The sequence below is a fragment of the Struthio camelus genome, chromosome 13 (genome assembly GCF_040807025.1).
Source record: "Struthio camelus isolate bStrCam1 chromosome 13, bStrCam1.hap1, whole genome shotgun sequence".
NCBI lineage: Eukaryota > Metazoa > Chordata > Aves > Struthioniformes > Struthionidae > Struthio > Struthio camelus.
This window is the reverse complement of record NC_090954.1, coordinates 9,047,930-9,192,108: the sequence shown is the minus strand read 5'-3', so window position 1 is coordinate 9,192,108 and position 144,179 is coordinate 9,047,930.

The window sequence follows — 144,179 nt, the reverse complement described above, 5'->3', positions numbered from 1 at the left end:
TCTTGTAGGCCTGAGTATTTGCAGTTCTCTGATAAACAGCTTTAGCCTTTCCTTAGCAGTTAAAAAAATGGGAATAAAATTCTCCTTGTGCAATTGGTTGACAGGGCCCAGAGCTCTTGCATTTACCAATCCAAGTTACGGACAAAGCTTAGGGGAAAAAATGGAGGTGGTTTGTTAAGAAGGATTCGGTATTGCTACCACAGCAGGCAGGACAGCACTAGGCTGCTCCTCCTGGGCCCAGAAGAAAAGCTGGAAGTTCCTCAGCAGCTGTAAGTGATAGAGGTTGTGACAAGGCCAATCCAGGCCCTTGAGATCTCCCTCGGTTTGTCCTCACCTATTCGAAAATGTTAACATTTTTCTTAATACTGATAATGTTATCCATAGGTTCAAAACAAACTTCAGAGGTTTCGGTCCGTAACCTGTAACAAGGATGAGCTCAGACCACAGATCTAGTCTTCAGAAGAGAGGTCTAGCTGAAGCCCTTCATGCCACTAGCTTTGCATTGTATCTGAATTCAACCATCTTGGCAGTTTCTTTGACCTCAAGAGATCAGTTTCAGGAGCTGTTGTACAAACTGCCTTATGTTTTTCTATATCACTTTAATTGTACTATTGTACTGTTCAGCCGTCTTATACTACCAACTGAAATCACTGCCACAGCCAAAGCAGCACCAAGAGACTCCCTCTGGAAACACTGCTCAGCTAATTTCCCTACCAGCAGATCAGTTTTTCCTGAACACTTGGGCTTGTGTTAGAAAGTAAAAATGCTGAGGTGAATTTTTGTTTCTGCTGTCAATGGGACTGCCCAGCTTCTACCAGAAAAGGCAAGATACTGCTTCATGATATTTTAATCTAATGGGTATGCTATGGAGCAGTCAATGGCTATTATTTTTTGTTTGTTCATATGCCCTTTCCTGTATGTGCTTCTGTAAACATATTCAGAGCTCATAAAATGTTAATTAGGAATAAAATAAAATAAATAAGGCAATAATCTGAACCTTCCGGTCCCTTTTGGCCCAGAGTACATGCTTGCTGTTAACTATTTCCAGGCCATTCACAAGCAAGTGAAAATTTACCAGAACAAGCGTCTTTATTCAAGCCTTTTTTTTACGATGCAATGAAAAGAGAAACACAGCTCCGTAAATCATATAATTAACACAAGCTTGGTGCTTGGCGTGTGAAATTAACCTGACGAATAAACAAGCGACTCGGTTAATCCGAGCGAAACTCCCGTTGTGCTCTGAGGGAGGGTTCAATGCGCAGGCTCTGGGAGGTTGCCTCTCTGGTACGGTAGCAGGGTGGCACTCGCTGTCCCCTGCACAAAGGCACTGCCGTGGCAGAAGCCACTGAGCCTCTGGTTCTGGAGGGCTTTTTAGAGGCCTGTGGGCATCCGCTGTGTCTCTCTCCTTGTCTGTGTCAGGACATGGGGAGAAAAGATAGAGTATGTCAGGGACTGAGATGAATTGAAGGGTCATAATGAGCGAATGCTGTGCAAAAACCAGTATGAGATGGCTTCTGTGCTGGAGAGTTTATGGTATGAGTAGACCTGATAGAAAAAACTGAAGGAGGGGAAAAGAAGGTGGGAGAGATGACGTGATTTATCAAAGGTCACTGATGAAACCAAGACGAGGATCCGGGCTCATGAATCCCAGCTTGGTGACCTAAACTAAGCAGATTACTCCATACTGCTCCTTTGGAGATCACAAAACCTGCACAAAAAACCAAAGATGAGCACGCACCCACCCACCCACACGCACACGGAGTAAGCTTCCCACCATGCAAGCAGCCACTGCTTCTGAGCAAAGCATTAAAAGGGCTTAGCACTTTACTGTCAGTCATCTATGGCCGAAAATAAATATATCACAATTAACATTAGTTTTTAAAAGGTATTTCATCATGATGCATTCTTAATTTTGGTGAAGTTCAGTGTAACAAAAATCTCAACAAAGGTGAGAAGAAATTTCCAGAACAGCTGGAGGAGTTAATATAAGTCTAGGTGACCCTGCTTGAGTTGAGGGTTTGGACTGGGCGATCTCTAAAGGTCCCTGCCCACCTCAACGATTCTGTGATTTTTGTGAAGTCAATGTTTTACAGCCAGCCAAAGCTTGAATATTTGTGAATCAGTATTAAAGTCTGTGCCTGAATGTGACTGAGACTCTACTGTATTTGCAGTTTTCATTTTAACCCATTTGTACTGTCATGGAAGGCCCACTTGCTAATGATAATTCCTTGGTCCACGACTGCACTATTTTATTAAACCAAATCATAGAACAGAATGGTCTTCTTGGGGCTGCTTGCCAAATTTTTTGTTTCTTGAGCTTAACCTAATGAAATCCATAAATGGTGAACCTGTTCATGCTTTCTTAGAAAGGTACCCCACCCAGATAAAAACTTTGAGTGCCTATTTAAACTATTTCAGATATCCCAAAGAGGTGCACTCACCATGGCACAAAACTTCAAATCATCTGAAGTAGAGCAACATTTGGTGCCATACTGAGCAGATGTTTGCTAGAGGAAAATGCTTTGAATGATCTCTGTGCAATTCTAAAGAGCAGGAACATCACTGCATGCTACAAATCTGTCACGTTGACTCTGAAGTAGTGATGTAAACCACCTACCTGACAAAGATTTATCAAACGTTTGGACAGGCAGAGATGGTGATGACTTGACTGAAGATTAGCAGTTTGGTTTTAAAACAGACCGTATTAGTCAGTCAAAAGTGGTAAACAGATGGTCTATAATTTACCTGGCATTAAATGGACTCTGAAGAAAGGTTTCTGGTGAAAAGAAAAGGTTCCCAACTGATACCCATCACTAATCTCATAAGAAGGCAAAACCAAGGAGACTGAAATGTCTCCTTCTTTCCTACACAGGACTCACCATCTCCTGCTAGGTTACAGTGCACACCGCAGCCTAGGGATGGCTCTAGTCAAACCACTACAGCAGAAAAAGAAACAGCAGAAGGGAAAGTCTATTTTTCTCATTACTCACACTGGTCTTTCCTTGTGGATGAACTGCAACACAAGCAAGTAGTCACTAAAGGACTTTTAAAGGATGACCAAATGTTTGTGATGAAACATTTACTACAAAGTGGTTGTTAGAAATAAGGAAGAAAGAGAAGAGATGAAACCACACAAACAGGTAAAATCCATTTCCAGAGTGAGGCAAGGAATTCTAGAAGCTGTGGTTTTCACCTTGACACAGTTATTTGTTTGTTCTCTGGTTCAGCTCCTTATACAAAGGGTTACACTTTGAAAAAGGAAAAGGGCATTTGTAAAGTCCGGAGTGGGCTGTGGGGAAAACCTGGGATCCTGGAATGCCTGCTTGCTATCAGATACGATCAGGTTATTAAAAGGACTTGTAACCAGGTTCCCTCCTGACCTGCCATTTTGGGTGCAAAATTGCAGGCAGACCTTCTGAGTTGCAAAGTGAACCTGCAATGGAGCCAGGCCTTCTGTAAACCACTCTCTGTGTTTCCGCTTAGCTCAGTGTCCTCCTCAGCATCTCTACCCTCTTCCTTTGCATCTTTTTTTTTTTTTAAAGTAGCCTGTTAACAGCTTATCTTCAATAGCCTTCTAAAAACAGACCAAAGGGGATGTCACAAACTTGAGGCAGCAGTCATCACTTCATGTTTGACTGCATGTTCAACCTAGATCATCTCAAGGAAAGTACAGCCGGTGGCCAGGAGCCTGGGTGTGTTCTAGGAAGCATATCAGGTGGCATAGGAAAAAGAAAAGAGATTTTTGGAGAATAGGAAGGTGTCTGCAAAATGAGAAGTGCTCCCTACTCAGAGGCTACACAGCTTCTCCACAGCACTCACTTGGAGCTGTGGGTAGCAGGTAAATGTTGGTAGTCATGAGGTGATTTTTCTTTCCTTCCTAGAACTGCATCAGAGAAGACAGCTAGGAAGGACTGACTGTAATCAGAAACAATATAATGGATATTGATCAAAGCAGCTTTCATTATATTTGGTTCTGTCAGAGTGTCTCATTCTGGACTGCAAATCCATTTCACTGTCATACTCCATAGGCAGTTTTTTCTGACGCATCTAAACCCTGCTGTACAGATCCTTTGAAGTTCCAGCTTGGTGTTCCCACACAGCCTTGCCAGCCAAGGGAGCTGCTTGTCTATAGACCCTGTCCTTCCAGGCATGGGAAGGCCGGAGTAGAGACTACAGCTTGAGTCAAACTGTGTACAATAGTTTTGTTCCTTTAAGAACAAACAAGACTAAAAAATGAAATGTGATGTAAGCCGAGATAGATGTGATCACGGTTTTCCAATTCTTTTGACAGCTGTGCGTTCATAAAACTTCAGTTCCCGGAGTCCTGCGAGTATTTGAGAATCACAGCTACCATTCAAAAATAACAAAAAAATACTCCTCAGATATATGAAGAAAAGCTGTAAAACTTGAATAATAAATATTCAAAGTTTAGACGGGAAAAAAAAGACTCTATGTACAGTTTTGGAAATCCTTTAATTTATATGATTTTGGGGACTTTAGCCATTATCTTTTGTCACTTTGGATTGGTGTCCTGTGATTATGTAGATGGTGCTTGTATAACTCCCTTTCTCCTACTTAACTTCTCATGCAAAGCTATTATTCCTGACAACACTGAAAGCATATATGCTTGATTGAGAGGAATGGTTCCTAGCTTGTCTCTAAAAAGGGGGCAAGGTATGTTATTGTACCTTTCAGATGTACAGCCTGCACTTATTTATAAATTAGAACTAATTATAGGTAACCTGTCTTTGGCATAAGTAAAAAGAAAAATCCAATTTTCAAATCTTGGCAGATATTTCAGTATCTTCCCATTATGATCTCAGTTGGCTTTATCAAGTGATACCACATTATAATTAGCTGAGGTAAATGTTACAATTCAAAGGAGCATGCCCAAGAGCAGAAGCTGAATCTGAAGAAGCCCCAAGCAAAGAAGCTAATAAACGATACTGTTTCAATTAGGCAATTACTTGTGAAAGAGCTGAGAGAGCTCTACTGAAGAAAGCATTTCTTAATGGATTGTTCAATGCTCAGGACTCTTGAGCAAGATGTGTGGCATCCTAGAAAAATTGCATGCCTTTTGCTCTCCTTGAGAGAGAATTTTTACTCTATTTAAAATGTGTCTTCAGATTCCCCCTCCTCATAAACAAAACTAAGTGTATCTGGATCATTCATGAGAAATGCTTGCTTCATTTATTCTTAAATTCTTCCAAAGAAACTTCCTTTTTTGGAGACAGACAAAGTCTACGTATAAGAATAAATATCCATATTACCTATTTTAATTGCTTCCTGGCTCAAGAATAGTCAGTCTCCCTAACAAAATAGAGACATTTCTGAGGCTACTATAAAATTCTAAAATATTAGTTCTTTACACGTTCAACAGTGTGCTTCTGGGCTTTATAGGAACAACTTCTAAGCTTCAGAATTTTGATTGTTTCACACAAGATTAATATTATCATAAAACAAAAACAAGCAGGCAAAAACACACCTTTTGAAGAACATTGAATGGGCTAGAAAAGACTTGTTTCTCCCATGAAATACTCATACAAGTCCCATGTCCACATTAGCAGCTTTTGGCAACTGCAGCATACAAACGCTGTGAATGCAGAAAATGCTGGGGAAGTATCAATACTTAGAGGAGTGCCCACTCATCCCTTGCTTTTCACCATATGTTGATTGATATATTGCAATGATAATGAAGGCATATTGCTGAACTGCCTCTGAAAAAATAATATATTTGACTTCCTAGGCTGACTTCATGGCATCCTGTTGACACCCCCACGGAAAGGATCCCAGTTCATGACTGTGGTTCCTCAGTAGTATTGCTAGTGTTATGCTACTTGTTAATGTAATAATAATTATCATAGACTAGAAATAGTAATCATAAGTAATGACATGTACAGGGTAAGGTCTTCAGAGGAGAGAGAATCTCAGTAGCTAGTCTTTTAAAGGAAGTTTTACACATGTTGGTTTTCATATTGCCATTCTCCTCATTTGAAACAGTCATTCATGCCAAATTATCTGTTTGCTCCTTTGCACCCAAAGAGAAACAAAACTGGGACTTCAGAGCAAGGTCAGCAGTGTCTATCTGCTATTATGTGGCACAGTCACTAGGTGTCCCTGAACCTGGTGAAAGATCTCCAGGAAGAGCAAGAATTGCTGAAGGCTGCTGAGGATGGAAGAAGGCTGTCCTGCATGTGCTGCAGGGTTGTTTGCCCAAGACGTATGTGCAGTTGAGAAATGCTGTGCTCCCCCATGCTGTGCCACCTGCGTTGCTGCTGCCAGATGCCAAAATCAGACCTGCCGTGATTCCTGACACATGCGCCTCAGCTGAGCATTAAAAAAACTGGGGGGATTTTACAGGGGCCAATTAGCACCTTAAATCAGCTCTGAATTACTTACAAGAAAGTGTGAAAGCAACGTCTCTGCACAGGTGAGCTTTGGGCTCTGCAAGCTCTGCGGAAGGAGGAGGGGTACCTGGGTATTGGTTCAGGGCCCAGTTCAGGTACTCTGAACTGCTGTCTGGAAACACCTACCCCGCTCTCCTGACGCTACAGGGAGCCAGTCTGAGTTAAGGACCTAAAGACAGATGGTGTGAACACTCCCCCTGCATCTCTAAAGAGAGAGTGTTGCAACGCCCTTAAGCCAAAATGTTCCCTGGGATTTAACCTAAACTGAGATAAAGTATTACTGCTCGATGCTATAAAACAAACCTGGCAGCTCTTTGACAAGAATAGCAATAGGTCAGACCTATTTGCAGAGAGTGAACGTGAACGTTAGCTTGTTTCTGTAATATATTTCTTTATAAACAGGCTACTTTTCCAAGCTGATTGCATTTGAAATGCCGCAAGTTCACTTGACCTCCGTTCTCTTTGGGGTTAAGTACATCCTTGGGCTAGAGTTTAACACAGCACTTTGGGAATGTAAAGACTTAGGGTGCCTTTGGCCTTTCTACCAGCTTCATAATCTGCTTACAAGTTCATCCTGAACTTTGACCCTTTGGAAAAACGTTTGCTCCACTTAAGTGGGGACATTCTGGGTCTGTTCTGAGAGCTGGAGCAATGAGGAAACTTGACAACCTATGAAGCTGAGGACTCAGAGGAAAGCAGAAAGATTTTTCCTCATAGCAAAAGCTTTGATTTCTCCAGTTATAGAGTAATTAATATCTATGAGCCACTAAACTGAAGAACTATAGAAGAGTAGTTCGGTGGTTAGAGTCTGGCACAGCACAGAGGAGGGCCCAGTTCTGTTCCCTGCTATGACAGGAACCAAAGATTTGTCTCCAGACATTGTGTGTTCACATCACTGCTCAAGATGAACCTCTGTTCCTTAGCAGACATTACAGTACATATGTTTCACCCCTTCACTTTTATACTAGCATTTATCTTGTTACTGTGGCTACCTTTCTCTGGTATTGTGCAGAACACATGTCACAGGTTTCCTAGCACTGCAAAGAGAGGCATTTATGTGGGAAATGGAAAACTTACACTTCCTTAGACCTGACTTCAGAAGTGGTTTTGGTCATCTATCCTCTCTCTAACACCTGTCCATTCTGATCAGTCACCTGTGTCATGGGTTTATGACGTGAGCAGCTCCATTCTGCAGAGGAATGGCTTAGGTTGCTCTGGAAGGTCTTTCATAGGTGCTGTCTTAGGACCTTGTGGATGAAGAGGCAGTCATGAGAGATGGGAGAGTCACCCTTTATTTTTCCACATGCTGTTTGTTGTTAGGGCTTCATGTTTTCTCAACCACCTGTCACAGCTGTGTTTCAACTCGTTAGCAGTGTAGACATCCTGAATCTCTTAAGTTGCCCAGATTGTATTCCTAATTCACACATACTTTTGTATCTAAATACTAGCAGAAGAGTAAACCCCAGAGAACATTCCTCAGATACTTTTCCTAGTCTGACTAGGAGCTATGCTCCAAAGCATGTGTGATCTGCTTACTTATTTGTGCAGTGAGAAAATTATGTTTGTTGCCTGCTACGTCGTCAGTCTGATTTGCTTCCTGTGTAGAGCGCATCATCTCTATGGCTAGTGATGCTATAGGAGACAGAAAGGCATAACATTATTTTATAGTCATAATTATTTATGTACATTCCTGTGTGGCCTGGAAGCCCCTTTCATGGACACATGTTCCACGGGACACATGTGTCCAGATACAGAGCAGACGGCCTTTGCCCAGAAGACTTTACAAGCTGGATTGACCCATTCTGTTATTCAAATCCCTTTTGACCTCTGGGCTGAAGAATTTGATAGAGATTCTTTTGGGAGATTAAAATTTGGAAACCCACAGCCCTGTTGTTACAGCTGGAGCTAGCTACAGCTATACTTTAGACCTCTTTTATTTTCCATGGCATTTGATTACTTTCCTCTCCTTTATATCATTGCCAGGGCAAAGCTCAAAGTGGGTAAAAACAGAGTAAAACGCGTAAAGCAACAAGCAAACTACTTAGAGCATCTCCATAGAAAGTTCAGGGCAATATGTTAATTAGTTACAGCTGTCCATTAGGGCAGTTTCTCTCATTTATTCTTAAATTAATGGAGACTAGTTTTTACATATCCTTTAAGAAACTCCAGATTATAACTCCCTCCTAACCTGATTGGTCTCTTGTGCACAGAAACAGGCTGTCGAGCAAGTGTGTTGTGGTTCAGGATTGTGTTCCTGGAAGATATGCAGCCTGCGCTGCCCAAACACTGTCACCTTCAAGAACGAGGCACTCTGGCCTGTAACTCTCAATCACAATTATCATGATAGGTGGATCATTTGCACAAACAGTAGTTTGAAAGCTAAATATATTTGAGATGTTCTACATCCAAACCCAAACCTTCCATCTACTAGATTTCCTAAGTCTGTGAACATTCATCTTAGATACTCATCTTAGATACTACAAACATAGGCAACATTCATGGCAGCTTCTTGTCTCTCTAAAGGCCCCCATTGACACCTTAGAGCCAGTTACCATCATTTTCCAGGGTTATAAGGAAGTCTCCGTTCTGAATTCTATGGTGTGAGTATAAACCTGCCCAGAAGATACAAAGCTAGTATTTAAAACCAAGACAAAATCACTTCCAGATGGTCAAAAATCCATATTCCATCTGTAAATTAGCTGTCGGTTCCATCAGAAGTTTTGCATCCATCTCTACTAAGCGTATGTGACATTGCAATATATAAAATAGACTTCATGTATTCCATAAGATGCCTGTACCTCCCTATTTTACAGGAAATCGCCTCTAGGCATTTGGTGGGTCAAGGAAAAAAAGAGGAGAGAAATAATTTATTACTCTGTATCAAAAGGGGGTGAGGCAACCAGATTTTCCCAGGATGGCAAATATATATATAGTGTATAATAATTATTATTTAGTCTTCCTACATGGCAGAATAATGCCCTCTCATTAGTGTCACAAAAGACATCAGTAGATGCATTGCAAGCCTCAGCCTCTCATTTATCTTACTTGGTGGCTGGTGAAGACAATTTCTAGGCAAAGTCATTGAGTCTCTGGCCAAACTCAGCTGAGGCAACCTTCCACCAAGACCCAAAGGCTAAATATTCCCACTAATTTCCAGAAGAGAGAAACAGCTCTTTCTGAGGCCCAGTCCATTCATCTGTAAAAGCAATGGTGGAAATATTTTTAGTTGCTAATAATCTTTGCCAAAAGCCTGTGGTGCACAGGTCCCAGTACGATCTATGGTTTGACTGGGCTTGATCTGGCTAGCACCACTTCATTTTCATTTATCTTTATTTGGTTTTGGCTAGAGTGCAAATTCTTGATCTTTTCCAAAGCTCTTGGTCTATACAAAATACCCAGACATTTTCCTCAAATAGACTCTTCTACAAGTAGAAATGTCAGTATGGTTTTAGAAAGTACTCACTAATGTCTTTTCAAGGAAAAGCCTCACGTTCTCTTCGGTTACACTCACAATCCATCATATTTGTTTCTTGCAAACATTTGTATGAGTTAGTGGTGAGTGAAACACTTCTGGGAAGCATACCTTAAGAACCTTCTTATAGAGACTTGAGTGAAATGTATTGTCCCCTGAATTCTTTTTGCTTTTTTGTTTTAATTCATTAATTTAATTAATTAATTGTTAATTTTGAGGTTTATTTCTATATTCTATGCTTATCAGTGCTTAATCAGAAATAACTTTGTGTTTGACCATGAGCAATCAAGTATCAGAGTTTCAAAGCTTACTAAAAACAAACCATTTTAAAAGCTCTTCATGCCTGTTAGATTAAAGCAATTTGGGATACTGAACACATTTGTAAATATCAGGATGGATAAAATATGATCACTGTATGAGACAGCACTAGCAGGGAAATGATGTGATAGGAACTGTTAAGCAAGGAGTAGTTCCCATACTTCCATGGTTCTTTAAAAACAGTTAAGAAGACTTTCTCCAAAGCTCAGTAAATCTTTGTTGCTCAGTGACTATTCTGAATTTTAAGGACTGGGGATATCATTTTGTCCAATCGGGTGTGCTGTTATAATGCCAAATGCTACCATAAATGCTTTGCAGTAGATCAATTAGGTTTCCCTCCAATTTCCAGCTGTTGTGATGAAATGTACTCCGGACAGCTGTAGGGCAATAGCAACATAAGGCATGTTTACCATCATTTTTTCATATTAAAACCCAGATCACCACATAAGGTGTGCACCACATCTAGCTGAAACATGTAAAATCAAGGATTGCATTCCCAAAGCTGACTAGGGGGCTGAGATATCTACTTCATGTTAGGTACCTAAATTGCTTAGACAGCTTGGAAGATCTCAAATGTATATACTCAGTTAATCTTCTGAGATTGTCCAACTGCCCCATGGCATAACATGTTTGGCACCAAATTTGTTGAAGTGACAGGGCCCACGGTATGGGCTTTGTTTCCAAGAGTTAGGAAGTAGAATACGTTAGCAACAACAAAAGATGAAGTATCAAAGGTTCTTTAGCGTTAGCAGCTTTAAAGCTTTCTCATAAAGCCATCCTGTGACCCTCCAGACAAAATGGTGATGTTTCAATCATGTCATTACCTGAGGCAGATTACAATTTTTTTAATTATTCTTCCCTTCTGCTTTCAAAAGGCTTGTTCTTAAGTGGGAGGAGAGGAGGCTGAACAGTGGAAAGGGCGTGTGCAGCTGTACCATGAAAAGTACATTTCAATACAGATAAATACACCCAAAAGCTTTATATATGTTGCAACATCCCAGACTTCAGTGCTCCTGAGGAGAGCATAAAAAAAAGCAACAACCCTAAATCAGATAAATACTGCAGTAAATCAGGTTTAGAAGGGAGAAGAGAGGAACACAGCCTCGCAGTTCAGTCAAGGGCTGGGAGTCACAAGCCAGTGGGGTGGGAACTTGTTTTCCTGTTCTGTGCTGGCATGAAGCTGCTTAAAAAAGTCCTGCTCCCTCAAGAGCCAGAGGCCTGGTGGCATTCACTTCGAGCATGGAGTGGAGACAGTCCAAATCCTTCTGCGTGAGCCTTGATTTCTCCCTCTTGAAGTAAACACTTCACCACAATAGGAGGAATTATTTCCTTTCCACAAAAATTTTCATTTCAAGAAACTGGCATTTTCTCACAAAAAGCACCCCCGAAAATCCCCAAGCCAATATATTTCCAGCATCAGCCAGGAAAAATGTCTTTTCTTGTACCTCTGGCATTGTGGTCTCCAGCAAGTTAGTTTAATTGTCCCTGGGTTTCCCCAGTGATAAAAACAAGTAATAACAACAATAACATTTAGCTTTCACTTTGAGGTTCTGAAAAAAGTTTACTTTGTAAATTAAAACAATTTTCCTAATATTTCATGCAATTAGGGTTGTTTTTCCTTTGGAGAAAGGTGAACTAGGGCCAAAAAACATAAGCTCTGGCCCAAAATGTTGCCCCAAACTCAGCAGAACATTGTCCAGCCAACATCATTGTTTACTCTTGAATGAAACCTCTCACACCTCCTCTGGGCTCTGACAGGTGTCCAGCACGAAGCTGCCAGCAGAACAACTGTCACATGGCTCTCTTTAGAGTTTTTTTCTATTGTTATTTTTTTTCAAAATTATGTGTTTATAAGTAGGAGGGCACTGGGGGCTTTGTTATTTTAGGTACTTATTTTTTTAAAAAGGAGGGAGCCCTTTTTGTTAACATGGTAACACTATTTAAACTGTCATCAACACGAATGATGCTGCTGTTATGCATCACTCCACTACTAAAAATGCCATCTGTGGCCAGGTTATGCTCACCAAAATGACAAGAGGAGGTATGATCTACCTAGAATACACAGCTACAAGATTTAATAGCTCACAGCTGTTCTTTAAGGTGCAGAAATTACTTTATTCCCAGTTTATTGAAATATAACAGAGGCCTAAATCCTCCAAGGTATTAGCAGCTAAGTCATGTTGAACTCAGCTAGAGTCAAGAACTTATATACTGGATGAGCCAAACATCACATAAGCAGTCCGTGGAGGAGCAGAAACCCGACTTTTGGCTAGTACTTCAAAAACTACTGCACTGTTTGCCTCTCTCGAGCATGTCTTCTGCTTAGTTAGTATTTGGCCATGTATTTATGGCTAGCTAACTCCTGAGCCAGCATTCAAGAAGAAAACGCATTTACGTTTCTGCCCAGGGTGTGGAGGAACTCAAAGCAAATACCACATTTCAACAGATGTTTTGGGACATCTCCTGAAACTGCACTCTGTTTGGGCAGAAAAACTGGAAGAAGAATTGGCAAGAAAAAAAGCAATGGTAAAGAGCTGAAGAGGTGATCTGTGAGCAATGTGTGCAGTAAGCGTAATTCAGGAGAGTGAGGAGTGACAATGAACATCAGATTTAAGTGGTTGAGGGCTGTGCAGTCACGTGGCTACGGGTACGTCCTGCGGCACAAAGCTGGACCCACATCGGGCAAAGATAGTGAAGGAGGGGATGGGGACAGCTCCGCCAGCCCTTCTTTCTCCCCATATATCAGCACTAGATTGGTGTCGAGGAAAGAAAATATCTGAGAGGGATATGAAGAAATCTGTTTGGCTGTTGGCGCATTAAATCATCGTGTGATCCACCAGAGGAGCCCTGCATGTTTGTGCCTCTGAAAATGTCCTTAACGCTCAGAGAACCTAATGAGCTGGATGAGAGAAACTAGCTGTGAAAAAGGTTTGTCCATCTTGATCTCCTAATAGCCTGCATAGCGCCCTTCTCTAGCCAGAAAGGAGAGGAGTAACCCGGACCACAGAAAACTTCTCAGGATGGTTATGTTTGAAGTTCAGTGGGATTTTTTCCTTTTTTTTTCTTTTCCCTGTTGGCCGTGTGACTTTTTCATGTTGAACTAAGGGGGTCTAATGAATGGAAAACTGAAATCGGAGGATTTTCATTCTTTAAGGAAATTAACCTCGTTTAAAGGAAATGAGCGTTCAGAGGCAGAAGGGAAAGCCATAATTTAAATGATATCAGAAGCTGGCTTTCCTTATGTAACATATTATTAAACAGTGGGGAAAAGCTTTCACTAGGCAGCCTCAGGGAGCACTCAGCAACTATAAAGAGGGTTCACATGCATGGCTCTAATATGTTAATAAATTATGCTAATTACAAGCAAGGGATTAGAGAAGGGGAAATCAAATAATGGTGCAGAACTGGGCCTCTTTCAACTTAATTTGCAACATTGCCCTGTCTAGGCTCCTTGTTGAAGTACCAAGTTTGTTTTCTTCTTTCAAAGACTCTGAACTCCTCTTTTATCTGTGGGAAGATGGTAGTGTCACTGTCAGGAGATAGTCGATGAAAAAAAATGAAGTGCAATGGGAGCGAAAGCAAGAATGAACCCTTTTCCTGATGAGTTTCTGATGACTGAAGGCTCAAAAGAGGCAGCAGAAGTCCTGCTGCTTTTGCACTGTGCTAGCACGGAAACCTGGTTGAAAAAATGTTGTCAAATAGTATATAATGGATCATGTTCCATGCATTTTCCTTTCAGAGCCTCCATAAGCAGGAACTTAGCAGAACTGCTGGAGAAGACTGGGTTTCCCTCAGCTGCTAGCTCTTACTGTTCTGATAACCTTTTATCCCTTTGTCTCATAGAAAGTGACTCCCACATTGCAGTTATTTTCACGGGAATGGTACTTTTTCCCAAATCTCTTTTTTTTATTTGGAGACAGCCATTCCTTGCCTGGAGGCTCCTTTATCTCATTGGGAGATATGTTTTGATAGACTTCTCAGTAGCTTTTGGATCACTGATCTCAATGTTCGATAGATTTCTTCTCCTGCTTTTAGAGGTTTTTCCTTCTTTTATCCTTCGTATGAACATCTCAAGTGGTTTGTTGACTCTGTTTGCCTTTTCCTTTGTGATTTGCTGGAATTTATGACAGAAAGAATTGGATTGAATTAGAACAATTAAAGGAAAGCAAAAATGTGTTTCATTTTTGCTTTTTTAATTAATCTAGGTTACAGAATCCAATTGTCCCTTGCATTCTGGCTATAGCCATGTGTCCTTCAGGGAAGGGCAGAGGTCAGAAGGGGAAAAAGCTGTCTGATAAGGCAGGATGAAATTGATACAGAGATGGAGAAAGTTAGCTATCCTTTAGGAAGTCCCTCCAGTGTGAAAAGTGCTAACTGAGAGTTTAGCTATCTTTCAGGAAAGGACTGATGGAAATAGACATAAATGAACAGTCACAAGCTCCAATTTTCTCATTAAAAAAAAAAAAGGAGAGTTAAAAAAATAACCAAGCCTGCATATGTTTAGTATCTCTAATAAGACGCTGCCTTTTACCCTCAGGAAAGGGGCAAGTATTCATTTTGGTAAATTCCTTTTTTAGTGTTTTTTTCGTTCTTTTTCCCTCTCTCTCTTTTCTTTCTCTTTTTCTCTCATTCTCTCTTTTTTTCCCCTCCATCAGCAAGGGGGGTGGTGAAAGAAAACAGAGACAAGCCAGATGCCTTTCAGTGCTTTGATCAGTTTCTCTGCAGACAGCCAGGCTGCCTCCTAGCACCTCTTTAACTACAGCTTGCCAGTAAGAAAATGAGCTGTTTTAACTCTGCAATTACAGTGCCTGCTGAATGCCTGTCATCACAGCAATAGGAACCTGATCTGAACTGTATATCCACTGGAGAGAGAATTACAGCAAGCAGGGCAGAAAGTTAAATACCCCCTGTGGCGGTGAGACTCCTATAAACGAAAAAGCCCACATCCCAGGCCTCCTCTGTTGGTGTAAATATATAAAACACTGACAATATGACACACAGCTTCTCGAGAGAGTTTGGGAAGGGGGGAAGCTGTACGGTGATGCCATCCTGTTGTTTCAGATATTCTTGGGAATGATAACTATGGATGCCTAAGAAAAGAGATAGCAGTGGGGGAAGGGAAGGAAAGGCATGGATGGGGTAAGAAATTTATGCTATAAGCAAAGACATATGTGCACTGGGTGCACTGTTCTATCCATGGCACAAAAGTAAATGGATATATGGAACCAAGTTAGAAGGTAATTTGCTGTTCAACACTGTCTCGCTCATGTTGCTCTGAAGCCAACATACACATGGGAATGTGCTGGTGGCGTGGGGTAAATAGGATCTGTCCCTGTTTGGAAGGCAGAGGTGTGAAAAGTTTGGTGACTTCACAAATATATGGCCATTCAAGGAATACAGCTGTGATTTCTTCCTCTCTGGAGTTTATGCTTTAATCGTTAGATTGGCCTTCCCTTAGGCAGACAGCAACTTGTTTGAACCCCTGAGAATACTGTATAATCCTATTGTGTGCATTCATTTTTAAGCCACCCTCTGTTAAATGTTGCAAATAAAACAAAAAACACTGCATTTGCATTCATGGGCATTTTATGTACTGGCATTTGTTTGGGAAATATGCAAACCAATTGCAATTTGAGCCTGATCCAATGCATACTCAATCATACAGCCCCAAACCAGACCCTTGCTTTAGAAGGGCAGCTTATAATGGTATCCTTGATTTGCAGTTTGTTTCATTTACCTTGAAAATAAGTGGGTAGCAGGCAGTTCTTCAAGGCCTCTTCCATCACAACAAATGAGCTGCCTGTCAAGTGGATCTAAGGTTAGAATTATATAGCCTTAACCAATTTGAATGTGTGGGAAAAGATGGATTAGAAGTAGTTAACTTTAGCCAGAACGTTATTAATTAGTTAACAGCTGTTTTATAGATGTATTTTCCCATGAATCATGGACTGTTAGAGGAATAAAATCAGATAACTTCTCTAGTGCATAGGATAAAGGTCTAAGAATCCAACCTTATGGGTTTTCCTTTCGATTCTTCCCACATATGTTCTTATTTAAGCCATTTTAATAACTATATGCTCCAATTTCTCTTCTGAAATGTGTGCTCCCATTCTCAGTTATCTTAGGGATGAGAAACAAGTGCCAATTGCATCCTATTATGTTTATAAACATTACAATGCTCAGGCCAATGTTTTCACACTGCAATGGCAGCCCCAAAGTACCTTGTTCAGTTACCAAACACTACAAGGGACAATTTCCAACCATCTTCCAGTGGGCCCTGAGGTCCAAATGACCTACAGGATTTTGATGAGACTTGCTAGGGGAACTTGGTGTTTTATTCTCTGTGGGTGAAGGAGAAATCCATTTGCTAAGCGCTATAGGCCAAGCCAGCTGGAGGGGGTGAGTCAGTGCAGAGCAGCCAGCAGTTCAGCCGAGTGAGTATCTGTGAAGCACCTGCTGTGGCAGCTCTTCTGCTTGCTTCCCCAGGATGGTGTAAATGCTTCACAGGTGCTTAGTAGGACAACCCTACTGCACAGATAATGCACTGATAATGCACAGATGCATTGCCAGAAGAGCTCCCTAAAAACCCTGCTTTTTAGATAGCTTCACACCCTGTGCCACCTTTCTCAGCCTGGCTGGGGATCCTCAGCCCTGAGCCTTGTGCTGGTCTCTGAGGGGTGGCGGAGAGGTGAGCAGTCAGGCCAGGAGCAGGAGCAGCGTGTGCTCCAGGCAGGCAAAGGCAGAGCTGGAGAGCTGGTGCTTCCCTGCTGCCCTAATCCCACCTTGCAGCCAATACAATTCGGAGCAGTCCTTCGGCTACTCAGGCTCAGCTGCTTTCACTCTGCGCTGGCTCTACCAAGTCTCAGTCCGCTCAAAGACAACTTTCAACATGGTTTCACCACCCACCCCATCTCAGTCTGTTCTTTGACTTAAACCCAACACAGACTCCTTGTTCCCAAGTGCCACGATTTCTCTCCTCATTTATCTGCAAATATCTGTGGCAATGAGGTGTGTTAACGATGACAGGCTGGAGCAAACATGTCAAAGTGAAGCCAGTTGGCTGTTTATTGTAGACTCAAGCTCCCTCTGCTGAGTAAAATGAGTAAAACAGCAGTTAATTGTTGTGATAGTTGAGTTGTTGGAGGTTTGACTTGCTTCGGTGTCAGATTAAGTGACAAAATAAAGCTCTTTATGATCTGCATGGCACATGAGGAAGAAGAGATATCCCCTCTTAAAAATATACAGTAATTAAATATATCCACCCCATTGCAATCTCGCTGTTGTGGGATATGGGGTTTTGAACCATTAATGTGGAATACCACAAGTCCTTTTTGTCATAACCGTAAGGACAAGGGACTGCTCATCATCTTCCAAATCATCTATTCAAAAGGACAAGTGGCGAGTCACATATGAATTGCTGTCATATGGTATAATGTATACTCCAAATATTTACAAGACAAGCCTGCATTCTGCTCTCTCTTATGAAACCACATGTATTTATAGATGTAAGTGAAGGCAAAATTTAGCCAATAACATCTCATCCTTATATTAGTCCATTAAAATACTGCAGCTGAAGCTGTTTCCTTGCAAGTTATTGCAGTCTGTTGCTCTTATCCCCTATGTTTCAGCTGCTGAGAGGCGTAGAAATATGATGCAGATCATGGGGATTACTACTCTTTTGATAGCTGCAGGTTACTGTGGACACTCAGGCAGAATTAATTTACTGTAGCACAAACACTTAAAAGTGAGACCCTAAAGTCTGAGTTAGTTATTCTATGTTCCCTTCACAGAGGGACACTTCCAAATGATAAACTGTATTTAATATCACAGTCCTCTTCCTCTGCGCAACTGCCTTTTATTTGTCACTAGCAGAGGATACAGAAGCAGAGATAACTGACTGGACAGCTTAACTAGTAGCCTGTTTGGGAATTACAAGTGGGTCAGAGCAGCTATTTATCTTATATAATGTCCTTCTTACCTGAAAGCTAGTGTTGTCCCATGAAAAGAAAATCAAAGATGCGTAAAAAGGCATTGGAGATACTCCTGACTCCACTGTAATTTTCAACACGCTTTGTCTAATTATTTATGATGTTTGACTTCTAATTTTAAGTTCTTCAGAGGAATTAGATCTCCAAAAAGATCTAACTTGAAAACAGATGTTTATACTTCTATTTTCATTACATGCTGGTCTTTGATGAATAGTGGATTATAGAATAGGAAATGTCATTTCTTTTATCGCACTTCAAGTACAGTCAGACTGATTCAGACAGTACAAACAATTTTCTAAAATCTGACGGTGCTTTCTGTGATTGTAACTCAGTTACAGTCATTTGTTTTTTTGATTGTTTGTTGTTTTTGCTATCTAGATTGCATTTTCTTCCTCAAAGTGTTTAAGATTATCATGTACAAAAATCAAAACATTATTTCCCCTGCCCACGTGCCACATGAAGCTAAAGGAGTGTCTACATTGTCAGGGGAACTCAGCTGCACGATGTTTTGAGCCTGAGTGGAGAAAAGACTATGGATCAGAACTAGCGCAGTATAGAAGGAAGTATTCAGTGCACTGACTTTGAATTCACTGTCTTTGTACCCCTCTTTCATTCAGTGCCAAGAAACCTCTGCAATATTGCGACTGCAACCTACAGATTTGGTTCTGGAAAATAAGTAAGTACTCAAAATTAATTTCTGGTGTAAGATGCAGCAAGAGATTTGCATTGACTTGCAAAGGGCTGGCATTTTATCTCAATTAATTTACCCAAAACTAAATTCTACTGTTACATTGCTGATAGCTTGCTCTAATTCCAGTATCTATGTATGACAGACAATTTTTTCTAGCATGGATACCTGTGGGGAAACCTAATTTATATGCTCTAGAAAGAGAAGGCTTGAAAGCTCCTACCTTTTCTCAATGCTGTTAGCCTAGTTCTTAATTCCACAAGTCTCTCCCACTCCCTTCTTAAGAGTATCAAAAGCCTGTGGATGTAATTAAACTCCACTCCTCTTCATGTCAGTTATGTTCATCCAATATCAGATCAGAAACAATACCAAGAGATTAAACAATCATATAGCAATAACAAATACACCTTTACTGAGTGAGCAGTTTACTAGCCAGGGTAGTTTTGCTTGCAGCGTTCTATGAATGATTTTGATTGACTAGAAAAATCACAGGCATTTTGCACAGGGGCAACAAAAAAGGTGAATTAGATTAAATAGTTTTGATGGACAGTTTTTTCTCTTGAATCTAACAGGTCAATGCTATTTTTCTATGGCATAATCATAGACAGTTCAATGGCATCCTCCCGAGAATATCCAGAAATTGTGACCACTTAGCAGGCCAGAGGAGACATTCATTTTGGATCTAGGGTAGTGCTTAACCGTATTCAAGAGCACCAAAATTTTGAGCATCCAAATGAGCAAAGGTTACTTACTTGAACAGAGATAAGGTTAAAGAGTAATTTGATAATAAGAAACTTTAAAGAAAGAAAGAGGAAAATGTTCTGTGGTCTGTCTGACCAAGCCCTTATGTGATGATTAAAAGCCGAAGCCCAACAAATTCAGTTGAGAAACAGTACAAAATCTTCTGTGTTACTCTTATCTAGAGATGTGAAGGCCTTAAGCCAAGAATGAACATATTTCTGAAAGGCATGCTCTTTCTAGTCCAAATAGATATTCTGGGCCAGAGAGAGGTTCCTCAGGGTGCAGCTCTCCGGCTTGTATTATGCCAGACCAAGAAATCAGAAGAGATAATCAGGAAGGTCCCTTCTGGCCTTAAAATCCATGAATTTATGATTCATTTCATTTAACTGCTTTAATTGTGGGTGCAAGGTTGTACAAATGTCTCATGAAGTCAGTGATAACTCTGTTTCAGTGCTGTGCTGTATCTGGGAATTTCACATGCTGGGTTGCACCACTGAAAGAAATGGCACGCAGTGCTAGCTCTAGCTGAAAAGCCAAATATGCTTAGCAATGTGTCTTAGATTTCTGTTTTCTAACTAGAAAAATGAAGAAGACTTGAGCCTAGTGTCAAGGCCGTAGATGCGCCTCTCAATTCTGAACTGTTTTCGCGCTCAGCATCGGATGCGAAAGTCTAATTCAGTCTTTGCATCATGTCAGATACCTACTCTGTGTTCAAATGATTCCTTGGTAGAAGTGAGCTGCCTGGGAGAAAGGCCGATGTCCTGTGTGATTAAAGCCTCATTAGAGGCCTTGACGGGGAGCCTGATGAGATGGCAGTCATGGGCTGTGATTGACACTTAAAAAGTGAGTTGCAAAAAAACCCAAACCCCCCAAAAAAGCAAACCTTGGCCTCCGTGAGCAGCATGGTTTGAAACCAAATACCTTTTTGGCCACCACAGTCATGTGGCATTTAATATCATAATATTTCATTTTGTTCAATGACTAGCTTTCATCTTAACCTTCCCCAAAATGGAACACATACAGAATAAATAAAAGACGGTGTATAGTGTTGAAATACTTGCTTTGTTCTTATTTAGAAAAGGTAACTTTTTACTCTGGAAAGTACCACCCCTAGATCTGTAAAAGGATCTCAAATCTGACATGCCCTTATTCTATTTATGTGACCCAGTGGTCCTCTCTCCTTCTCCTTCCCCCAACTTCAACCACCCTGCTTGTGCATTCAGTTTTCCTTTGCTGTGGCCTTCTGAGCCACTCCGTTTTGTACCACAGCTGGCTCTACTGATACACCTTGATGCTGTCTTACAAAACACGCTGCCTTTTTGGCTGCCAGCAGGCTAACAACTGCATTAATTCATCAGTCTGCAGAATGCCCAGCATGGGAAATCTGTGTAAGCATCTTGTCAAACCACCTGCAAAACACTTGTCAAAGGTTTTAGCCAGAGCTGAGGACATTGCCTGAAAAAAAGGATCTCTCTAGACCTAGAAACAGGTTCTTTCAAATCTTGGTCAAGCTGCTTGGATAAATCAAGCCATTTCTTTTAATTACACAGTGTGAGGTATTTTTATGTTTATAGATCTTTCAGTTCTCAGCAACTTTGCAATGCATTATTGTCCTCGTAAGTATGGGGCTTTTTTGACGCATGTATAGTCCTCGTACTGGTTTCTTCCACAGGAACACATTTCACCCAGTGATTAGAAGCCTACAACAGACAAGGCATTCCCATGGCTTTTGCCACTCTCTCCAAGGGAGGTGCAAGGATTAGGGAACTGCTTTCAGATCCTGGAGGCTCAGGAAACTGCATGGACAGAAGTGCTTTATTTTCATTACATCTGACAAATAGGTGCTTCTTATTTTCTATGTGGTCTGGGTGCATGCAGAAGTAGTCAAAGGGGAAGACAAGGATCACATATAGTGAAAGGGAGGCCATAAGTGGTGTGCATGCTTCAGCTATTATGTATTTTCCTCATGTGTCTTGTTTTCATCATAGACCAGATTCTTACAATGCACTTTCCTATGTTTGGCTCAGAAAAATGTTGCCCAATGTTTTAGCCAAAATGGTGGTGTTAAAAAAGTGTTTGACAAACTGCTCTGAGTCCCTTCAGCTCTGGTTAATGACCTGTTTTATTTTTCATGGCACTGGGCCTATGTATAAAGTTTGTAGGTGGTTACCTGATCACCTCAAGCCTCTGCATGAGCTGTCAGTCCCACAGCCCCCCTCTTAGAGCTACAAGCTTGATAGACCTGTCCAGATAGGCACTGGCCTCTGAGCTGGGCTAATGCCTGTTTGCATAGGGACTCAACGGTTTGCTCCTTGTGACTCAGTGCTACTATTGCGTGAAGCGCTGCTGGCTCCTGAGTCCTAGGGCATGCTTCCAGCCATGCAGTTGGTCTTGTTCCAGCCTTGCCTGCTCCTTGTTCAGCACTCCAATATTTGCAGGGTTCCTGAGCATCTTTTGGCCTTCTTTTCCTCTCCCTTTTTGATTGACAAAGCCTTTTGCTTCCATTCTTGACCTTTGCTTGCCCCCATCGCTCTTTCTGGCTTTCCTTTCCACACTGACTCCAGGCTTAGCTCTGGCTTAGCTCTACCACCAGGCAAGACTGCCCCCCCCCATGCATGGCACTGTGCTCTTATGTCCTGTAATCTGCTCCTGCAATATGTCCTATAATAAGGGAGGATAGGAAACTGCAGTAAGCTCTCTTCTCTTAAGAGTAAACAAGTCATTTGACAGTATTCTTCTCAAAGGATATGTGAATGTGACTTCTACTGAAGATAGGAACTTGTCACAGGATTTGGTACCAAATCCACATCATTCCACAACTTTAAGGTATCTGTGAGCTTTTTCAGGCCATTATAAAAATAAAAGGCAAGCACAAATGTGTGCCTGGGTACCTAAAAATATCTCTGTAGATAAGGATAGGTGTGGATTTATAGGACTGGGAGCTAAGAAGTTGCACTTTCCATAAGCCCCATCATCCCCACTGCAGCTGCATTCGGGTCTGGATGTGAACGCAACCTTCCCAGAGCTGAGTGATACCAGATACTTCATCTGGGCCGTCTTTCTTCTTCCTGCTGAGCTTCTTTACCCAGCCTCACACTATTTCCTCATGACCCATTAAAAGCCGCATGCTACGAACTAGCACTACCACTTAGGGCTTGTTACAGTCACTGGGGCACTAATTACCCCTTCTCCTCCCAGTGTTTGATGTCGTGAAACTCACAGAGCGCATCATTACCTTGAGGATTAGCTCATTCAAACAAGCTCCCCTCCCTCTGGGGATGTACCTGGTGAGGGTGGACCCTAAACCAACAACCTTTGCCTGAAAAGAAGAAGCACAAATGCCTCATGGCCCGCCAGCCATTCATCTCTTGTTTGAGGGAAAACAGCAGGGGACAACAGAAGTTGTGTTTAGGAAGAAGTTCAGACTCAGCTGAAATGTTTTGATTTTAAATTCAGCATTTTTTCCAAATGAATATCTGTGTCCTTCTCTTTCTCTCTTTTTGGACTGTTTTTTTCCCAATATGTTTTTTCATTCTTTCTTTTGTTTGGACCCTGCTGTCCTATGAACTGGCCCGCTTGCTCTCTATCCCTGGTCCCCCTCAGCAGTGTTCCACTTCATTTACTCACAGTAGAGTAGGAACTATTTGGAATAACCAATTAGGCAAAGGCAGATACTGTCCATCAAATCCAAGTGAAGCATTTCTTTGTCTGGAAAATCAAAGGGATAGTGGCTGTGCAGATGCAATGCTGGGGAAAAAATCAAGAGGTGGCCCTAAATTCACTTTCTAAGGTGATTACAGCCAACAAAAAGTTAGTTAAGGCAATGGCTTTGAGAGAAAACAAATCCAAAAAATAAATAATGAGGTTAATTCATGTTGGACTAAGCTGTGGAAACACCAGTGGTTCTGTGTATAATAGGTGCACACAGGGAAAGTATGAAAGACTAGAGAGCGTGGCTGTCATGTGGAGGCACTGCTCCTGTACTGGGCAGGAGGCAATTGGGCATAGAGCCATGAGGGTGTGCAGAAGGGGAGGAAGGAAGGACCTACTTTGTTCTTTGCACCTGTCACTCCTGGAAAGAGTCCTTGGTCATGATAGCCCACCTTTGTTTTGAAGGCTTGCATACACCTCGTGGTTACAGGCTCAGAACCCTTACTGTAAAAGCTTTATGGCCTCCGTGACTTGGAGGCAATTTTAGATGAGATCCATAGGAAGTGATTCACTTATGTAACCCTGAGGTACAATGGGGAGGTTAGGAGACTGTAGCAGCTTCTACGTTTTTCTCCCAGATGCAGATAATTAGAGAGTTGCAGCTGGCTTGTCCCTGCGCTGGCCCATAGTCCACCAGCATTATCCACGAAGATGGCATGAGGTCCTCACTGCGGCTTCCTGCTCCTTCTCTTTCTCCCTCAGGACAGTGAATTTTCTAACCTTGGATCCTCAGATGTCCTTTTTCCAAAGGACATCTGCTCATGTGGCCTTTGTGAGAACGGGAGTTCCTAAAGACGTCCCTTAGTCTCACCTTCAGCTGTGCTTCATAAACAGTATACAAATGATCCTGGGACGTATATAACAATGAAAGAGAGAGAGAAGAGTAAGGAATGCTCTAGGGGAAGAGACAGCTTTAGCCTGGCCTGACAATTCCTCAGGCAAGTATAGCAGTCCTAACTTCAGAGGTGTTATCTCAGATGTAGGCTCTAAAATGTTCTAACACAGCTTCTGCTAGAGGTCATCACTGGGTGACACTGATTACATTATCTTATTGGACTTAACTTTTTTTTTTTTTCCCAGTCACTAGACCCATGCTGAAAAAAGAAAGCGAATATAAGAGCTCTTGAAGGTATGAGTATGCTGTGGCCAGTAAGGTAGGCATGATCTGAGGTAAGCCTTGCATTGACCCTTGTCTTACAGATCTGTATAATCTATAGATGATTCCCATACTTGCATCACTCTGGAACAATGACTAGAAAAGAGACTGATGTTTGAGCACATAATGGCAGCACATTGATAAAACACAATTTGCTTTTTTCCACCTGTCTTGCAGACTACAGGGGATAATTAGAAAATAATCTCTCTTGATTCCAGATGCACAAAGCAATAGAACAGATGCCAGGATTGAACGATTACCAGAGCCAAGTTACACCATCTAATCTCTTTCAAAAGCTGTGATTTTGCTAGAATGTTGCAAAACTAGAGAGGTTGTTCTTCGTGTGCAATGCAGCAGAATGGAACAAAGAAGCCATGTTACCTTTCCTTCCATAAGTTTGGAAGGAAACGGGAGCCTGGATTTTAAATGACACCTTGGGAACAGATCAACTCTAGACATGGTAACTGTTAGCATAATTAGCACACTTACAACTAGCACATTTATAATTAGCATATTTCTGTAAGACTTTTACTGAAGGATCCTAAAGCATTTGCCCAAAGACGATTGTGTTTTTAGGCCCGTTTTACAGATGAACCAACAGAAGTTCAATGAGGGGGACATACCTGCCTGAAGTCAGTTAAAAGCATCTGGCGCTGAGCGTCTTCCTTCTCTTCTGGATCACTGCTTTTCTGGCATGTGAGGCACCACTGACTGTGGGTGTAACTTGTCTGTCTGGATAATTGTTTGATAAGAAATAACAGATCAAAGAGAGAGATTTCTCTGGATGCCCAGAGTCTCTGGGAGGGCTTTAGTGGCAGAAAGTAAAGGTTGGAGAGAGTATAACTAGTTGCAGTATTAAAAAATGAGAAACAAACCCTCTCTGTTGCCCTAGCAAAGTGAAGGACTGAGAAAACTGGATTTACACGGGTAATTCACATTCAAATGCAGCTCTATCTCATGCGGTAATGTGGAGGTGGTGAGATTGCCCATCTCTGCTAATAGGACTTGCATGACATCTTACACACATACAGTATACTCCTTAGGCAGCACAGCGTAATAAGTGTCTAATTATTATTATGATTACAGTTGGCATTTTTAATAACAGCAGTAATTGGGTGATGTTGATGGCCTCATTTTAGGATTCTGTATTTGGCCTGAAGCTTCAGTCATTATGTGCTGGCTGAGTAAAGAATAGCGTATCATGAAATGTGTTTCATGTCCCAGATATCTGCCAAACTGGAGGGTGAATGCTGACAATGCCCTTAATGCTGGGAGGGGTATATGTCTTTTTATAAGTACGTAAGACCTTAGTGATGCATGGTGGTTTCTCATGGTAGTATACTCAGGTCACTGGGAAAGCTAATTAAACAGAGTACATTTCACTTTGATCAGCTACTTACAACTATATTGCAGTGATAAGATCAAATGAAGCTGTTCTACTATCATAATGCATTCCAAAATGTAGAAGGGTGTGTGGGATTATTAAAAGTAATATGACCTCAAATCCTGGACTAAGCCTTGCATGGCATGTATATAAGTCACAGAAATTGGTATGGACTTCCAAACAAGAAATGTAGGCCTCAATTTGGCAAAACATTTTAGCAGATGCATATAAAATGCACATACGTGAAAAGCACATATGCAAGCAGTTGACTTGAGCCAGATGGGATGTAAACTGGTACTTAAGGGTAAGCATATGCTTACATGTTTATTAAATGAGAACAGGTTGCTGGACCAAAGCCTAAGAAAGTAGCTAGAGTGGTTGACAAATCCTGGAAGACTTTTAATGAAATAAGGCTAATGCAATTGCAATGCTCTTCAGTCTGCCCTTGTCTCTAGCTGTCAGTTCCTTCCCAACTCCCAGTAACTTTTGAAACAGCTGGTTAATTTCTACCAAATGTAACAGTGAGGCAAAAAACTCAAGAGATAATTACATTCCTATGAGGCAAGTGTAAATCGATGACTGGTTAAAAAGAAGAGCCCAGGTTGGAGAAAGACAGGCATAAGTCTGCAATTCTACGTTTGCTTTGGCCGCAGTTTGTCCTGCAACAAACTGATCCCGCGGCCCCAGTTCCTGTTGTCTCTTGCCCTGCAGAACCACAGAGAGGATGTGCTGGAGCTGGAAATGCCGAGGTGGGGCAGCAGGGACGCAGGAATCCATGGGAACCCAGTCTTCATCAACTCCTGCACTACCCAAACTGTGCTTTGAATATACTAGGGGGAAGGAGGATGAAGGAACAGATTCATGCAGCATCTCTCATGCATCTCCAAGCGCTTAGGAATGCAACAGTGTTAAATGCACAGTGAGGCACATGCTAGAATTGGATCAACATTAATTAAAGGCCTATATCTGAGCTACCTGGAAGACCTGATGCTTAGAGATGCATTTCTGAGCTCCATTCTATAACCACAGAGCTATAGTCAGGCCCAGCAGTCTCCAACCCTGAGTAACTTCTTACTACAGTGTTTAGCAAAACCCCAGCAGAGGCCACTGTTGTTAAATATATGTGGGGATTTTAAGGTGCGCAATGCACAGACCATTCACTGCCTGGATGGCAAATACAACTGGTATCTCCTGAGTTTTTAAGCCTGGCTTCCCCCCACTTTCTAATTTTTAAGAGCCTAGATAGATTATTTTTGAAATATGCAAACATTTCTCCCTTTTATTAACAAGCAGAAGGCAGACGCAGATAGCAGATATTAACGATCATGCTTTTAATGAGAGCGTAGCAGGTACTGGAAAACCATTGTTCTTTGGCACTGGACCTTACAGAAAATATCAAGATATGTGAATATAATTGACAACAAAATGAGAAAGAAAGGAATTGCCTGATACCTAATTCGTTCACTGATTTTAGCAATCTTTAGCTGAACAGACTGCCTGCAATGGGAAGGTGTCATACACAGCATGATCTTATTAAAACGGAGCTCTTTTATTCCCCATCTTTATGATTCTGTGGTATTGGCATAAAAGAATTCTCATAATAATTTGCTTTTGTAAAAATCCTGAAGCACTCAGGTTGCTGCATGGTATAGAAATATGATCAAAAATTTAAAAAGGTGTAATTCATAAAAACACCTGCATGAAAATTCATTATCTGCCTCTAGGGAGGATGGTCTTCCAGGCATGACTATAGGGGTGCAGTTTACCTATTAAGATTTACATCTTAATGTGAATGTCATTCACACAGATCTGGCAAACCTGTTTAAGTACAAGGGCTGGAAGAAACAATGTTTCAATGACGCATTTAATTTTTGACTGAAGAGAATATTTATTGCAAGAAAACTGTTAACCTCAGCAAATATACATATTTTTTAACATGCAACTGTGAAGCAACGCTGCAAAATTTTTTGAAAAGTTTCAATCCAAAACTGAAAAGCTTTGGATGTGGAGGTATTTTTTTCAGGAAAGTGTTGCTCTGCTTAGGTTTTTGTTTCCATGGAAAAGCTGTAGAGTGGAAATGACTGACTCTAGTCACTCCCCAATGACTCTACTTACTTCTCCAAATAAAACAGTTCCTGCAGTTCACTGGCTGGGGCTGATGGGGGGCTCGTTCCAAGCATGTGTTTGTGAGTCTAGAAACAGGCAAGAAGAAGGGAACTTCTCTCCCTAACATGAGACAGGGCTGCAGCAAGCAGTTACCTTCAAACTGAAGCTTATTGTTCTGAGAATCCTTATGGTCACAGGAAGCAATATCAGTGATCTCTCCTACAACTGACAGCCTAAAAGCAAGCAGTTTGTTTTGCCCACCTGTTTTAACTCTGTAGCCTAATGATTACAATTTAGACGCCAGGATTTGTTTAGAGACGCTTCTCCCCTGCTCACCACATATGTAACAGGAAAAGATTTGTTTTGCTATAGGGCGTTAAACAAACTACTATAAATGATATTATAGATGCAGAATTGTGGATTTGGGAGGAAAAGGTATTTAATTTAACAGAGGCTAATAAAGGACAGTAGTCTGTGTATTTCTGTAAGAGAACAAACTGCTGTTGACTGGTCTAACTCATTAAGGTTCTCCTCCAGGATGCTGTATTCTTAATGCTGCAAATAGCTGGCAGCTCCTGTACAGTCAGCTGAGAAATCTTAATAAACTGCCTCGGACAATCTGATAGAATAATCTGTGCTACACAGTTCAATTTCCCATCAGCTGATGATGAAATCATTCTTTCTCTCAAACCACTTTTCTGCTGTTTGACTCAGGATATTGCTTTTTGGATGGCCTGCAGCTTCCCTCAAGTCATCAATAAAGATTTTAATTAACAAAATAAAACCTGAAATGTGAACAGAATCTTCTCTGCGCTTTCAAATCCTCTCGGAGCAGAAGGTACAGTCCAGGAGTGTTGCTCAGCACTAGAGGGCAATCGAGCTACACGTGCAAGCCCAACATATCCCTTTCTCGGTACCAGTTTGGTGGGTATAGGTCTAAACTTGAGCAGCGATGTTTGTTTCAGCCTGATCTCTGCACAGCAAATCAGCAAGGCAACCCCCCTACTTGTTAGGCAGACATCAGCCGGAGCCTGGGAAGCAAATGTGTGCATGTGAAAATGAGCTTTCTGAGGAAGCAGCCTCTTTCCAAAGTTGAGAGGGCATTTTGCAGTTGGACACAGCAGGGGAAATCAGGATGGTGTCACTGCCGGTGCTGAATGCTCTATCTCTCTCCTGGCTGGGTGGAGAAGATGTGAGCAAAACAGAGGAAGCCATGGCCTTTCTCATGCAGAAAATGTGGCAAATGGTTTTTTGGATTATATGCTGTTTGGGGACAAGCTCCTAATCTGTTTCTAGATGCCAAGGGCAGGTTTCCCTCAATGGGAGGTGCTGAGGGGGGACATAGCTCTCTGTTAGCAGCCTCGTGCGGTGCATGCAGCTTGGCTGGTGGCTGGGCAGGTAGCAGCCACATGTGCATCCCTTGCCTCTCTCCATCCCATCATCCACCCTGCGGCTGTGCCTGGCCATATCCGAGGGGCTCCTCCACGGGGCTGGCCCCCAGTTATGGCTATAATAAACGTGAATTAGTAATAGTAATAGCAATCCCTATGTGATCTTCAGGGCCTAAAATCTATGAATCTCTGATGAGCCCTGCATTGTAGTAAATCCTTCTATAATATTCTCTGGGCCACTGTATTTAAATATTTGCTTAGTGCAGCAGATAACCCTCATAAAATGGAGTGATCTGTCAGGAGGAAATAAATGTAACTTCCTCCTCCTCCAACCACCCAGCTGCCTGCGTTCTAGCCCATGCTTTAAGCAGGGAAAGTGCTACGCAGCATTAAGAAATCCTGCTTATTGATTGGTTGGAGGAGTTTCGGGCCAGCACTGTATCTGTGTGGCCCGAATCTCTGCATCCTCGCCCAACACACATCCACACACCGATCTCCTGTGACCATCAGGGGTTTCTCACATGTAATTCTCAAGAATACTTTTCTGTTCAGTTCTCACTAGAATAAAAAGAGAGGCTCTTTCCATTTCCTGTAGTGTTGGTTTTGTGCAAGTGTTCTAGTCAAACCCATGACTGACAAGCATTTCTGAGGGGATAACACTTTTTAATTCAATATCTCTGAATATTAATGAAAGTTAGCACTGCAATCTAAGAAACAAGCAGTTAGCCATGGAAGAGAACAGGTCCTCTGGAAAGCCCAGAGCCAACATAGGAATTTCTGTGCTATTCCTTCCTCATAGGTTTTACTTGAGATTGGTTAGATCTTTCCATATGCCCTGGGATCTAATGCATGATGGTAGCTCTGGTTGAGTTATCCTGTACACAGGGACTAACTTTCAAACACCTAGTCCAGGTGCAGAGTTCCCAGAAATGACTTAAGTTGACCAGATTCATAGTTCTTTAATGATTCTACAACTTCATAGTATCATTAGCCAGGGCTGGTAAAGTGGTAAAGCTCTGCAGTTCTGCAGTGGAATATCAAGGCTCAACCCTCCCAATCAGGGAATAAAGCAACATTAATAGCATTGCACGGCCAGAAGAATCTTTCACCGCTGGCTGGACTCCAAGTGTCATTTAGGATACCTTTCCACAAGCATCATGAAAACTGCGTGCATTCATTGCATTTATTAATGGCAGTTAATATTCCCTGTGACAGCTGATCAGATCGCTATGCTTGCAGCTGTCCTTCCATGTCAGGTTATACCATTCTCTTAAAATGAGATTTAATATTTAAATTGTCTGTCCTACAAATGGGTCAAACTACACCTGATATATTTCTGAGCTTCAAGAAGTTCAAGTCAACAGACTATTAAGATTAGTTTCAGAGTCTTTGGAAAGGAGTTGGTGACCAGCACTCCGAAAATAGTTGAATTTCCCATTGCATTGGGCTAGGAACATGTTTCCAGTCAATTACCGTGTTCCAGCTGAGCAATGGAAAGCTGTAGTAATGAGCAGTACCTCTTAAAACACACTAACTCGTTCACCCATGATCATCTGACCATATCCTAAACCACCTAATTTAAAAGCTATTAGGCCCTCATGTGAAACGTAATGCACTTCACATGCAACAGCAAACAAAAGCTCCTGTAATTCCTTTGCAGCCTCTGACTTCATGCTTTTGCTCATTGAGCTATCTAAACTTCCTCACTCTCCTCATAAAACCAACACCCTAGTCTGTCCTGAGCAATGTTCTGGGATGGTGCTGAGGCACACTGCGTGCTGGGGCTGCTGCTGTTGCACAGAGACCATAAGCTCATCATCTCTGATGAGATCCCCCGTCACTTTCCACAGGAGAGCAAGTAATTAGTCCCAGTGTCTCAGCCAAATTCTAATCTAGGTCATTACAAGTGGTTTAATTTCCCCCAGTGGCTTCATTTGGACACGGTATTCATCACTCTTCTCCGAAACAGTTATGGGAGCGTCGCTGTGCATTGATGACAGGTTTTTTGCCACATTTGGCTGCTTGTCAGGGTTGCAAAATGCTCTTCCAGAACAGACAGACAGACGCACTTTGCGGAAGTCTTTGGTGTCCCTTGATACCCACACAGATCAGTCTAGTGTTTCTGTAAAGACAGCAGCTCCCTCAACAGTTCCCTGAGATAGTCCTATCTGCACCATGTGTTCAAGCTGCTTTAAAAAAAGTATCTTGGAAGTGCTGTGGGCACACAAGCAGGCGTGCATGCCGTGGGTCATGGATGTGACTCACTGGAATGGTCACATCCAGCCGCCGTGCTTGCTAGAGGTGCAGCTGGCTCCATGCCCAGGCAGAGAGGGGGCACAAAGCCTCCGTGCCGACTGCACTCCTTTCCAGGCTGACGCTGGCAGTGGCTTTGGTCCTGGGAGATGCAGAGTGAGCCATAAGGCTGTTTTTAATCACAGTATGTATTTTTGGAAATTGAGTGGAATCCTTTGCCCTGCTGAACCTTATGCCCTACTTTCTATAAACTGTTTCTCCATCATCAGCAGAAACCTTTTGGCTTTCACTGTTTAAACAACCTGCACTTTTTGATGCTTTCTAATGCTTTGGCCAAAGAATATGGAAAAGCAAAGGCAGCTACCATCCTCTCTGAACCATGAGCCCCCAAAGAGAACTGCTGCTCTACTGTGTTATGGGCAACTTCATAAATAATGCAGAGAATTACATACACCTAGCTGGACAAAGAGTAGTAATTTTTCAGAGAGGTTTTTGTTGCCACCATAAAGTACAAGAGACTATACTATCTCAGCTGGTGTGTGGTGTTATCTATAGAATATGTAATTACAGGTAAAATACAAATAGGTGAAAAGAGCCCTGTTGCTCTATGTTGTTTCCTGCTTCCCACCTCTCCGAGCTGTAATATCTCAATCGCTCCATGCACTTTTTCATAAGACCAGAAGTTTTCTATAGACTATGCAGAGTCCCAGCTAGAAATCATTAGACCTTGATAAGACAGAAACCTTAACGTTTAGTTTTCCTGATCTGAAATGAATTCAAATCCCTCTGTCTCACACCTACTATTTTGGCTCCTGAATAGCAGGGAATCTGAAGTCAAACGGGACCAGATTATTATACTCTGGGGTTTGCAGGCAGCATTTTATTCCTATGAGCTAATGAATGGTGTCTGTCAAGGGACGTGATCATTTCTCACCAACTTGCAGTTGTTCCTGTCCAGCTCTTCCCCTCCTGAGCTGTGAGGATTCAAGTCCGTCTTGCTGCAAACCCCCTCTGAAAATGCAAAAGGCAGATACAAACAACACAGCAAATATTCCAAGGCTGCTTCCTCTGAGATTGTATCCTGGACAAATGTCAGAAAAAGCACAAGACACACATGTTAAATATTCCTTTGAGAATCTGTCAGTGCCAATACCCAAGACTATGATCAATGAGAAAGCGCAAGCCTTCTGGCATGCATATGCTATGGCTCTGTGATGACAGCCAGTTGATATCAAGCTTTTAGGTCTTCTTCCTCAAAACAGCCAGCGCTGTTATATATAAAAGAGAAAAATGATGCCCACAGGGAACAGCAGATACAACTCCCTTCCCTTTAGGAGGGGCAATTTCTTTAAAGAACTTCTGTAGGGATTTGTCCTCACATGAGTGACAGTTATCTCTAAAATCTGAATGCAGAAGGCCTAGCTATATTATATATACATATAGGTACATAAATGCATGTATGGACTATTTATATGTTTATATAGATAATGCATTAAGCCACATGCGCAAAATGAACTTGATCCTGGATCATTTGCTGTTGGTCGTTGTTGATCCTTTTTGTCTCACCCCTCCTCCTGTCCCTGCTCTTATACTCTATTCTCTCAAAGCCCCCGTCTCCACCATATGGCTTCCCACCGCTATATGTCAGTGTGGTCTGCAAGCAGTGGCTCTCAGCTTGACCTGGAGTACAAGACACAACTATCAGAGAAGAATCTGTCAGGTTAGATCTGTTCCTACACATAAGGTAACAGATCAGATTATTTCACTGTGAGTTTTAAACAGCACTGAAAAAAGTTAAGAAATGTGACTGGCAAAAGATTTCAAGCCACTGTCCAGTTAGGTGAGGCAGAAGTCATATGGGTAGAAGAAAAGTACAAAAATAAAGAAGAGACTTTTCTCCAACATAAAGATGAAAGGCTCCATTGCATTACTGCTAGCTTTTCTTTCTTTTGTTATCTTTCTTTCTTTCTTTTTGTTTATTTGCTTGTTTGCTTGTTTGTTTGTTTGTTTAGCTGTGTGTTGCCAGAACAAGTCTTGCAATTTTTCTGTGATATGTGAACCTTATCTGATGAAAGTGTGGACAACGCTGAAAAACATCCAATTCTGCCTTCCCTGCCTCAGCCTGGGTGTTGTGCGGATTCCAGTGAACCTCTGCTCACATCTGACAGCTCCTGCAACAGGATCTGTTTTTCCCCTTTGCAGGCTTTGTCCTTGTTTTAGATTTCCTTGGGCTGTTCTACATATTAGGGGAAGGAGACTGCCTGGCTTTTAGAGTTGATGGAGTCCTGCAGGCAGTCCCACTGCCCCAGTTAGCCATGGTCCTGTCACATCTACCAGTTCAGGCTCTCCTACTGTGGGGAGCTGAGAGGAGAGGAAGAAGTAGGATTTTCAGATAATGGATGTGGATGTTATGTCTTGCAACACCTGCCAGAGAGATGCTGGAGGGGTTAAGGCTGTTCCTGTGCCAGTCAGTTCAGGGATAACGCAAAATCACCTGAGCTGCTGTCAACCAAAGCTTGGTTCCCTGGGAGTGTTGTGCTCTGGGCTCAGAGCACAGCACTCGCCTGGTTTGAAAGCAGGGATGGGCTAGTTAGCTCAGGAACAGCACTAAACTGACGTGTCTATAATGTTCCTGTGATCCAGACATGTCTTCTGTTCCTTGGGCTGCGCTGTGCCATACTGCACATCCCTCTGTGTTCAGGGCTGGCTCCTGCCCTGCGTAATCCCCTGCAATGGAGTCAGGGCTGAGCCTCCTGCACCTTCACTTGTGCGACCCTGACTGTACCTGGGTGCTGAAAGATGTTGCTTCTCCCTCCCTTGAATGGAAAGTGTAAATGAGTCCCAACCAGCAAGAGATTAGCCCCGTAGTTCAGCCTCTGAGCTGCTCCAGCCAGGCTATTAGGCATGCAGTATTGTTAGCATCTCACACAGCCTGGTGGTATTTTGCAGTACAGGGCTTTCCCTTTCCATAACAAAAAACAGTAGCCAGCATAGAAAGAACAAAGCACCTGACCGGAAAAAAGTTAGAGCTGCTATATCACACCTTAACGTATACATTCAACTTGGGAACAGGCTATTTTCTTCTCTGCATCCAGGATATGTCCAGGCACGTCTCATTTTTCTTTGTTAGCAAAAAATCTAACTTTGCCAAATCTTGCACTGCATTTTCAGAAGCAAGTACTTTCTGCAGATAAATAGATGTCAACAGCACATACTCACCTAGAAAATGCCCCTGGGGTTTTTGTCCCCAGAGACCCGAATTTCATTAAAAGTGAGGCCTAGATCATGAGAACAAGCAGTCAAATGAGCTCCCCTGGACCTGGCTGCTGCTTTGCTGGTGTGTCTCTCCCCCTGGTCCGAGCTGTTGGATCTCACAGGGTGAAGCCAGAGTTTCTCCACTGGCTTTGTCTTAAGCCATATCCCTTGAGAAATTGCAGATTGCTTCCTTTGTTTGATGAAATTCTGGCTTCTGCTGTAGTGTCTTCAAGAATTGCTGTTAGAAAGCAAGGAGAGTACCTGGGCAAATTAAATCTCTCTGCTGAGAGAAAACTTCCATGAAAACAGATGGCCACAAAAAATGAAAAACATTGCTGCATTTTATCTTTCTTTGAGACACGCAAACCAGAAACAGAGGCACTTTGCTGAAATACTTTCCTGAGATATGGGGCATGTTTTCCAGATCAACACGGAAATGTCCTATGAGGCTGAGGGATTGGCACAACTGTACAATTTACACTTGGAAACGCACATTTCATGTGAACACAGTTGTGTTGATAGACCTCCTTGCAGTTTGACAAGGTTTTTTGCTCATGAAGGATTTGATGTTGCTTCACAGCAAAGTGGGGAATCACTGTAAGTCAGATGTAATCTTGTTGATCAAGGCTGCACTGCATGAACATGTTCTGGTTGCGCATGATCCTGTCTCAGCATATAACAGTCTGCATCTACAGGGGATGTCCTAAGGGTGGGTTACTGAACGTTTCCATCTGCTGGCACAGGAGAGACTGGATGAGGGCAACTCGCTCGGTTTTATAATGTGGATTTATGCACTCATGCCATTATTCATGTACAGAATCACAAAGTGAAGAAATTTTTTTCCAGCTGGTTTCTGCGATGGAGTGGGGTTAACTTCAGAGTGGAGGTTACAATGGAAAGAGCTAGGCTTGAACCACAGCCAGCTCTTGCTTGAGGAAGGACAAGATCCATAGTAATTAGTTTCAAATCACGAATATAGGTTTGCTGCAGGGAGCTTCAGATTCACAGCCTTGGGGGCAATCTCAGTGGACTCAGGAACAAGCTTTCATGTTTTTTTTTTCTCCACCATCCTCTGATTTGTTCCTGATAAATCCCTCATCCTTTTTTTTTTCCCATTTTTCCCTTACTAAATATTGAGAAAGTACTGCTTGGCTAGATGAGAAATGACCCTTTCGCAGTGGAGGAAATTGGGACAGGCTAATGATGCAGGATGAAAGAGCAGCGTCAGTATCAAATAAAATGTTGGTCTTTCTTACCCAGCTCCTTCAGGAAGTCATTCCCCAGAGCAGGCACACAGAGACATCATGTTATTGCATGGCCTATTTCTGGTGCCAGAAACAAACAACCTAATAGTTGACATCACCTGCACTCTTGAAGGCGAGGTTTGTTGTTCAGAAGTACAGAACAAATAAGACATTATTGTTTCTGAGTCAGCCATAATAATGAAGTAAAAACAAGAATCATGGATATTTTTTATAAGCATTCATTTTTCAGAGCTTTCCCAGTGTAGCTCCTTCTCAAAACTGTCCTGGTGTACAGGGTCCCATCTCCCCAGGGTAAATGAGGCAGGGAGAACTGCTGTTCTCTGTATTACTGAATGGACTTCAGCATCCCCTATCTATATCATTAAATGAACACCTGCTGAGTTCTGTGGTGTGTTACTTCCGTTACGTCATACCTTTTAAAATTATTTTTCTGAAGAATGGGACTGTCTTCTCTCGCAGGATCTCAGTGTTGTGAAATAGAGTCAAGGTAGTAGAAAATTCAGACTTAAAAGATTTTACATTACCATCACAGATTTTGTTCATGCATTATTACACTTATTAATGTCTATCACCAGGACATATGGAACAGCAGTTACACCAGTCCTGTTAGATCATCACTCAGAGATTAGAAGGGAGTAAAAACTGCAAAGCATCCTCCATAAATATTCATTGGAATGCAGTTACTCTGAAGACAGCCAGGCATCATGGCTGGAGGTTCTCTACTGATTTTCTCCCACAGATACCAAGATTAAATCTGCTCAGCGCACCAGTCAAGACCTTTCTTTTCCAAAGGAAGCTTGTGTGGAGCCAGTCAGTGATGACTGTCATGAAGTGAGCCTTTCAAAAAATGAAGAATGACAAAACCAAAGCTGATCATGGAGATCTACCAGATTTTATAAAATTTTCCTTTGGAGCATTGCTCACATCCAGGCAGAAATTTCTTATGAGAACGAGGGGATACACTTGCTAAGAAATAGCTTGAACCATGGAGATTTGGTCATTAACTTAGAATTTGAGTTAGCTGGGTTCAAATCCCTCATATGAATGAGGTGAAATCGCATCTTTCTCTTCCCAGGTAAATGATTCAGTTACTGACTGGGGAAAGGAGGTGAACAGGAACCTATCTCTCTGTTTATTGTCTGGGAAATGTCTTTCATAAAATGAAATGCTCACTTTCTCCAGCTAGTTATGGCTCAGACTTGATTAGTATTTTTTAAGATAAGAGAAAGACCAACAAGTTACTCTAGTGATAGAAGCTGAACATTTACACCAATTTGGCCAGTGATCTTCCTTCCCATGCAATAGCTAACATATTCAAAAGGGTGCCTTCTAATATAAGAAGTAATAACAGTGCAAGAGGGAATAACTTGTGGACAAATGATAATGAAAGCAATGAGAAGAGCAAAGGGCAGCACAGTATTCTAAATGAGGTATAAGTATTCAGTGTATGCCTTTCAGCAATACCTAGAAATCATGCTGGAGAAAGAGATCCCACTGGGCAGGGCCCTGTAAATACAAACATGTAAGCTCATGAGTGTAAAACAAAGAAATGGATGGGTGGGAGGGGGGCACAAGGTAACAGGGACGCAAGATCGATGCAGTAAGCAGCAGCGGGCTCAGCATACCATCTGCCTGGTACTCTCTTCTACCTCCATTAGAGCTCACTTTCACATCACACAGATCAGCCGTCTGTTTTCACCCATCCCCCGAGCGACAGCCTAACTGTTTGACTCAATATATGTTTTTTCCCACCTCCTCCACAAGCCCTTTCCTTTGTCCTCCTTTCAGCAGTTCTGACTTCCGCCAACAGATTACGCTGACAACTTAGTGTGAAAAGGAAATTAGAAATGCACCAGTGTTCCTCACATGGGCACAGCCACAACTTGAATGAAAACATTAATTCGGATTAAAACTGATTCACTCAACAATTCTTCATTTTAGCGCACACACGTGTGTGTGTGCATCTGCTTGTGCGTATGACAGGGATGTTACTGTGTTAGGTCTCTATACAAGACCTACCTGATTAATGGAACAACACAACCTGCCAGTACAATTCCTATGATTACATCAGTGTGCCGTGCTGCACACACATCCCCAAGGAGAGCAAGCATGGTCTAGAAACTCTAAGAAAGAGGAGCTGGTTTCCAGGCCGTACCTTTCCACCGAGTAGCTGTGCAAGAGCATTGCTGGAGACAATTCAGCCTGACTCCCAAATGAGCTATTAACTGTCCCAAGCGAGCTCTGCTCCCTGGGCACCACGTAGCAGAGCCTGGTGTGGGGTATTGCTGCCTGGGGCTGCTCAGTGCCGTGCAGGGCACCAGCTTGGAGCAAAATAGCGAAGGGCAGACCTGTTTGGGCCACCCGCCTGCTCAAAGCAACTAGCTACTTTTGAAACTCTCCCGCTTAACCTCCGACTGCTGCTGTTTCACTTCCCTAAAGCGGAACTACTGTGAAATCTATGTATGGGAATTATAAGATTTAATGTCTAAATGCTGGTGAAGCTTTGTGTGATCCTGATGTAGAAAATACCCTGCGGGAAGAACACCTGCCAACTAGAATCTAGCCCTAAATGCAGAATATACAATATGTCCTGGTGTGGATGAGAATTAAGTGTCAGAGGTTCTCATTTGTAAAGGCCAGAAGGGACTAACACTTAAAAGAAACAGAAATATCTTTTCCTAAGGTCCTTTAGAGAGTGTTTAGCGTTGAAGAGAAAAATCCTCGCAGGTTCCCAAAGGTTCACAGTGCGAGTGACCTATGATCAAGTATAACGAGAAACAACTCCGCAGCATCTTGTCAAAGTCTATAATGCTGTTTGCGCTACTCAGCCATGGTGAACAGAAATGAAAAGAAATAGCAAAAGTGGCACAAGACAGGCCTTCAAACTGATTAGTCAGAATGATGAAACCACAAAACTAGCCTATGATTCACTTCACATTTTCTATTTAAGAACAGCTCCATCTCCTTGACTTTCGTCATGGACATCCCACTGAGTTGCACCACAATCGACAACAACAGCAAAAGAATTACAGTCATTGTGCCTGGTTCACTTTAAAAAGCAATAGAAATAAATTAAATATTATCAGTTGGTAGAGCGCTTTGTGTTGTCCATCGGTAATTAAGGGGAGAGATCACATGGAACTACAGGCAGCAGACGGTCAAATAGAAAAAGGACGATAAAAAGACAAGGGCACAATCAGAAAAGGCAGTACCCACAGGAAGCGACAGAAAATCCATCTGTTTGCTGCCTGTTGGATTCTGCCTGGAAGATTAATTCCCGTAAGGTGAGGGTTAGCTTCTTTCTTCTAAATAAATAAAATTTCTCTGTACGTAGGAACAGAAGATTAGCCACAGAGGATAGTTCTGAGGTCCCCATAGCCATGAGTCCTGTCTCTGATACTTGCTAGTACCAGATGTTCAGCAAAAAGGTTGAGAAACAGGTTAAATGATGATTGATCCTTCTCCTAGTATATTCTCTCACCTTTTACCATTCTGCACCTTACTGAGGCTGCACCCATCCATGGTTATATCAGCATCTTGTCATTGGCTGCCTGTGACAGACTTTTCCTGCATTAATTTATCTTCTAATTTTTAACGTGAATGAATACGGCATCCACAATATCCTGCAGCAATGTCCTGTATAGGAAAAAATTTCCTTTGATTTCTTTTAAAATCTTCCTCAGTCTTTTTGTTTGAGGCCTGCAGAATCTCATATGATGAGAAGGAATAAAGACTCATTCCTTGTTCAGCTGCTTCACGAAGAAGCTGTTTCACACTTTCAGTCATCCTCATTGTCTTTCTGTGTGACTTTTCTTGTTCTTCTATATCTCAGGGGAGCTAAAACTATACATAGATTTTAAGAGGTTTGAACAGTGGTTAATTACATTTCCTGGTATGTTCTCTATTCCTTCGCTAACAACTTCTAAAATTCTCTGCACTTTCTGACTCCCACTGAGCCTTGAGCTAATGTTTTCATAGTGCTGTTCACAGTGACTCCAAAATCTCTTTCCTGAATGCTAATAGCTAGTCTGCAGTTCATCACTGTGTAGGTTATAATTACTGTTGTTTTTTCCAATGGTCATTATTCTGCATTTATTAACATGTGAATGTCATCTTCTGTTTTATCACCCAGTTCCTCAGTACCATGAGATGCTTCTGCAGCTCCTTATATTCATTTTAGTTCTCACTATCCTGAACAGTCTTGTATCAACAGTAATTGGTATTACCTCGCTATTCAGCTCTTTGTATACCATTTGTGTGTACATTGAACAGCACAGCACCTTGCACGCGTCCCTGTAGAAGCCATGGGTAGGTAACCTCCTTCCAATGCAATACCTTTATTTCTAGCTTTTATCCACTTCTTAACTCATGAAAGGACCTTCCCTCTTATCCCATGACAGCTTAATTTCTTTAAGGACCTTTGGGGCTGGAACTTGTCAAAAACTCCTGAAAATCCTAGTACCTTATATTAACCAGATCACCCTTATCTACATACTCTCTGACTCCTCAAAAACACAAAAACATTTGTGCAGCAAGGGTTTTCTCTGCAAAGCCATGCTGGTTCTTTCCTATTTTTAGGAAAATCATCTTTATCATCTTTATCCTTCTGTCTTCTAATTCCATTCTTTAGTATAGTTTCTACCCTTTGCATCATAAATTTCTGCTGGCCTATAGTTTTCCAGACTCTCTTCCCCTGGAGTCTTTAAAAAAATCAGTACACCAGTTGCAACCTCTTTCTCCGTGCTGCTGCTGAGGTAAACCACAGATTTACATCCCTCCACTAACAGCTGAGCAATTTCGTGTCTGAGTTTCTTTAGAACTCATGAGCAAATCCCATCTGCTCCTGGCAATTTGGTATTATTCATTTTATTAATTTATCCCCAGACTTCTGCTACCGGCACTCCAGTTTGAAGCAGTTCTTCTGCCTTGTCCCCCATAAGAAAAAAGTCTCTGATGTGGTAACCTTCCTGAACCCCTGAGCAGTGAACATCAGCCCACATAATTCATCTTCTCCCTGTGATCCATGGCACCTATCTGCCCTCCAGACTCCCTGGCAGGCTTTCAGCTCCTGATGTGCTTGGGGAAGTTTGCATTAGTATTTTCTTGCCTTCAGCAAGTTGTTCCTCAAAATCTGTTTGAGGTTTGTCATACTATGCTTTTACTTTTCCCTTGCTTAAAAGTTGTCTTTTCTCTGCTTTCCTCACTGAGGCAGAGCTTCCAGTCTGCAAGCTCCACTTATGCAATGCTAATATGCAAAGCAGATTACATTCATTTCATACTGCAGAGAGCCACTGTGTTTTATCTGACCCCATAACATGTACTCAGGGCTCAACTCACACTGCTTTAACAAAGAGAGGCAACTGAAGAGGCTACTGCCATGATCAAGCTGGGTACCCATGCCTCCTGTGCACCCACGCCTCCTGGGTACCCATGCCTCCTGTGTGCCCATGCCTCCTGCCCTTTGCAGCAGAGGCTGGTAGTTTGGTGGCTGTGTGTGGTGTGAACAAAACAGCCAGCTCTGCAGCAGCACGAAGGTGGTAACAAATGCATGGGGGGTGGGATTTTCTTCTCTAGCTGAATAGCTAGGGTTTGTCTCCTTCACCTCTTCGCAGCCAAAATGGTCACTACACCAACAGTCCTGTGCAGAAGCGGATGTATCTCTGGCTTGGCTGTCTGTGCCACAGAGGCTCTACCTAGCGTCTAACTCTTCTCCTCTACAGACAAAGATGGGCAGAGCAAGGGGCTGAGGGAAGCTACAACCAAGTGATGTGAACAGATGAAAGACTGCCAAAAGCGACTTCCCACATATCCCCAGAGCAATTAAAAGAATTACTCCCTCTACTACCCCTGTTCAAGGCCAGCAGTAATTCCATAGTCTACCATTATGAAGAAAGCCTTTTATGCACTATTAAAATACAGCCAACTCTGTAGAGAGCAGGACTATTCTTTAACAGCATCCATCAATACTATACAGGAGCTGAAATGAATATCATTTCTAACAGAAATCATTACAATTCTAAACAAAGAAATCTTTTAAAGTACAAAAAGAGTAGGATAGATAAAGCAAAAAAGAGAAAAATCTAATTATATTCATAAAAACCCTCCTTTAAGGGAACTAGTACAGTTAGAGTTCATCTTCTGTCCTTGAATTAAAAAGGCAGGCATGGCTAATCCATGAAACTAAAGTCCTCTTTACCTTGCAGTTATACAAAATACTCCTTCATATTTCAAGGTGCCTTTTTTATTAAAAAAAAAAAAAAGTTTAAAAATAAATATGGTTCAATCCTTTTTCAAGTTCTAACCTTTCAGAATATGCCCAAAAATCAGCAGGGAGAAGGGCAGTCTGGAACAGGCATGGAAAGCAAGAAGAAAAGAGCAACATGTTACTTCAGCTCTTGGACTAGAACCTGTTCTTTCTAACCATTTTCTTAAATTAATGAAGGAGAGATGAGACCCTGTCGTTTATAACAATTAATGAGTATTTCATGAATAATGACATCCTCCCAAGCGGCAGTAAATTCTATCCTTACACATTTGATTTTTAAAGTCCATTCTGTCATCCTCCTTTTAAATGCCTTGCTCCGGTCTCAGGCTTCTTTTGGGATAAGTAGATCAATACTTATTTGATCAAGGGTCTGGCTTGCCTTCTGAGCTCCTATGGGCAAAGAGTTTCAAAGTGGCTCTGCTCCTCTCTGAAGTACATGCAGGCAGCATGCCCACGTCCCAGACTTGAACATCAGAACCACTGACTTGAGTGGGGATGTGCTGTGTATGCAGGACTGGGTCCCTCACGTGCTCCTGTGACAGCCAAGCCATGCGGAGAATTTCTGGAAATGGGCTTTATAAAGCTCCATATACAGTTAATGATGTCAGTTGATTTACTTGCGTCCCATAATTTACCTGCCTTAGAGCTACCAAAAAAACACCTTTTCTTTGAGTGTGTGTGTATTTATGTATGTATATGTATGTGATCAACATACACAAGCTGATCCAGATAAGAGATAATGTCTTGATGTACTTCTGTGGCCTGCTGTAGTTTTGTACATGAATGCTTCCCAGTGCTTAATATATTTTTAATGAATTTGAGTGTTGGGAAAGGGGCAGAAACTTTCAAAATCAGTTGGCCAGCACTTTTTCCATACACATCCCAGAGGAACTGTTCCTGAACATGGTACTTTGTGATATGAGGAACGAGATCAGAATTTGGACTACTGTCTCCTCTTTCTTCTGAATTTGGATGTTATTTACTGAGCATAAAACAGCGAAGTTATGTCATGGTAGAGGGACAGAAAAGGTACCTACTTAATTTTATTGACAGTTTTCTAAAGCTAATTTTATTCAAATAACTGTTGTGTTGTCGGTGCACGGCCACATGTTATATACATCACCAATGCCAGGATTTAAGTGGAGGTTACTATGTTCCAAGTGAAAAACCATCATCATCCACTCAAAAATGTGAGCAGATAATGAGCAGCTCTGAAGTGGATAATTTGACTTTATTCGGAGACCGCTCAGCACCAGATAATACCTGACCCAGATCTCTTTCTAATTCATCTCAAACCTACTATTGGCCTGATTTCATGCACGGTTTCTTGAGGTGAGCTCTGATGAGCCAGTGGCAAATGAAATGAAATGAAACACGGTGTTGATACTCATCAGTTTCAAAGACCTGACATAAACCTTCATTTTTCCCTTCATAAGGCTTGTTTGAGCATTTTCCTTAAGAAGAGGCTGATTTTAAAATTTTTTTGTGTGTGTAAGTAGGAAATAAAGGTGTTAACAAAACTGTGGTATATGGCATGTATTAAACAGGAAGAAAAGGAACTCCAGTGCCCATTGCACACAGATGAAATTTATAAACCAGCGATACTACGTTAATCGAAACAACAATACTGGAAAATGTTACCAAAGAACCACTAGTTGCCCTTCCATTTGTTTGTAGACACGTTTCTGGAATAACAATGGCAAATCATTACTGAGACACTGGTTGGTGGCTACAGAGCCATTGAAAGCCATGACTGAGTTTGCTGGTCTGCTTTCCTCTGTCAGTAAAAAATTTTCCCTCAGAAATTACCATCAGGATAAGTTCCCTAAGAATTGAAAACTGTGGGCTTTCTGGGTGGGATGTGCATACATATTCAGCATGGATTTAAATGTCCCCAGTAAAATCACCAGGAGAGTCACCGAACACATGAACAGAGCAAAATTACACCAACCCTGAGGGTTAGGCAGAAACCCTAATTTATTTGTTATTTAAGTGAAACTTCGGTAACATGGGAAACTCAGAGGATCCTTCCAACATCTCTGACCATACTGATCTTTCAGTGAGGCAGAAAGATTCTGCTGCCTATTTCATGACTGATTTAGTTTTGCAATTCAAACCAGTCCATGCCTTACTGATGGGATCAATGGCCCATGACTTTCCATGACTGCTCTGAGAAGGTGGCTACGGCTACTTCATCTTGCACAGCACAAGGCTGCAGGGCACACACTGGCTCGGGCGCTCTTCTCCAGAAGTATCCCCCAAGCTTCTCAATGGCAGGAAGGCAGGGCAGGACCCACAGCTTGGCTCTGGAAGTTTTGCATATCTCTGAAACTCAGCCTACAACTTGCAAAAAATTCTTTTGCCTGTGTGCTCAGGAGTCATCCAAAAGTCTTATTTGCTTTGTTTCTTGGGTGTCTTTTAGAAAGCGGCTTAACAGTGTCCTACCCTATCATATTAGCAGTCCTGAATGGCTCACCTTGCAGCTAGTTAAAGATTGAGCTAGGTAAACTTTGAGGTAGAGGTAACAGTATTTACTTATGACTAGCACATTATTAGGAATCAAAAGCATGTTCAGGTTTTCTGTGTAACTTCCTCAGAGAAAAATAAGCTGAAGAGAGAGAATGGCTTTGGGGTTTTTCTCAGATAGCAAAAATATCTCAGTAATAAATGTATTAATACTCTTTTGTTCACCAAGATTAAAGTTTTAATTGGTGTATAAGAATTAAAATCAATTCAGGGAAGTATTTAGGCACATGCTTATCTTTAAGCAACCAAGTAATTCATCAGCTTCAGCTGTTGTTCATTGACTTTAGTGAGATAAGTTGCACAAACTTCCCTCTAGCTGGTAACTTGCTGCCCTGCAACCACAGCAGTGAGAGCTTAAATAGCCTTGACCAGAGAAAGTGCTTTGCATCCATCTTAAAGGAGATTGCAAACACATCTGCCATCAGGTTGAGAGGGCTCTGTGATGGGCAATTGCTCCCCTGTAATGAAGGTTTGTCATTTAATGACTCATTTGTGAAGATGGGCATTGGGAGCTCTCTGCGTCCTAATGCAAGAGTGGATCGTTTCTCTGGAAACCCACGCATCGCTGTATGTGTCTGAAGACCACAGAGCAAAAGGGGAGAGCTGTATTGCTGACATATAATTGCAATGTGTCTGTTTAACATTTGCAACAAATCAGCAGCAGCATTTAGAAGGGCTGCCTGGAGGCCTGGAGCTGTCAAGCCAGATAACGGCCAGAAACACCAGTGGCTAATAATAACACCGAGCTTCACTGCACCGTGTTTGAGTGTAAACTGGAGAAGGAGCTTTTTGTTTTTTTCCTTCTCTCCAGCTGTCGATATTACATTTTGCAAGGGACCTCTTGTGCAGACCCAGCCTGTGCCCATTGGAAGAGGCATCTGAACGTCTTGTGCAGCCAGCAGCTCAGCCAGAGTCATGCACGGCTGCTGCTGGGACAGAAAAAACCCAGCACACATCCAAAAGCTGGCCCGGCTGACTCGACGAGTGGCCGCATGATCTCTGGAGGACTGTCATACCACAAAGGCAAAGCAAGGCTCTCGGCTGCGACGGGTCTAAGGGCAACCCTGAAGCATCAGGGTAGGGTGTTTTGTCCTCTGTGCGCTCTTGTGTGCTCTGTGTGGTGAGGTAGCAAGGAGACAGATGAGAAGATACTGGGTGAGTGCACCCAGTTTTCCCATACTTACAGCTTGGTTTCCCCAGCCAAGTACAGAAGTGACCTGAGGGTCCCAAGGAGTCAAGCAAGCTCTCAGACCCCTGAGGAGAGCGTTCGACGGTTTGCTCTTGGCATTACCCCGCTGCGTCTGCGGGGAGAACATTCGTTATTGTGTGGGACTTCTCGCAAAAACAGGGAGGGAAAAGTGTAAGGTTCAAACCTGTGAAGCAAACAGCCCAACCTCCATTGAACACAGTGAGGAAACAATCTCATGCTGCTGTGAACACCTGCCTTTTGGCATTAACCAAGCTGCAGCCTACTTCAGGGGTGAATTTGGCCTAAGTGTTTATATCTGGAGACAGCTTCAGAGCTGGTTAACAAAGGGTGTAAAAGCCATAAAGAGCTGTGCCCAATTAAAACCTCCCTCAAAGCCTCAGCAAAATATAAACATGCACAGCACTGCAAATTTAAAGAAAAAAAAACCTGCTTATTTTTTAAAACCACTATTTTTTAAAACCACTATTTTTAGCTCCACTCACCTTGATCCGAACACAGCCAGCGAGCGTGAGGATTTTATTCTATCTTAACCATGCCTGAAAGCATGGAAAATTACAATTCAGATACTAGTCACATCCTGTAGTTAAAAAATCAGGGAGATGTGAGTGAAGTAGTGAAGGGAACCCAACCGCACCAGGATAAAGGAAATAAATCAACTCAAGGACCTGTGTTCAAACTGCTGTGAAGTATAATGGGTTTCATCTCTATCTGAATGCTCAGGCTATAAAGGTACAGCGAGGAGGTAATAGCAGCGCTGAGTGTAAAACATCACATTTCCTGTAACTGCAAGATGGCAGCATTGTGGAAAACAACTGGCTTGGGGGAACTAAAGGTGAGCAACACGTCTCGTAATTCATCTGGTAAACTGCCTGGATTTATGTCAGTGCAGCGTGGGTCTAATTCATAGTAAATTAGGACGTTTCTAACAGAACGGGGTTCACTGCATCGCAATGTTGTTTCATTTGAGAACTGGAGGATTCAACGGAAATATAACGTGGTTCTTCTGGTGGGGTCGGGAGGAGGCATCAGAGGAGGATGAAGCGCACCGTCCCTTGTACCACAGCTGGCATCGCAGGAACGCCAGGAGCATCCCTGAACAGTCCTCTCCAACGCTTTTTTCCCCAAGTGTTCGTTGTACATCAAACGCTTCAGTCTCAGCCTAAGAGGAGGGGAGACTGAGCAAAACCTCACACGCTTCTGAAGCGCGCCTGAGATTGGGAGACATGTTACGAAAAAACAACTGGTCTTTTTTGTACCCATTTCCTGGAAGGCTGAGGTAGAAGATTACGGTGTAAGGCATTTTCTCATTACACTCAGGCTACCTAGTAGCAAAATAGCTGAAGGAAGTAATAGTGGCAGAAAAATTAAGAGTTAATAGTTGATGCATTGTGGCTCGTTTATCAGTTTTCTCGCACTATACAGATTTTACCATCACAACTGGGAAAACTACAGTCCTGGTACCACTTGCCCTGCCAAGCATACTTTTCCCATCAGTTTTCTACTTCTGTTTGTGTACTTTCTATAAAATCAAATTTTCAGTGAAAAATAACCCTCCACCCAAATCCCCAAATAAAGCACATTGATTTTAGTCAACTAAAATCAGCTAATCTATTCCAATGACAGATTTTATTTTGAAAATAGAATTAGATTGGAAAATGCCTCCACACATCTTAGCAAGCTTTCTGCAAACACATCCGTTATTCATCTACATTTTCCTATTGCACAGATCTTCTTGTTGGCCAGCAGTGACCAAAGACTGGCAAGCAAAATTAACACTGGTGTGCATATGTGCCAATTTGGTTAAAGCTAGCACAAATGATTAGCGGTGTTAGACTTGAACTTGTGAAATTCTGGACATTTTATTAATACCTTTTTGTAGTTTGAATAACTTTATTCCTTTATCTTCCCAAGCACAGGGTCTAGTTTATGCCAAAGACTTCACGTTTGATTTTGGTCAAGTCAGTTAACTTCTCAGGGGGGAAATTCATCTGACCTAACTTCAGCTATCTAAAATTAGGTGTCTAGTCCAAGCTTTCTGCCTAGGCTCCTGCTGCTGTCAGGGAGGGAGACAGAGTCCCCCAGAGGGTGCTTTATCTTATCCTGGCACAGAGGCCTAGGTCTCTGGTTCGGTGATCATTAATCTTCGATCTGTGCTCTGCTGCTTGCCCAGCAGGACACATCTGATCCAGATCAGGAGTGATTTATGCTGGCTTTACGCACAGATAAACTCCGAGCCAGCAGATCAGGGCATCTGTGAAATGAGGATAAGTCTTTCCCCTCTCTCATTCTTTTGCCTGTTCTGTCCATTTACATTTCAATCTGGCAAATATTTATCCATGTTTCATTTTATGCAGATTAATTAAAAAAAAAAGAAGGCACAGAGTTTCTGCAGGACTGAGGCCCAGGACTATGAAGTGTTTCGATAAAGGGCTATTTCTCATTGTGTTTTGTGCAGTAAGCATTATCAGAGTTCAGCTGGGGCTTCTAGGTCCTGAAGTATTAAATCATTGTCATCATCATCCATCCTAGTCGACAATCAAACATCTTCTTGCTGGAGATATGAAGAAATAGATAGTATTTATTAAGGTCCCCTTAGCCTCTCAGCCATTTGCTTCCACAGAGTAAAAGGAAACCAGTTCAGTCTCCCTACAGTGATCCAAAACTGAAATAAAAACACGTTTTTTATCAGGATAATGCTTGCTAAAATACACACCAGCAAGCCTCTCTGATCTATGCACAAGGATCAGCCATATGAAGGCATGTGACAAATATCAGCTTTTCAGAAACATTACATTGGACTTGGCAAAGCACTAGCAGGCAGTTAAAACCTTGCATGAATCCAAGTTTTGCCTCTTGTTTGCAGAGTTAAAACATTTCCTTAAAAACAAAACAAAAATAAATAGGCCTCAGCAGCTTCATGAGATTTTTATTATCCAGACTTTTATTTAATGGTATGGAAATGCAAGGATTGTCCTGTATAAATAGCATCCCATTTCTTTTTCCATTTTCTTAAGATTTTTACCTAATCAGCCTGAAAATGCACTTGCCGTTAATCTGATAACCACTGTTTTCCTTTTCCAGCAGTCAAAGCCTGGCTCTCAGATAACGTCATTTAAAGATAAGATCTGATTCATTTATTGTATCTTTTTAATTATGAAATGTAATTTAGATATAATTATCTCATTTACTGAGCTTAAGGTGAATTCACTATTCACACTGGTCAGCAATAAGGCCAGTTCTCCAACATGACTTCTTTCTAATTCAGATGGTAAGGTGATTGTTTCATTTTGGGCTTTTGTTGTATTGTTTCTTTCACAGTAGCCCAAAGAACCTTGAGCATTATAATGACTCTATATCTACACAGACTTCTGCTTATGGCAGATAAATGCCAGCTATGGGAACCCTATGTATGGTTCTTCTCACCTCCAGTGAAGACCTCCATTTCTATGCTACCTACTCAAGCTCCCTTTCTGCAGTGGGGAGAAATTAGTATTTCCAGACTGAGATTTATCTCTTTTCAATGTCTGCTGTAGGATGAGACAGCTAGTGCTCTAGGTGGCCTAGCTCTTTCTACAATCTACAAAAGGAGTGTAGACAAAGGGTTTAGGTGCAGGTTTCTAGGACAAACATCCGCATGAGGACAGATGCAACCTAGGTGTAAATGCAGAAAACAGCCTGAAAGGCCGAGGCTTTCCAGCGGAAGGTAGTTTCCCCTTAAAAATAACACAGTATTATGACTTCCAACATACCTGTGGACCAGCCACTGCACAAACTCAGTAATCACATGCAGAGAGCAAGAGAGCCACTGGAAGACAGCAGTGTACACACACTAGTGGATATTTTATAAAGGGAGAGTCCAAATCCAAAGGTTAGAAGCCATTTTGTTGGCAAAACACAGATTCAAGTATCTGTTTCCAATCCCCAAGCATGGCGTTATTTGAAAACACTGATAGTCTCACCAAATGTATGCATGATGATGTTTAGGGGCTTGTGTTGCATTTATAAACTGGAGTGAAGCTGTGAGTAGGTTGCAGAATTGAGCGCTGGTTTGCTGTTACCAGTTACACAGCTGCCTGCTCTCAGGGAATGGCACATCTCTTGCCCAGTGCATCCCAAGTTCTGGTCTGATTTCCAAGTCTAGACAGCTTTTTCCTGGGTCAATGGGAGCTGGAGACATGGGAGCCCTTCCCACCCTCAAAAGTGGGAAGAAAAAAAGCAGGGCAAGCTACACTCCACTTTACACGAAATAATTCCTGATTAACCATTCCCAAGAAGCATCTCAGTTAAAAGGAGTCTCAGATTTTCTACCCTACGAGACCTGGAAAAAGGGGATATAAGACCTTCTGGCAACAAGGTCTGTCCTCACCACGTCATCCTGACAGACATTAAAGATGACAGAACTTGCCTGGCATGTGCTCCTGTGAAAGGAGGTTTTTTTCCAGTGCAGTGATGCTTGACTCTCAAATTAATGCTTTCAGCACTCAAAAAAAAAAAATATTGAGCACACAAAAGTTGAATTGTAAAGGCCCATTACAACCCCTATTTACAGGCTTTGTATTCTGAAAGCTTACTCCGATTTGTTTCTCATGATGTCCCCCTCCTGGTGGGAGGGAAGGAGAGCACAAAATTAATTCCCAGCTCTAAAGCAATGTGGGAACTACAGAGAAACTGTTATCTCTGTAACTGCTAATGTCTCTGCTGCCATGGCACGCTGGTGAAATAACAGTTAAACACTGTACTTTAAAAATTCTAATCTGTACGTTAGTCTAGACATTTCATGGTATCTGCTGTGATATCATTAGCTCACTCTTGAAAAAAATAAGCTTTTGCCTTCAGCTAAAATGACCCTGGGAAATTCATCACCACAGCTGGGTTCTAGGGAGGCACCAAATCACATAATACATGGGGATAGTCAGCTTACTCTTACCTGCATTTAAAAGCAATTTTCTTGTCCTTAAATAATCTACACATGTTAATTAGAAGGTAGTAAAGTAGCTTAAATGGTGTGAAATTAGAATGAATTATTCATGTCATTTCTTGGCTGCAGCAGTTGCAGATAGTATTTTTGTTTTGGGGAAAAAAGACTTAAACAATGAGAAGATGACATCTCTTATTAATTTGTTTTCCTAGGAGTAGAAACCTTTTCTGTCGAACAGTGCATCAGTTAGAAGAGTACTTGAGATGAGAAGAAAACAGCCATTCATTTAGCCAGTATATACTGACCAATCTTTAATCATTGACTAGCCTCAGACTACTTTAAGAGACATCAGTGTTGCAGAAATAGCCATTTTCAGGCTACGTAGCCCATGTCCTCTGCCCATGACAAAATGTTTCCTACAGCAAGAAAAATAAACAGGTTTAGAGGTTTAGAGGTTGCTGATTGGGGATGAAATATTACAAGTTTTCCATTTTTAAGGAAACCTTTCTGCAAGGACTGGCACAGATAGGTCAATTTCTGCTTGGAGAAGAGGTCAACTTTGGTCATCTTTGAACACAAGCCAGCATGAATGGTCCAAGATTCACTAATTCTTTTCTAAGGAGAGCTAGAGAGTTAAACCTTTCTATCTCTTCCAACCTGGGGCTGGATAAGGAGTTGCGACAGAGATGAAAGGCAGAATTTAGAAATACTAATTTAGCAGGTTGTGACTTAGAGCAACTTTGCTAAAGCAAAATGAATAAGACTTAGAAAGATAATTAGCAGAAATACAATTAAGCTATCCCAACAGGAGCCAGTCTTCAGCCTCTCAGCCAGAACATGCTGTTCTGATCGCACCAGGTAGAACAGTTCTAGTGTCATTCAAAGCATTCAGCTAAAGAAAGCACATCCTCATTTGTTTGTTTGAAAACAAATTTAAAAACCGACAGGGAAAATGGCACAGGAGAGTGAAGTAACAGAGTGGAGTGGAAATCCAGGAATAAGAGCTGAGGAAAAGCAATAAAAAGACTGCATTTACTTCTGTCTATATGGGTCTAACAGTAGTGCGTTATGATACCTGAAAATGCTGTAAACCTCTTTACTTGATCACAAGAAAACATCCATCTCCTGAAAGCCACAGGTGGTATTCACCGTTCTTATGATTTATTATATAGCTGCATTCAGGGTTGCCAACAGAGCCTGAGTCCTTCCTAACTTACTTCCCTCCCCTCACCCCCAAAGTTTACACACAGTGAAAGGCTAGCCTGGCAAAAGTGTTGGCAGAACAAATACAAAAGACAGAGGGAAAAGAGATGCACAGCAAGCCAAAACACCTTGTCCAAAACACACCGAAATGCAGTAGGCATATAAACAAGTTAGCTCTAGGGATATGAAACTCCAGTGCAGCTACCAGCCCAAGGTTATAACTCAGCACACGGTCAGCTGTGGTTTGCAATGGACACCAAGTAGCAGTCCCTGCTTTTCATTAAAAGGTTGAATTACTCTACTTTTCTCTAGGATAGAAGTGTATTTCGGTGCCATTACTCAAGAGTAGATGGCATATGGGAAGTTCACAACTAAGTGTACCCCATAATAATGTGTTCATGTTCCTATTCCCAAAGTCAATGGCAGATACAGGAACAGACACGGTTGCAACTCCCAGTTCAGTGCCCTACTCACTAGACCACAAAATTGTTTTTTATACAGGCAGATATATAAAGATATGGATGGATGGCTCCAAGCCTGATTTTATTGCCATATGGACACCAAAAAATTAGCATTTTAAAATGCAAAGGATGTTAGCTGCTGCATATTAATGAATCCAAGTTTCCACAATGAGGCAATAATGAAATGACCTATAAAAACAGTTAACATCAGTAGAAGTGAGATCAAACATAGCTTCAGTGCTAAAAATTCTCCTATGGCTACAGAGGCAAGCACACATTCTCATCATAATTTGCCTGCTCTATACAGCACAGCTATATCAAATATTATGGAACTATCGCTGGATCAAATATCTAACAGAATGTTGTCCATTCACCTAAATCCTGAGCTGGTTTATATCATCTCATCTCGCAAACATCCTGCACCCCTAAGGGGAAACCTCACAGCACTGTCAGATAGTTTCAGAGCCGGCACTTCTATGTGTAGCTCAACATCCCTAATGAATGCATTTAAAATATCTTTACAGAAGATTTTCTTTTCACACTGCCAAGATTTGTGATTTCCCTCTGGGTTTTAGTGTTCTCACATACACCCCTACATTGCAACAAGGTGCACTTTCTAAGCTATTGTAGATAATCATTGCGACAGCAAGTAAAAGAGAGGAAAGATACAAAGCCACACCATGCCATCAAGCTCACAACAGGAGAAGTAAAACATATGGCTCCAACAACACAGAATATCTTCAGTCAAATTCTCAACAGTGGTACTTGAACAGATTTCCAGGCATCACACAAGCACCTATCTCTGTGCCTTGCCAGGCGCCTCAGATATGTGATCCATTCGGGGGAATGTAACGCTAGACCTGCCAGCTCCAACAATGAAGGCCCTATATCTGTCTCCTATCCTATTTATTTTAATTGCTGTGATGAGAGATAACATGATGGAGAATGTCCCTGATGCTATCACATTATAAGTCTTTATACAATGACATGAAGACAAGTCAGTAAACCTGTCGGGTACTAGGCAGAAATGACAGTGCAGGAAATGTGGTTGTCACTCTGATTTGCAGATGAAGGCCTTCCACATCTGGATCCAATAAGGATGGAGAAACCACAAACGGAATAAGTTACCATAAGCTACGGGAGCAACTGGAAACTGTAAATTTCTATTTCACTTGAAATTTTGATATGTCAGCATTTCTAGTGAAATTGAAGGTCCATTAAAATGTACTAAAAAAAAGATTGCAGGCTAATCTACAGAAACTGATAACTTTTTTTCTCTAATTAGTATACTTCTTTTCTTCTTCAAAGTGTTAGACTATTTCATTACAAACTCAAATAGGGGACACTTTGATCTGAAAAATAAGGTGTTTTAGATGTGTGCTAATTAGCAGCTGTCCGTGAAGATTTTTACAATAACTTTGGTGAAAAATTATATTATAATCTGCCATGCCATACTATGTACCTAGTATGAGAAGATTATATAACATTTATTTGATGCGATATGTCGCATCATCTATACATCATGTGTTGGACCGACAGAAAAAAAGTAAAGGGATATGAAAGTGAAAATTAAATAAATACCATTTAAAATTAAATGGTTAAGTAGTCCAGCAAAAAGATATTGGTATGATCAAGAATAGCTTTCAAAAAATCCATTTTAAAGATAATATGAACAGGAAATGTAATCAAATTCCATGTAATTTTGTTAAAAAGTGTTTTTAAAAACAAAATCACATTTTCCTGGCAGTGGCAAAGCATTTTTGGAAGGGTTGAGCTGCAGGGACCCAGCCTAGATGCACACGAGCCTACTGACAGACACAAAGAAGTTCTTCTGGTGGGGGCAGGCCCTTTAAGGGCTCTGCTGGCCCCTCCAGCTCCACCCTCCAGCTGGTATATAAGGCAGGAAGGTGGCTGCTAGAAGGGTTTGCTGGTGAAGCTCTGGGCTGCTGCAGGAGGTGCTCTGGGGTGGATAGGCTGCTGCATGAAGTGGACTGCTCAGCTGTGTGGAGATGATGGTCAAGACAAAGGTACTGCTGGGGGTGTCTGGGTGAGGTGGTTGAATCCCTTCAGCTGTTGGGGGCTCTGAAATTCAGGTGGGCTTGGTACCCTGCTGCCTTCTTGATGGAGGAGACTGAGAAGTGGGTGGCTGGACTGGTGGTGGCCTTTTTGCTCTCAGAGTTTGGCCTATGTCTGTTGAACTGGTTCTGCTCTGTGTGTCTGCGGTAGCTGGTCTTGAAATGTTCTGGAAGTACTGCCTAGCAGTCCTTGCCCTTGGGGTGCTGAGGGGCAGTGTGTGGCTGGCTCTGTTCTGCACAAGGGAAGCAGAAACATGATGAGGTTGTGGTTTGCTAGGTGCTTGTGCCTGCTAGTGACAGTCTACCCTGAAATGCAGGAGCCTGGTTTTTCTGGCCTAGAGTTCTGCCTAGGGAGTTGTGGTCCTTCCCTTTCATTTCAGTCTTAGTAAGAAATAACCTGACAGTGTACAACTTTGCATATCAAAAATGTGCTTTGAACGCCCTCCCCTAGTTGTCTCCAGTGCTTTTCATTTTAAGATACTTAAAGTATGAATAATGAAGACAGAAGGAGTAGGTCAAGGGATCAGACATTGCATATCCACAAAAAACAAGAAGTAGTAGTATTTGGAAAACAAAATTATTTCCTGGAATGAACTTTTGACATGGATGCGAATTAACTTTGCTAAACCCAGATGGTGCTGCAAGGAACAGTGACGTTCATTCTTCCCATTGCTGAAGTGCAACGTAACCTCTTTGTCCTTTATCTGTCCTTGTTATGTGGTGATGAGATCAAAGCTGACATCTGGCTGCAGTTTTGCTGAAACTGGGCGAGTGATACTCTCTACTGAGTTCATAGAGAAAACACATTTGGAAAGCAAGGGTAGTGGGGCTGCCCACTAAAAGTTTTAATGTTCTGGAGATGTCTTGGATACAGTAGTAACTGCTCCTTCTGATACTGCAGTATCCAAAAAGCTAATGCATTAAACATGATTAATATCCCAAAATATATTTGTCTCTGAAACCTTGCTAGTATATTAAACTACTGGGCAATTTTCATGATAGTCTGGTATTTGCATCTGTGAAAAGAGTTTATCAAATGCAACGGTACTCGGTGTGTTACGCGGTCCCTGTGGTTCGCTAGTTGCAGAGGATGGAGGTAGTTCTGATCCTTTAGTGCAAGCTGTCATGATGCTCCCATTTAATCTTTAAGGGCTCCGGTTCAGTGTCAGTATGTTGCTCATGATAGATGTGTTTGTACCTGGCTGAGCACGGCTATGTTAAACACTTTAAATGTGTAAAACAAAAGGAAGAGGATCAAGTCTGTAGTATACTAGAATAGCTCTTTAAATGGCTGTATCTACTTTTAATGTGCCTTGCTAGTTAAAAATGGTTCTTTCAGCTGTACCCTCCAGGTGAAGTTAAAGGGTCTTGCACTAACGCAGAGCCGGGTATTGTTGTAGCAGTGAGTACTGGCAAGAGCTAGCTTCTCCACGTACTATTGTATGGAATACAGCCCTGATTTACCCTCAGTTGCATTTAATCCTTGTAGCTGCATTTCTAAATTCTATACCTAAATGGGAGGTGCATCCTAGAAAAAGTATAATAAACATCATGTTGAGGAGCTTTTATCTAATATAATAATCCATAAGCTCTTATGGGATGTGGCATACTCTTAGTAATGAGAGCATTTATAGTTGTGAAATTCATGCGCTTTAAGCTTGTGAACAGTATCTTTATTTTTGTGGAGTTTCTGTGAGTGGACTGACTGTGGTACCTGAAGCCTCAACACTTAAATGCTGTTCTGTCTCCAGCTAAAATGTGAGTGCCTGGACTTGCAAAGGTACTTGAATACTTAGTCCTGCTGAAATCAATGCCTAGGCATCTCTTGAGTCTGGGCCTGGGCTGGCGAGCACGGTGGCTGGCTAGGCAGCACACCTTGGTCAGCAGACTTGCGCCTTCCTAGTCCTGCAGAGCTTACTAGCCCTTTTATCTCAATTTATTGAACCTACAATAAATGACTTCAATTTTTTCCCCCCTTGCCAGTAACTTTTTAAGGCTGATAATACCAATTTTTTTAAATCAGAGAATTACATGTGTTATGAATCAGGTGTGTAAAAGCAGAATGGTAAACTAGCTTCATCTCTGTAGATTTGGGGGTGAGGGGGATGGGGGCTAAAATGTGAATTTCAAGTTTTCTTTGGGTGTATGACATTCCTTAAGGATTTCTTAAGGTTGCCTGGAGCAATAAGAGTGGTCTTTCAACCTCCTCCTTTCGCTTTAAGAAAATACTGTATAGCTGCAAATGATAAACTTAACATTCTCACACCTTCGCTATCGACTTTCATTTAGATTAGGAAAGCTGTACTGCATAGCAAGCTTCAGATGTGCAGATATGTATCCTCAGTGTGCAAACAGTCTTAAAAGATCATTTAGGAACTGGCTAAATGGCTATTCCCCATTAGACTGAAGCCCTTCATAGGTCTGAAGGTGGTACTGAAGTACTAAAACAGGGACTCGTGGAGAGCAGTTAAAGTCCTCATCACATACGACTAAATTACTGGATCTCACTGAAGGCAGTTCCTGGAAAACAGACTGGACTGCTGTAAATGCTGCCCACTGCACTGCTCTTTACGATGTATAAAGGAAGTGTGCAATGATGGTGACTATTCAATGCAAACCTGCTGACTAGCCTTATCTTTACGATCAAACTGTTAAGTTAGGGAGTGTGTAGAGAGAGCACGTAAAGCAATGTCAACATTTGCTTAGACTGAGTGGGCTAAATTCCTTTCTGCTGTATCCCACTGAAGCATATTCTTGGCTGTGCTTGCCTGGCAACTGCAAATAGTATGAGAAGCAATGGTGCTTTACCTGTCCCAGGCACAGTTCATAGGGAGATTCAAATATCCCTTACTAGATCAACAGACAGTAATGCATCCTATTGTTTGACAGATGCTTGTTGCATTTGCAATTTACACCACCTCCAGTGATATCCCAGGTTTGGGGAACTGGAGAGAGCACGCTCACTTCCCTGCAGCATCTCCCTCCTTAGACCTGAATCCAGAGACACTGAGCTTTAACCTATACACAAACCGATTGCTGTTAGTTCTGAAGGATTTTAGCTATCTTGTAAAATAAGCTAAGTCCCTTAGAACAGCTCACTGAAGTTTCTTTGTCAGCCTGCTCAGAATATCTGCAGATGATACCAAACATTGCTAGACAGCCTCAAGCTGAATTAAACTTTTAATCTAGGTCTGCAATTCACAAAATTTCTCTTCTAAATGAGACTGGATCCCAAAACAGGCTCTAAATCTCTGAGGTTTGGAAAAACATGGTGCTGGAGCCGTGCTCTGGCCTAAAGCTCTCCCTCTAATACAGGCATAAAATTATCTTGGGAGGAAAACAGAGTGGTCTAAGGAATTTAGCAAGGTCTTTGTTCCTCAGCGCTCAGACACACTGAAAGCCTTTCTGGCTCTCTTCTGTCTGTCTTGGCTTTCATAAGATCTTGTGATCCATTGCAAAGAGAAAGCACTCCTTCAAACCTTAAAGCTATATGATGAAATGAAAGCAAACAGCTTAAGCTCTGTTTACTCAGTGTTCCAAGTTAGAAAAAAATCCATTGTGTTTGGTTCAGTTGTGATCAAGAGGAAGATGTCAAGGATTTGCTTCATGTGCAGGTTGAGACCTTTGCAGGGCAGGATGGAGATCACCTGTGGGTCGGGAGGCTGGCATCTTGGAAAAGCTGAGAATTGGCACAGTGAATGCTGTAAGTGTCAGGACCCCTACTCTGGTGTTAATAGGCTGCAGGTAGCAGCATGAGAGGTATTCAGGGCTGTATTCAGGGTGTTCTTCCATGCACAAACACCTTACTAAAAACATATGAAATGCTTGTTGGTGCAAAACTGCTTTGTGAGAACCCTTATGAAGGTCATAACTGTCTGTATGTGCTGCCACTGAGCTTTGGTCTGTGTCCTAAGCAGTCTCTACAAGTGTTTTGTTTGCTGGCACTTCATTGCCAATTAACTTGGAATGATGATGCTGCTTTGAGTGGGCATCCTAGCTCCTAAAAACACTTTTGGGCCTGATTTATGTCTTGCACTTACTTTCTGCACTGAGGTGACCCTACTTATTCAAGTGCTTCTGTTTTTCACTTGTGTATGTGAGATCAGAAACAAACCCTCAAAACCCAGATTGAGTATCACTTCAAAAACAGCTTGTTGCTATTTTACTTATATTCTGGTTGAGCCAAAACAACCCTGTGGCTTTCAGAGGCTTTAGGATGAACCTGTGAATCGAGATTTAAATTATGTGAGTATTTCAAATAGCTGCTTTGCACTATTCAGGGAAATATTGCAGAAGAAACTCACTGCATTTCTTACAGCTGTCCTATTGCAGAGCAGCAAAATTTTCCATCAAGTACATAGGATACACATTTCTTAAGAACAAAGGGTAAATAAAAATAATAACTAAAAATAAACTATGAGAACATGCTACCTTGTTATTTGTCCTTTAATGTCTTCAAAGCATTTGCACTTCAAAACACTAATCTGTCCACTTTGATTTACTTTTATTGAAATACAAATCAAACTCAAACCCCAAGGGAAGGGGAATTTTTTTAGCCTGTGGCAGAGAAACAATTTTAATTTATTTTAAATATATTCTGCACTCCTTTGTTCTTGCTCAGTCAAAACATATATGGATTGCAATGAGTTTTGCTTAGCCATTGAGTGACTGAGGATTGCAAAAAGCTCTTTGACTATGTAGCTCAGTAAATCCCCTCAAGTGTTAAGGCAAAGTCAAGAAACTGCTCTGCTTCCATGATTACATGGAAAACTACATGTCTGTAGAAAATGAGGAAGCCGAAGGGGAGAAGTTCTTTGATAACTACATGACAAGCAAAGGATACTAGTGCCTAACTAGGCCTATTGCCTCAGGGAAATGCTGAAGGAGTTCAAGTGGTTGACTCCAGGCTATTTTAGGTATCTGCACTGGGTAAAAAAGCAGCCATGTCCAGTGCCAGCTTTCCTTACAGGAGAGCTGAACTGCCCTGCAGAGACTGATGTTAGTTGTTTAAAATCAGACCATGAATTCCCCCACAATCCTACTGAGGGGAGCTGCCAGAAATACATAGGAGCAATTTAGGCATCTGCTTTCATTTGAACAAACCATCTTTTTCCAATGGGGGGAAAAAATACTTTATGAATTCTCGATAAGTTCAATTGATCCAGCTGGCTTTCAGACAAGTCCTTAGGTTGCCCAAAGTTTGACCACTAAACTGGAAATGCTTCTCCTGCCCCCCACCCCATGAAGGGAAGGCAGCAGGGGGCTGCTGTAGGAGACAGAAGTAGGACTGAGCATGCACTTTGCTTACAGTGGTCAGGAGTTCAGGAGGAAACCCTTTCATCATTACATTTCCTTGGGGTTTGCTGATGTGCAATGCCTTCTGGGAGGTTGTGTCTCTGGTAAAAAGATTAGTTTAGCATTAAAAGGCTCCTGAGATCCTTCATGAAAATATTGCTTAAGTGCTACCGGGTCCTAGCTGTGGATGAGGTTACATTGTGGGTAGAATGAAATGGAAAATGGCAGAAAATGTCCATGCATTTGAGGTAGGAAACTACTACCCCTTGGAAAAGGTATTTTTCCCTTTTGTGTGAGCTAGAAAGCTTACCTTAAGTCACATTTGACTTTGTAGGCAGATAGCATCATGGTGTTCATTGCCATAGCCTGTATTTCTTATTACGATGTGTTTCTTCCACCAATAGATTAGAATCAGAAGATTGAATATATCAAAAAAATTTTTCACCTCTGACAGGAGAGGTATTTTCCTGAATTGCTAACCCCCTCCCCTAACTTCTTCCTTCCCGTTGCCTGATTTGTTTGAACATATGAGCTGAGAGAACACTATCACCCCCCTGATGCCATATTCTCTGCACTGGAGAACACTGAGCACTTCTCAGATCAATTAGCCTTTTTAACAGAAAGGAGGATGATAGTTTTGTCCTGTTTAGCTATGCATGGAATGGGAATTAGTTAACTACTGAATTAGGGAATCAGAATTTAGGGAATTAGGACTTTATTTTGTCTGTTGGAAGTCTGACATTCCTTTTTACTGCCCTTAATTCATTTCTAACGCCTTGTCCCATGACAAAACACCTGTTACCTGAGAAGATTTCCTGAGCAGTAGAGTCCTGTCTTTCCTAGTCCATGTCTAATGTCGAGTGGGTGTTTTAATTGTTACATACGCAAATGGATGTTTAATATCTCTTCCCTTCAGATTGCTTCCAAAGGAAATGCAGGTACATGACAGGCTATGCACTGGTGTGGAAAAAATCTGTATGAGGGAGTATGTCTTGTACTTGTATTATGGTGTATGTAAGGAAGTATTTGTGCTTTGTTTTGTATATGTATATATGGAAGCATGTGCTGGGTGCCTGTGCTGTACACAAGGGAAAACATGCAGGGGAGGATTAGCAGCCAGAGCACATCTTTCTCTGAGAAAGAGGAATGGCAGAAAATCTAAGTGGAAATTTACAGCTACAGCTGGAGACACTTGAACTGTATCAGAGTAACCTCAATAACAGCATTCTGGAAGATGCTTGCAAAGGACTAACCTATTTCTTCTTTCTAATGAATAATGGAAAAGGCACTCCAACATTACTAATTAGGAAAGATTTTATTCTGAAAGACTTTAATAGGAGTATTAATAAGCATAAACTTGAACAACATTTTGGGAGTGTGTAGATGTGCAGAGAACCTTAAAGTGCAGTGCTCTGACAAAAGCTTCCAGCAAAGTGGAACAAGTGTCTGAAATACTGCAGAGACAAGCTTCTTGTGCCCTGCTCCCACTTCTCAAACTCCAGTGAGGTACTAAAAACCTTTCTAGAAGATCTCATCAAATAAAGGCAGAAGGGTTTGCTACCCCTGAGGAATGGGCCTCCCAGCAATCTGTAACTAAAGTTGTGTAGCACTTTTTGGGATTGACTTACTGGCTGAACATCTGTCCCTAAGTTCAGTGTCCTGGGATATTAAAAGGACACCAAACTACACTGCTCAAAGGGTACCTAGATATCATAGAGCTGGAAGCAAGTGGGATGCATTTAATCAGCAGACTCATATCCAGAGATGTAACATGCTGTGTTTGCAGCTCCAGTAGTTCTTGGCTCTTTGCCACTTGCATTGAAAGCAGTGTTGTCACTGTTGTGCACATAATGTACTCTTACCAATTCTTGGTGCAAAGCAAGCAAAATGTAAACTAGGTCATAGCAAATGTTGTCTTCTAGAGACTGTGGTAGCTCTGATCTCTTGCAGTTTATCCAAGGCACTGTCTTAAACAGTGGTTGTACAAACTAGGTTTTTAAAGTAAAATATGGCCTGTTGAAATGGTCCAGCAGGCAGCCCAGCCCAGCCTGGCCATTCTAATAGCTTTAACATTCCCTGAGTGACTCTCACCTGGGAAGTATGGTGCAAACAGGCTTTCTGGCCATGTGTAATTCTGATTCCTTTTGAATGTCTGCTAGTGGGCCTGGGTCTGTCTCAAGTTTTAGGGCTGGAAGATATTTTGTGCATCTGCATAGAAGGTAATGTCATGTAACCTGAGACGTCTGAGGGCTGGATGGGTCAGAACATGGCAGCTAGGTCATAGCATTGATATGGATGGACCACTTAATTACTAAAACAGGCTTTTCAACTGTGCATGAGTCATTCTGTGGTCCATATGAAAGGACTCCGCAGAAGGTAGCTTGGTCCGTTTGCTTTATTTCCTAGCCTGGCTGCAGATTTTCAGTGTAATTTTTGGGCTAGTCACTTCTAATTGTACCCATAATCAACAGTGGGCAGACCACTTGCCTCAGGAGTCTCAAGCAAATAAAATTGACTGGGGGTAGTCAGTACTATTGGTGAAGGTCATGGAAATATAAATAGCTACAACTTGGCAGCAAGGAAGTGATGCTTTGATTTAATGTCACAATATACATAGCAGTAACTGCATGCAGCTAGCTTGGTGCTGTGATATGTAGGCTAGAAGGTACTCAGAAACCAGCAGGTCTTTCAAATCATTGCATCAGTCACTGAAAATTGCAAACAAGACATTGTGTTGCAGGGCTAGACCAAGCCAGGGCTATGCCAGATTCACCACTGCCTGTTCTTCCTCCCTGCTCTGGACTATAACAAGCTCATGCATAGCAGTACCTCATTTGCTGCTTTCACTAAAACTGCCTCAAGTGGGATGAAGCAGCCAGTGAAACTTCTTGAAATGCATGGGCAGATGAACAGCAGCTGTGTACTGCAAAGGAACTGTTCTCTCTTTAGGAAAATCTTTTCATGAAGAAACCCTAAGAGGAGCGTACTTGCTGGTGCTCACCTTAGATCAAACTTTGAAAATGTTAAGTTCTGTATTGGAAGACCCCTCTGGAGGGAGCTTTAATCTGTGGAGGTGGCTTCATCTGGTATGACGGTTTTCTAGGTCTAATGTCTAGCTCCCTTAAAGCTATCACTGGAGAAGACTCTTCTGTGCAACAGCTCAACTTAAAGGCAGACTGCCAAAGCAGACCAGATGTCTGCCCTCCCCAGTCAACTTTGTAGATGTCTAAAATTAGACAAATGAGTCCCTACACTATGTGTATCTATACTGCCTCCCAGTTGCTACAGCTAATCACTTGGCAGCTAGATGCCCTTGTTTCTACTTATTCTATATTTATAAATAAATACTTGGTGCATTAGTGACTCAGACCCATTGACTGAGGTACTTATCTGAGACTTGAACTGATTTCTTATCCCTCACCAGTGGATGTTTTTCTAAGACTTGCCAATTGTCTACTGCTTAGGAAGTTCATCAAAACGCCAGACTTAGTTTGAGTTGCAGCCAGAAATGGAACAATTACCTCCTGTCCCACACTCTGCATAAGACCCAAGGAGATGCAGTCATGAAAATCAGTCATTTAGGCTTAAAAAGATATCCCACTTGATAAAATAAACAGCTGTGGATAACTGCTTTCTGTTCACAGGTCCTTATGCAAGAATGTTCCTTTAGCTTGAACAACAATTTTAGAAAATAGTTTGTATTGTAAATGGGCTGGAGATTTTTCTCCGTTGGAGATCACATTTGAGTATTATTGCTGTTCACTTTATTGTAAACTCAACCAAAAATGTTGATATAAAAAGAGGAGGAGGGAGGGAAGCACTGTGGTCATTGTGTGAGTTTTATTTTTGCTGCAAGCCTTAATCTTACTGAATAGCTGCCTATCACCGAGTTATCAAGTTTAATGATGAAGAAAGGAGTAGAAATGTGCTTTTGGCTGGGCTCCCCGTCTAAAGGCTATGATCTTTGTCAAGTAGATTGACAAAGCTTCTATTTGTGGGATTTATTTACGCATGCTGATATGTACAGTGTGGGGACAGGCTTCTAATGTGGCTTTCTTGGAGATAGATGTCAGTGCTGTTTGTAGAAAGGTGCTGTTGCAGACTGCAATGTTTTGACATGCTGTCCATCTTGTCATCTTGCATATTCCTCTCCTGAATTAGCTTTGTATAAGGTTCAGCCAGGGAGTTACACTAGTATCTCTGTTATAAGGGCTGCACTGTGGTCTCTTAAAGTGAAAAGGTGACCACTGTGAAGCAGAAGCTGTTGTTGCTGCCACTGACCTAGTATTGTTTTAAAATCCAATGCTGTTTCAACTTAGCCATTGGAACCTCAGGGTCAAAAGGCTGAAAGGAGTTAACATCAGCCACACACCTTGTTTCAGGGTCAATGGATTTAAAAGATAGCAGAGGACTACAAAACTAGAGGGAGCACAAACAAATGAAGCAAGGGCAAGTCAGTTACCTGGAAAACTGCCACTGAGCACAGAGCAATAGGCTTGAAGTGGTAAGACTGCAAACTACCTCTAATCAGTTATTTCCCATGCTGCTGAATACAATGCAGCATCACTGCATGACAGCTTGGTCTGCCTGCAAAAGTCACTGTGGGTGACAGCTGCCCACAGTTGCTTCCAAAACTGTTTAGTCCCAACCAGAATTTAAGCAAGTCCTCTGTATACAGGACTGGCTGGGGCTCTTCAGCTGATTAACAGACAGGCAGTCTCCAGGTTATGAGGCATAAAGACCCTGACTAAAGAGAGCTGACATTTTCTGTCAGAAAGGATGCTTTGGGTTTGAAGGAAAAGTTTTTCTGATTCATCTACAATCAAGTGACTTTGGTATTGACAGTTCAACCTCTGCTCAACTCCACCTGGTCCGTAACACTTTATTCAGGCATGTTAGGGCAGACAGAAACAGGAGGTGTGGAGAGGCATCTCCCTGAAGCAGGACAACAGAGCTTAACGTCTTCATTTTGTTATTAATGCCAATGTGAGACCCCTCCCCACTTTCTTTCTCCCTCAGGGTCTACAACGTATGATCTAGTAATAGCTGCAGTTAAGCTAAGGAAACCCACCAGCAAAAGCTCCAAACCCTATCATCCATACAAAAGGGCCTTGAAATATCACAGGATAGTTTAAATACTCCCCTGCTCAATATGCATGGAGGCTTCTCATAACAGCTACCATCAGCAGTAAGTTATCGCAAACCAATACAAAATTCATCACTTAAGCCCATAATGATTCAGCTACAGGCCAATGCCGTAGCATGCACAAAGCTATCTACTTTCACTCTGGCTGTTAAGAATGACTTGGCTCTATGTTGGCAAGGTAGAGGTTTTTTGGGACAGCTACCGTGACATACCACTCAAAATATATAAATTTCATTGACCTAAATTGCTTAGTTACCAAACTGAATAGCTTTAGAAAAGGAGCAGGAAGGCAGATAAGAGTTTTATTATGGCCTTATAGAAGCAGATTGAATCCAATCTCAGCAGCTACTACTGGATGTAATGGTCTGGGTTGTTTTGTTTATTTTGTTGGAGGGAAGTGCTTTAGCCTCACTAGTCATTAATCAGGTTTAAAGAGCCCATTTTATTAGTTACTCTGCTACAGAGATTTTTTTCCCTCTTGCAGGGTATTTTAAATAATATGAATCAGCATTCAACTTGAAAACATTAAAACACTTGGCAGGGAAATTTCAAATAAGTGCATGAAAGGATATAAAAACTGAGATCGATTTAACTGGAAAATGCATTCATTACCCATGTAAGTCCTAAATAACTGCTGAGTGTAGAAAGGCTGATAAAAACAAACAAATCAATCAAATTAATTAACTGGGAGGCAATGTGGTCTACTAGGACAGCCACAAGGATGGGAGCCAATCCCCTTGTGATTTCAGCCTGTGCTCCAAAACTGAAAAATTGGTGCTTAGGCTTCACTTTCTTTTAAAGCTGCCTGAAGGATTTAGGTGTTCACATCAATGCGACTTAGATTCTTACATGCCTTCCCTTCGTCTCCCTGCCCTAGAGATAAGATCATTATTCATTGTGCTTCCAAAGCGTGTTCAGGCCAGGTAGTGGAAAATTCAAATACATGGTGGGCTGAGGATTTGAACTGTGTTCTGGTGAAAGCAATGACTAGCCCTCCCCTTAATTCTGCAGAGCTGAAGACAGAACTATATGCTGTTCCTGTTTAATGATCTTCAGAATTGCTGTTCTAAGTAGTCTAAACCCAAGTGTGACTGTTTTCATCAAGGAATACAGGTAGGTGCAGGGCAGCCCTACTATTCTGCAGGATTTTGTGCATGTATCACTGGGGGGGAAATCCTTTCAAGATGAAGCTTGATCTCTGCATTTCATCTCCCTCAAATGCCCAGTTTCTAGAAGGCTGGAAGGCAGTACTAAGCTCATCAAATCCCTCCCTACGGAAGCCTGCACAACTATCAGCAAAATGACTTGTTGCACCTCACCCTGAGACTGTGCCTTTGTGTAGAGGGCACAAGACACCTGGGGTAAGTAGCACAACTGAGCTGGGAGCTGGAAAAGACTTGCCTGGTATCCTGACTTATTGCTGTTTTTCATGAGTTTGACTGAATTTTCATCTTTTGAAAAGCCTTTGCAGCTTTAGGCATAAGTTTGCAGGGAGTATAAAAAGCATGACCTGCAGTAGTGGTGTACTTGAGAACCAGAATAGTGAAAGATTTCATCTACTAAGCATTTTCCTATATGTCTAGCCTTCTTTCAATCCAATCTCTTAAAGTAGTTTCCTCACCACTAGTAAATCCCTTCCCAAGCTGCTATATTCAGTTTGTGCTGTTCTGCTTGACTTAAGCTGCAGCTTCTCCAGGGCTGGGATAACAGCTGGTCATCACAGGTCTAACACTGCTGGGCAAATCTTAGTGCTATGCGTGTTGCCTTATGCATCTGGAAGTGTGTGTATGTGGAGCCAAAGTCTGGAAAAGGCTATGTGATTGAACCTAAAAGGAGCAGACAATTTGCAAGCCTGCCAGCAGGTTATCTTACATCAGTCATCACAAGCTTCTCCATTTAAAGTACAAATTCTGTGCATTTGTGACAGTCCTTTGACATCCTGAGTGTATTTTAGTTGCAGCCCTTTGCACTTTGATAAAATAATCCATAATCATCTCCATAGCTTTCCCTAGCTTGACCCCAGTTGGCTGATTTATTTCTGCAAAGAAGCTTCAACAGTTTCTCTGCCTTGTCCAGCCCTCTTGCCAGAAAATAAGCACAGACCTCTTTCCCCACAAGACAGCAGGACAAACCTGGAGCTGGGAAGGGTGAGAAGGCAGTCTTTCCCTTCAGCCGTGGCCCTGCCCCTTTCGTGGGTATCGTTAATATAGTATCATCTTTGCCTGCCTCTCCATCCTCCTCCAGGCCTAAGCTGCAGTCCTGGAAGAACGAAGCTGATGCCAGTTCTGCTTTGTGATTTTGCAGCAGATATAACCTGCCTAAGAAACTTCCCTTTGCTCTGAGCTATCCCAGGCCTAAATGGGCTGTCAGCCATATGCCAGCCTGGTCATAGTGCTATCCTTCTGGATCATGTACAGTAGTATGTTTCTGCAGATCTGCCAAGATGGATTTTCTTCCTTTCACAGGTGAATTTTTCATACTAACCTTAAAATGTCAGAAGCCTTCATTGCCTGCTTCCAAATCTACACTGTCAAAAAACCCAGCATTTGGGTTGAGGGAATCTGTCTATGACACTAGCTAAAATGTCTGTCTTGCTCTCAAATACTGCTTAGTCCTAAACCTCAGCTTGAACCTGACCTACAGCAGTGCAGAGACTGCACTTATCTGTTTTCTGCAACAGCTGTCCTAGAGTCCAACGTGCTCTTGAGGTTCAGGAATTATGCTAAGCTGAAGAGCAGTTCTGATGGAAAAACTAACATTGATCATGCTGCCTCATTAGAGCTCCCTGCCTAGTACAGGGCCTTGTAAGGGAAAGAAAGGTGGACACAAGAACCTGGTAGAGTTGGGGGAAGATTAGAACAGTGATATCAGTCTAAATATGGGACAGTTTTCAGGGATTAAGTGTAACAGGCCTGGAAACCAAGGCAGCTTGCCAATGCTTATCTGCAGCTGAGATCCAGAGCACAATGGAAGTAGTAAATTGAATGTGAGCCATGTGCCACAAGCTGTGGGGCTAATCACTCAACTAGAGTAAGGCCAGACAGCAAGATTCTTGAGCCTTACCAGGACAGGAGCCAGCAGACTTGAAAGAGTCCAGAGCTGAGCATCTGCTAGAGAGGAGTGATATAGCTACAGATGGTACTCTAAAATCTGCAGGCAAAATTAGTTGAGCTGTCAGATGCAGACAATCCAGGGAAGCCTGCATGAGCCCAATAACTTAATCCTCTGGCTTGATAAATGTTCAGTAAATGTCTTGAGTTGGAGCGAGCAACTAAGATCAGTTGTTCCAGGCTTGCTAAGAGAGGTAAAGAGCCTGTTCTCTGAAGCACGTTGGGTGGGATATGACTTGAACGTTGTTTTCACAGAAGATCATGTGGCAGCATTCAGTCTCATGTGACCTGTTCAAGGCTCTAACAAAGAGGAAGTTGCATTTTACTAGACTTTAAAAGTCTTGACTTCCTTGTCAAGATCTTGCAGAGATAACTTTTAAGCTAAGTCACCTGATACGCTTCGGCAGTGCCAAGAATCTGCAGTGTTAGAAACTGGCTGTAAATGCCATGAAGGCAGTCTTTGGTGACTAGAAGGCTGAAGGTGACTAGAAAAAGGGCTATGTTGTACCATGAACCTCTTCCTGGATCTGTCTAAAATGCTAGCAAGCTTATGACTTTGGTATATAGCTGTGCCTTAAACTGGTTTTCTACATGCTACCATAGTTCAACTTACAAGTGGTAATTCAGTTGCATTTTTGAACCCCTAGACTAAAAAGCACCATCTTAATTTGTGACCTCCCTAATTTTTTAAGATTCTGCCCTCTGACAGTGTAGACTCATCTCTATATGCTGATTATTTTCACAAATGCAGCTTACCCTTGGTCTTTGCTTGTTAGAATTCAACTTTGAATTCTCATGGTCTAAAGCTCCCTAAAACATCCAAAATTCCAGAAATGGAGTCTGATGCTGTACTGCATCTGGCATCCAGATTAACAATAGACCCATTGTCTTGCTCCACTATTATAAATTGTGCCTAATCCCTGTTGCTAGCCAGCCAGTAATTCAAATGCCTATTTATGACTTTGTATATATGTGAGTGCTGATTAGTGTGACCAAGGTTACAGAAAGGTGGATGATATGAATGGGTTAATTTCCTCAAAGCTCTGTAAAGTGTTTCTTACTCTGGCATTCATTAAATCTAAACAGGAGGTAGTACAGTTTTCAGAAAGCCTAAGCAGGGTTACATACTATTATGGCAAGATCTACTCTGGCTAACAAGATCTATTACTTTTCTTCAGAGCAGGCAATGTTCTAGAAGTTTACACCGTGCAAAAGTCAAGGAAAAATACTGTCTCTGTAAACTGAGCTAATTTTATAGATGGCACTGAGATCTCATCTGGATCTTGAAATGAGAACTTCTAGAGTTGCATCTGTAGTATTTAAAAAAACATGGAGGATTTTAAAGGGTTTTGAAAGAAAAATTAAAGTCTAAAAAAATGGTGGGCTACAGGCACATATAAAGGATGCCTGTGTGTTCCTTTGGGGAACACCCTAGGGCTGGTCTCCAAAACTAGAGCTATGTTCTTCCAGATAGTGTTATTGCCTGCAGATACTGGTGTTCCCCAGGGTGTTGCATCCAGAATCTTTATGGGCTAAGAGGAAGCATACCTATATAGAGGGGTGTGTGTGTGTATTTTTATATATATATACACACATATACATGCATACACATTAAGAATTTGTTGTTACTATAATGGAAATTTTAACAGTGCAAATGAAGGATCATAATTAGTCTAGATCTAACTATCACAGAAAAGGAAATAATAATGCAGTTAGGAACTCTTATACAAAAATTGCAGTAATAGTAATAAACTAAAGTAGTGACAATTTCATCCTTTTTCTTGGAGTAATGCTCACCCTGTTGTTCCTCTGGGTCTTAAATCCAGTAGCTTCAGGCTGCTGGGATGGATAATGCCATGAGTCATCCCTGGAGCCCTTTGATGGGAGGAATAGTATTGATTTTGCTGGCCTCTTCCTTATTAGAGGATCCACGCGGGGTTATTTTTGTTCACTTGCCTGATACCTTGGCTGATTTACAGCTTCAAGTTACATCTGAATTTTCCTAGATATGGGGCTCTTCATGTATGTTAAATACTATTTCTCTGTTCTGTTACCCCTAAAACCAGTTTTATCCAGCTCCTGGTCTGTTTTCAACTGTCCATCAGTGAGCTGCTTTTAGCCATGGGGTCTCCAGCAGCAAGACTGTGTCCTATTGCTTATCATATGCCTATACTCCTCTACACCACAACATGTCCTTGCTTCTCAAAGCCTCTGCTGTTGTACTAGGCCTGTATTTCTCTACACTGCATCATCTTCATCACAAATATCTCATTCTACCTAGAAAAAAATGCTTGTTTACTTATGTAAAAGTATAGTTGTACCACACAGATAAACAGAAGTAAACTAGCCATAGACACCTGGTCAGTTAGAAATTGTTGTCACAGCTAAGCCAGGTTGAGCAGGTTGAAAATGGTTCAGACAGTAGGCCTAACAAACCTCAATCCTGATGCCTTACAAACTTGGTACAAAGCTTATGGTCTATTACTAGCAATGCCAGTATGGTATTATAGGGCAACAGGGTTACAAGGGACAGCACATACCTGGCAGCTTAATGGTATTTGTTTATCATTAAGCAGCTTGGTAGGCTGCCAAATTGGCCAGAACCTGGTGTCGTCCACCACCCTCCAAGGCACCTGTGTCATGTGGCTGCAGGCAGATCATGAAGTGTACTGGGTTCATGGCTCTTCAGCCTTGCATGTCTTCACTTAAAGACTGTAGTGATTGTGTCACTCCATTTTGGTTACAAAGAGGTATTGAGAGCCCTTGTGCTCTGAAGGGAACTCATTAAGCATCATTTCTGGACTATCAGCTGAACATCCAGCAAGAAACACAGGGTGCACTCTGGTGCAGAGAATGTAGAGCTGCTGCAGTACACAGGAGCTTCAGGAGCACATGTGCTAGTTTGTGGGGAAGCAGCTATGGAGAAGAAACTTCCAGTGCTAGTCTCAATTTCACGTCTCCCCGGATCATCCTCGTAGCCTTTTAAATAAACTTGAGCTTTTATTCTCTGCTAAATCTCCCCTTTCTAGTATTTATCCCCACAACCTGCCAGTCCCTGTGGACTTTGACATGCTGACTTGAAACTGCCAGACCTTGTACTCTCCCTGGCCCATCACTTAGTGACAGATAAGCTGACTGGGTAATAGCAATATTGAGAAGAGGTCTGTAAAACTGCTTTGTTTTTCTGACAACAAAATGAAACCTGGGCTGTTCATTAGTGTAGTGGCTACTGTGACCCCAAAAAGAGCTTGCTAATCAATCGAATTAGCAGAAAACTGTTCCCAGCTCTGTTGTCAGCTCTGAAGGTGAAAACAGACTCTTGTACTATATCTGGTACCCAGTATATCCCAATTATATATGTTAATGGCACCCCAATATGTTAGGGCAAGTAACACCATCTGTATCTCATTCAGGAGAAGGATCTAGGAGTTCTTGTCACCATAATTAACACTGTTAAGGATTCATGTGGCTTAGCTGAGAAGTTTATATAACCTAAGGAGTTTCGCATTGTTTCATTAAAATTTCTCTGCAGTGGAATTAGGCCCATGTTGGACACAAAATGGAGAAATGTTCATGCCCTTGGCTCTTCTAAACATCTGCTAATATTCCAGGCCTTTCTAAGAGTTACCATCTCTCCAACCTTTGTCTTTTTACTCTATCTGCTTCCTTGTGCTTGATGAAAGCCACCTGTTCCTCAGCTAGGCTGCCTAGTGTGCCAAAGCTACTCCTTGAATGCCTGGGGAATGTGAAATCTGCCACCTTGTGATTAGATAAAAGCCACTCTTAATTAGTGGATGCTACCAGGCCAAGGCTGGTTTCTGGATTCACCAAGTCTGTGCCCTTTACAAGGAATAGGTGAGCAAGGGCTGTTCAAGGCCTGGTTTGGCTAAAGGTGAACAGAGGCCTACACTGTTTCAGAACTGTTTTTGTTTGAGGGCAGCTAGTGGCTAGTGGATCAAGAAGGTCTATGAAGTGGGAGCTTTTGTATTTTGTAAATGGGTTAATTGTCTTTAAGAGGATAAGTGAGGGAGGAAGTCTTTTAATCTAGAGATAGGGCAAAGTGAGCATGGAAAGGAAGCTTCTTTCATTACACAGGAGAAATCTTTGAAGGCTGACAACTGCAGAGCTGTGCATGACAATCTGCTGGACTTTCCACCTTCCTGGGCTTTATGCAGCTCCTTCACAGCAAAGCAAAAGAGCCACAGGAGCTGTACTGTGCTCTGCTCCCCTTCTGACAATAGACCCCTGTAGAGCTCCCTTCTTCCCAGAGCAATGGTGACACTTGCGTGTCCGCTTGCCCTGTGCTGCTCCACACATGACCCTAGGGCAGCTAAATGCATTTGATAAAACTTCAATCATCATCTCTCAGCCAAAGATCAAAGGTAAATTTGCTTGGAGCACTGAACTGTGAATCTTGAAAAAGAACTATATTAGCATCAACAATGGGATTAATTAGTCTTCACTTGAAGCCTTTCAAACACAAATATGCAGCTAGCTCCTGGTAATTTCAGCTTTCCTTATTTCTTCCCAATACCTTGCCATCTCGAACCCCCTCTGGAAAAGGTATTCTATTTTCATATCATCTTGAGCTCTATTTTGAGAGAGGAGAAGGAACAGGTAAGCAAGCTGAGCTACTAGACTGCATAAAGCACAGATAACAAGCTTTCAACAGTCTCTCCTTTCGAGCTTTTGTGGAAGCCAGAGATAACAGCTGAGCAAACTCTGTAGCAGATTTGTAGTGTGCAAGGATGGAGTATGCCGATTCTCTGCGAAAGGGATGTTGGGAGAGGTGCTCCCTGGATGAACGTGCCCACGATAAGCAGGGCTATCCTGTGAGCTTTGACTCTGCTGGGATTCTTTCCCCTGAGTGGTTTCTCAAATCAAATTTCTTCAAAGACTTTACTTATACATCTCTTTCAGTAGTACTTCAAAATAGTTACTGAACTATACACAAACTAAGTATTTATAGGCAAAGTACCAATTAACCGGAATATCTGTGTAAAGCTGTGATTGTTGTTGCATCCTGACTTTTCTAGCGCTTGTAATGAAAACATTGCTTTTATTTATAGAACATTCTCTTCCCATGAATGTTCTCCAATACTGGATGCCCGGGTGCATAAAGAACTTGTCTGACACCCAGGTTTTATGCACTCTCTCACAGGTGAATGGTGAGATCTAAAAACTACAGTCATGTGCAGAACTGGCCCAGTTTTAACACTGACAGAGGAGATGGAGCTTCGGGTCTGGATTTGCAGTATGAAGAGCAGGAGTACTTTTTGTTACAGTTGAACTTTAACCAAGCTGTAAAATTGAGGGACAGGGAGTTAGGGTAAGAGTTTTTCCTTGGGAAGGAGTGGAGGACATGGAAGTGATTGCATCCTCAATATCTTAACTCCTTCCCTCTGCTTTTGGGGATGTTATCAGAGTAGTGGCCTAACCTTGTTTTCTTAGGGAAACTGGTTAAGAAATAAAGGAATGGGTCTTTATACTTAATCAGAAAGCTTAATTTTGGAGCTTCAAAAAGAGAAGCGGGGGAAATGCATTTCTTAGTTACCTCTGACTTCTGTACTGTATTTCCCGCTCTTTCAACTACATGTAACTAACTTGTAGGACATATCTAAAAGTTTAAATCTTTAGAGTACTGATACTGAATGGCTAATCCTTACTTATTAACCAAGAGGGTGAGTTGTATTTCTGCCTGTATTTTGCAGACAGTGAAGCTAATGTGAGTTATTTTCTCAACATCCCGTAGTGCTTAGGAGTATAAAAATTCATGCTCTGAGTTGGATGCCATTCAACCTTCCGTTTAACCTTCAAAACACAGTAACACTGAGTGTACAGCCTAGATCTGTGCAAAGTGAAAATCTACATTCTGGACTTGAAGCAGGCTATGATTTGCAGGGGAGGCTCATCTAACGTCCACATGAGAATGAAGGAAAAAAAAAGTATGGGGTTCATATGGTACAGTGGCAAAGCTGTCAAAAACAGCTGCTGTCCTTATGAATCCTGCTTTGTTCTAATGTCCCTTCCATAGCCCTACCCTCTGCAGTATCTGAAAGGGTGGCATGGACACCAATGAACTTAGTCTTGCAACCCCTTAAACACTAGCATTTTTGATTTAAGGATGAAGGTACAGATAAATATGTGGCATTGTTCTGGTAAAGTAACTATAAGCACAAACAAGTTTATCCCCATTAGGTAAATCACTTTAAGTTCATTCTGAAGTGCTTTGTTTAATGAGCCCTAATCACTTTGCAGAGGCTTCCTGTGTATATTTGGGTGAGCCAAAAATAAATCCAGTGTCTCTAGATTCCTAATTGTATCCCCTAGCAGATACTGCATTTTTCTTTAGTTTGCTTTATGGTTGTTGCTTTGAGTGCTATATTTCTCACTACTGACTCTCTATGTGCATGTTTAATAACTGACCACAGAATTAGGTATGTCATCAATTCAGCCAAGTCTATTCTACAGCTCATAAAATACCAACTCCTGTTTAAGATTTTTAATGAAGAATGATTTGTAGGGAGGTAGTTACCTTCTGAGCCTGAACATTGAAGAAAGGAATGGAAACAAAGGCAAAAAAACATATGACTAAAAGTTCCTGCAGAGCATGCAGCCTGTAACTGATTTGTCCATGTTTCTCAGATGCATACAGATCATTGAGACAGAGGTGTAGATCAGGTGCCTAGATTTGACCTGGTTTCCAAGATACTTGTCCCAGAGAGACTACACATGCACAGTATTAAGATTTAAAAGAGCTTGCTGATATTGCATTTCAAATACTTATGATAGTGCGGAGAGTTCATACGTAATCATGGCAGAGCTTACAAACTTGAGGAAAAATGGCTTATACATATATAGTTGAAGGTGACTAACACATGGCCAGCCCTATAGAGAAGATGCCATACCTGAATTCCGGAGCTTGAGGAACATCTTGGCTCATCTGCAGAAGGGAACAAGTCTGTTAACAGCAAGGTTCAATGCAGGAGAATTCTTACCTCGGGGAAGTCTTTTTATCTTGTCACTAATTTACAGTTACTTGGTGAAAGGCAAGCAGATCCAAGAGGAGAAGGAAGCAAATGAAGTGATGCAAAGAATATGGGTGATGTTCCTAGTCTGCCTCTTTAATCATATTTGTGACAGTATTTGAGATGGATATAACCTGGGCAGGACTGTGCTGGTACCAACTCAACCTCCTGTTTGATCTTGGTGAGAATTTCACTTGTTAGCATGAATATGAAAGTGAATAACTTTAAATTTAAACTTAATGTGATGGTAAGGGTACAGTGAGAGCCCCACTGAAAAGCTGATCAAGCTAGGGGCTGAATGATGGGCAGAATGGCAGTTTCTCATCAGTGATTGAGAAGAAGGCTTTTGGCCAGTCTCTGCTAAAGGCAATTGCTGCTACACTGCATCAGGGCCCTCAAGTCCTGATTGCTGCCTGGAAGAGCTATGCCCATTCAGGTCTGGGTGAGGAGAGTCCTACTGACTTTAGGGCCTTAGACGTGTTTCTGAAATCTGTTTGGAAATGACCTGGTGCCATGGAAACACTGTACCTGTTGCTGTTGCTGCAAAGGGAAGAAAGGCATCTTCCAATTTTCCTCTTTTGCAAAGCTGATTCAGTCTGTAAACTGTAGAGCAAGACAGTCCAGTCAGCAGCCTCCAAAATCCATGATAGTTGTGTGTTCAGACCTAGCCAAAGCACGCCCAGCACTTGGCCCCATGTAAATATGGCTAATCCATCTACCAACTGGTTTAGAAAGCAACTGTATTTGCATATCAAGAATATAATCATGGCTAATGGGAATGACAGATACTTATTACTTCTCATTTCAAACACAAGACTAATTGTCTTCTGTCACTAGTAAGCAATTTAAAGAAATGCTGGTGTAGGAAGAATTAGATAATGACGTTCTTTTCATCCAACACTTAGATGTAATTTACTTTTAAATCAGCTCCCCTGGGAGGTGGCACAAGCTGTGACAGTGCAGAGAATATTTTAATGGTTTTTGGCAAGAAATCAAGGTAGAAAACTTCCCATATTTTAATCCTAGATCCCCAGTGGTTAATACTTCAAAACAACAGGGGGTAGGGGGTGGAGGTGTTAAATGCAGCATAACTAGCAAGGGTCACTGTGGTTAAAAGGAGCTGGTGGGGACAGATTCATGTATTTTAAATACCTGCTTATTATATTCTTCTACTGTTATTAATAAAAGGCAACCCATGGAGGAGGCATAGGGGGGATGAGTTACTGGCTATCAGTGGATTTATGTGCTGTCCCAACCCCAGAAGAAAAGAGAACCATTTTCCTCAGCATATCTATACACAGCTTCCTGCTGTGCCATACTCTTCATATTAACATTCATTTTTATAGAATACCTTTTCAGAAATCGGAAGTCATTTACATCGCTGCTTAGTCCAGGCCGGTATTTAAGGAGAGTATCTGCTAATGCTAAACAGCATGGGATGAGTTAGCTTAGCTCTAACTCCCCACAAGCTGATTAAACATTCTTGCCATACTAAAAGATGTTTAAGTGTTGTCCAAATAAGCATTGCTGTCTTCCCAAGGCTGAAGTAACAAGTTTGAAGGCTGAATGTAACTTGCCTTCAAACCTTCTTTTTAAGTCACCCCAAATGCTTTGATATGGTGTGGAAGAGAAGTCCATTCCTCAGTGAGCACTTTGAAGAGAGTATGCATTCCCTGCATCTTAAAGATGGATGCTGGATGTTTTGTGTCCAAAGATATTTCACTGAGAAGTAGATGGTCAGTTTTAGCTGCTTAATGATTCCTGGTAGTAGCACAGCACAAGTAATGGGGAGACAACACAGTACACTTTGAGATTAATCCCTTTGTTAAAGCACTCCATGCAGTCTCTTAAATCAGCCTAATTTCATTCAAGTCTTACTCTGCAGCTGCTGTTAAATTGAGTCCCCAAAGAGAATATAAGTTTGGAGGCATGAAAGGGCAGAAGAGAGAATGTTCCTTTAATTGTTATTATCCACCACTCAGTCACTAGTGTAGACAAGTAATTAGGGAATTGTGGAATATTTCAGTAATAGCACTGTTTCCTTCCCTCCCCCTCTCTTTTTTTGTGGAAACTATATTTCAGAGTTTGTCACATTCATAAGCCCTGGCAAGAATCTTATATGCAATAATCCAAACCAAATCATATCTTAACCGAGCTTTCTGCTGAGATTTGTGGTGACTGAAAGAAGGCAAGAGTAAATAACCATAATAGCAGGCACGTTGAGACACCAGGCCTGTACTTCATGACTTTTTTGGTTAGCACCCCTTTTGCAGCTGGCCTGGGAACAATTGCTTCTTTCTCTTCTGCTGCCCAGGAGGTGATGTTCCAAGTGCACTATGGCAAGCAGAATCGCTTTGGGATCCCCAAGACATAACGCACTGCTTTTACCATGGTGAGAAACAGAGCCAGCATCACCCAGGAAGGACAGACAGTACAGTAAGACTGAAGGGTACAGCTAAACAGGCTGTTCCTCACATGAAGAAACTGCACAGGGAATTGAAGGAGGTACAGTTCAGGCAGCCTGACAAATATGGTTTATAGTCATATTTTGGCTCAAAGCATGGAACTGACATAACCACCCTTCAAAGTAGTACACATTGTAAAAAGGGGAAAGTATACCTGCATGAGCCTGTATTCTCCAGCCTGTTTAAGACTTCAGTGGTCAGATGAAAAAGTCATACTGCTTTCATCTCGGTACAAACTATTTTAACTGAGGAGTCATGGCTCTGCCCCTGTTCTTTGTCTGATAAACTCTCCCTGAAGTTCAAGCTGCAAGATCTCAGCATGAGTGAATGAATGACTGGGGTGGAAAGCTAAGGGTGAATTCAGCACATCAGAGAAGTGCAGTTTCCCAAGGTGAGGAGGAACACAGTTGTAAATAATCACCATTTAATGTGAATTTTGGCATGATGTTACACAGGTAGACCTACGTGTTCTACATCTCTCCAGGCAAACACTTCAGCCTATGTGGCCATCTTTTTATCCACGTTTTCTAATACATGCCATAGACATCTCATCTGAGAGTCCCAAGCGGTAAGGTGACAAGTCAAACAATAGCTCTGTTGCTCCCCTGGCAACATACAGGTCAGACCATGTGGAATGACCAAGGGCACTAGGCCAGAGGGGCCCCTTGTGTCAGCTAACCAGCTTCTTTAACTTTGGCTTCAGTACAGCAGGTTCAGCAGGCTGGCCAACTGGTGACCTCTGCATGGGGTCCCAGAGTGGTGCATGGTGAACAGGGGTACTGCAGCAGGAGGAGGCATGAGGCACCATTTAAGAGTTCCGAAGGGAATGTGAGCTTGATGGACCTATGTCACTGTGTACCATTATAATGTCTCTGGATTTGGGACTGACTTTTGTTAACTTCCTGATGCAGAAAACCTTCTCAGATTGCTTGTTTGTTATTTTGTGCTTACTCCAGTGACCACTGTACAATAGGTACTTTCCAAGTGTTCAGTCTAGCTCCTGATGCTCGGAGTTTGCATTTGCAGGGCAGGCATGCAAGCAAAGAGGTCAGGGAAAAGGGATCATCTATAGATAATCTGTGTATAAAAGTGATTCACTGCAAGCAACGAGGCAGTAAAGGGACAAGAATGGCTGAAGGCACTCTGTATGAGCACAGGCAGCTGCTGCTATTTCCTCTTCCCTGTGAGGCCAGAGTAGAAAGAGCAACGCGGAGTCAGTCAAAAGAGAAGGTGAACTGAATTAAAGCTTTGAAGATAACGGCCACAAGCTTCAGCGGGTTGCAGGAAGGGGTGTGGGGCACCTAGGGTGATGGTGTGTAGGGACTGGTGTGATGAAATGGGGAAGTAGGATGGGTTCATGTTTTCTGCCCATTAGAGCAGGGACAGATGATGAGTGTGGTCAGATGGCGGGGAGGAAGGGCAGACAAGAATGGGCTGAGTGATAATGTAGAAAAAGTTGGACTGTGGCTGTACTGAAGAGACAGGAACCCAAGATTTGGATGCAGTCTGCAAAGTGAGAAGAGTAAGCATGGGGAATTATCAAGAAATACTTCTAAATGTGAAATGTCTTCTAAATTTAGAAGAAATACTTCTAAATGTGAGAGGAGAGGTTGCATCCTCAGAGGGATGAGGAAGGTCAGTTAGAGGAGGCTTTGAGAAAATGAGGTATCTATGGAGGTCCCTCAAGTGAGGCTGAGGACACTACGTCTAAAAGGGCATGTCAAGGAGACAGATATGAGACTGGCTGGAAGGAGGAAAGTCAGTAGAGAGATTTTCAGCCTGACAGTATAGAGAGCAAGGCTTGCTGCTGTCACGTACCTTCATGTCACTATTTTAGCAGTCCTGCATGGTACTAAATATTGTAACCCATTTGCCAAGGGGAGTTCCTGGGATAAGTTTAATAATCTATGCTATAGTTTGTAGGCTCCACACTAGAAAACTGTATTAGGAATCTCTGCTTTAAAGAACATATCCCTTTAAAGTAAGTCGCGTCAGATCTTTCCTGCAAGCTGCACTGGGATGAACAGTGGTGGTCAGACTGTGACAAATGATGGTTAAAGCAGTGGATGATGGGAACTGTTCTATTCTGCCTTGTCCCTCTGAGTTGCCTTTTGTGAGGCAAGGAATCTTACTGCTGCTGAACTTCCTGTCTGTAGAAGAGGTGTAACATCAGCTTTTTCATAATTACTTCTCAAATGACATGGACTTGTATGGTTGAAAGGTGTGCCTCATGGGTATGAGCAGTATGTATCAATACTATTAAGATTAGCAAGGCAGCTGCTCAATTTCTTATATGAAGCTTTAGCCCTAAGACGACTCTTCAAAACTTCTTGAAATTATTCTGGAAAAATTCAGTGTACTTCAGTTTTGTGTGTGGAATGTTTTTTGCTTGTTTTCTCCCCTTTCAGGGGAAGGGTTGGGGGAAGGAAAATAAAATGAAATAAGTAATTTTTCTCCACCGCATTTGAAAAATATCAAAGTTGTATTCACAAATGGAGGGATTTCTTGACTTAATCTGGGGAAAACAGCATATTTCAGAACTGAAATAAAAAGGTTTTATTTTTGGCAAGGCTTAGCCTCAGTTTCCCTCACTGCTGTCCTCAGCAACAAGCATTTGTGTGGTAGCTCTGTCTAATCTGTACTTTTTTTTCTTTCTAAATGTTGCTCTTTGCAGCCGCATATTAGGCTCATGCTGTTGAAAATCATGAACTTTTTATCTTCAAACTGGTAAGAACTAGTGGTTTTCTGCTCTCAGGCTGCACAAGAACTATTTTCTTCAGACTACTTTAGAAAGACTGAACTTCTACAGGATCAGTCAGTGTGTAGCACTGATAAATCCATTATCTGTGCTTTCCATCTGTTAACTGCTCCTCAGCCTGGATATCCAACTCAGTGTTTAAAATTCATTGGGTAGATTTTTGTGGTGAGCACATTTCAAACCGCTGCTTGGCTTCCCGAATTCGATTCAAGAAATAGACAGTCGATCAGCCTCTTCTTATGCTTAAGCATTTGTTACAGCAACACAGACCGCTAAGTATACGTCCAGTGGCATGAGGCCTGATTCTTCCTCAGTTGTGCCAACCCCATGTTAACGTAAAGCTATTGATTTTAAGTAGGGCTATAGCAGAGATGCAGCAAGCACTTTAAAGTATGCTAGTCTGGTACTTCCCTAAGGAGTCATCTTCAGGTCTCTCTTGCAGGGAAAGATAGACGGCAAAATCATCTGAAGGGAGAGCAGAACGAGTAAGGATGGATTTCCTTCCGTGCAACCCACTGTTCCCCCAGCATCAGTGATGTCTCAGGGACACTCACACTTGCGTGTTTGTTCATAGCCCTGGAGCTGGATCCAGGGATATAAATTGCTTAAAGCTCCTTTGGAATTGGTGTACCTGCTTACGCTGGGGTCCAGGAGGTGAAGAGCTGCATGCAGGGACCAGCTTGAGGTCTCTCACGTTGCAGTCGTTTACTGGAGAAGAGACTGGAGCTAGCCCACAGAAAAGACTTGTTCAGCTGCTGGGTGCTGCCAGTCTGAGTCCCTGGTGGCTCCTTAGGTGCAGGGCTCAAAGCTGTTTGGACTCCTCAGTGTCTTAAATAGCAGGAATTATTGCCTCCTATCAGAGCAGCGTTGCACTTGGGCAATGTGAAGGGATGCTGCTTTAGGAGGTTAGCTGCTACTGCAGAGTAACAGGAAAGAGTGCTGGATTTTGAGTGCTGCTCAGGCTGGGGGGATCTCTAATAGATACTATCTATTTTCTGCCCAGCAGCTGGGTTGCAGGACAGGTAGGGCAATGCCCCCAGGAGCCCTGCGAGAAATCAGTGTGGACCAAAAGAATAACTGTTGTCTTCAAAATTTGCAGGTTTTTACTTTGAAATCCTGCTGTTTGTTTCAGAGACAATTCTGTCACTGCTCATCCTTCCTTTGCGGCTTTTCCTTCAGCTTTTCTTCTATGCTCTGGTACAAAGTCATTGGCAATTTTCCTGTTGACTCCAATGGGACTTGATATCAGCATTTAATTGATTTACTGGCTTTTTTTCCCCAAAGCAGTTACACACGCACGTTGTTAGATGCAACTGATTAAATCATGCCCCCAGATCACTACGTTTAGATTCCTCAAGAACTTAGGGACATCATGCAGGAAATGTAAGAAGGTTTAAGCTATTTCAGTCTCAGCTGACCCAAGGAGAAGCCATTTCCTAGCCTAGAATAACTGAACATTGACTGTGTGAAGCTTTGCCAGTTTTGGCCTGCTTTTATCTGCTGAAAGCAGCAGCCCTATCTAGTTATATTAGTCATGGGACATGTAGATTAACAAAATGAAGGTGAAGCCTGGACAGGCCTTAATGATTTTTCATTCAGCCAGTAAAATTGTCTGTATACTGATTTCCTTCCTATGATCTCTACTTTACTATTTTATGTACTTAAAGATCACAAAAACAAATGCAATATTTCTATTGTATTTCAGTGCCCCCTTTCACTTCTGCTCCTAAAAACATTAAATCAGCACCATAGTTTCCTGAATCTATTTCTCTTTTATCCTTTTACTGTCTTTCCTCCCCAAATCAAACCCTGGCAGCAAAGTCTAACTCCAGGTGATAAGCAGACAGTAGCTGCAAAGCTGTTGTATTCAGTGATGCTTAGGAGTTTTGATAAGGTGGTACTTTTCTGAGGGAGACAGTGAAATCCTGAAAACTTGAAGGTGATAATTTTTTTCAAACAATATTTGAGCTTCAAGATTTCATAGTAGAGCCAAGAGTTTTTGCTGAATATGTAAACCTAAAAGCATATATTTTTAATGCAAAAAGACTGCTCTCCTTGTTGAATAATTGTATACGATTCGTTTCCCTACCTGTAGGTTGTCCCCTTGATGGGAGGACAATGGATGCCATGTCAGTATTTAAACCTTTTGAACTGTGTCTGTTTTCAGTCATTGATTCAATGAGTGATTTTCATCTTTTTCAAAAAGAAAAGAACACAAAAAACCTCATGGAAAAGGAGGGGGAAAAGAAAATCAGGGCAAGGGAAATAATATGTCAGGATAGTGTGAGAAATGCCCTGGGGAAGTGGCAAACACTTTTGCAATTAGCAGTGTGAAAATGGTAGATTTGCTAGCAATTTCCATGCGTTATTAAAAGCAGCAGAAACAAGAGCTGCCCACTGTTTTCTCTTCCAATAGGAATGGTTTCCCAGTTTTTCCTTGTTTTGTTCCTAGCTGGTCATTTTATCTGACCCACTGGCTTCATTTCAAGCCTGGCTGGGAAAGCTGTCCTGGGCACTCACCAAGCGTCAGCAGTTTTTTCCTCCCCAGACAGCTGCTTGGCAGCCATGTCCCAAAGAGGAGGTTGCCCCTGCCACAGCCCAGATAAGCTAATCCCGCGTGTGCTTGGCAGAGCTGTGGGGCTGTGATGGGCAGTTTTCAGGCCCTGTGGGAGATGGTCATCTCACCCGTTCTGCATATTACTTTAATCCTTCACGGGCTTACCCTCAGCAAATTTGTGCTGAGATGGATGTGGGTGAGTGGTAATCCTTCCCTCCTGCTCTCACGGCTGGTTCAGCCTTGATCCACCCCATCCTTCCTATAAACATGGCCAATGACATATGCCTGCCTCCATTACACCTTCCCTTGCCAGAGCTGAACCTGCTCTGAGCGTAGTCTTAGCTCTCCTTTTCCCTGATACCAGCTAAATCCTGGCCTCTCTGTGCGTACTGAAACCCTCTGCCACAGATCGCTAAACTCAGCTTTCAGTCCTCTGTGCACAGGGGATCTGGTATCATACCTGCTGCACTCCATGTCACACCTTTCCTTCAATCTGAAGTGCTTTGAAGCACAGCTAATGAGAACTTAATAGTGATGATACCATCTGGGCACTAAACTGCATCTTGCACAATTTGTCCTGCTAACAGTGCTGGTGTAGAAAAGTGGTATAGGCACAAATATGTCATAAAATGGTTTTATTGCTGTAGCTCGTTCCCATATGTTGTGCTGGTACAAGGAACTTCTTAGATTGCAGCTAGCTGCGTTCACAGCTGGTGCTGTACTGGTGTTGTGTTCGTAAATAAGCAACACTAAGTGTAGACCCTTTAAGCTACAGGGAGTAGCTGCCTAGGAAAGGCCTCACTGGCTTTCCAGAAGGCAGCAGCAAAGAGCTCCGTCTATGCTACGTTTCACTAATGAATTTTCTCAACAGTCCACAGTCATCTGTGCAGAAACCTGCTTGAGCGCAGCCCTGGAAAATACCACTTGGTGCAATATGGGGGTTTTTCAGCCTCCCACTTCAGTTTACCTACACCGTCCAAATTGTCACTGCATGAATTGAGAGAAAGATAATGTGAAATTCAGTTTTACCAAAAGATGGGGCTAGAGACCTCCTTCCCCTAGAAAGAAGCTGCCCAGCTGATGCCCTGGGTACCCCGCTTCTGGGGCCAAAAGAGCTCTAGAGTCCTGTTTACCAACAGACAGTGCTAGAAAGCTCCAAGTTTGCAAGCTGCTGGGCTCCAAGGAGCAATTCTGTTAATAGGCAAGTGCAGGTAACTCTAGATCCTTTACATTTATACTTCAGAGATTTAAGCATTTTGAGGGTGGCAAGACAGGCCTTCTGGATGGATATATATGTGTATGGATGGATATTTAAACACTGATTTTTTCATGCGAGAGGGAAAGAGCATCCTTTGTGCAAGTTTATTCAGTAGCAGTATGAAGCAAACTAATGGGCTCAGTTCAGCTTGAAGCGTAACTGTAATTTGCTAGTGGCTCAGACATTAAAGTAAAAATTAGTTTATTATGTTAAATAGAATCACTATTGGAATCACCTTACACAATTAGACCTATCCTGCTGCCAAAACAATGTTATCTTCATCAGTCCCACAGATGTTCAAATGCGGATCTCTCCTATCGTCTTTTACAGCCCTTCAGCGTGAGATGTATTCAGAGATGTATGTGAGAAAGGGCTAACGGCCACTTGTCTTTCTGTACCCACAAGGACCTACTCATACTGTTTGTTTATTCAGACAAGAATAAATGGTAGTTGTCACAGTCCAGCTCAGTTTTGTCTTCAAAACACCTTGGCAACCTTGAAAATCTAGTGGGGATTTTCAGAAGTTGGCTAGATTTCCCTTCTCCCTATGGGAAATAATTTACTTGGCCAGAGTAGAGACGGATTGAAAGAACTGCTGGGTGGAAAAGGGAAGCTTGCTTTATTGTTGCTTTTGCAATATAGATTTTTGCAAGTAGGCAACAGGATTTAATCTCTGAATGAGCAAAGTAAAGTTCAAATCAAGGGCAGCTTATATCAGCTCATGTTCTTGCACTCAAGTGTTTTAAGAACAGGCTGTATGTATTATGTAACAAAACTGGTACAGCTACTAACTTGAATTTTCAAAGGGCTGTGCAGCTATGATGGTTCAAAATACCCTAATACACTGCTAAGTTGTTGGGTCTATATGCAGCCCTTAAAGGCAAGCACATGTGTAAGCTCTTGTAAGACTGGAGTTTAAAAATTAGGCTTCCAGCTCCAGCTGTGGTGGGACTTGGTGCCTACAGCTTAAGCTGTTTTGAAAATCCCGTCCTTTTTTCTGTCCTCTGTTTACCTGCTGAGACAAAACTAACAGCCAATGTATTCTGCACTGAACTGTTTCTTTCAAGATGTACGTATTTTTGCTGCATTCAGAGCAGTCAAGTCATTCTCAATATGACCACTGTTCTAATTCAAGCTAGGTGCAAATATCATCACTGTACAGGTCACAGGTGAAGACGGAAATACAAGTTGGTGACAGCCTTAATTCTCTGTTTCCTGGAGGCCTAAATTGGTTTAAGATAAGACCTTTCACACCACTGGTTTGACTTTTGGATTTCTGCCTTTTGGGGAGAAGAGGTCAACATGAGTTTTACAACAAGTAATTTATTTGAAAGAACACTGTCAGGGTTCATATACCCAGAACTTGAAATATTCTGCTGTTTGGAAAGTTCACAATTCTTTATGCACTGTTTCTAAGCAAATCTGTCTTAACTCGTCTTTCTAAAAATAAATGAGCAGAGGCAGCCCAATATGTCTGAGCCCCTCTGAAATAAAACATCCACTGAGTACGTAGTATCTCACACTCATTACTATGAAGAGCTGGGAAATCACACCCTGAAAGCGCATGTAGGTACCTGCACGTATAAAATCTGGCAGTGTGTGAAGCTTCACATTGAGGGCTTGATTCAGTATGAGTCTTTCTGATTCTGATGTTGATGTACAAGCAATAGATGCATTGTTTGCAGAAGTGTTCACTGATAGCAAAAAGATCACATATGGCTGTGAAGGATATTCACACTTTCTCTTAATTTTTACCTGTTAGACTTATTGTCATGTTTATTGACAGACAACCGAGGAATGAAACTTTTGCCTACTAAACATCGGGAAGCAAAGACAATGTGAAGTCTTATATGAATGATCATAAACAGTATGGAATGAGAGGGGGCAACAACTAGGCCAAACCATCTGACTAACAAGCCACATGTTAAACTTTTTCATGCAAGCTGCTCCATAAAAGGCAATGACTAAGAATCGAATGCAGAAGCAGTGTGCACAGTAGACTGAAAGTGGAGGCAGTTTGGGGATGTATGCGCAGGGTATTCTGCGGGCAGACCAGGCAGTGTCACTTACAAAAAATAACTTAAAACCTGCTCCCCAGAGGAGGGTTGCTATCGTGGTTAGAGGAGTACTCTCACCAGGCCTGAGGCAGGAATGTGATGTTATCCCCACGCTGGATCTGGAAAAGAGCTGAAGGAAACAAACCCCACCTTCTAGACTACATAGCAAAAGGAGATAAATGGCCCTTATAAAGGGGAAAGACTATATTAAATACTTAAACTGCATCTGAGTGTGAGGTTTCTAGTGAAAAATGTAATAAACTGAGATTAAATGCGTGTGTCTCCACTATGAAACAGGCTGAGACTGCTGTGTACAGTGGGGAGCTTTGCACAAACAAGTGGGTAAAAGCAATGATGTTCAGGGCATCAAGCTTAATTTCTGCTATTCAGATAGACAGAAAATTATCTCAGTCCTATCTTGCAATTGACAGGCACTAGGACAAGGTCAGTTAATCACAGCAGAGCGGTGGAGGAAGGAAAGGGTTATTCCGACATATGGTTCAGAGACGAGAGCAGGTTTGTCAGGGTTTCAGTCAATTATTGCTTCTCTTATCTCGCAATGTTAAAAGTGGCTCTATGTGGGTGACCATGTGGGAGGCAAGCACTAAGACTGAACCTTTGCTTGGCTAGACTGCAAGGCATAGCAGGGCTATCATGAGGCTGAGTAAGGATTTGCTTTGCTTGCAGGGAGTGTGGAAGAATAATTATTGCGACTAATTGCTGGACCCTGGACTGCAATTTAGAACTGAATTGTGCTTAAAAAAGCTGAATTCTTCTAGGAGGGCAGTGATCAACCCGTTAGCTTGGGCAGACCACTTTAAAGAGGGAGAAGGGTCAGGGATAAAAACAAGATGAAGAACTCTGGAAGGATGCAGACTCCTCAGAGGGGAAGAAAAAGCCAGATACTAGAAATGCACATTTTCCTGTTAATCATACTGCAGAATCTGATAATCCCACAGAACAAGGGCTTAAAAGACTCTGAAGAGATCATGTAATCCATTCTTCTGTCTCCAAGCAGGATCAACTATAACTCCGTCGCTTCTGGCAGGTATCTGTTAACCTATTGTTGATGGCTGTTCAGCAAAGGAACCCTTCACAGCCTCTGCAGAAAGTCTATTCCACCACTTTGCCACCCGTCAAAAGCTTCTCCTAATGTCTGATCTAAAACATCCTGCAGTCATTTGAGCCAATTCTTGACTTAGCACAGATGCAAAGAACAGGCTGGGAAGGAGACTATTACTTTGCTATTGCAGCTCTTTTAAATATTCAAAGATTCATGATCTCTCAAACTTTTTTCTTTTATGCAGTTATTCAATCTTTTGTTAGAGGTCAGATTTTCTAGACTTCAGACCATGCTTGTTGTTTGCCTCTGGACTCTCTCCACCTGATTCATTCTTTTTCTTAAATCAAATATCTGAAACTGCAGAGCATGAATGACTAGCTATAGCTTTATCAGGGCTGAGTAGGCTTAGTTAAAGGTTCTTGTAGGCTCTCTTCTGCTTTGTGTATCTCAGTTCAAAGTTGGTCATCTTTATCATGAAGCAACATTATGGCTTTATCTTCAGCTTGTGATCCACTCTTGCTCCCCAATGCTTTCCTAGCAGAGCAGCACTCTGGCCCACTGTGTACTAAACAATACGCTCCGGGAAAAGAAGAAAATTGCTGATCTCGTCATTTAGTAAGGATGAGGTATCTGAATTGCGTCCACTGCCACTTTTTCCTGTGAAGACGAGAGATAACAGCCCTTGTAGGCTGTACCCTGTATAAGGGTGACACGAAGCTAGCATAGGCAGCTGCTGGTTTAGTGACAAACCCTAGGTATGTTGCCTGTAGCAGATGAAAAGGCTGTGCTCGAAGCTGTTACTTTTACAGCTTGTGTGCAGGGAAGTTGTATAAGGGTCCACAAACCAAAGCCCCTGTCAAATGCCTTGTCAGTCTTCCACACACACACGCCATACACAGCCTCAGACTTGTATTAGGCAGAAAGTCCCTTGGCTCTCCTGTTCTTCAGACCTTCACTCAGTGCTGCTTCTGTCCCAAAACTTTGGGTTTATCTATGAGCTGGGAACAAACCTGCTGCTGAAATGCAGCAGGGAGAATCAGTCAGTCCTTGGGGACAAAAAATTTCACCTTTACAAAATCGGCTTGATCACTACAATACTTGGTATGGAGCAATAGGTCAATCCTAGGCAGAGTGAAGCTCCAAGCGACAGCCTCTAGTGTGTTGTTAACAGTATTTAGGGAGCAGACAGTCCTTGTGTGTTAACACGGTGCTAGCAGCAAGTCCTGGACTGCGGTTAGTCCCCTTCCCTGAGACTGTTACAGTATATCCCCATTATATCTCTAGTGACTAATTTAAACAAGTTCTGAGAAAAGTATGCAACTTTAAAGATAAGAAATAGGCTTCCACTGATTAGCTGATTCCTTGACAGTAGCTGTTATTCCAATAGGGTGCAATTAAAGCCATCCCTTTGAGTACATGCTGCAGTGGGGCTGCGGGTATGGATCCATCTCACTCCACTGCAGCATCTGGAACCCAGATGTGGGTCCAAGAGATCCCAGTTCCCTCGTGTCAATGGAGAAAGTGCTTCTGTAGAGGGCAATTCATCCTATCTATTTTAGGAAAGGTGAAGGCAATTAACTTAGGCCAGATAGCTTAGACAAGCTGAGCTGGCTAAGGAGGTAAGAAGCATTCTCTCTTATTGCTATAATGTGGAAGCCTTACCTAATGATCAATTTCCTTATTGAATCATTTTCAAATTACTCAAGTCGCTAAAATGCCTGTAGTGTCTGGGAAAATAAACAGCAGTGTGTGGCCACACATACTGCTTGCCAGGGTAAGATGGATCAAAGGTCTGTTCAGTCTCACCCTGTGTCAGCACCTGGTTCACAGCAAATGCTTCTGCAGAGGAAATCCCCACACTGCGTTATTTGGTGTCTGCTAGACTAAAGAAATAACATTTTACTCTTGCCCATCCCTCTTCCTTTATCCTTCTGTCTTGCAGATGTTCACCTGCTTCAAGCCTAAAGCATGAAGGTCAAGAGTTGTCACATTTTTATCTTTTGTCAGTGTCTTGATGCAGGTGCTAATCCAATTCGTATAAATGTCTAATCCTATTTTGAGACTGACTTGTTAGCCCTGTAAAATGTAACAGTTTGCAGGTGTTCGGAGGATCAGTTTAGCACATTAGCACACTTTTTTGGTGATTATTTTCAGGGAGCTCTTTAAATAACCATTAAGCTTTGACAGAACCAAGCAGAGGCAGCAGCTATTTAAAGATAAAATGAGGAGAGGGAAAAAAGTGGTGATGCTGTAAAAGTGGTAGGGCCCCAGACAGCCAAAATCTCCGGGATCCAGGTTGCCTTTGAGGAACCCAGTGCTTGCTTAGCTGCTACAGACCTATGACAGGTTTTATGGATGAGCTGCATAGCACTTCTGTGCCCCAGTGGTGATGTTCTGTTTTGTGCATAGTACATAGTAGGAGCTCCTGCCCTGAAGGGGTGTGGCTACAGATAAGGATAAGTTTAAGCCCACTCCTAAAACCAGCTTCTCCTCAGTTTTCCCATGGTAACATACAGTTGGGGTGGTTTCGGGCTGAATTCCAGGGCTTTCTGGAGGGTATGTGTCCAGCTGTGGTCACCTCTTTACCACCCATCATCTGGGCTTATGTATGTGATATTTCTTGATGGATCAGGTGTGGCTAACATCCAGTACATCATGGACTTGTTATGTAGCTAACATTTAGCCTTGCCAGTCACTACATCATTCTGTTTTTCTCTTGGATTTATTTTATGTTCCCAACAAAGCTGATCAAGGGATTTTTATCATGGCAAAGAAAACATCTTTAATTTAAGGCCTGGTTTCTATAGAAACATGCTTGTGTAACTGTGGAATTGAGACACAAAAAATCCCCTGCTTTTGACTTCTAAGGGCCTTGCCTGGCATAAATCCCCAGAGATTCATGGAATGGATACGTTTCTCCAGTTTGTCTCTTCCTGGTGCCCTTCTGTGCGAGTGGGGGATCAGCCAGAAACTGCTTCAGAAAGTCCTTCTGCTTCAACAGCCACAGCAGCAGCGCTCTATACATCGAGTGATTTCCTTGCTCTTTTCAGCCCTCTCCTTCTCTCTCTATGACACATCGACACACAAAATATATAGTATTGATGCTGCTTTGGTTAAAAAGATTGCCTTCAAGAAATACCGCAAAAATGTTACTAGGATTAACTGGTAGAAGGTGCAAACAGACACACATCACAGAGGTAGTGAATGTGCCAGTGTGGACTGTGACCTATTAGCTGCCTCAGAAACATTTTTCACTTTAATGTTGGCAATTTATTCTATGCTTTCTTCTGCCTTCTCTGAAATCAGAGTAAATGATGGTTGTGTTGTTGCTTCATAGCACTGAAGGCTGCTCTGAACACGTGGCTACAGGGGCAGGTAGGCAGTGCCGTGGGGCTTCCCAGCCTCTTCTCTAGCTTCAGGGTATTTCTCTGAGCAGCAGCTCTGGGCTGATGGCCGGCACCTTTCACCATCTGAAGTGGGAGGAACAATAGTTGGACAGGACAATTCACACCCATTTTTTGCTTGCAGAAAGCTCTGGTAAAACAAATACAGCTCCTGGGAGATGAAGACGCTCACAAAGGCCAAAAGCAGCTGATCCCATTTAAGCAAGCATAGAGGCAGGATTAAATGCCCTGCCACTTGGACAGATGATCAGAACAAGAGAATAATGAGAAGGCAGTATTAAGGGTTAAGAAAAAAGGGGGGAAAGGGGTCCTTTAAGTATTAAAGGTTTAACTCAGTAAATCTCCCTCTTTCTCTTATTTCTACGATAAAAAAAAAAGAGCACATGGAAGGCTTAAGGGCTAGATTTGGAAAGATGGCCCTGCGTGTAAAGATGTTCAGATACAACTGGACGCTATAGAAACCTCTGAGCTTCTAATTCATAGAATGGTTGAGCTTGGAAGGGACCTCTTGAGATCAGACACTTATTACTAAGAAAAAAACCCCACCACTTAAGGAAAAAAAATCTCATGATATCTGTCTGTATTTTTAGATAACTGCAGCTTTTAAAACTTGTGGTCTTGTGGGAGGGGGTTCATTTACCTCAGTCAAATTCTTCACTGACATAAACAAAAGTGAGGTATCAGGATTGCACTTGTCATGCAGCTGCTTTCTGTGGCCTTTCAGAGGTACTTGGAGTATTTCTTTCCAGACTAAAATAGCTGTCCAAGAGTGACTAACCCTCTAAAGTGCCTACCTCTCCTCATAAACACTACGAAGAATTTATCCCACTAGCTTAGATGAGATATTCAGGTTTCAGACAGATAATAATGAATCCTACCCTAAGCATACTCATATCTGTATGCCAGCTCCAGGAAGTCACTTGTCCTGCAGGCAGAAGCCTTGTCTTGGAAAGGACAACATTTGATTTTGATGTGGAGGAGGCTCAGAAAGGACTACCAGACTTGAATCCCCTCAAACTCTGAGCAAGTTCAAATAGACTGAGTTGTCTTTTAGACTAAATGGGAATCATCGCTAGCTTCAGAGTGGCCTGGCTCTGAATTCAAGCTTCTTAAAAAGAACTAGACAAAGGGATCTCAAATATAGTGTTTTTCTTGCTGTATTCCCAAGCAGATCTTATAGAGTCAGGTCATCTATGAAATCTGTTCATTTCTGCAAAGTTCAGATATGGCTTGAGCAAACAATGAAGCTATGTGAGTGGTACAAAACCTCTGTGCTCCTTGTTTTTCCATATTAGTCACCTAGGACTCTGCTGTCCTCAGTAATGTGAAGCAGGAGCTAAGAAGGAAAGATAAGACCAGGAGTCAACTGAAGAATAAGTCCTAAGCTTCCTTTGCTTTTGAAATATTTTCCCTAAAACCTGATTCTACTGAAAAAGGAGATCTTGGATAGGGATCTGTCTGTTTTCCTGCAGCAGCTTTCACACCGCATGTACCCAACTGACAAGGGCAAACAGGTGCTCAAATGGCTGGTGCTGCATTTCCCATCCCAAAGCATGGAAGTCAAGCTGTGCTCTCTGCTTCATATTGTTCATCTTCAGCAGGAAAGACCCTGGAGTCAGACCCCGCCTGGCACAGCTTGCAGATATTGCGTGAATCAGACTAGAATATAGCTTTACAACTGTGTTAGATGGCATTAAGAACTGACTTTCCTATTAAACTGAGAAAATGGAGCTGCTCTTGGGACATGCACAAAATGTATACCAAGGTGCTGTTTTCAGACCTATTTTTATGACCAGAATCACATTTGAAGCAGGTTCCTGTTAAGACAGGAAATACTGTGCTTACTACAAAAAAACAGGCCTATTCCATAATATACTTGGAGTTATTTGCATTTTATGTCAGCAATAAAATGCAGCAGATTTATGGGGAATCTGCCAACCTGTTTATTGGGCTTAAAATCTGACTCGCCCCTGCTGCTTTGTAATAAACAATAAATGAGCAAACATTGTTCCCTAAGCTGTGCCCGTTTCAGCTGATGTTACCCAGGATGCTTCTCTGTAGAGAGAGACTGAATAAGAAGAAAGCCTTGGTTTGTTGCCTCCATCAGATGTATGTTTGTTGTGTCCCTGCACTGTGACTTGGGCTTTTTAATTAAAGTAATTGGAGATGAGATGCAAGGGGAGTTGTTTTCCTATCCAAATGGAAGGAGGGGAAAAAAAAAAAAATCACAGGTATGACCTGGAGTGATTCTTTGGGTAGGCCTAATCAGTGGTTCATTTCATGGTATTCTTGCACTGGGAGGTGCTGGTCAGCTGTGCGTTGGCCTGTCCCACGGGAATGAACTGAGGCCACAGATCATTGACAGAGTTCACTCAAGTGTCTGTTGGTAGACAGAAGCTTTTGATCACTGCTGATGGAGTTGTGGGGTGCCTTTGGTCAGTCTGAGTGGTTTCCAAGGTGATATGTTGGTTCACAGGCTATTTGGAAATGTGTGTAAATGGCCACAGGTGCATGTATGAAGGTAGGAAATACAGTGGGTGTGAGAGAAATGCACGAAAAAGAGTAGCAAGGCAATGAATAGCAGGAAAGCCTGAGATGATGTTGGCTGAATATTCATTTTTGACTCAAACAGTTGGATGGGGGAGATTGTTCTACTTAACCAAGGGGAAGTTACCTCACGGATATGTGGCATGCTGGCTAAAGTACTGTTGGGCAGAACATTGGCTGGCACTAACGAGAGCTTCACTGTCTTCTTCCTGATGATTTTCTATCACTCTCAGGACATCTGAGTCAATACTGAGAAAGACACCAGTCAGTCACCAAAACTAATCAGCTGGTTTGTCTCGCAGGCTGAAATATCGCTGGGGAGCTGCGAAGTGCTCTGAACCTTTCTGGTGAAGAAAGCAGAAAGTATTCTATTGGAACACAAGACAAGCCTTTTTTTAGATACAATATAACATTAAGAGCAGTTGAGATCTAAATGTTTCTGGGCTGTTTTTGATGTTATTACAATTAATTAGCCACCATCAGTCATTAGCATTAACAATTTTGTTAATCAAAGAACTAGTAATTGCTAATTGCTAGTTAATCGAAAAATTTAGCAGTTTAAAGAAGAAAAGGGAAGATTCACTTTGGCAAGAGAATTGGTCATTCTGAATTCTTCCCCAAAAGGAATGTACTTTGGAAAAGGATGGGGAGACTAGGGGAGGGTGCCTAAGTCGCAGAGAATAGGATTTGCTCTCAAAATTCTGTGCACTCCCATTTGTGTACAAGGCTCATGTAGCAGACTGTTAAATAAAAACTAGATCATAAAAAGTAATTATAAGGAAATCGGAAGCCGTGTTGTGGAAGTGTAACCCCAAGCACAGAAAGACTCCTTGCAGCAATGTCTTTTGTAAACAGCATCTGCTTAAAAATTAAATCTCGATATATTACATGCATAAAAACCTGCACCTGTGAGTAAATCGGACACGGCCAGACAGATATTTAGCAATATCTGTGGAAATGAGATCCAAGTGGAAATGGGGTGTGTGGCTAAGGTCCTACTTTGAGCTGCCCTCTGCCTCGTGGTTGACCTTCAAATAGTAGAGACAAAATTCATCCTGCTTGGTGCTTTGCCATTCCATCACCCCAGCTCACACAAAGCAGAGATGGCTGGTCATGGGCAGAGACTCTGGAAGAAACTCGGAGCTGGCACAGGATGGTGAGAGCTCCACTCCAGCCAGGACAGAAGAGGACATAGTGCAGGAAGTAGTGTGCCGTGGCCTAACTTTAATAAAAACATTCTTGCTGAGCTAGAAGCAGATAATTAAATGTGTGGCATCCAGTGGGTAAATTCCAGGAATCTCCTTTATCTATCTGTCAGATGCTCTGGCCATTCGGTTTCTTCTTGCAGGGCACAGGCGGCTGACTCCATCTAGCAAGGCAAAAGCGCTGAGCCAGCCTGACTTGCATGTTAAAACTGCTTTTGCTTTGACTCTCCCTCCCTCCAGCTTAACTCTGTCCCTCCTTCCTCTGATTCCTCCACTGCAACCATCACTCTGGCTGAGATTTCTCTCACCTAGTTTTAGCTGTCTAATAATTTTGCATCTGTTTTAATCCAGGCTTCTAGCTTCCCTCTGCAGTTAGTGGAAACAAATGATCCACTGGAAGTACTTCTTTCGGATGCTTACCTTAATTTATATGAATCACACTCATTTTTAGATATCTTAAAGTTTAGAAAGAGGAGCTCCACACTGTGACAGGGAGAGTAGGGAAACCGTCCTTTTTATTATAGGTGTTAGGGTAGTGCCCAGATGGCCACCATGCAGAGGAAAGGTGATCCCTTCTCCTTCAAAGCAGAGGTGAAGTAACCTCAGGATAGACTGAAGGACAGACTGACCTACATTAACCAGATACCTTTCATTAATCGCTGAAAACTCAAGAAGAAATGGGAACTTGGGGAGATGATTAAATGTAAAAGAACAGTACAAATAGGAAGGGGCAGCACTGAAGAGGTGAAACCACAGATTCAGTCCCTCTAGCAAAGAACAGAGAAAGAATACAATCGATTGAGGGTATTAGGAATAGGAAGATAATCAGGAAAAGAATAAGTGTCTTACCAAACAGGACAAATTTGGTGAATAGGCTGTTCAGGTGCTTGATATAAAAAGGTGGAAATGCAAAATAATGCAAGTCTGCATGGCATATGTTCCATATAGCACTTCCCTGGGATCTGAACCAATGTAAGAAATCCAGAACATGCTCCACAGTGAAAACTGCTGGACAGTTAACATTTCATCAGCTGATGATACCTCTTGGTGGATTTTGACAAAGTAAAGGCTCTGTCTTTCCTCAGCACTTTTTCAATATAGTGGTCACTTACCAGCATGTATACTCTATTTATGCTGCCATCAAACCAGCAGTACAAAACAGAAATAGGACATGATTCCTAGCATCACATATAAAACCCATTATACTTGATTTTAATGATTTAGCTGCACAAGTAGAAATACGTTCACTTTTCCTTTTAACGTCCACCAGGAATGGATGCTTCAGGTTTCTAGTTCACAGTTCAGTATGGGAAAAGACCTTCAGTGCAAGCCATTCACGTGAGCTGAGAATTAATATTGGCACACAGGTGTTTCCAAATCAGTTCTGGGTTTCCTTGATGTCTTTATGTTCTAGTATACTCATGCAAATGCTTCACAAATCAAAATTATGTGTAAATATTTCTGTCAGTCTCTTTCGTATCTCTAAGGTACTCTACGTGCTTATTTCATCCTGCTGAAGTTTTACGTTAACCATGATGGCAATCACTGAAGTTAGCAAGCAAGCGTTTACTTCACAAATCTGGAAAGGAGGCTAGTTTGATGACACAGAATCTGGATGCTACCTATCCTAAGATGTCAGCTTAAATCCCCTTATGCTCACTGATATAAGAACATGGTGAATAATTTAAACATAAATACATGTGCACACATACATGTTGTCTTTTCAGTGTAGCCATGCAGTGAAGAGAAGCAGTTCCCATTCTTGAAAGTGTTGAGAAGCTATCGCAGCTTTGCTCCCAGACCTCCCCTTAACCACACCTGAGGTTCCTACTGGAGAGTTTGAGAAAAGGTTTATCTCACTTCAGCCCCTAAAGATGATAAACAAGCCCTCTTGCTGTCCTTCCCTCTTTCTTGTTGAAGATTTACTTTACTATCCTATGGTGAAATCATCCTTGGAGGCCTGTCCTTCCACTGCTACAAGCCATTTTTCAAGCTGGTGAATCAGCCTGCAGGTATCTTCTGTCACTAAAGTTGGTGACAAAGACATGTAGACGATACAACTTTGGTTGTGAAAGCAAGATAGGAACTAAACTAGCCTGAAAAACTGTCGGACACAAATATCATACAAAATTGTATCTCTCAGAAACTAAAATAATTTCCTGGGAAAAGCTATATGCTGTTTGGGTCAGGATGAGCACACGCAATGAGGTTCATTTGCACATACTGCGTAAAAAGTAGCTCAGACTTGCATGTTCCCCTGACTCAGACTGCAGGGTAATTGAACTAAAAATAGTTCAATAAGTCTGCAAAAGGTAGTCTGCAGTTGCTATGCAGCTGAGTAGCAAGTGTAAGCGAATGGGCCATTTTAATATCAACTGCTCTTGTGTCCTGCAAGAACTGGAAGTGAATGCAATGGCAGTGCAAGTATTGCAGCTCGGTGTCCTGTCTTCCATCCTAGTGGTAAGCATGATATAAAGGCGTAGATAAATCAGTGTAAATACCAACAGAGTGACCATTTGCATGGAACTTCTAATGTGTTATTAGGACAAGCTGTTCTGTGCTTGTTTTCGCAAAGGACAGCGATGTGGTGTGCCCTCAGGAACACGAAATAGTACAGAATGGGGAGGAATATAATGAACTGGGAAAGCCACTGTACTTCTGTCACAGAGAGGGAGAAAGAAGGAATAAAGTGGAGAACATAAACAAGCCTTTTAGAGATGGGAGAGTCTGAGATACTGAATAGATAGGAGTCAGATACTAAAAGAGCAACAAAATTACCTCTCCAACAATAAAGAGGATAAATGAAATTGGACTGAACAAGGGTGAGAGGCAAATGAAAGTGTCAAATGAACACAGAAAGCAAAACAAAGATTGAGTCAGAGTGTATAGGGGGTTGTGTATGCAGGTGTCTCTGTTTGCAAGCACATATATAGAATAGGAAGATGCTGATCAAATAAAAAAAAAAATCTACAAACTGTTCTGAAGCTGGAGGGATAAAAAAGCAATCAGAATAAGAATAGAAATGGAGAAAGCCATAAGTGGAAGGATAACTGAGGGGAGGATTGCAATTGAAAGATTAGAACAACTTCAGTGTGTTCATGAACTACAGTAACAAGAGAGAAGCTCTAAAATCTGAAAACCTTGAGCTTTAGGGCAATACAGGAAAGACCTCCCTAGGATACAGAAGATCACCGGGAGGCCTGACCCTCACAGATAATATGGCTTAGGCATTTCTGTTCAGTTTTATCACCAACAGAAGGCCACTGGGAAGATGGACAGGCCATTTGCAAGTGTCACCAGTTTGTCTTCAAAGCTCCTTTCTGGTTGGCTTGACTCCTCGAGCTATTACATTGGCATCCCTGGATGCCCAGTCACCTGCACTGTAAATACTGTACTGGTCTTGCTGGAACATACAAAGACCCTGATTATTGCTGGAACATACAAAGACCCTGATTATTTCATCTGAAGAGTTTTGTCATGAGCAGATCTTGAGCCTCTTATCTTACCTCCTGGATCTGCAGTCAACTGCTTGTTTTCTTTGCTTCCATGCACATTGGAAATAATTTGTGGCATTTCTTAGATGCCACGGAACGGAATAAAAGCTTTTACAGAGCTCAGCCTTCTCTTTCTCAGTAGATTGCAGCAGGCTTCTGGGGTGAAAAAAAAGCATCGTACAGGAAGAGAAACCAGTTCCCATTTTTGCAGCTTCCCTGTTTAAAATTTTTTTGTGTAACAGCGTTGTTGGGATTCTTGTCTGATGAGTGTAACAGGTCTCCTGAAAGCAGCTCTGGAGTATTCTTCTTAGTGCTCTTTCCTTTTTTTCATCTACTGAGAGGTTTAACTATTGGCTGCTAAACTGCTGATGCACTGTGACTGGAGAGCTGACCCTTGCAAGACTAGCAGATCAGTCTTCAGCATGCCCTCCAGCTCACTTGCAAGGCCATAAGAAATAGTCAAGTACTTGCCTATATCTGTGGCCTGGTGAGCGGTTGGGGTAAATTGGGGAAGACAGCACAGCCCTTCAGGGATGATCTTCTCCCTGACTGCTGTTTCTGTGATCATATGACACTGCACATCACTGCAAGCTGCTCCATCTCTTCCCTTTGCAGGCTATTTGTGTGTAATGCAGCCTGCAAAGGAGGCTATGCCACATTGGGATCTGTGCAAGAAATACAAGAGTAAGCAATTGTATGAAAGTCTCTGTTTTCATGAGGGCATTATCCTCAGGTTGGATGCCCAGTCATGAACTGCTCGGTATCAGCTTAGACTAATTCATCTGTTTAGACTGTTGATGTGAGTTAGAGATTGGATCTAGTACATGACTCAACTTTTCAGGAATTGACAGACACAGTCGTTCCCCAACTCCCCGAACTATTTTCAGATGCCTTAGCAGTGTTCAAGCACAATACAAGTTGTAACACAGGAGATCTCTTTACAAAACACTGAATTCAGCCTCCTCATAGTCAATTATACATCGTGTCTCCACAGAATACCCTCTGAAGCAGCATAAATCATTCCAGGAAGCCTAGTCATGTACCCACCTCAGATTCAGATGAGCAGTCTGAACACCTGAATTAACCCTACCTGGTTGTCATGTTCCCAGAGCTTTTCACTGTGCCAAGCTTTCTCTCAGTAGACGTGGAAATGGCCCATGTCTAAGAGAAGGGAAAATACCTGTATGCAGAAAATGAGGATCTTATTCAACAAAACACTTACCTGTTCCCACTTCTGCACTGCAGCTTACCATTGCCTTGCATTTGCCAGCACAGTCTTACATGGGGCTGTGCTGTGAAACAGGTCACTGACCTGATCTAGGCTAAAAATAACCTGCCAAGGAAAAGAAGAAATTATTCTTTCTCAGATCATTTTCAGCATTGTGGTCTTGTAAGAAGCAGTGTCTTGCAGAGGTGGGACGCGCAGGAGCGAGACTTCCTGGGCCTGCTGGTTACCAAGGTGAGCCTCCACGTGACTGCGCTCTGAGTGACCACTGTTTAGCACACAAGTGATCCCAGCCGCGAGACCTTTCTGTCACTGCGTTGTTAATTAAATGACCTCCTGAAGCTCAACAGGATGTGAAAGGATGACTCATCCCTAATCTAACTAATTTCAGCGCTCGGACTGATCTGGATAAAAAGTGCTCTGACGGTTCTGACGGTACCAGGATGTCAGCGTCTCCTTGCGCCCTTCCACCTCCTTGTGTTCGCTTGTGCAAGTAAGGTCCTGTCAAAGCAGGGTCATTAAGTCTCCCATAGCATGGCCCCAGCGTTGAAGATATCCTAGTCGGCCTGCATTCTTTGTTGCTACGTTCCACCTGTAATTTCAACAGTTTGTAGAGTTCTTTATTTCTTTTCATGAAATGCTCTGAAGGAAAATCTATATCCTGCCTTCTCTCCAGCAGATACTGAATTTCAATGGAGAATGAAGTGATTCATGTCATCTTTACTGAGTATAAAACACTGGGGCTCTGTCTGACACAATATACTCAAACTGTGGACCATCAGTAAGATGTCCAGAGAGAATTCTTAAATGTATTAGACATCCTTTGGCACCTTCATTGCTCAGGTATCTTTGATCATCCTAGCAAGCATGTATCTGCAGCACTAAGTATTTGAACAACTTAAAAATTGGGTCTCAGTTTCTCTGTGGGTGCAAATCACCAGTTTTGCTCATTTCTACTATGTAAGTTCCATCGCTTTCTGATACTCTTACTGCAGTTTGTGGGGTTCACTGAAAGAGCATCCAGAGAAAACAGAAGACGCCACCCCACTGCACTAAGCAATACTGCGTGTTGTAAACATATGCTTACCTAACAGTGAAAAATGTAAAGTAGGTAGGTAATGAAGTCCTTACGGCAGTTGGATAATTGTACTTGTCTCAAAACAAAGAAAAAAAAAGTATACATGATGAATGGCTCAGTGCAATGAATACAAATATCAGGCTATTATGTATTGAAGTTAATAGCAACCAAGTGATAGTAAGATGGCTCAAAAAGAACAAGAGTAGGAACGTCTGATAGAGTTTAGATATTCATCAAACAAATGTGAGTCGTTAGTGGGATATGTCACAAAAGAAGAATGGGTGACATAACGCAAGGTGCAAGGTAAAAGTCATCATCTGCCTCTGATTTAACATACATGCAAAGCATACCCCCCAGGCAGTTATAAAACAATATCTTTCGTCATCTTTCAAAGCTACATCCTATGAGCTGTTTTGCATGCAACTTGCACGTTTAACAGGCTAGGCTGAATTCCATCCGCATACAAATGGTGGGTAGAATTTTTATCCTGTGCCAAAAACGATTCGGATTCCTGGCACTGGTTACATGATGGCAGAAACCTTGGCGTATATATACACACAGTTGCCTTCAAAGTCCTCTCTCTGTCCCTTCTCCAGCATCACCTGTCCCCTGGTGTTCTGACTCAGCACTGCCACATTCACCAACCTGCCTGTTACCTGCAATGAGGAGCTCTTGGGATTTCTAGCCCTACTGCATGACCTGGGCAATCACCTCACTGTAGCCCTCTGAAGGTGTGTGTGTCTCGACAGACACATTTTAGGGACCAGTGGAGATTTGCGTAGCATTGGATGAAAAAGCAAATAAACATCAGCAACTCAACAGAGTGAAGGTTTTAGGGTGTTAATAATAGTCCTCCAGCTGCTTTTGGGTGGCCTTATTGTTTCTCTGCACCTCACTGGATCGCAGCCAAATTTCCCCTTGCACCTTGACCTTTGCTTTGCTCTGACATCTCAAAAATATGTGAGTCTAGCCAGGTTCACAGATCCAGCTGGGGTCCAGCATAGCTAACAGCAGAGAACGGTTGTTGCTGTCTGCAATGTTTTGGGCTCCGATACTGAGTGTTCTCCCTTCCTCTCCCAGTGCAAAAACTGGCTTAGCTTCCCTATCAGCCCACTTTGTCTTATTTGTCATTTCCCTACCAGATCTGTCCTGGCAACTCCCTTCCAACCCCAACATTGTTTGTCACTACAGAGAAGTCTTCCTGGGGATTTTCCTGGTGATCTACAAAGCCGGAGGAAAAGCTTTGCTTTGTTCATTCTGTGTTCATGGGCATGGCTTTGAAATACTCTGAAGGTCTAGAGTTCAGATAAGGATCCAGAAGTTCAGATGCTTATCTGAAGTGACTTTAAATTGACTGTATTACTCATTTTCCTTCCTGCAAGCAAGGAAGAGATGCATATAGTTGGGAGGAGGAGGGGAATCACACGGTCCAGTAAAAGTTTTCCTGAGGTCAAAAATTATTAGATTTGACTAGTTCTCATTTTTCACCTCCTACTTTAAACTTTTTGAGGAAGGGCAGCTGGTGTCAGCCCAGTCCTTTCAGACTTCACATCGTGCTGTAACTAAGCAGCCATCCACTTCAATGGTAAGGGATGATAATTGCAGGTCCTAGGCTACAGACTGACGTCAGCTTCAGAGGAGGATGCTGACTGCTTAATGAATATCAGTAGACAGTGTTTAGCTTCTGCTCAGAAAAGAAAAACTCAAAAATGGCTTTTAGGGAGCAGTCAGCATCCATTATGTTCTTTCTGATGAGAATTTATTGATGTTTCTCTATTCTTTTGAGAAAAAGAGGCACTGGGAAGAGTTCACTTCCAGAGCAGCAACTTCAAGTGCGATTATGTGGCAAATGGAACAAGGTGACATATAGGTCTCATTACAAAGCCCTTTTCCAGGAGAAAATTAATTTCTATTACACGCTCAGCATAGTACAGATACTCTCGTACTGATTCCTTACAGAGTCTCTTTATTTCCTTTAAGTCATTCTGTTCGTAGTTCCCTCTGTAAATCTTAGAAAGGTCTCTCCTTCATGTTGCTTACTTGTTTTCCTCTCCTCTCCTTTCCACTCGTTTAGGATTTTTTTGAGTATAGGGCTGCTCAGATAGGTTGGAGGGGGAGGGAGGATATTTCCTTTGGCTTTAATAGCACAAAGAGATGGAACTGATGTGCAGCCTGCCTCCATGTGTATTTCTAATATCTTAGGGTTACCACCTCGTTACTGGAAACATCCACCAGTTTAAGGCCCTTATGTATTGCAGGTGCAAATATGGAGTTATTTGAATTTTTGATGTATCCTTGAACTACAGCAACTGGGCCTGTAGGGTCGTGAAGCATCTTCTAAATGCTCAGGCAATGAATTGTACATGATTTAAGTGCCTCACTTCTTGTGGCATTGCACTAGTCTTATATTCTTGTCTTTTTCCCATCACCAGTTTGCCTCACAGAGAGGTCATGAAGAAGCCAGCTGAAACAAATCTGTCAGTGGGGGGGGTTGTCTTTGTCTTCATCTCAGTGGGCTGGTTCCTTCCTCTTTTTAGTCTACTTGTGATGCCAGTGAAGCACAGAGGACAGAACGTTTAAGGAGCATACATCTCCCAAACCTGGGCTATATTCATCATGACATAACTGTATAGAACCTAAGCATTACTCCTGGGGATGAATTTGGTCCATTCACTTTTCCTGAATGGCAGTTTCTAGCAAGGATGTACTTGCTCTGAGGTCTTGCTGGGGGAATTAATTTAAATTGCATCCCTGAGAGAAGGGAAGAGATTTTTGGAAACCAGAAAAGACCAAGGAAAATAAAAGGTTGAAGTAAGAAAGCTAATATGCATGATGGAGTTGAGCTTTGTTTTTGTTATTGTGGTATCCCGCAAAATGCATTTCCCAGGGTTCTTCAAAGCATCCTAGTAATTCATCTTAATTAGCACGATTCAAGTGGTTCTTTCTAGCCCTTGGAATTTAGCACAGGGTTAATGTGCATAAATATATGATGACATATAGAGAAATTACAATCATCTTTAAAATTAACTGTTCTAGCAGCATGGAATAAGTAAGAAATTGTCTGAGTAAGTGGACTTATTTCTGTCACCAAGACATGAAATATGATAACATGCCCTACTGCCAGATTGCAGATGTGTTATTCACAGGAGGTTCAGTAGCAGGAAAGGAGTGGTTCAGCAGTCCCTCTGATAATGCTTTTGTCGCTCTAGTTGAATGAAGGCTGGCTTATTTTAAGACTGTTGCTCTTTAAAACCTAGTGTTCAATAGCCAGCAGGGTTACCTGTATGTCTTAGTGCACTTAATTGCGTGGAGTTGGGGATTTTAGTTTAAACTTGCCTTTGAAAACCAGACTATTGTCTGTGTTGGAAATGTGCTAGTGAGGTATAAGAATGTGTAGAATTACCTGCCAGGGACTTTCAACATCTTGTACTCTTTGTGAGGCAGAAAGTTCTTCCTTGCTTTCTGCTGTGCCTGTAAGCTGCATGTATGTGCAAATGTCCCTCTCATTTCATTCTGGCACAGCTCTAATAGCCCTTTGCACTGAAAACGATCCTCTCCCCTTGAAGTTTTCTAGTCTCCATTCATAAGGGTCTTAGGTTTCACTCACACCCCTCTGCTTGGGTCTGTTAGCTCCTTCCTTGCACTCTCCTCCTCTTCAACAGCATCTGGAGTTTCCCAGAGATTTAGGAGCTTATGACCTTGCTCTGTAATGTAATGGGGTGGGACTGAATCTAACCTTTCAAAAGGAGGTCTTAGCGTAAACACTCCTGTTCTCTGGATGGTTTTGTCTTTCTCTTTCTTTTTCTCCTTTTTTAATGGTGTTGCATGTTCATGTGCATCTTGTCATACACATGCACACATGAACATACACCCTTATACTGCTTAGTGTGATCTTAAACACAAAGCTACAAGGAATAAGAAGCCACATAACAATATGAGCCCAAAGAAAGGTGATCTCACTGTATGGGGTTCTCCTGCTAAGATGGTGACATGGTAGCACTCATGCTCAAATACTTTGATGTGGGAGCAGTGAAACAGTGCTCCAAGCAACTTAGCAGCTTTATATCCATACGTTACTACAAATGCTTCAAATTGTAGTTTTGCTCCTGGTAAAGGAAGATCACGGGATGTGCAAAAATAAGTGAGGTCCTGGTGAAGCTCTGCTTGGCCTGTATTTGTTGTGAGACATAAGTTAATTACCACCAGAAGCCAATCTTCTCCCTCTCAGGTCCCCAAAGTAGCATCTGCTTTGTATTGATATGGGTGGTTTTCGTATTTTCCTTGGAGGGGTCACACATGGTTTTTCATGTCGTAGTTTCTATCAGAAACACTAGCTCTTTTACCATGGCTGCTCCATCTTGTGAGATAACACAAGATGCGTCAGCCCCCATGAACTCCATAGAGAGTTTGCCTAGTAGTGGGAAGGAAACAGCGTTTCTATCTTCCATTGCAAGTGGCAGGAAAGTTTCCATGGAAACATATATTGTTCCACAGCATCAGTTCTTTAGTACATCCTCTTTGGGTTAAAGTGTTTCTGGATACAATGTGATTGCCTGACACCTGTAGCTGAATGGACAGTTTATGAGTCAAGGCCACCCCAAGGAGCTTATTTGTGTCTCAGTCCCTCCAATGGGGAGAGCACCAGTGACCATTTTTGCCCCTCAAGCTCTGCTACAACTATCCAAGCTGCAGCCGAGAAGTTTTGGAGCTGGATTTCATTTGCATAAATAGAATTCTATTACACAGATAAAGTGATAATCCCCATTACTAGAAACTAATTAATTTAATTCTTAAGTTTTCTTTGAGGTGCCAGTTGGAAACAGAAGGAAACTGATAGAAGAAAAAAATGGGACATCCGGTTCTGTAAGGTTTTCCTCTGTAAATCTGCTCTGAAGAAAACAGCCCTTTCAGAATATATTACAGACATGTAGTGTTTAAAATGCTGAGAGACACCTGAAGAACAGTTAATGTTTTTCAGAAAGATTGTATTATGCAGTAAAGGAGGAGGCAAGAAATCGAGGAGAAACGTAGGTAAGCCAGGGTTATGTCATGGTTAGATATTCTTCATTATTATTATTATTTTCTCTAGCAATTTTGTTTTGTAAAAGCACATATGTATTTGTAAATGTGACCATGAATACATGTGTATACATATGTATAATCATTCCAAACTCATAAGCTCACAGCTGGTAGAGGTACAGGACTGTGTGGTGCCAAGGGCAGGCTTATGTTTGCTTAATTCACTTATACGTGTAAATATGTGTGTCTCACAGGCCAACCCGGAACAATCTCGCTACTCAGAGCATCTTCCTTGCATGAGTAAGGGCAGCGAATCCTTTCTTCGCAGATGACTAGAGGTGCCCCAGGAGCAGTCCGCAGAATTTTTTTTTGCAATGTGGGGAAAAAAAAACTGTATTTATTACCGTCTACTCGGATGAATTTTTTTCACGAGGTCTTGTCTTTTCTTCTTTGCTTTGAATGGAAACTTCAAAAGATTCTCTAAAGGGTGAAAGAAGAATGCTTTTCTCCTACTAAGTCCCTTGCACCTGCTCCCTTAAAAAAGCAGCAATGCAAGCAAATGGAGAACTATGAGGTAAATATGCTGGGCTTAATTCATGCAAATTGCTGCCATCACTAATAATAAGCAGGGCAGGGAGGGTGCAGAGCAGTGCAGGGAGGAGGTGCCCTCAAAGCGCTGGTCCCTGTGCGGGCTATGCACCCTCTGCAGCGGGTGGTTTGTTAAGCATTCTGCTTTGGCTGGTTGCTTGAGGAGACAGGCAGGGCTGCAGTGCTGTACGTTGGTATAGAAATGTCAGCCTGCAAGCATGTGTTAACCTACTTCCACAAGAGATGCTGAGAATAACCCGGAGTGCAAACTCCCTAATCTCTCCTTGAATTTGTAAGCCACAGCTGAAGAAGAGATTTATTTTCTGTGGGTTTGAAGGCGCAACTGAATACTCATAGGGAGGGTTGTTTTCTGTTTGGAGGCTGCAGCTCCCCTGCTGTATTTCATGTTTACAGTTTATGTTACACTGAATCCTTTGGTGCCTTGTTCTAAACCCTGCAATAGAAATGTCACGAAATCCATTGCAGTGTGTGCTGTCTTCTGATTTTTCCAACCACTTGCTAATGCTTTCAATAAGGTCTAAATCACAGCTTTCCTGGAGAGTGCTTTCCCTCCAAGCCCTGTCATGAGTGGCCATGGGTTTCTCTCCCTCACGCCAGGCTACCCTGATGTCAGGCTTTGCCTTAGGGTCCACCAGAGCTTGTACCCCCAGCAGCAAGCATTAGTAAGGCAGAGGCACATTTTCTGGTTAATGTACGTTCCTTGTTCACCTTCTCCAGACCCCACTTAGTGTTTCATTCTTCATTTGTTTTTTTCCAGGCTGGAGTGTCCTAGTCCTTTCAGTTGTTCCTAATTCCCCATTGGCTTAAAGAGACATGAGGAGCATATGGTCGTTCTGAATATCCTCAGAGGTACTTATCTATTCCTTCAGATAACCAAACACCATTATAAATTGAGCTTTCTGATAATGTAGTGATAGACTTCGATGAGCAATGAATTTATTCCATCATGTGAACGTGCAATACTGACCTTCCTTTTCTGTACAGTAAAGAGAGAGCAAGCAAAGGAAAGATTGGTAGAAGGAGTCAAAATTAAAGAGATTTCTGTAACTAGTAGACAGCAAGAGAACTGGAAGTCTCCAGATCTGTCCAGAAAATGACCTAATGAAGGAAACAGCAATCCTGATGCAGGCTATCCTTACTGCAGTCAGACCATATTCTAGTTTCTTCACTGTCCGCTGTTCCAAAGGTCATCTGCTCACATTTCTCCCTAGAGCAGGCTTGTACAGGATCCAGGGGAAAAGTGCCACAGAAATGTTTTAATTTGAAAGGGAAATACAAAAATCTACTTGGGAAAGAGTGGAGGAAAATTGAGAAGCCATCATCTCCTTTATTTTTGCTGGTTTATTGTGCTGCCTGGGAGTTTCTTTTCCTGCAGCAGTATGTCATTGGAATAATGAGGCAGCATGTTGCTTAACTGTGTGGTGGCCAGATCAGCAGGGATTTCAGGAGATAAGTAATTCTATTTGATTTTGTATCCTGGAATGATAATTTACATTCCCTTCTACCTTAGAGAGATAACTGTAGTCTGGACTATAATTAGAGGTTTTTTTTCTTCCGTCTCCTTTGGTCCTCTGTTCCTCTTATTGTCGAGTGACAGCAGCAGCAGCAGCAGCAGCCTTAAAAGCAGGGAGTCATGACAACTGACTCTTCCTGGAGCAATTTGGGTTATTAGAAGGAAAAAAGAAATATCCCTAAAACACCAGTGTCTGAAAAAGCAATTAGATCACAAAACTGTACAGAGCAGAAAAATAACAGCAAATGGCTGAGAACCACCCATAACCATAAGTTTGCTATCTGCATACTTGACTTCTGGGCTTGGTCTTCTACTGATAGTAAAAAGTGCGTTGGATTCATTTATGTCAGCTGAGAGTCTGGCTCTGTCTTCATGTCTGTAGATAAATAAATGCCCACACAAATAGCTAATTAAGCACAGGAGAAGGGTCTTACATAAGAGCCCATTAATGGCTTTGGAGCAGCAGTGACTGTTGCATTTCATAGAGTCAGATCTCAATCAATTAAGAGTTTAGAATATTCCATCGCAAAACACTATGTTCATGTAACACCATACATGAGTGCTCGGTGCCTGCTTTTGTCGCAGGCATGACTGGATGAACTTGGGCTTCCAATTTGAAAAGTGGCCCCTGGCAATGAAACATTTGACCCAAATCTTAGACTGCAAACAGGGAAAGAGCCACTTTGATTGATGTAAGGAGTCTTCTGAACTGCTGTGATTGGATTTCTGCTTAGCATAGCAGGGGATGTTTTATTAATCTCCATCTTTATTCTTGTTATTTTTCGTAGCTATAACAAAACCTTGCACTTATCCCCAGATTTTTATGCAGGAGTTTCTTATTTTTTGCACAGATTGATTAGAAGAATCTAACTTTCCAATCCCACAAGATATGACGGCAACATGATTTGCCCACTCAGGCCTTGAGAATGGAAAGGCTAGATCCACCTGTGGTTTTCAGGAATCTTCCTTCCAGCTGGGTACCAAATCTTCCATTTCAGGAGAGGATAAGCACCTTGGTAGGTCCTTTTCTGACTTGAACCTCATTACAAAACGAATAGGGGAAAGCAGGGCTTCACACTTCTGTTCACCTTCACCAACTGGGTGATCTTACTTCTCTGCCCAAATCACATGAAAATCATTTATCACACAAAACTTTGAACTAAAGTTTAAGGTAAAAAGGCTACCTGTTTTACCTCGCAGTCCTTACTCTTTTTAATATTTTTTACCTGTTCAGCATGAAGGGAGTTATGTGAAGTTATGTGAAGAATCCCGCATTGAAAAAAACTCTGTGGTTTTCATAAACATCCAATTTATATTCTACTAAAATCAACCAGAAAAAAGTGTTTCATGAGTGGTTTTATTTTCAAATAGCTTCAGATGCAAAACGCTCCATGGCTGTATGTCAAGATTTTAAGAAATGAGTAGAGCACAGTGAATTAATTTTGCTAATGAGCTATGCAACCACATGATACATTTAGGCATCTTCATACAATTAAACCACAGAACCAGGCAAGCAGATCCCAAATTCTGCCCCTTTGTCAGAGCACTTCAGGACCCTTCCAAATGTTATCTTCCCTTCTTTTAATTTCTCTTCATCACAAAGAAGAGAGATATATAGATCAGTTGAAAGTTTCAACAACTGAAAAATGATGTGCAGTGTTAGTTGTAACAGTGTTTTTGTACCTCTCATTTATTCTGCTATCCAGACAAGAAAGGCAAAGCAGTAGCATTTTATAGAGCAGAGAACGTTTTTACTCAGGTCTCTTAAATCTTTTTAGCAGCCCTTGAACAAAATGTTTACACTGTAAACAGAATTTAGTAGATGATCTGCAAGACTTATCGTGACAACCTGCCTATCCCTTCTGAACCATTGCATTTCTATCCCATTCATTCCTAACATCTACTGCTGCTGACCCTCTAGCCCATATTTACCCAGTTACAGTACTCTCTCCGCAGCCTTAAAATATTTCCTGTTGATTTACATCCATTTCTCTTCTATTATCTGTTTTTCACTGCTGGATTTTCTGTTTTTCTCCTTGTAAAGAGGAAGAAAAGATGGTGACTGATTTTTGTTGCTCATGACTAAGAGCTGGATAACAATGTGAATTAGCCCTGTACTGTGATGTGATGAGATGAAAATCATGAGTAAGGGATGTGCATGCCGCTGCAAAGCTCTTCAGCTAGCAGCTAACAATCCTGCTAAGCTCTTGAGGTGTCACTACGGCGCTTTCATACAGCTTCTCTTGCCCTTCAGTGCTCCAGCTATTTCTTCCGTGTGCTGTGAGTGCATTTCAGCCCTAATCGAACTCACCGCCTGCTTAATGTGGTCCTTGAACTCAGGAGTCCTGTGAAGTCTAGTGATCATTAGTCGAGTAGTCAAGGAGAAGAGCAAGGGTAAGACCGAAGAGTGTGCCACTTTGTTACAAGAGCTGGGCTCTGGCCCCAGCTCTCTGCAAGTGAAAGGCTTCATGTGAACTTACCACACAGCCAACCTCTTTTAATAATGAAAGCCAGCTCTTTTTTTTTTTTCCTCTAGAAAAGGGAATACAAGGAAACATACATCTGAGCTCTGTGGAATTAAACCTCCACCAGAAACCACCTTTAATGTTAATCTTCTAGCAGGGACTTGCATCTGTTCTTTCTTTCTTTGTGGTTTTCTTCTATAAAAGCCAGCCAGGTAAAAGATGAGTTATGTAGTTAGAAAACAGAGCAATTACCACCAGGGTAAAACAGCAACTAAATTTTTGCAAGCGGGGAAGTGTGGCGAATGGCAAACATCTTCCCCCTTCATCATCAACTCTTTAAAACACTAGACTGGCATCCAGGAGACCTGGCTTCTCTGCTCAGTTCAGCTACAGACTCCCTGGGTGCATTTGGGCAAGTCAGTAATGAGGAACCATAGCCACATCCCTGCTTCCAGCTCCAAGTAATGGAGTGGGACAGAATCGCATTAATGGCTGTGATACAGTCACATACCAGAATATCAGCTTTGGAGGCAAAGTACTGGCCAGGAGGCCACTTTGTGCAAGAGTGCACTCTCTGTCAGTCCCATAAAAAAGCCATCTCAGACAGATTTCTCAGAAAAATTATGCAACAATACACTTAGCGTTTATGGTCCCAGAGCACTGTCTGCTGGACAGACAGATTTATACTTTCCAAAGGTTTGCCTCCTAAAAAACAAACAGAGGAAATAAACCTGCCATTCTGTCCCGTCCTCCTTCTGTCTGTCTACCTACTGGTTAAGTGGTCAGCTAATTTATTTTGTGTTGTTTTCCATTAGGAGTGGAGGATTGATGCCTGGAAGTATTTCACTGTTGACCTTGATAATAAAACTGTCCATTCTAGTTTGTATTGGTAATGGCATCCAATACAACCTGAGTCGCAGAGAAAAAACAAGTCTAATAACCACCAGTGAGAAGCCCCATGGAAGCTATTAGTGGAGAGGCCCATTTTCACTTTTGCCGCTCTTCTTATATCTGGCCCATCAGCTTTGTATGCGATTTGCCTATCCATTAACAGATATTTTGGGGCTGTGGAGATGCCCAGAACCATTTCCACACTCTCTCCTGCAACTTGCTGGGGTACTCAATACCATATGACACTGACAGCTGCAACTGCTACTAGCTGCTGTCTCAGGGCTGTGTGTGATTTGGAGAACAATTTACATAATTCTGAAACCTAAAAATACCCCTGCACAAATGAAATGCATTAATATACACTATTCTAGCAGACGTGAAAATGGTTGCTGCTTTCCCAATGCATTTTGAAACGGGAATTCTCAACACCTCATCTGACAGGGCTGACATTTGTGAGAGACATTTAAGGGCACAGAGCAAGTGATAATTACCCTCAATGTTCATCACAGGCTTTTTGTCAAATGAATGGAGAGGCGCCTTCCAGAATAATTAGCTTTCTGAAATGGCTGAGCCTAGTCTCCTGCGTGTTGACTGAAAAGGATGTAAAGTCTTAAGATTAAGCAAGAAGACGGCAGGTTTCCACCCCAGGGCTCACCTGTCCACCCGTTTCCTTCTTCAGCCTGCTGCTAGTGTTCTCAACTGTGTGATGCTGTCCACCCCCACCTTGCCCAGTTAAATAATAGCGCTTGCTGTTTGTTTCTCCTTGGTCATGCAACTGGGATATCTGTGACCTTTTGCTCGCACGTAGTAAGCACCCTTGCAGATCATGACAGAACAGTCTGTGACAAAACAAGCTTCACTGTGCTACCGAGTCAGTGGCATGAGCAGGAAGTGCTATTTGGATCACTGTTAAAATACATAAGTTAATTAGCTTCATCAACAATATAAGCATGTATCCCAGAGGGATTTGCCTGAGGTTATGGCTACTTTGATAGTCACCCAGTGCAATGGTGATGATACTCGTGATGATATTTGTATTTTGTGGTGTTCCTGCTCACTGATGGGGTCCAGGAGTGAGTATCATTGCATGGGGATTGTATGGGAGGAGTTTACATTGAGCTCTGTGTAGTTTTAGTCTTTTGAATGTCCTACTAAGAAGTCTAGAGGACCATGAAAGTTATAGTCAGAGAGCAGCAGCTGGTCACATGAACTCTTGCTTTCTTGAAAGAAGCATCGGGATAGATCTACTAGCTCACCATGTAGTTTGTAGGACTGAGGTGTTAAAGGTGCCCTATACGGATGTAACAAATCTTGAGGCCTGGAAGACATGTGGGAAAGATCTGTACCATATTGATAAGGATCACTGTACCGAGCTGTAAATGGTGGCTAGAATGATGAGCAGGAAAAAGGGGCATGCTGAAAGGGAAAAAATGACTCACTGAGGCATTGAACTGCTTGCTGTGATGTTCTGCTTGAAGAACCCCAGTCACCAAACTTGGTCTAAGTAGAGAGATTTAATTAGACATGAGGTCCAAGCTGCCATGAACTTCAGTGTGTTCCAGAGTTGGTGCTAACCTTCATCGGACTGAGATTTTCGTAAGAGGGAAGTATTTGTTGTGATAGATCAGTAGTCAAGTGGTTTGACAATGCCTAGACAGCAGCCACTGAACATTGCAGGGGTGTCCCATTACAATACATGGGCTTAATTATCATTCTCTCCCCATACATTCACAAAGAAAATCTTCAGTCTGTATCTGCTTGGTTAGGCTACTCAATTTCCCAACTAGGCTCATCAAGAATGTACTTCTGGGTCCAAAACTGCGGCAGGCATGTGGCCATGCAGTTTTGTCAACTTAACAGAGCTGCACTCATGTCAAAAATGAAACTGATGCCTCTGCCACGCTGGTGAAACTTTCAGGAATATCCCAATTGTACGACTGTTTTCAGTGGAAGGCAGCAGTATACAATATTCATAAAACCTTCTGAGCAAAAGTTATGCCAAATGTCAGTAGTTAACAACTCCATTTATTGATTGATTGATTTGGGGTAGAACTTGTCTCCCTTGATTCAATTAGGCAGAACAGGCACTCAGCTCAACACGTTCCCGCAAATAAGAAAAAAACATTTTTCTATCACTCTGTGTCCCAATGCTTGCTACTTTTTACCTCGGACAAATTGTTTATCTTTTCTTCAGGGGTGGCAGATTGATTGAGAATAGCAAGTATTTGCCTTACAGCAAAAGCATATTAATCTTTTTTTTTTCCAACCTCACCTCTCCCTACCTTTCTTTGCCACCAGTTTGCTCAGAAGCCACTCATTTGGCAAAAGCAGAAATTCACCACTGTGACAAAAAAATAGTATTAAGGAATCTGGTGGTGTATAAGAGAGACACAACTGAAACTAGTGTCGCATGAGCTGGTATAGGACAGGCAAGGAATTTGACTTCTCTTGGATTAGTCCACTTGGCTCTTTTTTCCAGGCATTTTCATTTCCTGGTTCTCAAGTCATAAAAAAATGTTTCTCCTTCCATCCTAAGTTGCTTTAGGTGACTGTATTGAAGTCTGTGGTTTTACAAAGATGTCAAGTATGAAAAAAGTTACACGTTTTAGTGATTGCCCTTCGTGCCGTTATTTTGCTTGATATGCACTTCTGCCCATGGTGTAGAAGTTACATTCATTTTGTACCATCACTCAAAGCCACCTCAGTCTAAGTTACTCTTCATTGAAGACATTTGTTTTCTTTCCCATTGGCACAGCCAGTCTGATTCTCATCCCACTGATGCTGGTTTTACAGGACATGGTGGTGATTGCAATAACGGTTCCTGGTTTATAGGATTGACATAAGATTCAGATCAGTAAAATATCACTGACACATTGGCTAAACTGGTGACTGGAAAAGTGTTTGACATTGTACGTTTAAGATAGTTTAATGGGTTATCCTCCTGTTTTTCCCCTTTATAAGAAAGGAACTGCCTGGGATGAAGTAGTCCAAGTCAGCTATATTTTCAGTCCTTTCCAAATATACACAGACAAACCAAATTAGCAGGTTCTAAAAAAGGATGAGACCAATAAGTTTCATGCAGCTTGCAAGCACAGTTGAGCTGAGCATTTACAGCACATCTGACATACTGAGGATGTATTGAACTCTGTATGTATGTGCAGATTACTTCTAAAAGCGATAGCAGAGCATCTAAAGCAATAGAATTTGGATGTCTGCACACATCTCTTTGTAACAGACGTGTATGAACTTATACTGTGCTTTGATTTGAGATCAGGCCTCCTGGATGCCTGTTCCCCAGCTCATGCAGCAATGGCAATAGATGTGTTTGTTGCACACACAAAAAACTTTTGACAGGGGCATACAGTGGTGAGACTTTAATTGCAAGCCTTTTGACTGCCCTTGGTTCTCAGATAAAAAAAAACTGCCAGCAGGCCAGAAGCTCTTATTTTAAAATCTGAAGAAATTAACTGTAGGAATGTGCACGCGTGTGTGGTCTGTGTACTTTCAACCCCAATCAAAGGCCAATGTGTCCTTGGTGGTTGCCTTGCTCTGCTTGTTAGAACCCAGCACTCTCACCAGGTGTGTGGTGCTCTCTGAAAGGAAAAACATCTGCACATGTGACTTTGCCAAAGTTTCTTTTGCTGAGTAACGCTTCTGCAACTATTCCGAGGTGTTTATCCCATGAGTAATCATTTCAGCTTTAATCAGGAGTAAATATGGTTGAAGAAGAAGGGGAATGTCAGAATCTGATTTTACCTTGGCAGGGAATGATTCCAGAGCTTTCTCATATGTTTTCAAAATGAAAAGACAGTGTTTGTCACCGGTTTCCCTCTCTAGGAATGAATGAGTAGCCTAAGAAATATATAGTCAAATGAAAAATAGAGTTTTGTGTAAGCATAGACACTACTATAAATAGTCTTGGAATTTGTTGGTAAATGGGTGAGGATTGCAGTGTACTGAAGACCATTACAGAAAACTAACACATGCTTAGATTAACTTTTACAAAAGTGTATCACCTTAATTCTCCTTATTAGAATTCTTATTTTTCCTGTCTCAAAAGCCATCTATGAACTAAGAAAGCAGGGCAACATTTGGCTCAATCATGCAAATTCTTCCTGCCACACACCCACCTGTCACATCACTGAGCAACTTGCTCAGTTGATGCAAACGTGAGAAGGATGTTGCACAACCATCATGTGAGTACTCCAGCCAGTATAGGCTTTAGGTTCTATGTGCTGACACTTGCACATGCAGTGAACTCACACCTTTACCTTAAGTGCAACTTCAGCGCTGAAGAGCACTATTGAATAAGACCAGACGTGTTGCAAGTTAAGAACGTGACTGAGTGATGAATTAGTGCTCGATACAATGTCACTGAGATTAGAAGGAGTTCAGCCAGTGATTCCACTGGGAGATGGACTGAGTTCCTTGGGCCTAAGTCAGAAAGTATAGTAGACTCACTGGGTGGACCATATTGTTTTGCAAAAAGATGTAGAGATGGTAGGGTTTGATAGAGGAATTCAGACAAAGAACTCATAAAGAATGAGGACAAATGCCCATTTTTAATGAGCTCTAACAAAAGTCTATTGAATAGTTTGTTCAATTTAGTTGCATTTTGATTATTTCCATTGTCCTTTGTTTCCTGTATGTGGTTGTGATGCATCCAGGAAAAAATCATGAACATTTGCATTGAGAGTCATCCAGAATTTCCATTTAAAGTGATCCACTTTGTTACAATAATTAGCCTTGTAAGTGGAACAAAGCACACAACATTGACAATAGTTGCTAGTGATCACTTCACTGCCTAATCAGGCTGCTCCTTCAAGCAGTCTAATTTACTTTACTTATGACTATAGGGCAGATTCCGCTCTGATTTACACCTCCAGCAACACCAGTGAAATAGAGAAGCACAAAACTTTGCCCAGTATGCCTCATTCTAAAGTATCTTGAGTCATATGAGAGCCCAATGTTAAACCCTTGCACCCTGTATCCAAGCATTTTTAAATAAATGGTTTACCTTTCAGTGGTTTATTGACTTCTGATTTGAATTCACTAACTTAATTGCTGTGAAGTAAATATATTTCTTTGGTATTGAAGTGTTTCTGGGACGGTTCCCAGACTTAGCAAAGTTGCTAATGCTGAGCTCCCCTCAGGATGGTGCTGACATCCCTTGAAGAAGACAATAGCTCACACCTACTTGCTCTAAGTTCTCTGAGTTTTCCAAAAGAACAAATAACCTCCCAGTTCTGTTCATTTAAATCAAAGCACCCACACATCACAGAAAGAAAAAAACTTAGCTTTCTTAAGAATGATAATAAGGAGAGGCGGGTGGGGGCTTAGACTGTTAATCCTTTGACAGAAATACATGGTTTTTATTAAAATATGTGTCCAGTTATATTAGCATAATCCTCCACAATTAAAAACCCCACTGAGCACTAATATTCTCTACCTTTCCTGATTCAAAGACAGGTCAGCTAGTCCCTTTAGCGTGATCCTTTCCTGTAGCCTTGTACTAGAGATCCATTAGACAGACATTGGCTGGTGGTTTTTCTGTGAAAGGGCAAAATAATCTATGTACATATAACAAAGTGGGTGTCTATGTAACCAAACACATACATACATAGGTGTATGTGCATACGAAGGTGTAGCCTTCTATGACGGAATGACTGGCTGGGTAGATGAGGGCAGAGCAGTGGATGTTGTCTTTTTGGACTTCAGCAAGGCTTTTGACACTGTCTCCCATCACATCCTCCTAGGTAAGCTCAGGAAGTGTGGGCTAGACGAGTGGACAGTGAGGTGGCTTGAGAACTGGCCGGATGGCCGAGCTCAGAGGGTTGTGGTGAATGGCGCAGAGTCAAGTTGGAGGCCTGTGGCTAGCGGTGTCCCCCAGGGGTCAGGCCTGGGTCCAGTCTCGTTCAATATATTCATCAATGACCTGGAGGAAGGGACAGAGTGCACCCTCAGCAAGTTTGCTGCTGATACTAAACTGGGGGGAGAGGCTAACACACCAGAAGGCTGTGCTGCCATTCCGAGGGACCTGGACAGGCTGGAGAGCTGGGCGGAGAGGAACCTCATGAAGTTCAACAAAGGCAAGTGCAAGGTCCTGCACCTAGGCAGGAATAATCCCATGCAGCAGTACAGGCTGGGGGTTGACCTGCTGGAAAGCAGCTCTGCAGAGAAGGACCTGGGAGTGCTGGTGGACAACAAGTTAAACATGAGCCAGCAGTGTGCCCTTGTGGCCAAGAAGGCCAATGGTCTCCTGGGGTGCATTAGGCAGAGTGTTGCCAGCAGGTCGAGGGAGGTGATCCTGCCCCTCTCCTCAGCCCTGGTGAGGCCTCAGTTGGAGTACTGTGTCCAGTTCTGGGCTCCCCAGTACAAGAGAGACATGGCACTCCTGGAGAGAGTCCGGCGGAGGGCTACCAAGGTGATTAGAGGGCTGGAGCACTTCTCCTGGGAAGAAAGACTGCAAGAGCTGGGCCTGTTCAGCCTGGAGAAGAGAAGATTGAGAGGCGATCTCATCAATGTGTACAAGTATCTGAAGGGGGAGTGTCAAGAGGATGAGGCCAGCCTCTTCTCCGTGGTGCCCAGTGACAGGACAAGAGGCAACGGGCAGAAACTGAACCACAGGAAGTTCCATCTGAACCTGAGAAAAAACTTCTTCACTGTGAGGGTGACAGGGCATTGGAACAGGTTGCCCAGAGAGGTAGTGGAGTCTCCTTCGCTGGAGATATTCAAAAGCCGTCTGGATGTGATCCTGGGCAATATGCTCTAGGTGACCCTGCTTGAACAGGGAGGTTGGACTAGATGATCTCCAGAGGTCCCATCCAACCTAAACGATTCTGTGATTCTGTGATTCTGTATTGGAGTGCCTCTGGAAACCTTAGGTGCTGCCTTTTCTCCATGTCCTTGGCATGACCCCTTATCATCCTCAGTTTCCTGCAGAAGTAAATAAACTCTTGAGTTATCTACAGTAAACTTGCTTCTGGATGGACTTGGGATAGGAGTAGTGGCTCCTTGGCCACTTTTTATTGTAGCTGAAAAGCATCAGTGGAATCAGTTTGCCAGATTTGCTCCGCTGCTTTGCTGTCCTCCTTCCCCTTCCCTTGGTTTGTTTGTCCATGTGTCGTTTAGCTTCCTGATGTGTAGTTTTGGAACCTGCACATGGTGAGAACATAATAATAATTTTAAAAAGCTCCTGTTTCATGAAGTGTAAAATGAATTTGAGATCATCAGCTTAAAACAGGGAGAACATTTCAAAACGATTCATTGTGATTTCTGTGTGAGGTAGTCTTTATAATGCCATCAGCAGTGGGGCCTTCATCCTCCAAAGGTTCAGCTCCTTCGTGATTTAGCCAAACCAGTCTCTGTTTGACTCCTGGCAGTGCAGAACTTTTGTTACAGTTTTGAGCAATTTTGGTTACTGATGTATGCTGATCAGTTCGTGCTGATCTGAAAGGCAGACAAAAAAAAACTGTTTTGACTCACAGTTTCATTTTCTGGTGTCTCTTGGACTTTGTGCCCAAGATCCTTAAGTAGCCTAAGCTGTTGCAGCAGACTTCATGAGCAAAATATTTCCTCTTTCTAATCCCTTCGGAGTTTGCTACTGGTGCCTATTTCCCCTTCCACAGCTATAATCCTCTTTGTGGTGTCACGTGTTCATTCGGAAGAACTATATAAAAGTAAATACAAGTGATGTTTGGGGTGGGAAAAGGAATAGAGACACAATCTTTATATGTTATGATCAGAGCTGATTCCCATCAACATTAAGAAAAGCCCAGGAAGAATAAATGCAGACAGGAGTAACATGCATGAGGAGTCAGAGTTATGGAAAGATCTTAAATTCCCAGTCCAATTCTGCTCTGCTGGGTTGAATTTCAAGTTGCCATATGCATGGTAAATTCATTTGTCCTCCTCACCTCAGTTTCTCTGTTTGTCTCCAGGCAGGAAGGGGGTTAAATGCTTTTTATCCAATAGGGCAAGGATTCGTCTACTGGTACTTACAAAATGCAAGTTATTGAAAACACAAAAAAATACTACATGATGTGTTATCAGAGGGATAAGACCCTTTCATAGTCAAGAACTCAGAGCAATCAGTTCTCTGCCAACCTCCTTCCGGAGTCTCTGAAAAGCAAAAGAGGATAAGTTTCCTGCAATCACTGTTCAGGCCTGCTTCTGCTGCATCTGGCAGTGATAGCATCCTTGCTGCAGGAAGCAGCAAGGGGATTCAGCCCTCCCTGTGAATAAAGCAAAGCTGCCCTTCAGTGCAGTACCCAAGGAGGATGGAGGAATTTAGCCCAGCAGTGCGGAGTTTGTCATTTCTTGCTGCCCAGAGGTTCTGCAGAAAGGCAAAAGCTGCAAGATCTCCATGAGATCGAAATATTAATTCTCTGTTATTGCATCAAGTTTGACTAACAAGTCGCATGAATAAAACTGCAGTCTTAGCTTCTGCCAGCACTAAGTTGCTATGGCAACAACAACCCATCTCATCTTCAGGAATTTCATTAGCAAAGGAGAGAAACAAAACAAAAAAAATACCCGAAATCAGAAAAAATTTGTCAAGTTAAGGGCAGCATCTCCCTCCCCCACCTCATTTTTTAGGAAAAGTCTGCTTGGATTTTCTCTTTTTTGTAATAAAGGAGCTGTTTAAAATTCAAATCATTCCCTTAGACAAAAGCAGCAAACCCCTTTGTCCATCCAAATTGGAGAGGGAGGAATCATAAACACACGAACTGGAGAGGCGTTTGAGGAGTGAACATGGCTACTGCAGTGTATTTAGCATTCAAATGAGCCTGTTTGCATATATGCACACACAGAGCTCAGCACTGTATTGGGAACAAGGGCTGGCAATGTGAGAGCTGTTGGTATCTATTTGGATACAGGCTGTGGAGGTGCCTGGTCAATATGAATTCTATGGGAGGAACAGCTAACTCTTAGGAAGTTATAATGGAGCTTTATGTGATTGTACCCATGTGGACTTCTGCTTACCGAGCCTCAGTGGCTGAGATTCCTGATGCGGGAATTGAGTTTGTTGGATTTATGAAGTATGGCTATGCTTTCCCCTCCTCTCACCTTAGGCTGCCCTATACTCTTGTGACAAAGTCAATTGAATGGGATCATTTTAGAAAAAAGCCGCAGGCACAAAAAAGGGATGGAAGCGGTGCGTAGACTCTGCTAGGAGAAACCTCTGCTGTGTAAAAGACTTTGGCTCTTACCTAGACCCACCCACCTCTTCTCTGTTTTTCTTACCACGTTTAAGCAACAGGGGAGACTGCAGAGCTGTTGCTCTGCTCAGTATGGGGCGTGTGGCTTTGGCCCCATTTGCGAGGGTAGAAAGTGCCACGTTTCATACAGTGAGCATCAGGATCTCGGCTTTTGCCTCTGGTGCCACACTGCACTGAGACGCAGAGAGCCTCCAGCCCTGCGTGTAGGTAGCAAAGATGCTGATTTCTGTCATCTCTGGTTGCCTTTTCGTAGTGTGCGAAGGCAAAAATGAAGCCATGGCCAGAGGAGACTTGGATAGAAAATGACAGGCTAGAGGAAAGAGTCAACTAATAGCAGAGAGGAGGGGACACAGGCAGACAAAGTGGGGCAAAAGAGCTCACACTGTGAACGCGAGGAAGGATTTAAGGGGCATGGAGGACGTATTTTAGGCTGATCTTTGTCCTTTCTGTTCACCTGGGGTTAACACTGCAATTGGAACAACATGCTCTGTAACAGCCTATACCACTATAAAGCAAATAGCAGCTGGAGAAGCCTTTATGAACCCTTTCTGTTGACTCAAGAATACACAAGTACACCAGATTCACTGGGAAAAATCCCACATAAATGAAATGAAACAATAGTCAGAAGTGTGTTCTGCTCTTTCTGTCATTTTTTGTCTGTGACCAGATGCCAGCCAGGAGGTCCTTGGAGAGAATATTATTTCAGAAATACCGACTGTAATGCCTTTTTCACCTCAGTTTTACAGTCAGCATTTCTGCTGACATCAGTGAAGCTGCCTCCTAATTATGTCAGTGGAAGTGGATGTGCAGAAACATACCTGCTGCTGACAAACATCCATGCTTGGATTATTTTTCCCACTTTACCTAGAAATGGCCAATCAAGACTTTTACAATCACAATTCGCTCCACACTCCCTGGTGAGCTATATAAATCGTCAAGTCAGAGACAGTATCACAAAACATAGCTAACATACCAAATCACAACATGAATTTTGTATAGTGAATTACAACTATTCACAAAGGGCTGTTAGTGAACAATCTCCAACCCAATTTCATTATTCATGGAAGAAATTTATATATATATTCTGAATAACAAATAAATCTGAGAATTTAGTGAGCCGTCCAGAACCAATTCAGGAGCTGGGAAGGGAAGCAATATTTGTGGAATAAATTATTTGCTGTGAAATTGGTTGGTTGGTTCTTTCCAGCACACCCTTGGGGGCTCCTGGCTCTGATACTTAAAAAGCAACTAATGCGTATTTCGGAGAAACAGCATTTATTCAACTATGTCAGTAAAGAATCCAAAGCGACAGAGGTAAACCGATTCTTTGCTCAGAATTTGCCCACCAGTACAGAGATGAGTTCTGGGGAAAGGTATTAGTATTTTCTTTTCAGTTTGACTCTTAGGTCTCTTTTCGAATGGTTTATGTTTCCTCCTGTCCATAGCAAAATCCACATGGCTTTGAACAGAATGTCTGGTTTCCACTTGTTGTCAAAACAATCAAAATTAATTTTTTTTCCTCTGTACTCTTTCCTGAGAGCCTTCAGGAAGGCACTTGACAGTCAGTGGAAACTTCTAGCAAATATATTTGCTACCAAGGAAAGAGGGGACATGGGAGTGGGGTCATGCATTGTTCCTCCGCGTTTCTGGCCGTCAGCCTGGCCTTAACTTTGACTGTACTGGTAAAGGCTGTGCTAATGTAATTTCAGGATACGTGCTCAGATTAGTGATCTGTCCTGATTGACTATCAAATGAACAAGACCTGGATGTCATGCTAAAGCACTATTTCATTAGGAAATATGGCGTGTTCCTCTCTGTAGAGCTCCAAAACTCGGGCTATACAGGCCTCAGCATAGACATGGTGGTTTGTCCACTCCATAGAGTATGGCCTTCAAAGTGAATGTGAATCCACACCTCCCTGATAGTATTAATGCACCCTGATAGGTAACAGTGGGCTTCAGGTCTAAGGCTAAAGGAGTCATGGAGAACTGGGCTTTGGGCTCTCAGATAAATCTCCCAATAGTGAATAAGCACGGAAAACATTTTACTATCTTTATCTCTCCAACCAAACTCTAACATACTGAACTAAGAATATCCCCTTGATTAGCAACAAGGATACTCAATGCCATTTGCCTTGAACAGAAATTGCCACTGTAAGATAGTTGTCACGCTGTCCAGACAGGGACATGTTACTTGATGAACCCTTCTAGCAGAACTTACGCATGGCTCTATTATATAAAAACAAGGAAAGTTGCCAAGGCCATAGCTGCAGTGTTGGAATCGCAGCATTTCTGAGGTTGGCAGAGACCTCCGGAGATTGTCTAGTCTAATCCCCCTGTGAAAGAAGGGTCACCTGGAGCAGATCGCTCAGGGCTGTGTCCGATTTTAAATATTTCCAAGGATGGAGGCTCCACAAGCTCTCTGGGCAGCCTCTTTGAGTATTCAACCACCCTCACAGCAAAGAAATGTTTTCCAGATGGAATTTCCTGTGTTTCAGCTTGTGCCCATTGCCTCTCATCCTGTCAGTGGGCACCGCTGAGAAAACTCTAGCTCCGTCTTCTTTACATCCTTGCATCAGATATTTATAAACTTTGATCAAATCCCCCCTAGCCTTCTCTTCTCCAGGCTGAACAGTTCCAGCTCTCTCAGCCTCTCCTCATATGAGAGAAGCTCAAGTCCTTTAATCATCTTTGTGGCCCTTTGCTGGACTTGCTCCAGTTACGCCAAAGAACAGAAAAATACCATATTGCAAAGTTTTCTGGTCAAACCATTCCTTCTCTGAAAGGGATGCAGTGGGTGGTTTTAGTTTTAGATTTCTATTGAGCAGCCAGATCCCCTTTGTACCCTTGATTCATCCTTGTTATGTGATTCATCCTAATTGCATTCGTTAGTATTGTTGCAGATAGATACTGTACAAAATGTTCAAAGAGAGCTGGCTGGGGAGCTGGAGTGGCTGGCATCCCTAATGGAGGAAGGCTCATATCTCTTTCCTCTTGGTGCTGTAAGACAGAATCCTAGTGCTATTTTAATGTTACTTTTCATTACACAAGTTTCCTGTGCCTACCAACGAGAAAAATAGTAGTAGCAATTAGATAACTTGGATCGGCTGCACTTGGGGTCTTGGATCCACCCTGCATTTCAGCACCCAAAGAACCACACAGTACAAGGATATGGTAGGAATAATAAGGATGTTTCCCATTACAGAAAGTGCTTTCCATTGTCGTTGCAGACACTCCTCTATTATGTACATGTCTACCAGGCATTTTGCAGAATTATCTTCTCAGCACCAGTCCTACATTCATGTGATTATTATAAATCTCACCTCTCTTGCACCAGCTTTCTGGGAAAAAGCTTGTGCTGTAGGGTTTCTGAGCATTCTTCAAGGTTCTGGTATTCACATTGCCCTCCTTGTTTGAACAGCTTTCTTTAGAGATAGGCAGAGACTTCAGACCGAAAGAAACAAAGCAGGGAATTTCACATGTGTTGACATTCTTTGAACACTTCAAGCTGCATTAGTCCTTTACCTATCTCGTTCAAAAATGAAAAAGAAGCCAATTCATTCTTCTGTTTTTTTGTATGGGCTCAGAAGCTAGGTCAAAGCCCCATCCGTTAACCTCTGTGCTCTCCATGAAATCTGCATGCGAGGCCCCAGAGATAAAGGTTATGGAATTGGATAGAGATGAAATCCCAAAAATGATATAAAAATGGCTCCAAAATATATTTATCCCTGGCTATGTGAACTGATAGTGACGTAGCCACTGCCTTAACAGGAAGTGAAAAGATTGTAAAAAAACCTCAGATAATTATCTCTCTTTTACAAAGCACAGGTTTTAAAGTATCAATAGAGAAACTGTTTTGTAGGGTTTTTCCATTAAGGCTTAGTTTCAACATGGCAATTTCTCCACACTGCTACTATTTCAGCATAGAACTCTCAATCAAAGCATCTTCTTTACTTCCTTGTCCATGGACATCTGCTTGTCCCTTTCTCTACTCCTTATGTTCACCTCAGTTGGTTGGTTGTGGTTGCAGGGTCCACTATCCCTAATAAACATCTCTGTAGCCTGTTTTTTGTTGTGATTATATATTTGAGACCCAGGTGAGAACAGTCTCCATGCACCAGGTGCAGTATAGGGGTGAGGGATGGTATATATCTCAAAAACCCTGTAGGCTAAATAGACTGGATAGATGAAGATTAAGGGAAAGGGAATATTGTCTCCACTTCCCAGATGAGAAAGAGAGTCACTGATTGAAGAGGTGATGTGCTCAGGATATAGATTTAGCTGAGCTCTGAACCCCATTTTACAACTCTAAAAAAATTATAAGGCGACTAGGAAAAAATCTAGAGAAAGAAATGACAATGCGTAGGTGCTGCATGATGAATTTGGATAGATCTCACCCTTGTTTGTTTCATTCTCCCCCTTCCCCTTGAATTTCAAATATCCCCCAAGCGTGCTATTCTATTACCTTCTATTAATAGGTAAAATATTCTCTGATACTTCGGCAGGCTGTTTTCCCTCATTTCTGTAAGAAAACAGGGAATATGATGGTAGGAACCTAATTATGAGTGCTCTCAAAAAAACCTGGACTAGCTGATTCACACTTAGCCCCTTTGACGGAAAGCAACTGAACAGTATACTTGAGCTGTAATTATTATTATCAGTCACTCTTCACGGTGACAACAAATAATCATTTTTAAAAAGCATGACAACAGAATTAACTCTTTCCTCAGACACTGTGTCTCTGAAGTGGCACAGTCATTTTTTGTTGCAGTTTACAGTAATAGTTGCAGAGCTGCTGTCTTCTCAATTACTTTTTCTTCCATGAAATTATCCTGGACTGAATTGACAGTGCAGTTTTCAGCAGTGACTGGTGGTGCTAAGTCCCTTAACTCTTGAAGGTTGCTTGACAAAGTCCGAGTTTCAGAAGGAGGTTGCTTGGGTCTTTTTTAACAGTCAGGACCTTTAGGATACTTCAGAAGTGGATACCAGTTCACTGGTGAGACTCGTGGCTTCAAAGTGAAATGATTCATTGACACGTTGAGACAGAAGTGTGTTTCAGCCATTAAACATATTTTCGATTCATCCAGCCTTGCATTAGTTAAGAGTTGTGGCACTGACATCAGGAGTGTGGTCACTTTGGGCTTTCTGTAGAGTTAATGATTCAGCATTGCTCCACTGCTGACCAGGGACCCGTAGTTAACTCCACCAGTAGGTGAGAGGTACCTATGGGAGGGTGCTTTGATCCTGACTTGCAAAATCTGCTTTGATTTTCTTGCCTTCCCACAGCCCTGAAAGGTCACTGTCCCCAGTTCTCTGGTGGAAAGGTCTGATTAATTATCTATACTTGAAAGGAAACAGTGCATCTATAAAATGAGAGGAAACATTTCATGAGAGGACAAAAAAATAAAAAATAAAATAAAATAAACAAATCAACAAGAGTCTGATCATTATCTTCCAGCCACCCAATGGACAGAGCTTTGGCTGGTGCGTTATGCTCTCCAAGGATATTCATCTAGTTGCAGAACAATGAAAACAAAAGGGAATAGAGGGAAAAAGCTAGATCTGTTATACCAGTCCCTCCTTGGTATCTAACACTCATTTCTGTAGGGAGCGAGAGAGAGCAAAGGATGAATGTTAAAACGTGGTTTAGAACACTGTGGCTTAATTCATGGCTTTGTTTGTAAGTCTGTTCATGTTTCTAGACAGGTGCAGATTTAGCTGATGGTGAGGGGAGGCTGTAGCCCCTCTTTTGGGACTTCTCAGTGCTGCGTTCAGTGCTCTAACTCATCCCTTTCAATGCTGTTGCACTAAACAGCCCTGAGGTGTGTTTCAGCCCTGTCAACCTAAAGCACATGAGTATTTCTTTAGAAGTCAAAATGAGCCTATAGGATTTGGAGCACATGCTCTGTTCAGGCTAAGCAGTGTCTTTACACTAGGGAAAAGTCTACCGAGGCCGTTTGAACTGATAAGGCAACTAAGCATGGAGGAATCAAGTCCCTTATCTGAGTCTACCCAACCAGGCCCTGGGAAGTTGAGAAAAAAAAAAATCTCAGTCTTCTCATCTTCATCACAGTCCCTGGACCAACCCTCCTGAAAAGGCAGTGCAGCCTGGTCATCCTCTGCGACTACTTGCTGGCATGAAGCTCAGCCCTCAGCAATGCACTGGGAGCCTGGGGATGCAGCAGCTGAACCTCCCTAGAGGGGAGGAAAAGTGGCAGTGAGGGGAAAGAATGTGACATTCAATAAGCACATTATTTTTAATCAGTTCAGTATGTGGTTAGGGTATGTAGGAAATCTGTTTGCAATTGTTCCTTATTAAAGACAAACAACAAGCTGTTTTCCAGGCATAAACCTCTGCCTTTCTTCTCTAGAATGCCAAGACAATTATTTGTGGCATTATTATTTTTTCTTTTGCTTTCTTTCTTTTTCTCAAAGGGTTCTCCCACACACATGGAGACTCCACGTTTCCAACACAGTTTCAGTGGCAACAGTTAGTAAGTAGAGTGTTGCACTATTAAATAACAAGCTCAAACACAGGGAGATGAGGAGAGCCTCCCTACTGCTCAGTAATGCTTTGATTCAAACCAAAGCAAAAGAAAAGAAGGCAGAGAAATTCTCAGTTTCAAAGCGGACCCATCTGTCATTACCTTGCCCCGTTTTCCTGAGTGGTATTGCAAAGTGCATTGTGCATGAACAGCATTTCTCAGGCCCTACACGGTTCAAGGTGAGGAGCAAAGAGCACTAAAGGTAGCATATCTGGCACCCAAAGATAAGCAAAGAAAGGAACAGAACACACATCTTCATTGTTCAGGAGACTGATCTGAGACTGTCTTTCAGTACTTCTGAGAAGTAGTAGACTTGCTTTTCCTACTGGCAAGTGGAGAAGTTACATGCATGTCAACAGGTCCTGCTTGAGTCACTACCCTCTGTGGAGACCCTCAATGTTCAGATCTGTGAATTTAGCTTCCATTTGCTGCTCCTGGAAGGTCCACAGACGCATAAGAAATGCCTCCTGTACTTTCGCTATTCAAAACAAATCTCTCTTTGGAAATTTGCAAATCCAAAAACTTAGATGCCAAAAAAGACCACATGTTCCCTTTCTACCCCAAAAGGCTATCCCAGGTGGAAGCAGTTGTAGCGACATCCAGCTACATTTCAAAGAAAAGGAGGGTGAGAGATGGGTCTTGTTATGCCAGCACTGATCAGTTGGATCTCGGCTGTACAAAAGCTTTAGCAACCTGGTTTACAAAGCAGACAGAAAGACCCTCCTACCTCTCGTCCTCATACGCTTTCTGCCTTTGTCAGTCTCTAAAGCAGCTCTGTCCCTGCTAAAAAGGATGTTTTTACAGTCCGTGATTCCTAGGGAAATTATTTAGAAATCTGAGCAATCTGGGACACAGATTCCCTACCGGCCTCTTGAAAGCTCAGGAGAGATCTGTTATGGCCAGCTCCAGTAGTGTCCTTTTGGGTCACAGTAGTGATGTCTGGAGGATGGAGGAGAGGGGCCCTTGTAGCTGCCTGCAAAGGAGCTGAGTTTTCAAAGGCAGGAGAGTGGCAGCACAACGCCTCTGTGGGATCCCAGGGTTTCAACCACTTTCCTATGACTGTGCATGACAGAAACCTCTCTCATTATTTTTTCCACGGGACTGAATTTTCTGGACCAGAGAAAAGGTGTCCTTGGTCCCATGCCAGTGAATGGGTTACTGCAGGTCACCAAGAGCTGCATGACAAACAGGCTGTGGCAGGGTCCCAGCTACCCTTCAGGACACCAGGGAAGGTGTTAAGAGGATGCCACATAAATGGCACTCCTTGTAGCTCTGAGATAGACTATTCGCAGCTGTAAACAAAAGACTAGATTCTGGGGCCTTGGCTTGGGTGAGAAAAAGACTCCACCAAAGCTCTGCTAACGCTTCTGAATCAGTTAAAAGCAGCTCTCTAACAGCAACTGTCCCCAGTGCTGGTGGCACTAATCTGAACTGCATTGGCCACTGTATAATAAGACAGAACAAGAGCTTTGCCCAGGAACTAACACTTTGTTTGCTTAATTCCCATTCTACGGCTCAGAGGACCTTCCTGTTGGGTGCTTAAGAAGCTATTGTTGGGGCTGAATAGAGCCATCAGGACCTGTCTCTAAAAGAAACAATCATCTAGATAATCACACCTAGCTTTGCCGAGTAAATCTGAGCAAAAAGGAAGCATGATTACATGAGTAATTGAGAAATGGGCAGACAGACTTTTGATAGAAATTATTTTTCTTTTGTTCTAAATATGGGAGAGGCACATCATCTCAGTTGGATTATTTTTGTGTCCTAAGGAGCTTGCATACATAATTATGCTACAGCCATGACTGGTTCATTCTACCTCTAGCTATTTCTTTTTAGTTTGGGATTTTCTGATTTCAGTAGCTGTTCCTTTTGTTTTACTTATTTTGCTATCAAACAGTGCTCTGCAGACTATTTCATAACCACTAGTCATTTCTGTGCATGCGTGCACGTGTTTGTGCACACACAGAGACACACACTCACAGCAACCACCAAACACTGAGATATTCTCTTAATTAGTGGATTCAGGAAGACCAGCCCGGGTGTAGTACCAAGCTGCTTCCTTTACTCTCCAGCAGAAGTCCTCCAGGAGAAATGAGCTGTTTGAGGGAGTACTAAATACACTACCCTAACTCTTTTGAGGAACTACATCTCTAAGGGAAGGAAACGATTCTGTTGCCTTTTTAAGAGCTGAAACATGCACATGGGCCTATGAGAGGCAGAAAGCTGAGGGGAGAGCAAGAGGGGCAGAACTGATGATGTAAATCCACCTTTCAGATACCGGTTAGTGATATGCATCTACGAGACTTGGCCAAAAGGGAAAGTGAACACATACACCAGGGGTTGTTGAAGACTGGGTGCTCTGGTTGATGGAGACAGACTGCTGAAAGCAAACAGCAGCTATTTCTTGCCTGTGCAGTGTCTTTCCTGCTCCATATATATCCGTACCCACCCACACAGGGTGGGGAACGTAAATCAAAAAGCTGAAGCTGAGCAACAGTTCTGTATCTGCAGGGTTAGTGTTTATTCTTTGAACAGCACAATATACATGGGCTGAGATTAAAGATAACAATTGCATCACTCACTTCCTGCCTTTTTTCTGTTAGATATTCATTTAAATATATAGAGAGAAAGTGTGTGCACACAGAAGACAAAAGCTTTTAACCTGTAATAGCCTGAGAGTGAGAATTATCAACACTGCTCAGAAAAAAGAGGTGGAAATGCTACATTTGACAATGCAGTTATGAGCTATGAAAACAATCATCAAATGAATGAACACGAATAGTCAAATAAAATAAAGCAGATGGATGAAGGGATAGACAGACAGATAAACTAGGGTCTGTATCTCCAATTGCAGTTAGACAACTAGCTGTCAAAGAAATCATAGGAGTAATTCAGATGAAAAACTTTGAGAGTCTAAGTTTATAACAATATAAAGAACTAAAGTGAGATTTGACATGAATTCCTCACCCTATTAAAGGTAATAAGGTGCGTGTCCTTCCAGGAACCATGGTTTCATTCATCATTCTGAGATACGTATCTTGGTACTTTCTGGGCTTTATAGGCTTTTCCAAAATTGATTGGCATTGACCATCTGGGCCAGATTTTCAAAGGAATTTCATCTTCTTAAAGACAGAGAGCAGATTATGTGTCACAGCAATCTTATAGGGTGTTGAGATGGCTTGGAAATCTGGCCACAAGTGACACAAGAGCAGCAGCTGGCTGCTGAGCGCTTACAAATGTCATTCTAAGCCCTTTTGAAAATTGGGATCAGGCATTTGGGGCTGCCTGGAATCAAAATCATCTTTTGATGTTGGGTCTTTAGCAAACATTGTTGTTGCAACTAAGAAATAGCTTTGCCTGTGTTAAGTTTATGACATCAATGCCTGCCTCTTTGTCTTTCTAGGCAGCCGGCCTACTCTCTGATTACAGTGTAAGGGGTCTTTTCTCACAAGATCACTCTCTGCTGTCATTTCTCATCTTCACCTCAGTGAAAATAATAGAGCTAATTGCAAGAAACACCTTTGAACTAACTGATTTCATCCATTTACCATTAAGAGAACCTAAGGGTGTCTTAGCTGAAGGCCTAAGTCCAAATAAATTGGATTGCATCTTTCCCCAAATTACTAATTTACACAGAAGCCATCCAGAGGGGAAGTAGGAAAAGGATGTTGGGGGAAGGAGGGAAAAAGGAAGGCAAGTTAGGCACAGAATGGGCTTGCTACTTTTCCTCTTTTATTTCAAAAATCCCTGCCAATACGCTAGCTGTGCCATCTGGCATCCGGGATAAATTTGACTATGTGTAATTGCAAGCTGCAGAGAATTTTAGAGAGGCTGGAAATTTCTCTGTCTAGGTTCTTATGTGGCCATTATCACTGTAATCGTTGAATACAGGAAAGCAAAATTTTCAATACTCTCCTGGAATGAACAGCTCTTTAGTCACTTACCGTCTTTTTCATTTCAGTTTCGTTCATTTGAACAGTAAAGCAAAGGTGATGTTAGTTCCCTCCCCATCCTCCATGAATATTTCATGTAATTTTAAAATTATAATTTTAGAGAGACAGAGAACATAAAATTAATCTAGTTCTAAACAAATTCGTCACTATATATTTGTAAATGAGGGAAGAATTTTAAACTTCTAATTTAAATTTCAGCTTTTCTCTACTTCTTTTACTTCATTTTTTCCTTTCACATTTCACGTTTCATTTTGTTAGATGAACCTCCATCAGTCATCTTCACTCCTATTTCCAACTATTTATGCTACTTTCAAATTTTCATGTAATATTTTTACATTTCTTGAGTGTGAGACCTTCCTCCATCAGTAAAGTAGAACAGAACCAGAGAACAGGTAGTCAGCGGAGGCCTTGCCAAATCCTTTTTCATCTGATTGACCGGGTGGTAAATTCCTTCCTGGAATTTATGTTTGTCCAACCTAAAGGTAAAGACTCTGTTTACCCTTATGGCAGGTGAAGAAGGCAGATGGGGTCCTATCTGGGGCTCCCTGCACTCTAGAGAAGAGCCGGGCCACCCGTAGCTCTTGCACTCTTTACAGCTACCTAAGGATGCTCTAATTTAACACTAATTGGCTGTAACCTCTATTGGGTCATTCTCTAGCTCTATACACTTAGAGCATGCTGCTTTCAGGCACTGCCTCTCCCCATGCCATTGCACCTCTTTGCACTGGAGTTAAGTGGCTAGAGGTGAACTAATTCTGCTGCCAGTCTCTGCCATGCCAGAAAAACCATCAGTGACCCAGCTCTGGATGCCTTCCAGCTCTTTGGAGCAAAGGGGCAGGACATCAGGGAGACTTTGGCATCCCAGGACACAACGCAGACAAGCCAGGGCATGCCGCTTTACAAGTGAGGAGGAAGTGCCAGAGATGGTGAAGGTGGGAGGCCTGTCCCATTGACCCCTTTCATTTCATGTTTCCCTCCCCAAATTATAGAAATGCAAAGGAGGGAGGGGGAGCTTCTATTTCATACAGACCATTTGCTTCTTTCTGTATGTGGAATAAAACTAACCACGGTCTCAACTCTGACAGTGCTTCCACTTCTGTTAGCTGCACTGCCCTTGGTATTCCCATTTGGCATGGTAAAATAACACGTGTGACTCCTGGGCTGGAGCGTAGGCTGAACGAAAGAAGGTGAAGAGGGAAAATTCAATCTGAACATCCAGAGAGATGCCCATGACCGAGATAAAGAGGAAGAGTACGTGGACAGAGGCTGGGGGTAGATTGTTTACAGTAACAGCGGGAAAAAAAAGAGTGGTAATACAATATATACAAATATATCTAGCAGAAAAAATAAGATATTCAGGGAGGAGGGAACCAGCAGCGAACAAATCTATAAAGCCTCTGCTGGCTGCAGCTATGCTGAAAATGTTACTGCACCAGCAGATCACCACCAGCCTCTCTCCTCCACCTGCCAAATGTTGGTGTGTTTGCTCTTTAGCTCATGTTAGTGAAAGGAGCTGGGCCAGTTTAACTAGCAGATCACTGCTAGCTTAATTTGTTTTGACTGAAGGTCGCTAAGGAATGACCACACCAGAAGCTCAGCCACAGCTGAAGGGCAGTCATGGCCAGGCAGCAGATGGCAGGGGCAGTTACCTTTCCAGCCTTCACAGATGGTGCCAGGAGAAGACCTGTGTCCACAGCCTCAGTCTCAACTGCTCAGAGAGGTGGTTGAGATCTAGGGCCACATTTCTTCAAACCCTTCCCTTAAAATCGTAATGGATCAACTCTTCCCTGCTTGCTCAGTGTTAATATACAGAGACGTAATCAGCAACCATTTTGCTTTTCTCGTAATGCTAGAATTTAAACAACAGAAAATGATTTGCATAATGAAGGGAGAAAATCTGAGAGGAGGGAGGGACATATTTATTTTCCATACAAGTGAAGGCCATGTTGTGAGCCCTAGAGATGTTGAACAAAACAATGAAGCCACGCTGGCTGCACCAGGCAGTGCACTGGGCTAGGTTCAGCCTGGAGAAAACGAAGTAGCAGATTTGCGGGTGCACATACCAGTTTTGAGTTTGATCCTGGTACTGCAACTGACTTTGCATCACAGCAAGGGTGCATAATGAGAAAGCAGCTGCAGTATTTAACTGTGAGCAGCAGCCTAATCTAAAGATCCAAAGAAGAAAGTTGAAAGTTGTGTTTAACTAACCTGCCAACTAACACGTGAGGTCTACAGATATATCTGGTTATGCTCTTACAAAGGCCAGTGGACTCAAGCAGTCAAGAAAGAACCCAGGTCCTGGGTTCTTAGCTGCATTTGTGAAGGCATGTGTTGTTTTAAGAGTGAGCGTAGCCCCAGTTCCCGACATCTCATAGCAAACACTTAGCCTTGGGGAGCACGTTCAGAAATCATCACACAACCTTAGTGGGAAAAAAGTCGGTATCTAGTTCAAACAATGTCACTGTCTCCTCGCTGATAAAACAGACACAAAAGTCAGGGCTGGTTTAACAACCTTCTTTCTCAGAAGTTCCCGACCATCAAATTTCAAGGGTTGCTCCTTTGATCTCAGAAGAACTAGAAAAGATGTTTTTCTTTCTTCTTTTTCTTTTTTTTTTTTTTTTAATTCCACTGGCACTCAATGGCACAGTACCTGACATTGCACATCTCAAAAGGGTTCTGCTGCTCTGGATTGCTTCTGTTTCTAGCTAGTCTCTAATTATTCTGGTCTTGCAGAAGGGGCAAGGGAAAGCCAGGCAAGGGAAGGCAGGGCAAGGGAAGGCAAGGCAAGGCAAGGAAATATCATTGGTTGAGCATCTCACTAAGTGAAAATGAGAAAGCTAAGAGGAAAAAAGAAACTGGTACAGTTTGTAATTGTTTTTGTTCTTCAGTCACTCAGGAAATAAATTGCTGCAGAAACAAAAAAGGGGTCTTTGAACATCCCTGGAAGAAGAGAGCCAATGAAGGCACTGCATTTCTTTGAAACGCAGCTCCTTTTCCTCAGCCCATTTCCACTCCTTCTCATTAGTTCAGATAATTCTCGTAACGCTAATTCATTAGGCTCTTCCAGGATTATTTCCCTTCAAACAGCTGCTGAGAAAATAGAAATAATCTCCTTGTTGTTGATTGAGCCTGTGATTGCAACTGCCAACAATATGCCTCCCGCTGGTGCTGTGGGGAGGTGCCAGGTCTCAGCCTAGGGTAGCTGTTTGATGTGTGGGAGAACAGAGGGAATGAGGGCAGGAAACCTGATTGGGGCTGAGTTTTATGGCTTGCATTTATTTCTCATATAGTTGGCAGTCTTGATTTAAGGGGGAATCCGTATTTGACTGAAAGCAAAGGAACTGTCACTTCTGACAGTACGGAGAATGATTTCTTAGGGGGTGAGCTTCGAAGGGATCCCAGACAGGGTCTTGGCTCTGCCCTCAACCTTTTTCTCCCCCTCATTTCACAGCTGCAATAACTGTGCATATCATTTTGTTCCCTGGGAGATGAGTTGATCAGTGGCTATTTCTCAGTTCCTCAGTTTCCCTCTTATCCCTGGGAGGCTTTGGTCCCATGTAGGCAGCTCATCTGCAGTCAGGGCAAGATTGTCTGGTGTTTTGAATCCACCTGCAGAATGAGGACCTCGGTTAATAAAAACAGGGAAGAGAGAGAAGATTAAAGATACCACTTTTTAGGACACTTTCCTTGTCATTTTTTCCAAAACTCTGAAAGCACGATCAAAAAGCTTTTCCTTAACCCAGCGTACAGCCGAGATAGATAGTGGTCTGAGCTGCAGTGGGTTCCCTACCGCATGTGCCTGTAGTACATTTTATGGGAAGAAAAGAGGTACAGAAAACTCCAGAGCCCATCTACCCCATCGTCTTGTCATCCTTGTGATGAGGTCATCAGAATCCAAGCAACATGCAAGTATCCTGTGGTTGTGTAAATGCCAAGAGCTTTTTATTCCGTACTTGCCAGCCCTTCACAGGTTTTCTGAGGCATCAGTGCATTTCGTGAAGCTGTTTCCAGCTCTTTTTCTGGCTATAACAGAACACAAGACAAATTATCAAGAATTCAAAATAGCACAAAAGGTATCACTTGATATTCATTAGTCAGTCAGATATTTCATTAGGGTCCCACATATCTTCTAACTATTTAAGGAAGGAGAGACACATACATTCATATTCACAAGCTGTCTCAGACATGCACCATGTAACCCCCATGACCAGAGGATCCTAGCACTGGAATAAGAATATGCATTCCCCTTCTTTCTGCCGGTCCGTCCATCCACCCCTCACCCTCCTCAAAAAGCTAAAAATAGCGCAGCATGTGAGCTGCAATTTGATGTGAGGTTACCAGCGGCCGTGGGGGATTTGCAGAAGGCAGCCGGGTAACCTAGCAACAGGGTGCAGCTATCTGAGGCTGTCCCTGGTCCAAGCAAAGAGCAGAGGAGTCTTGATTTAATTTGGGGTGGGGGGCAGCAGCAGGAAGAGGGGATGTCCTCCGTCCATGCCCAAAGCACATTGTACCCCTAGCTATGGTTGCATTTATACCTCGTTCTGCTGCTGGGTGTTGCCCAGGACAAAGGGAGAGGCAGTATATCCGTATGAGTGTTGGGGTGCTGAGGTCCCACTGGCGGGAGCAGGATGGAAAGCAAGGCTTGACCAGTGTTAGGACTGAGGAAGTGGGGGCACGTTCCCCTAAAGAAAAATGCTTCTGTTGTCACAGCATCTTACACTGGTCCATATATACTCTGTGTTAACAGGAGAGTTGTCTCTAATCACATTCTTCACACACACACACAGAGCAAAGATTCATGCGACGAGTAGAGGGAGTCTCCACAATTTATGGTCTCAGCCTGCATCCTTGCAACCCTGGGACTTTTGCTGGAAGCATCAGCAGTGCTTTGTCAAGTCCTTGCATCACATCTTGACAGTGCTGCCCTTTCCAGCTGACTGCATGGCAACTCTTCAATGCCCCTTAAAAAAACACCTGGCCCTTCTTTTAAAATGATCAGTTCTTCAAGCCCACGAGCAGAGGTAGCATTGCCTACCGCCTCAGCCATGAAACTGGGCAACAGCGGGTGAGGGCTTGAGTCTTTTCTCTGATGCTGGTTTGTGGCTGACCTTGAGGCAGCTGTTTGATCTCACCAGGTTCCAGTTTTGCTATTTGTGAAAGAGGAACAATGATATTTACCTCCCTTTGTGAGGCATTCAGCGAGCCAGACATGAAAACATTTATAAAAATGCAAAGCATGACTATGATTTATTTAACAGCTTTTCCATCCCAGTCCTCAGCCTCTTCATTACAGGGATTGACAACTGTGCTGAATTCAGAAGCAGACAACATGTGGGTTTCCTGAAATCTATATCTGAGCTCACCCTCACAGAAGGGTCCACAGGCTAACTGGAAGGAGGCAAAAAACTAGGTCTTGGCCAAAAAGGCTTGGCACATTAGCTAAGGGCATCCTAATGCCATGAGGCATTTTCATCCCAGGGTGTAATTCTGCCTGCAGGATGGCAGCGCCTGGAATTAAAAAGCGTGCCTGGGGTACCTGCTCCCTTACAACTGCAAGACATAACAAAAATCTGCTGCAGAAGTGAGGGAGTGAAGTCATTCTCCACTGAGTCAGGGATGTGGACAAAGCAGTGGCTTGGAGCAGGACAAACCATGCCATGATACAGGATTTCAAACCACGGAGGGGATCCCTTTTCTCATGAGAGGAGTGGGCAATTTATCATTTTCACTGTCAATTAAAATAGCCTGCTGAAGGGAAGACTTCACTGTCAAGATCAATAAGTGGCCTTCTTCCTTCTCCATCCTTACTGTGACCAGTTTTACCCTCATCTAAATGCAAATTTATTACCAGACCAGAAATTAAAGTCTCAAAAGAAAGGGGCAGAAGTCCGTGCACAATTGATGCCTAATGCCAACACTTAGTAACAGCCCCACATCAGCCAGTGTACTTGGAAGCTGAATCCTACTGAATAGGATGAGAGGTCTTTTAAATGATCTATACACTCCTCACCAGGGATTCCCTTGCATTGATCTGTAAAGACGGGCATTTCATTTCTGTAATTTGTCTCAGATAGGTTTCTCTCTGAGTTCTCAGGATGTGTTTGCAGTCAGCCCTCATCAGTATTTCAAATGCTCTTCAGCCTAGGCAGGAGAATTTATAAAAGGCTTGTGTGTGTGCGCGTGTGTGTGTGTGTGTGTGTGTGTGCATATGAGTTGTTTTAGCCAAGATCTTTCTATGTGGGCTGCTATTTTAAAGGTAGGCATTAAATTACATGTGCAGGGATTCCTTTTCCTCCTAATAATAGTGCACAAGACCAGGCTGATTATGGACACATGAGGTCCCCCAGGCAGGAACAGTGGATGTGGCTGAATGACAAGTTGTCTTTCCATTCCTACAGAGACCTCAGCGCTCATCTTCACATCTTTTTTTCCCCCTTCCTCCCCAACTCTTCCTCTCTGCTACTGTAGGATAAAATTGTTTCACTTCTCATGCAAATAGCCAGTCCTCTGCACTTCTCTAGAGAGTAGCCATGACACTTCCTGAAAAAACAAGCTCACCTCTTCTGACCTGTGGAATGACTTCACATATTTCATAGGAATGAGCCCAAAAAGCACTGGAGCAAAAAATTCTGCAGTCCATTTCACCCTGATTTAACATGATTTTTTAGTCTGAAATGTCATCAAGTTAAGCATATAATGATAAAACTGGGTCCCAGGGCAGCAAAGCATTTAAGCATGCACTTTAATTTAAGTGTATGAGTAATCGCACCCACTATGCATGGAAACAGAGTTTCAGTAGGAAACATGGTTTTGTTCTTTGCCAGATTGGGGAGCTAGTAGCTCAAAACCATAGTGTGTAAAGAAATCAGGAACGCGCATGCACAAATCATCACCTTTCACTCTTTCTAGGGGAAATTACTCAAGTACAGATGTAATTGCTGCAACTGTATGTGCAGTTTGCTTCTGTCAGCGGGTCTGAGAGTTGTTCAGAATCCAGGTCTTTTACCTTTTAGTCTTTACACTAACGTTAATACGCTGAGGGTCTGAGGTGGCATCCTTCTCATACCCTTTGTACTTGTTGGCTATTCGATTATGCTGCAGCAGATCCTGAAGTCTTAAGTAAAACTACAGTTTCATTCCCAGGGGGTAAAGACTGAAATGCATTTCAGTAGTATGCCCTTTCCATGTTTATTACTTCTGTCTGGCAAGTCTCTGTGCGGCTGCTGTTGCAATTTGGTCAAGTGAGTGAGAGTTTGGGAGGCTGCCTGCCTCATCCCCTTCCCAGAAGGGGAACCGGAGTTGCCTGGTGAATCTCACCCAGCACCCTGGATGGGAAAGGGAGGTGTTTCCTGACCCTTTCCACATCTGCAGTGTCACCTGGAGTTGGGAGAAGCCCCACTGGCTTCTTCACTGCAACCCCCCTCACTGACTCTTGTGTTAAGAGTTGCACTGCATTTCGCTGCTGCCCCACCGACAGCATCCCTGAGCCCATGGAGGACCCCACAATCATTCTCAAGCTACTTCAGTGTGCAGGGAATTAACCTGGAGGGTTTTAACATTCCCACTCTTGACCTCCATCATGCCAGATTTGCTCTCTGGCTTTGTTTTCTAAGCCCTTGTTTAGCAGCATTGCTTCTCCCTCCTTGAGTCAGAGCCCTTCAGCCACCGGCCTGATAAAGCTGCCTCGAGAGCCATTGTCTGCACAGTTCTCTGACATACAGATTAGCCAACAGCTACAAATAAAAGCACCAGCTTTGCTTTCCTGGAAGGGATTAGTGTGCTTCCAGAGGAATATCAAATCCACAAGCCAGTCTCTTTGTTCTGCTTTACTTTATACGCGTATGTTTTTATTGAGCCTTATAAAAAAGAAATGAAAAAAATAACTGGGGGGGGGGGGGGAAATAAGGAGGAAGGAAAAGAGGCAGATTGCTTTGCTATCGCCTGGCATTCTCTCGCCTCGACTTTATCGGAGGAGGGGAGGAGGGAGTAGTGTCAAAGCAACAGTGGATGCTCCAGGTGGTGCAGCAGCTCACCATGCTGCAAGTCAGATGTTAATAATTATTTAGCAGTTGAGTGTGCAGAGGCGGAGAGGGGAACTGAATTTACATGCATCACTACAGTGGCCTTTAAAAGTCTTAGCATGAAAAATGCATGACTGCCCATGCATTATTTATTCAGCAATGAATAGAATTTTCCAAAGATCAGACTCACAGGTCAAGACTGACAAATTTGGCAGAATTAAGCATTGTGTCTGTCAGCGCAATAGCAGATATAAAGGAGAACGGTACTTCAACATGTAAGGCATTGATGCTTCGTAGCATAAATCTGGCTTTAGAAGGATGTGGGGGGTTTACACTGAGCAGCGCTCCCTTGCCAGCCGGCGTTTAGCAGAAGAGAGTCTTGTTTTTCCATTCATCATGGAGTCAGTTCGGGCTCACTCCGTCTTTCCACAATGAAAAGCTTTTTAATGCTAAGTATCTGTGGCAGGGTCTAGCTTTTTGATCCTCCAAGCACCATTTGTTTCAGGTTTGCCTGTGTTCATTCTGTCATCATCAAGGCAGCTTGAATACAGTCTTGAGGCTCTCAGCTGACAAATGCTCCCAAAATTCTCTCTGTCTCTTTCTTTTTGCCTTTCCAATTGTAATTCTTATTTGAAAATAATTTTGTGCAGTCTCTAGTCCAGCTGCCTCTAGCATACCAATGAAGTACATCTGAGACAGCAACTCTATTTTCACTAGCTGGTCTAATCCAATATTAGGCAGTGTGCAGACCCTACCCAATATATGTTCCCCTTAATATACACACAGGCATGCATTCATAGCTCCAGGTATGCCAGTACCCCTACTGACCAAACTTCTAAGCCAAATCACTGCTGCCTGCCAGTTTGACCCAGCGGCAGGGGAACAGCTATAACATTTTGCATGCAGATCGCTCTGTGCGCAGAGCACCGACTTCCAAGTTCTACCCCGACATTACCAGACCTCATTAGCTAATGAATGGAGGAACATCTGGTCACTCCGTGGGCTCTCATTCTTGGAAGATAAATCAGAACTGCTTGGAGTTCTTTCCCTGTCATGACAAGAAAGCCTTGAAGACAGGCACATTTAATTTTTGCACAGCTTAACAGCTTATTAAAAACAGAGCACATTTCACTTGTGTAAAGGTCTCATTACACATCCTTTTGCTAGCCCATTTGCCAACGAGCTCTGCTTTGGAGGCTGTTGACTTAGGAGAGGTGAGCTACAGGTTTCAAAGCAGTCTGAAAAATAGCCTACCCATTGCTTAGTTGGGTTAATAATAAGAGGACCAGTACAGCAATCACTGTATTTTCCTAGCATGCTCCTTGCAGCAGTTTTGAATGAAGACGACGGGGAGCCTTTCCCAGTGAAACCACGCTGAACGGATCAGGGCGAGCTGGCAGGGGGGCTCCAGGGCCCCGGGAGATAGAGGGGGCGAAGAAGAGACGGCTCCTTGGAAGGGGATGAGCTGAAGGAAAATCATTGCAACAGGACACAGGCAATGGCGGGACTCTGCTGGGGAGCCAAGCAAAAAGGGGCAGGTGGGGAACGAAATTGAGGCAAGACAGTCTGGGGGGAGGGGAGGTGAATGGTGCAAAGTGCGACTGAGTGCAGGCTGGAAGAATCTAGCAAAGCCCCTACTTGTTTTGGCTCTCTCCTCTTGCATTTAACCACTCATTAAAGTGCACACACTTTGTCTGGGGAGGGCTGGGAAACACTGCTTGGGGTTGTAAAAATAGAGTTGTGTGAAATATAGACACAACCCCCTCATACACTAACTGTAGGCTTTATCAGCTTAGCACACTGTTGTCCCTGTACGCGGTCAGTCGGATATTCCCAACCACCACCCGCCTCACAAATGCCATAGATGCATAATACATATCCTACAAATACAGGAGCATCTCAGGAGCAATCTGCTCTGGAGCTTGCTTGAAAATTGCTGTTTGCTGTAATGGTACCCAAGGGACCACTGCTCTCTAATATTTGTTTAAAGCAGACTGGTAAAGTAATACCCTTACTCACTTTGTGAACTCAAGCTGTTCCCCACAACACTGGGCAAAATTCAGTCTCTGAACAGAATGGCAACAAGTTAGTCTGCTTTGGAGTGAGGGATCCTAATCAAAAATATTTATATATAGGTGAAGGGGTGAAGCACGTATAGAAGGAAAGTAGTCTCTACAGTTGGCCTTTGGTACCCTCTAAGGGGAGTGAGTGCTTAAAAGTGCAACCCAGTTTCCCACTGCTTTGTCTGGATGCTTAGATAAATTTCGCCTATCTAAACATGAGCTAATCTGGGTGTTATTTTGTTGCCTAGATAAGATTTTTTTTTTTTGAGAGAGAGGTACATGGCTTTATGTTAATCTTGGAAGAGGGGGAAAAAGCAGCTTCGGTGGCCCAGGCCTCGGGAACACTGTGCAGCTTTGCCTCTCGCCAAAGCCAAGATGAGCAGAGGCACTTTTGGAGGCCCAAGATCTAAATGTCTTTAGGAAACAGGCCAGTGGAAAAGAGCTGTCAGGGAGATATCATTTGACATGCACAGACTCCTATAGCAAAGCCAGTGGGAAAAGGGAGAACGTAGGAATGCCTGGGAAAAGCTAGAGGCACTGTCTACTCGACTGCCTCGTACATAGGGTTGTATTTCCATGCAGGGATGATGCAGTCAGGGGTGAAGGGAGGGCTGTCACTCCCTTTTCCATGCCTCCCAGGTAGGGGTCAGAGGAAACTGTGCAGCCCCTTTCTGTCCTTCACCCACCTCACAGCGGCGTCCAAAAAATAATAATTCCCCATACCTAAAATAGCTCCTTGTGCACGAAGGAGGCTGATTTTCGCTGTGCGTTCTCTGCTTCGTTGGATGAAGGAGACATAGCTCATATGTAGAAGCAGTATTTTCCCTTCCATTGAAATTGCCCAGCATGAGTCTGCTTTTATATAGCTGCACACTTAGACTGTCTCACTTAGGACTGATCATGTCTACTCTTAATGACAGGAAGTGGTACCTTCTCATATGAGCTACCTGTTGGTTTCAGTAGCGCTCCAGCACTGCTCTGCCCTAACAATGGTAGCAAAATTCAGCCCTGAAAATTACCCATGCAAGGTAATAACTGCGTGTGAATCTTAGCATTAATATTTGTGAAGTGCTTTGAGATCTCAGGAGAGAAATTGCTTTACAGTGATATATTAAACTACACAGATCCCGACAACCTTGCAGGCAGTCACTGAGTGACCTCAGAGGCTTTTTGTTCTTCCCTAGCCTCTTAGTTTCTCTGTACAAACTATGGTTCACTAGGTACAAGATCATCTGCAGTTCAGTTGTAAAGAATATTTTCAGACTATTTCCAGGTTTTGGAGGAGGGAGCCTATAATAGAACATAATGCAGAATCTTCTGTTGCTTGCCTTATATTTATCATTAAGTCAGCTGCTGTTTACAGATACAAAGAAAGAATTAAAGCGACTGTCCTTAAGAAATATATTGGTTGGAATAATTCTAGGCGTTATTATTCCTATTGCACATTATCATGTGCATTGTTATCAGAACAGGTCTGTGAAATTGCCGTGGAGGTATGAGGCAGTGTTCATAATTCACTTTTGACATACTTTCCGGGCTGCTACTTGTACAGTGGACTTTTGCTTCTTGACTTTAATCATTCGGGTTGTATATTGCTTTCTCTGTGTTCTCGTTGCAACAAGCAATCATGCAAGAAGAGGAATATATATCTCTCCTGAAGGCAGTTGTTCTGCATGTTGCAGGGAGGTGTGGACCCATGAATTCCAGGCATGCCTTAATTTATCCTTATGAATTGGAACTGTATGAGAAACATTCAGTGCTGCATTCAAAGCTTACTCAGGCTTCTTTTAGAGTTGCATTTATTAAGGTTGTATTTGATTAGAGAATCCTGAAAATTAGCCTTTTTCTCTTTTGAGGAAAGATTTCTCCTAACACTTTGTAGTTTGTGTAATACCTTCCATACAAAGATCTCAAAATATGCATTACCAAATGAGATTTGCAACATTCCTTGGAGATGGGTAAATACTATTATTATTTTATGGATGAGGAATTTGAGTAATGAAGAGGAGAACTGATGTATCTAAGGTCATGCTGGAACTGTATTGGAGAGGATGACATGAAATTAAATATAGCACTAAGCTCCTGAAACTCACTTCCTTAATTTAAACTCCATACTATGCATCTTTCCTAGCCAGAGGGCTGTACAGTGATGTACTACAACTGGGGCTTTTTTCTGCTATGTGAGGTTCAAAGGTGCTATCAGCCCACACATTGAGTTAGCTTGGAGTTCTACATCTTGATGACAAGCTCAATAGATAGAAACACAGAAATGAATTTTCTTTATGGGAAAGTATACTTTCTAATGTAAAGAAAATTTGATCATGCCATAAATGTTTGTTTTATCCATTTAGCAAAATGGGCATGTTCAGTATCTGCTGCCCTGAAGACCTCTGGCCACAGAAAGCCAGGCCTACCTGCCAGACCAGCACAGATGACTTTCTGAACTCTGCATAGCTAAGAGCTTGTTTATGTATGTCCCTGCAACCAGAGTGAATTAGTGGACTTTAATTTCAGAGATATTCCTTTTGCGTCCACCTCTTACTAACCTTTAATTACGCCTTCGTGCTTGCTCTTGCAGGCTCTGTAATTGACCACAAATTTAGCTGCGTGGCCCAAATCAAAGGCAAAGGCACATAACCATATTAAGATCAATTATCTTGTGCTAGAGTTGTCCTGCAAAGTGAGCTGCTTCTGCTAAACCATATTATTAAACGGGTGGTTATTCAGTGCTAAAGCTGCTTTTGTTGTTCTTTTTTTCCTCAAAGTGCCACTAGCAGGTCGTCAGCATCACAGAGGATTGCAGTGGTGCAGACAAACAACAACCTAGCCGAATCTCTTTGCATGGCTGTGATCAGGATTTGAAATTCATTGAAAAGAAATAGTTGTTGGTGGACTTTGGTTTTATCTGCTTTATACCCTGCTCTTCTGGAAGGTCAAGCATCTGAACACGTCAGAGTTTTGCGATATTAGAGTTTTACCCGGCTGAATTAGTATGCGTCTAACAAATGAAGATGGAGGCTTCAAAAGTTCAGTTAGTCTAAAGCCAAACTGAACATTAGTGGCAAAAGATCATAAAAGCTGTGAGGAGAGAAAAAAGCCCATGAGGCCATTGGCCATTTTAATGTAGGATTTTTCTTAAATAATAGGCTGAATTGTATGCCGTAGAGGTTTAAAAATCTTATTTAAAAAAGAAATTAAAAGTGTTACGGTGATTTTAGTATGGTGTTAACTGGGAAATCAATCTGTACCCTTGTTTTGTATCTAAAAAATGCCAGAGAAACAAAACATCAATATAAACTGGGGGAACTGTGTCAAGTAGAGAAATTAGGGAACTCCTTGATCTGTGAAAGACAAATGCTACCTTCTACATAACAGTACAGCGTTCAACAGCTAGCAG